Raw genomic sequence first — 114,574 nt, forward strand, 5'->3', positions numbered from 1 at the left:
TCTATAAAGACCTAATTTCAAATAAGTAGAAATAAAGAAAGGTAAATTTCTATAGGGGACGTCACATAGAGTATGCATACCTCATATGAGTACATTTTACTGCAGAATTTTGGAGATATACCACATTATTTGAAATTGGAGGCCTATAAAGACCTCATTTCAAAATATAGCTGCGAGCAGCGATGACGGGCCAAAGCCCGGTGGCACCGCCACCCCTGTGGCTTCAGGGCAACTGTGCATGGTGGGCAATGGGCATTTAAAACAGTTAAGCATAAAAGGACTGTCAAATTCACTCCACATTTACTGCACTACAAGGTAGCGCTATAGAGCCCCTCCTCCCTGCCCGTTTCTAAGGCTTTGCCCATGTCTACTGGCTAACAATCTTGATGTGTGTGTGGAGTTTCAAACAATTTGAAGCATGCTAAGAGTCTCAAAAGCATTCAAAACCAATATAAAAGTTTGATGCGAAAATGCCAAATGCCAAACCATTTGATATATCCAAAATCTGTTTGCAATTAAACAACTTCAATGTATTAGCACCAAGTAAAAAAAGTTGGTGTAAATTGTATAAACCCTGTTGGAGTAGTAGTATTAAATTCAAAGGCTGTTTTTTCAAAAAATTAACATTCAAACCAAAATAGCTGACTTCCTGTTGGTTGGAGCTAATGAATGTAAATTAGAAAATTGTCCAGCTAGATGAGAACAATATGTGTACCGAGTTTGGTGACTGTAGGAAAAACGAACCCCCCCACTTTTGTCAAAAGGTGGCGCTACTGAGCCCCTCCACCACGCCCATTTCTATGGCTTTGTCCATGTCTACTGGTTGACAATATTGATGTGTGTATCGAGTTTCATGCAATTTGAAGGATGTTAAGAGCCTCAAAAACACTCAAGAATATTATTAAAGTTTGATGTGTTGCCATGGCAACAATATTTAAAATATCAAGAATCCTGTCACAGGTCTACATCTGCTGTGTATTGACATTACACTGATGAAGTTTGAAGCAAATCAGGTAAACATAACAGAGTGAACTCAATGCATTTTGAAAGTGACACACTTTTTGCTGCCAGTTGGTGGCGCTATAACTTTGACTCACAATAGTCACATCCATGTGATCAGACTCCTATAACGAACACACCGCTGAAGTTTCATAAACATCAATCAATGTATGCAGAAGTTATAACACACTTCCTGTTTCCCTTTTCTCGCCATAAATTCATTGCCACGGCCAAACCGTTCGAGATATCAAGAATCCGCTGGCAATTTTTCATCATCAATGTCTTGACTTCATGCTGACCGAGTTTGGTGGTGATCGGATTAATCGCCTAGGAGGAGTATATCAAATTCCAGAGCATGTGTTTTTCAAACAACCCGTAATAGCTTACTTCCTGTTGAGGTGACGTATAACCTAGAGTACGAAAGTTGTTTGGCCCGATGATGTCTATATGTGTACTGAGTTTTATACTTATATGTGCAAGCGTGCTTGATATATAGACCAAAATTTCGGACCCTGTTCAAGGGGGCGCTGTCGAGCCCTCCTGCCACGCCCGGGTACCAGCTTCTGCCCAGCCCTGATGGCCGCGGGTTCCAATGTATGTGCAAAGTTTCATGAGTTTTCGAGCATGGTAAGGGCCCCAAAAATGCCTGAATAGTCGAAAAAAAAAAAAAAGAATAATAAATATAGCTGCGAGCAGCGATGGCGGGCCCAAGCCGGTGGCACCTGTGTACAGCGGGCAATAGGCAGTTAAAATGGTTAAACATCAAAGGACTATGTCAAATTCACTCTACATTTACTGCAATATAAGGTGGCGCTATTGAGCCCCTCCTCCCTGCCTGTTTCTAAGGCTTTGTCCATGTCTACTGGCTAACAATCCTGACATGTGTGTGGAGTTTCAAACAATTTGAAGTAGGGGTGGGACAAAATATCGATATGGCGATATATCGTCATCCTTCTCTGTGCGATACGAGAATCGTATCGCTGCGCCAAATATCGATATTTTAATTTAAAAAAAAAAATAAAGCGCTATATATAGATTTCTTTGCTCAAAGCGACCTACTTCAAGGCGGCGCTCGACACATGAATGAGGGAAACGTGAACTTAAGTTAACCAGCCTAAGAAAAAGAGGTTATTAACAGGATGGTGGACAGCAGTGTGAGTAAAATAGATGCCCCAGCCACGTTTAAGTTCAAAGTCTTGACGCACTTTTATACCATTGATGTGACAGTCGTAGACATCTTTGACGTTGTTCACCGAGCGCTTAGATATGTATGCATTTAAAAGCATATATTAGGGATCCTCTGATAGACGCCTGCTTTCGAACGCTCCCGTGTATATCTAAGCGCTTGAAGAACGTCAAAGGGTCTGTTTGCACCTGGTGACTTCATGCATTTTCTCTGATCGGATAGCTATCCGATCGTGAAAAGACCAGGTCTAAATGCCTAAATACGCATTTGAGACAGATTTAAATCTGATCGCTCAAACCACTTTAGGAGATAGTCTGGGACGCATTCCAGTCAAAACTGTCTATGCTCAGTCTAAATGCATCTGGTTGTTGAAACTACATATGTAAATTTTACTTCTCCCAAAAATACTAAAACTGAAACATGTGAGAGTCAGATATGACAACGCTACTGCATCACACATCGCCGCAGATCTCTTCAGCAAGCTGACGCGCAAACGGCCGCATATGAAAGTGAAAGTAAGTCGCAGACGCATAACACACAATTATCTTCATTAAAAGTAATGAGACCTTATACCAGTGCTGTTGCCGCTCTCTCCTATTGCAGTCTTTGATTTTGAAATTAACTGATGGTCAATAAAATGCACCTCATATTTCTTGCTTTCGGTGATGTGAACTCTATTAAATGTACATATAAGATCGGATTTATCCGTTAACCTGCACTTAACCTTTTCACGTGCATTTTGTTTTCATATTAAGACCAATATCGCGATGTATCATTATAGGATTGTCTAGCGATATATCGATTATCGCAGAATCGCTGACTCGCGATATTATCGTTATCGTGAGCCATTTATCGTGATCGTATCGTATCGTGAGGTACCCTCCGATTCCCTCCCCTAATTTGAAGCATGCTAAGAGTCTCAAAAGCATATAAAATGAATATTAAATTTGAATGCTTTGCCAGGACAACTGTGTTTGAGATATCACGATTCTTTTCAAAGATCTACATGTGCCATGTTTTGACATTATTCAAATGAAGTTTGAAGCAAATCGGGTAAAAATAAGATGGTGATCTCAAAGCATGCTGAAAGTAACAAATTTCCTGCTGCCAGTTGGTGGCGCTATAACTTTGACTCACAATAGACACATCCATGTGATCAGCATTGTACAACGAACACACAGCCAAAGATTGATCAAAATCAATTCATCTTTGCAGAAGTTATAACACTTTGTTTCCCTTTTCTCGCCATAAATTTGTTGCCTCGCCACGGCCAAATGGTTTGAGACATCCAAAATCTGTTTGCAATTAAACAACTTCAATGTATTAGCACCAAGATAAAAAACTCTGGTGTAAATTGTATAAACCCTGTAGGAGTAGTAGTATAAAATTCATAGCTTGTTTTTTCAAAAAATTAACATTCAAACCAAAATAGCTGACTTCCTGTTGGTCGGAGCTAATAAGTGTAAATTAGAAAATTGTCCGGCTTGATGAGAACAATATGTGTACCAAGCTTGGTGACTGTAGGAAAAAGTAACCCCCCCACTTTTGTCAAAAGGTAGCGCTACTGAGCCCCTCCACCACGCCCATTTCTATGGCTTTGTCCATGTCTACTGATTGACAATATTGATGTGTGTGTCAAGTTTCATGCAATTTGAAGCATGTTAAAAGCCACAAAAATACTCAAGAATATTATTAAAGTTTGACGTGTTGCCATGGCAACAATATTTAAAATATCAAAAGTCCTGTCACAGGTCTACATCTGCTGTGTATTGACATTACACTGATGAAGTTTGAAGAAAATCAGGTAAAATTAACCCTCTGGAGTCTGAGGCTGATTTGGGGCCTGGAGAAGTTTTGACATGCTCTGACATTTGTGCTTTTTTCAGTTGTTCATAAACATATTAATGGAAAAAGTGTCATTACACTGTATTCAGCACAAACTAGGCTACAATAATATGTGGGGAACATGTATGTACATGTTTGTGTTTTTGAAGGAATAATGTTTATGCGTGGTTACTGAAAAAACAAAAAACTTAAGTCACTGAAATAAGGCCAAAATAAGTATATTAAATCTGTGTTCACAAAACTTTAGGGTATTGGAGGTTGTAAACTAGAGTTTTTGCTTCAAAATTATGTAAAAATTATGCTGCCTACTCCTTCATATAAAACAATATATTGATTTAGTTTTTGTAAGACACTTTTTGCCAAGTAACACAGTATGCATGGAGGCGTGAATCACCACTGAAAAATGGGCCATTCTCACCTGAGAAGACAAAAGAATTGGATAGTAATGAGCTGAAATGACTTGCATATTAATGAGGCATTTCAGTCAGGTAGGCTGTGAAAAAAACCTTCTGTGATGTCTCAAGCTCATCATGATATATGAAACATACAGAAAAATATTATTACAATATAAAGTAATGGTTTTATATTATACTTTAAAATATAATGTATTTCTGTGATGCAAAGAGTCTGAATATAGGTTTTTAGTTTAAAAGCATGCACATTTGGAGAAATATTGGATTCTCATATGCTTATGTCAATTTTCTATACAGAGAAGTTATATTTATTTAATATTCATTGTCATTACTATGAGCGCTGGTGTTTTCAATTCATCCTTGAAGTCGGAGGGCGCTCTCTGTGCATTTTTAGTCCACGAATTCATCTAAAAGAAGAAGAGGCTATTCCATGAATGGAGTTTCCAATTCATACTGCAGCCAGAGGGCGCTAAAGAAACAAAAACTCATCTAAAATTCATCTATAGAAGAAAACAAAACGGGAACTAACTGCATGTCTTCTAGAGCTCCCTAACCATGACTTTTACTTCCAGATAAACACTTTTCAAGACAATAAATACACGATTGAGACGATGAATGCATGTATTGCCTCTGAATTTGCGTCTGAATAGCGCTCGCTCCGTGGGCGTGGCCGCATTAGCAGATAATGAGCTGAATCACGGACTTCTGACATGGCTCTCTTTTCATACAGATTACATAAACACAGAAGGTTTGTTTTCGATTTGACTTACATGATTTAAAACCTGACATCTTAACGTTTTTTTAGACATAAGTTTAACTTTTCTGTGATTAGTATTCACTAAGTTACAGTTCATTTTCTGAGAACTATCAGATTGGACTTCGTTCAGTGGGAGAGGAGAAATCACGCATCATGTTAGTTTTCTTTATTTTACAAAAAGCACAACATTGTGTTTTTACTGTGAGTGTATACAAATAAAAGAAGATATTTTATAGTTTCAATTGATATATTACTTATGTCTCTATGACAAAAAAATGACGGAGTATTTTAAGTCTGTCTTGCTGCAATGTGAAAAAAAACCTGCAAAACGCGCCGGCGCGTTTTCAGACCTCAGAGTGTTAAAAGAGTGAACTCAATGCATTTTGAAAGTGAAACACTTCTTGCTGCCAGTTGGTGGCGCTATAACTTTGACTCACAAGTCACATCCATGTGATCAGACTCCTATAATGAACACACAGCTGAAGTTTCTTAAACATCAATCAATGTATGCAGACATTATAACACATTTCCTGTTTCTCTTTTCTCGCCATAAATTTGTTGCCTCACCACGGCCAAACCGTTCGAGATATCAAAAATCCGCTGGCAATTTTTCATCATCAGTGTCTTGACTTCATGCTGACCAAGTTTGGTGGTGATCAGATTAATCGCCTAGGAGGAGTATATCAAATTCCAGAGCATGCGTTTTTCAAACAACCCATAATAGCTGACTTCCTGTTGGGGGTGGCGTTTAACTTAGAGCATGAAAGTTGTTCGGCCTGATGAGGTCTATATGTGTACCGAGTTTCATACTAATACGTGCAAGCGTGTTTAATATATGGACCAAGTTTTCGGACATTTTTCAAGGGGGCGCTGTCGAGCCCCCCTGCCACGCCTGGGTACCAGCTTCTGCCCAGCCCTGATGGCCGCAGATTCCAATGTGTGTGCCAATTTTCAAGAGTTTTTGAGCATGTTAAGGGCCCCAAAAAGCCCCGGAAGACGGAAAAAAAAAATAAAAATAATAATAAATATAGCTGCGAGCAGCGATGGCGGGCCCAAGCCCGGTGGCACCGCCACCCCGGTGGCTTCAGGGCAACTGTGCACAGCGGGCAATAGGCACTTAAAACGGTTAAACATCAAAGGACTATGTCAAATTCACTCCACATTTACTGCACTACAAGGTGCCACTATAGAGCCCCTCCTCCCTGCCCATTTTCAAAGGATTACATGTGCCAAGTTTTAACATTATTCTGATGAATTTTGAAGCAAATCAGGTAAAAATAAGAGGGTGATCTCAATGTATGCTGAAAGTGACACATTTTCTGCTTCCAGTTGGTGGCGCTATTACTTTGAATCACAATAGTCACATCCATGTGATCAGCCTTGTACAACGAAGACTAAGCCGAAGTTTCATCAAAATCAATTAATGTATGCAGAAGTTATAACACTTTGTTTCCCTTTTCTTGCCATAAATTCGTTGCCTCGCCACGGCCAAACCGTTTGAGATATCCAAAATCCGTTTGCAATTAAACAACTTCAATGTGTTAGCAACAAGTTAAAAAAAGTTTGGTGTAAATTGGATAAACCCTGTAGGAGCAGTAGTATAAAATTCATAGCCTGTTTTTTCAAAAAAATTAACATTCAAACCAAAATAGCTGACTTCCTGTTGGTCGGAGCTAATGAATGTAAATTAGAAAATTGTCCGGCTTGATGAGAACAATATGTGTACCGAGTTTGGTGATTGTAGGAAAAACTAACCCCCCCACTTTTGTCAAAAGGTGGCGCTACTGAGCCCCTCCACCACGCCCATTTCTATGGCTTTGTCCATGTCTACTGGTTGACAATATTGATGTGTGTGTCGAGTTTCATGCAATTTGAAGCATGTTAAGAGCCTCAAAAACACTCAAGAATATTATTACAGTTTGACCTGTTGCCATGGCAACAATATTTCAAATATCAAAAATCCTGTCATAGGTCTACATCTGCTGTGTATTGACATTACACTGATGAAGTTTGAAGCAAATCAGGTAAAAATAAGAGGGTGATCTCAAAACATTTCAAAAAGTGATACACTTCCTGCTGCCAGTTGTGGCGCTATAACTTTGACTCACAATAGTCACATCCATGTGATCAGACTCCTATAACGAACACACTCGTGAAGTTTCATAAGATCAATATATGTATGCAGACGTTATAACACATTTCCTGTTTCCTTTTTCTCGCCATAAATTCGTTGCCTCGCCACGGCCAAACCGTTCGAGATATCAAAAATCCCCTGGCAATTTTTAATCATCAGTGTCTTGACTTCATGCTGACCGAGTTTGGTGGCGATCGGATTAATCGTCTAGGAGGAGTATATCAAATTCCAGAGCATGCGTTTTTCAAACAACCCTTAATAGCTGACTTCCTGTTGGCGTGGTGTTTAACTTAGAGCACGAAAGTTGTTCGGCCCGATGAGGTCTATATGTGTACTGAGTTTCATACTAATACGTGCAAGCGTGTTTAATATATGGACCAAATTTTCAGACTTTTTTCAAGGGGCGCTGTCGAGCCCCCCTGCCACGCCCGGGTACCAGCCTCTCCGGCGTCCTAATGGCCGCGGATTCCAATGTGTGTGCCAATTTTCAAGAGTTTTTGAGCATGTTAAGGCCCCCAAAAAGCCCCGGAAGACGGAAAAAAAAAAAAAAAAAAAAAAAAAAAAAAAAAATAATAATATAGCTGCGAGCAGCGATGGCGGGCCCAAGCCCGGTGGCACCGCCACCCCGGTGGCTTCAGGGCAACTGTGCACAGCGGGCAATAGGCACTTAAAACGGTTAAACATCAAAGGACTATGTCAAATTCACTCCACATTTACTGCACTACAAGGTGCCACTATAGAGCCCCTCCTCCCTGCCCATTTTCAAAGGATTACATGTGCCAAGTTTTAACATTATTCTGATGAATTTTGAAGCAAATCAGGTAAAAATAAGAGGGTGATCTCAATGTATGCTGAAAGTGACACATTTTCTGCTTCCAGTTGGTGGCGCTATGACTTTGAATCACAATAGTCACATCCATGTGATCAGCCTTGTACAACGAAGACTAAGCCGAAGTTTCATCAAAATCAATTAATGTATGCAGAAGTTATAACACTTTGTTTCCCTTTTCTTGCCATAAATTCGTTGCCTCGCCACGGCCAAACCGTTTGAGATATCCAAAATCCGTTTGCAATTAAACAACTTCAATGTGTTAGCAACAAGTTAAAAAAAGNGTAGCATTAGCCGTTAGCCACGGAGCACTATCAAACTCATTCAAAATCAGAAGTAAACAATATAACAGTATACAATACTCACATAATCCGACGCATGCATGCCGCATGCATGACGAACACTTTGTAAAGATCCATTTTGAGGGTTATATTAGCTGTGTAAACTTTAAGGCACTGTTTAAGGCAAGCGCGAGCTCTGTGGGCGGAGATCACGGGATTTAAAGGGGCCGCAGCATAAAATCGGCGCGTTTATAATGATGCCCCAATATAGGCAGTTAAAAAAATGAATAAAAAAAAAATCTATGGGGTATTTTGAGCTGAAACTTCACAGACACATTCAGGGGACACCTTAGACTTATATTACATCTTTTAAAAACATAATCTAGGGCACCTTTAAAGTCAAAATTGACAATTCTCATTTATTTATGGAAAATTGCAGTATTTATTATAAATTATTTATCTGTGCACATCTTCTTCTTTTTTTAATTCATGTGGTCTTTTATCAAAATAACTTCCCCTCCCTCTCTCAGCGATATCTCTGATGACGTTCTTACTGGTGTGAGGGCGGGGCAACCTGTGGGTAACCTAAATGGGTTGTATAATGTACCTTTTTCCTCCGGCAGGCCCCTGTGTTCCTGCTGTTTCTGGACTGCGTTTGGCAGCTGTGGGCGCAGTATCCCGCACGCTTCCAGCTTACTGAAGACTACCTGCTGGCGCTGCATGACAGCGTGCACCTTCCACTCTTCAGCAGCTTCCTGGCCAACAGTCAGAGGGAGAGATGCCGTCGTTCACAGGTATTTGTGCAGATACTTTCACATCACATGTCAAAAAGCTGCAAATTACATTAGATCTATTAAAAGCAGCAATATCTTTGCTTGTTGTGCCTTGCATCACCCTTAATGGGTTAATTTTACAATAAAGCATCTTATGTTTGTACATTATCCTCATTTTGCATGGCTACTTGCCAAATACATACACTACCATTAAAAAGTGTGTATATTTGCAATAATTATCTAGTTATTATTTTAGAATTTGAGAGAAAGAAAGAAAACATTGAGTGATGCAAAGACTGAACTAACTATTAGAAAACAGTTGCCACTGTAAAGCCTAACTATTTTCTGTTTATTAGATGCTCTTTTGATCATTAAGTATTGCATATTTCTGTGCTGTATTACAAATTTCCTTGCAGCATCTTCCCCAGAGCTACACCCCAGTAAACGGCCTAAGGGAATTGCCCATGGGTGCCCCGGAGGAGCCGGTAGACCCACCTTTCCCCCCGGTGTGGGACTGGGCCCTGCAGTACAGCAGCCAGAGACGAGCCCGCTTCACCCAACCCGTGTCACAGCCCGCCTGTCCTCCACCCGTCCTCAACGGAAACCTCAACACCAACCTGGACCGCAGCTGGGTAAGATTTATCTGCCGTGAGGACAACGTTAGCAGTCACATTTCAGCAATGATACATTCCTCCTGTGTATGAATAGGGATGTTGTTGCACAGTGGTTAAAGGTCTGGGCTGTTAACCAAAAGGTTGTAGGTTTGAATCCTTCTAGAGGCAATCTTAACTTAATTAAAGGCAGTTAAAAGCATAGTTCACCCTAAAATGAAAATGTTGTCGTCATTTATTCACCCTCGTGCCATTTGGATCCTGTTTTATTTTCTGTGAAAAAAATAAGGTGATCTGTTTTCCATACAAAAAAAGTCAGTGATTATTTATGCCGCCAATCATCAAAAGGCTTATGAACTACAGTATATTCCATATCTTAAAGAAAATCACATGATAGCTGTGTGCAAGTAACAAGCTGGTTTAGCTCTCAAATCTCATTTGCAGTCACGTATAACCTAGTGCACAGCATATAAAGACACTTTAAAAAAACCAAAAAAAACAAATGAGATTTAAGTGCAATGTTAGAAGTGCAATATCATTCAAAAGTTTTATTTTTTGCTGAATAATGCTTTTATTCAGCAATTGATAAATTAATCAGATGTGACAGTAAATATATTTATAATGTTACCAAAAAAAAAAAAAAAAAAAAATAGCAATAAGTAATGTTTCTGGAGCAGCAAATCAGCATATTAGAATGATTTCTGAAGGATCATGTGACACTGAAGACTGGAGTAATGATGCTGAAAATTCAGCTTTGCATCAGAGGGATAAATTACATTTTAACATATATTCAAATAGAAGACAGCTATTTAAAATTGTAATAATATTTCACAATATTACTGTTTTTACTGTATTTTTGATCAAATAAAAATATGGAAGCCTTGGTGAGCATAAGAGACTTCTTTCTAATACATTAATAAATATTAAAGACCCCAAACATTTGAATGTGTTTCACAGAAGACAATAATACATAATAAAACAGGGTCAGAATCACATGATCACTGTAAAGCTGCTTTGAAATGATCTGCATTGTATAAATCGCTATAAAAATAAAGGTGACTTGACTTGACATGAAGATGAGAAAACGATGACAGACTTTTCATATTTAGAATTATTCCTTTTAATCTCAGGTTTTCCTAGAGGGATTGTCCCTGTAATAAGTGCACTGTAAAAGTATCTGTATGATTACTCTCTTCCACCTTCCTTTATATAGAGGAACAATATTGAATAGGGAATTGATAGTACAGGACAGAGAAATTAATTATCACATAATAGGCATTGCTTGTGTCAAGTTAATGATCATTGATTAATGTTTTCTGGGCTGCCCTAGATGGCTGGAAATCAAAAGGCAGGCTCTTTAAAAAGGAGGCCAACTAATAAACCTGTGCCAAAATTAGTTCATTTTTCTAATTGGGCTGTCAGCTGAGTGTACCGCTTCATTATCCCCTCTCTCTCTTTCTCTCTCAGCACAATGACGGAGTGCCAGGTTCTGTGTTCCTGCTGTCCCGTAGCACATTCTCCCATCCCTCCAATCTGCTCCCCTGGAGGAGCGGCAACTCCGGCTCTTACTGGAAGAGCCACCGCAGGGCTCCTTCCTCTGAGAGTCTGTCTGGACTCGAACGTCTCATCAGAGCCTGTTCGCTGTCTGAACCCTCGGAGAACAGCACAACCCTCCACGATCCATACGAGCCCCTGCTGCCCCTGCTCTTAGGGCCCTGTGTCAGAGTATGGAGGGGCTGTTATTTACGGGGCGCGCTACATGCTCAGGTACACTGTGAGGGTGTTCATTTTTAGGATGTGACCAGACAAAGTTTTTGGGTTGTGAATTTAATGAACACAAATAATGAAAATAAAGTGAAAAGAGATGGATGGATGGATGGATGGATGGATGGATGGATGGATGGATGGATGGATGGATGGATGGATGGATGGATGGATGGATGGATGGATGAATGGATGGACAGATATATGGATGGATGGATAGATAGATAGATAGATAGATAGACAGACAAACCGATAGATAGACGGATGGATAGATAGACAGACAGTTGGATAGATAGACGGACGGAGAGATAGATGAACAGATGGACTGACTGACGGACGGATGGACAGAATGATAGATAGATAGATAGATAGATAGATAGATAGATAGATAGATAGATAGATAGATAGATAGATGGATAGACAGATAGACGGATGGATGGATGGACAGATGGATGGACAGACAAACCGATAGATGGATGGATAGACAGACAGACAATTGGATAGATAGACGGACAGACAGAGACAGACAGACAGACAGTCAGATAGATAGATAGATAGATAGATAGATAGATAGATGGATGGATGGATGGATGGATGGAAGGACAGATAGACGGATGGATAGATGGACAGATATATGGATGGATGGACAGATAGATGGATAGACAGACAGAGAGACAAACTGATAGATGGATGGATAGACAGACAGACAATTGGATAGATAGACAGATAGATACAGACAGATGAATAGATGGATGGATGGATAGACAGATGGATAGATGGACAGATATATGGATGGATGGACAGATAGATGGATGGATAGACAGACAGACAATTGGATAGATAGACGGACAGACAGAGACAGACAGACAGACAGACGGATGAATAGATGGACAGACGGACGGGTGGATGGATGGATGGATAGACGGATGGATAGACGGATAGATGGACAGATATATGGATGGATGGACAGACAGACAGATAGATAGATGGACAGACAGACTGATAGATAGATAGATAGATAGATAGATAGATAGATAGATAGATAGATAGAGACTCAGGTTGTTAATGGCTTGTGATTATGAGTGATTTTTTGTAACATCCGTCTCTCTCTACTTCCTGTAGGCTTTCTCACATCCCATGTCTTCCTGCAGTCAGCATCCTTTAGAGCAGCTTTCCTGGGAAGTACAGCAGCTCCGAGAGAAACTGGCTCAGGCTTCTAACAGACGCCCCGAAAACCAGACTAAACGACAGGAGCCACGCCGACTGGAATCCAACCTCAACCAGAATGCCAACAATGGGACCTTCCTCTTCTCCTCTTCCTCTAGAACGTCTCAACAACAGCCGTCACCAAGCCGAGGTGCGGCCCACCCCTCCGTCCCCCCCAGAGCACAGCGGGCAGCATCCGATCCGCCCAGGCCTGCACAGAGGAATAACGGCAAGCACACGTTTCTATTCGGCCACCAGCAAGAGCCGCAATCAGGACAGCGTTACAATTCCTCCTCCAGTGCCAAACTTCCCAAACGCCCAGGAAACACACACTGATCTGTAGGGAGGAAGGAAACGGCACCCTCTGGTGTTTGTGTTCCTAAAGCGATATACTACGGTACAAACAGAAACTCCACTAGAAACATGAAATTTATTTACACTACCATTCAAAAGTCTGGAAGATTTATTCATGTTTTTGAAAGTCTCTTGTACTCACCAAGGCTGCATTTATTTGATTAAAAAGACAGTAATATTGTGAAATAATAATACAAAACTTTTATATATTTTAAAATGTAATTTATTCCTGTGATCAAAGCTGAATTTTCAGCATCATTACTCCAGTCTTCAGTGTCACATGATCCTTCAGAAAGCATTCTGATATGCTGATTTGCTGCTCAAGAAACATTTCTTATTATTATCAATATTGAAAACAGTTGTGCTGCTTCATATTTTTGTGGAAACTGTGACACATTTTTTCAGGATTCTTTGATGAATAAAAGAACAGTATTTATTTGAAACAGTCAAACAGAAGCCTTTTGTAATATAAATGTCTTTACTTTTGCTTTTAATCAATTTAATGCAACCTCGATGAATAAAAGTATTAATTTCTTTAAAAAAAAAAAAAAACTTTTGAATGGTAGTGTATGTGCATTTGAAAAATGACACTTTTTGTATGAGCAGCTATGTACGGAAGAGGATTAGGGCCAAGCAATAATAAAAAAATAAAACCATCTCGAGATTAAAGTTGTTAAATTTCGAGAAAAAACCCTCGGAGTATACTCATTAAATTACGAGAAAAAAAGTCTTTAAATTATGAGAACAAATTTGTAATTTAACAAATTTGTTCTCCTAATTTAACAACTTTTTTCTCATAATTTAATGACTTTATTCTCAACATTTTATCTCGACTTTTTTCTCGAAATTTAACGACATTTTTCTCATAATTTAACGAATTTGTTCTCGTAATTTAATGACTTTATTCTCAACATTTTACAATTCTCAACATTTTATCTCGACTTTTTTCTCGAAATTTAACAACTTTAATCTCGAGATAGTTTTAGTTTTTTTTATTATTGCTTGGCCCTAATCCTCTTCCGTAGCTATGTAAGATTTAGCAAAAAAACGCCTAGCAAAAAAGCGTCAACAATTTATGACGTGAAATTCTTCCTCTACTGTTTTTTTTTTTTTTTTTTTATGATTTAACTTAAAGGGATAGTACACCCAAAAATGAAATTTGATGTTTATCTGCTTACCCCCAGGGCATCCAAGATGTAGAATGATGATTTTTAACTCCAACCGTTTTGGTCTGTCAGTCGTATAATGCGTGTCAATGGGAACTCCATCTATAAGAGTCAAAAAAACACGCACAGACAATAAGCAGATAAACATCAAATTTTCATTTGTGGGTGAATTATCCCTTTAAGTTTTGGCCAGTGTTTTAAAAGAAAAGTTCACTAAAAATAAAGTCTTTCATTTACTCACATTCTGACCATATAGTGACAGAATTTTCTCTTTTATTATCTATTAACATTAACTATTCCTTTAGGGAAAACTGAAAAACAGAAGTAGATTGCGATAGTAAACATGTCTGCATGTTGTGTCTGAGGTTCTTGCCAAAATATTGATCTGATGACTGTGTGGGTCAAGAAGCAGTTGTAGCTTTAAGTAGTTTATGCGCTTCATGTAGCAGTAGTTCATGGTACCGTAGGCTAGTAAAATTGTGATTTGTGTTTCCTCTACCAAAAAAAGCGGGAAAATGGCTGCTATCACGCTAATAATACAACAAAGGAGGTTTGGCAGTTCCCTGAACGGCCACAAGATGGACACAAAATAATCTTCAGCCTCAGTGTTGAATGCAAATGAAGCATTTGGACAGAAACAAAATGCTGTATTGCCTCAATATTCACAAGCAAGGCACAGTGCTGTCCAGTGTGTTATGCATTTTTGTATTTTATTAAGTATTAATACAAAATAGGAAAGAAATGGATTAGATGCAACATTGTTGACATTTCAAACATTATTTATATGCTGCCTCTGCCGATTCAGTAGACGTGTACTGTGTGTTACTTCATCATGAATGTATGGTGATGTGTTTTTATAACCATTTTGTCATGAGAGTGAACTCACTTTGTGTAAAAAGGAAAGGCAAAAAAGTAGTTGAAGGACATTTTATATTCTCATTTTTATATTTTTATCTTCTGCACAATACACTCTCTCTCCATTTTGAGTCACTGTGGATTTCCAGCACTTCTTCAACATGGTTTTTCATTTCCTGTGGTTTATTTACATGACTTCTTTTGTAAGATTGATGGATATTCTACAAATTACAGTGTTCAGAACTGCTCTTAAAAGAATAGTTCACCCAAAAATGAAAACTCTGTCATTATTTACTTTGTGTTCTAAGGAAAAAGCAACATGAATGTGACCGTTTTCATTTTTAGGATAACTGTTCCTTTCAGTTTTAATGGAAAGAACTCGTACACCTCTGTGATGTGGGTTACAAGACAGACCGGTTCTTTGTGAGACTTTTTCCTGAAGAAGCGTTACGCCACAGTGACAACAGTGACGTTCCGAAATTGAGAGAGTAGCTCCAGAGGTTTGTGTCCTACTTTTATTTCCCCTACGGGGAAAAGGTGCTGGTAACATTAAAGGGATAGTTCACCCAAAAATGAATATTCTGTTATCATTTATGCACCCGTTGACTTGGAAAAAAGTCAATGGGGTCCATCAACTTGAGGGTGAGTTCATGATGACAGAATTTCCATTTTTGAACTAACCCTTTAACATACGGTACTGTGTCGAGGTTTCACCTTATTGTTTCACTCGCATATCAGTGATTCAAGAGTTTCAGCAGAAGTGGACTTGAAATATATTGCATCAACATATTTCACAAGACTGAATTTGAGCAAAAATTTATTTGATGGCACAAGAATTGCTTGCATTTAATGAAATGATCCAATGCTTGTGCCTTAAGACTGATTACTGTTGTTTTGTACTTTTCATCCTTGCATCTGTGACAGGGACGAATCATTACTTATTGTCATTTTTTCATTCCTCATTCTTTTGTAACAACCTTTATTGCCGCATTTTAGATAAATAAATGCATCTTATAGTTCTTAACTACAATTTGTTTATGTTTTTTCTTAATAATGCTTATTCTGGCTTATTAAAAATATATGACAAATGAGCCCAATAGTTCTGACATGCTCAGATCTTATCAAAATATAGATATTTACAACATGACCACTTTACAACAAGCATTACAACATTTAAAATTCATGAATTGACTTAATAAATAATTGTTTACATCAATGGCACTCATTACAAAAATACTTGTATAGGCCTACAGATAACACTAGAGCTGCACGATTAATCATTAAAGATCACGATCTCGAACACCCACGTGACCTTATCCCTAAACGACAATTTGCGTCTATTAAACCTTTGACAAAATTTCAACCACACAGTATCATTATTTCTGTGTTACAGATATTCAGATAATCACAGAAGTACTCAGATAAAAGTTTATATTTCAGATATAAACACTGATGTCATTGGTAGCGCTTCAAATAACGATTATATCATTGCATTTTTACGCCAGTAGGTGGCGACAAGTGACTTAAAAATTTATTTGTCACTTAATCATTCAAGAAATGTGCTTAAAAACACCGATTCATCATGAAACAAGTGAAATATTTATGAGTAAGTCATTGAATCATTCATTCAAACAGATTTAAAAAAAAAAAATTCATATTAATGAAACATTTTTTAATAGAGTGCAGTAATTATTTTGTCAGAACCTCTAGTAAATTACATGTTTGTTTGTTTAGTTTTCTGTTCAGAATCATGATCTCTATTTGAAACCAAAAAATCGTGATTCTCAATTTACCCAAAATCGTGTAGCTCTAATACACACTTAGGTAAGCTTCACTACTGTATATCATCTGGCATTAAAAACACAAAATAAAAACTGAATTTAATATATGAACAGCCAGTAGTTTGTGTAATAACTTCCACCAGTAATGGAATAAAACACTATTACTTTTCCTCAATTATGGCATTAGAGAGCATATGAAACCTATTAAATGATTCACTTACGACGCAGGTCTCACTTAACAAAGTATTCTCATGTTACAGATAATAGATTCAGAATATTGAACCACCGTATGAAGCCCAGTCCCTTTAAAGCAGTAGATCTCAACTGGCGCATTACGACCTGAAAATGAGTTATTGTGTGTACGGTTAGAAAAGCAAGCATATAAACTTTATAAGAGAGGAGAAAATGCTTCCAATATCTTTTGCTGTTGGCATCTTTTGGTACAGGTTTTGTTTCTCAACATGATGTCCAATGTAAAATCTGGGTCCTGTTGAGAACCACTGCATTAAAAGAAACAATCATTCCCACAGGCCTCCTTTCTCTTCAACTAGCTGCTGCTTTTGATTTTCGAAGGGCGAACAGTGGGTCATGCCATGATAGCTGTGGGCTGGAACGAAGCCTCCCAGGTGACGGAGGGTTTTGCACATTGGGCAGGGATATTCGGCCAGGCCTTCTATGTCCTCAAAAGCCAGGTTGACGATCTGATCGGAGCAGGGGTCGCAGTAGAGATGGCCGCAGGAGAGACGCTTCAGCCTGGCCTCGTAGGTGATGCAGCACTGGCAGTGAGGAACATCAGAGCCCAGAGACAGACTACCGGTCAGAGAACTGCTCTCCATGCTGGCGGCCTGACTCGAGCCGAGCTTTGTGGACGACCTGCAGGAACCCGGGAAAGAAAAACACAGATGAGATCTTTTAGTATTTGAATGGTTTCTCTGTAGCTAAAGCATGCACATGAGGCAAAATGTATAGCTTGAAACATACACAATTACCAAAATTTCTGTATATATACAAAGTTCTGTCATGAAACTCTAGATGGCGCAGTCCTTTATCTCAACCTGCTCGTAATCACATCATTATCTATAGAGCACAGCTGATTGGCTCCTGCAGCTCAACCTTCAAATACTTGGGTAGCACTGCTTTAGCTTCAGAAACCCTCCGCCTTCCCCAGCTCCACCTGTCTAGATCTGCTGCGGGTAATTCATGTACGCTATATTGTTCAGCAGCAGCATGTCTTACTTGCTCACAGTAGCGTGTCGTGTATGTATTGGTAGTAGCAAGTCCCGAACTTGCTCCGAGAGTTGTCATGACAGAAATTGTAATTATTATGATCACGACTTGTAACAATTGCTTTAATGAGCTCATTGTTTCTGCCTAAATGAATACATGTTTGCTAACTGCATGGTTTGTATTACCTTAGAACTGTACATTTCTGACAAATGGACGTTACTTGGACACAGTCTGATAACAGATTACTCTAAATTGTAATGTAGAAACATGCCTTTTCGTTGAAGCTGCTTTGAAACCGTATGTAATGTGAATAGCACTATACAAATAAATGTGAATTGTGAATTGAAGTGAATGTGAAAGCTTTTTAAAGGGTTAGTTCACCCAAAAATGAAATTTCTGTCATTAAGTACTCAAGCTCATGTCGTTCCAAACCCGTAAGACCTTCGTTCATCTTCGTTCAACACAAATGAAGATATTTTTGATGAAATCTAACCTTTTTTTAATCTCCCATAGAAAGCAAAGTAATTACCACATTCAAGGTCCAGAAAAGTAGTAAAGACATTGTTAAAATAGTCAACGTGACGACAGTGGTTCAACCTTAATGCTATGAAGTGATGAGAATACTTTTTGTGCGCAAAACCAAAACAAAAATAACAACTTAATTCAGAAGAAATTGTTGGATAAACATTATTTTTGTTTTGGTTTTGCGCACAAAAAGTATTCTTATCGCTTCATAACATTAAGGTTGAACCACTGTACTCACATGGACTATTTTTAACAATGTCTTTACTACTTTTCTGGACCTTGAATGAGGTAATTTCGTTGCTTTCTATGGGGGATGGAAAAAAAAACTCTCGGATTTCATCAAAAATATCTTGTGTTTTGAAGATGAACGAAAGTCTTACAGGTGTGGAACGACATGAGGGTGAGTAATTAATGACAGAATCTTCATTTTTGGGTGAACTAACCCTTTAAGATACTATATTTTTATCATTTAAATGCCAGAGCAATTGCTTGTTTGTTTGTTTGTTGTTGTTTTTGTTTTGTTTTTTTGTCCCCAGAGATTTTAACATAAAATCAGACCTTCAAAAACTGGGGTCCAAAAGTCTGAGACCACACTGAAAATATGCCATTTAAATTTCAATTTAAAGTGTATTTCAATAAAACAAATTTATTTCAAATTCTAAATAACATTCAACATTCTCTAATATTTTATTTTTCCATTTTAATTTTTAAATGACATTTTTAAATGGATTTTTCTTTCTTTTCTTTATTTTTTAAGTCAGTAATTTCAATATAATATCAAATACAGTGGGGCCAGTTTTTAAAAATGGCTTTCAAAATCCAATTTAAATCTGAAATAAATGTATTGATTGTGTATTAAGAAATTTTAAAATGTTCAATTCAGTTTTCCTTCAAATTATGCTGAATATAAATATAACTTTAGATCCCCATATTCCAGTATACAACAATTATTGTTATCTGAACTATGCTATTCACATTAATTGTGTAACTTTATACCCATATTGTATGTCTAATTTATATCTTTTTTATTTTAGGAGACACATCTGAGACAAAGCTGAAAGTCTCTTTCCCCTCCATTTAGGAGGAATATGACATGCTCACAATGGACGGTATTGTTGCGTAACCTGTAGCGTGACCCTGGCATATCTTACCTTTATCAAATACTTCATCATTTCAGTGTGTACTATCAGCTTAGACCAGCCTAACACGGTTTGCTGGTCTAGTTTAAGCCAGTCTAACAGCCTGATCAAGCTAAAAGTGCCCCAAAACAGCCAGACAACTAGATCATCAAAACATCTTAGTCTATGATTAAGGTAGATTATTATTGTTTTGTTTTAGCAGGGCATGTGTGTCGTGCATTGGGTTTTTGATAAATCATGCATCATGTACATGCATCCTACTGTGACAATGCACAATCTCTGTAAAGATGATGTTCGGAGCAGGTATTGCCATAGCAACCGATTTATAGTCTGCCATTGTTCAGTCCGCCAACACGAATCCTGCATATGCATGCAAACACATTCATACAAAAATAATGCGCAACACTGACACAGTTTTTGAGACATGACGTACCTGTGCGAAGAGGACGGAGAACCTTTAAAACAGTCCAAGCTCAATGTCGCAATAATCTTCCAACACATGTTCATTCCTCTCATGGTAAATGACTGGAGCGATGTGACATCTGTGCAACCGACTCATAGTTTTTAAACATGTTTACGCACGCGATCAGACACCCAGAGCTCCGCGCGCGGGCAGTAAATAGGTCATTAAAACGCAGTTCACGACGCGATAGGTGGTTTATCGTTCTCGAGGCGGGAAGCAGGTCGATAAATCAATAGGAGACGATTGCTCTCGATGGTCAGCGCGAATGAGATGCAGATAGAAACTGAGCGAGAGAAAGAAAGGGGGAAATCTGCTCATCGCGCGAGCGGTAGGCGCGCGACTCTCTAGCGAGCAGCGCTGCGCGAGGCGAGAGTCTCTACAGGATTCTGTTTTCAGAAAGTTTCAGTCAAAACACGCAAATGAAATCATAACTCGATCCCTGTGTACTTAGAGATGTTTAATGGAAGACGTTTTAACGCATCTTTTTATGTTACTACTTACTAGGCTCTTTATTAATTAATGCTATTATTAAGTAATCGAGTTGCTGCTGGTACCCAATATCAATGTTGTACACCTATTCTTTTCATTAATATTATCATAAACTGCACAGCAATATGCAAATATGCTCTCCTGGAAAATTAACACTTTGTAGTTGATGTTTAGATTACTGTTTACCCTACACTGTTAGGCCTACACCTTTTTAATATAGTCTGGATCATATTTTCGTTTACCTTGTTTAGTTTGGTTGTTGTTTTACAAACTGTCCATGTTTATCTTTTTTATTTGATTAGCTGACTTTTTTTTAATCCTATATATTATATATATATATGTATATGTATGTATAGTATCTCACAGAAGTGAGTACACCCCTCACATTTTTGTAAATATTTTATTATATCTTTTCATGTGACAACACTGAAGAAATGACACTTTGCTACAATGTAAAGTAGTGAGTGTACAGCTTGTATAACTGTGTAAATTTGCTGTCCCCTCAAAATAACTCAACACACAGCCATTAATGTCTAAACCGCTGGCCACAAAAGTGAGTATACCCCTAAGTGAAAATATCCAAATTGGGCCCAATTAACCATTTTCTCTCCCCGGTGTCATGTGACTCGTTAGTGTTACAAGGTCTCAGGTGTAAATGGGGAACAGGTGTGTTAAATTTGGTATTATCGCTCTCACTCTCTCATACTGGTCACTGGAAGTTCAACATGGCACCTCATGGCAAAGAACTCTCTTTTGAATTGTTGCTCTACATAAAGATGGCGTAGGCTATGAGAAGATTGCCAAGACCCTGAAACTGAGCTGCAGCACGGTGGCCAAGACCATACAGCGGTTTAAAGGGTTAGTTCACCCAAAAATGAAAATTCTGTCATTTATTACTCACCCTCATGCCGTTCCACACCCATAAGACCTGCGTTAATCTTCAGAACACAAATTAAGATATTTTAGTTGAAATTCGATGGCTCCGTGAGGCCTTCATAGGGAGCAATGACATTTCCTCTCTCAAGATCCATTAATGTACTAAAAACATATTTAAACCAGTTCATGTGAGTACAGTGGTTCAATATTAATATTAAAAAGAAATATACAAGAATATTTTTGGTGCGCCAAAAAAAAACCAAAATAACGACTTATTTTGTGATGGCCGATTTCAAAACACTGCTTCAGGAAGCATCGGAGCATAAATGAATCAGTGTATCGAATCATGATTCAGATCGCGTGTCAAACTGCCAACGACTGAAATCACGTGACTTTGGCGCTCCGAACAGCAGATTCGATACACTGATTCATTTATGCTCCGATGCTTCCTGAAGCAGTGTTTTGAAATCGGCCATCACTAAATAAGTTGTTTTTTGTTTTTTTTGGCGCACCAAAAATATTCTCGTTGCTTTATAATATTAATATTGAACCACTGTACTCACATGAACCGATTTAAATATGTTTTTAGTACCTTTATGGATCTTGAGAGAGGAAATGTCATTGCTCCCTATGAAGGCCTCACAGAGCCATCGGATTTCAACTAAAATATCTTAATTTGTGTTCTGAAGATGAACAAAGGTCTTACGGGTGTGGAACGACATGAGGGTGAGTAATAAATGACAGAATTTTCATTTTTGGGTGAACTAACGCTTTAACAGGACAGGTTCCACTCAGAACAGGCCTCGCCATGGTCGACCAAAGAAGTTGAGTGCATGTGCTCAGCGTCATATCCAGAGATTGTGTTTGGGAAATAGACAGATGAGTGATGCCAGCATTGCTGCAGAGGTTGAAGGGGTGGGGGGTCAGTCTGTCCGTGCTCAGACCATACGCCACACACTGCATGAAATTGGTCTGCATGACTGTCGTCCCAGAAGGAAGCCTCTTCTAAAGATGATGCACAAGAAAGCACGCAAACAGTTTGCTGAAGACAACCAGACTAAGGAACCTTGTTCTGTGGTCTGATGAGACCAAGATAAACTTATTTGGTTCAGATGGTGTCAAGCGTGTGTGGCGGCAACCAGGTGAAGAGTACAAAGACAAGTGTGTCTTGCCTACAGTCAAGCATGGTGGTGGGAGTGTCATGGTCTGGGGCTGCATGAGTGCTGCCGGCACTGGGGAGCTACAGTTCATTGAGGGAACCATGAATGAGCAGAGCATGATCCCCTCCCTTCGGAGACTGAGCCGCAGGGCAGTATTCCAACATGATAACGACCCCAAACACACCTCCAAGACGACCACTGCCTTGCTAAAGAAGCTGAGGGTAAAGATGATGGACTGGCCAAGCATGTCTCCAAACCTATTGAGCATCTGTGGGGCATCTTCAAATGAAAGATGGAGGAGCACAAGGTCTCTAACATCCACCAGCTCCGTAATGTCGTCATGGAGGAGTGGAAGAGGACTCCAGTGGCAACCAGTGAAGCTCTGGTGAACTCCATGCCCAAGAGGGTTAAGGCAGTGCTGGAAAATAATGGTGGCCACACAAAATATTGACACTTTGGGCCCAATTTGGACATTTTCACTTAGGGGTGTACTCACTTTTGTGGCCAGCGGTTTGGACATTAATGGCTGTGTGTTGAGTTATTTTGAGGGGACAGCAAGTTTACACCGTTATACAAGCTGTACACTCACTACTTTACATTGTAGCAAAGTGTCATTTCTTCAGTGTTGTCACATGAAAAGATATAATAAAATATTTACAAAAATGTGAGGAGTGTACTCAGGTACACCTGTTCAACTGCTTATTAATGCAAAATCTAAACAGCCAATCACAGACTGTCATCATGGATGTGCAGCCAACAAATCTGCAGCAACTGCATCATACTATCATGTCAATATGGACCAAAATCTCTGAGGAAAGTTTCCAGCATCTTGTTGAATCTTTATGACACGAAGAATTAAGACCGTTCTGAAGGCAAAATGGGGTTTGACATGGTACGTGCGTGTGTGTGTGTGTGTGTGTGTTTCTCAGTATATACTGAGAATTACTATTAAATGTGTAAATATTAAGTAGAAGCTTTAATAACAACATGCCATCACTATTTTAAAAGGATTTTCCATTTTGCTTAATTTTTAAGCTGAATAAGTATCAGTATAGGTGCTTAGATTCAGACTGCAGATTCTGCAAATTAGATGCAAGTCTAAACTGAAGACTTCCATCTGTTTAATTGTTTAGGGCTGTCCTGTGCAGCTGGAACAGCTCTGATATGGTCTGTTTGTTTTATAGCTGGTGTTCATTTAGACATGCAGCGTGTTTTGTTGTCTTTTGCTAATACTGTGGGTAGGTCTAAGTAAAGATAATAATATTAAAGATATGACGTGCCAACAGGCCCTTCGGCAGCTGGGAGCAGAGAAACTTAAATAGCTGTTTTCTTTGTGCTCATTGAGATTTCAGAGACGTTTTACTTCTTTTTACTGCGGTGTGGCACTTTTAGGGCACTAAAAAGCCAGTCTGCAGGGAGCAGTTAACAATAGTTAGTAGTACATCCTCTATCTTTATACATGGGTGGCATGAATGAAACCCAGAGCACAAATTAAGATGTTGAGTTAGAAGCATCTGCTGGAGCTTTCCTGCTTTAATAGCTGAAAGGTGCTGTATCCTCATGAGGCGCAGAGGGGTAATTTAACATTAATGAAGTAATCCATTGTTGTGACAAGGTTTCGAGGAATTAAATAGAACAAATAATTTTGTAGAACAAATAATTTACTCATCTAATGGCTTGTTACAGCTTGATGATGATTACCCTATAAGGATGTAGCAGCATATGGGTGATTTGGTTTCTTCATTTTCCTAACATTCGGGTGAGGCGGAATCACACGCTGTTGATTAAATTGTTTACTTATTCGCAAAATTTTAGGCACTTCTAAAGGACCACAACATAAGTTGTATGCTTTTAATCATAAAATGCAGTTTGCAACCCATTTTTAATTTGGAATAGTGTGCACCAATAAATCATGCACAATATGACCAGAAACATGCATTGAAAAGGGTTAGTTCACCCAAAAATGAAAATTGTGCGATCTCATGCGAACATATTTTCCATTTGTGCTGGTAGATTACAGCAAAACAATCCACATGCACACAAACCTCTGCTCTGGTCATGTCGCAGGAAAACACATTTTTGTGTTGTAGCACTGAGGAAACGAACACCAATGATATGTCTCTGAATGACAAGAGACCGAGGCGAGAGAAGTGATACTTCCTCATGCATAATACTGCAATTATAATCTTATGCATAGGTTCACTTTCACAGGTTACTAATATTTATAACTCATGAATAAATGTTTCACCCTTCATTAGGATTCACAGGTAACTACTAATGTAACCACATTTTTCATTATTAATATCTCATCAAGTTATGGTTGTGCTCGTATGTTTGTTTGTTTGTTTTTTAAAGTTTGATCATTTCATCTTGATAAATATGAAATCAGTTTTTATACACTGCTCTGAAAAGGCAGCATGATCATTTTGCAGAGTATCATGGGTAATGCACAGAGTAAAGTCTGATGAGCAACAGTGAGAAAGGTGACATACAGTCCAAAAGTTTGGAACCACTAAGATTTTTAATGTTTTTAAAAGAAGTTTCGTCTGCTCACCAAGGCTACATTTATTTAATTAAAAATACAGTAAAAAACAGTAATATTGTGAAATATTATTACAATTTAAAATAACTGTGTACTATTTAAATATATTTGACAAAGTAATTTATTCCTGTGATGCAAAGCTGAATTTTCAGCATCATTACTCCAGTCTTCAGTGTCACATGATCCTTCAGAAATCATTCTAATATGCTGATTTGCTGCTCAATAAACATTTATGATTATTTTCAATGTTGAAAACAGTTGTGTACTTTTTTTTTCAGGATTCCTTGATGAATAGAAAGTTCAAAAGAACAGCATTTATCTGAAATACAAAGCTTCTGTAGCATTATACACTACCGTTCAAAAGTTTGGGGTCAGTAAGAATTTTTATTTTTATTTTTTTGAAAAGAAATGAAAGAAATGAATACTTTTATTCAGCAAGGATGCATTAAATCAATCAAAAGTGGCAGTAAAGACATTTATAATGTTACAAAAGATTAGATTTCAGATAAACACTGTTCTTTTGAACTTTCTATTCATCAAATAATCCTGAAAAAAAATATCGTACGCAAATATTTTGTACAATTGTACACATTAAATGTTTCTTGAGCAGCAGATCAGCATATTAGAATGATTTATGAAGGATCATGTGACACTGAAGACTGGAGTAATGATGCTGAAAATTCAGCTTAGCATCACATGAATAAATTACTTTCTGAAATATATTCAAATAGAAAACAGTTATTTTAAATTGTAATAATATTTCACAATATTACTGTTTTTTACTGTATTTTTAATTAAATAAATGTAGCCTTGGTGAGCAGACGAAACTTCTTTTAAAAACATTAAAAATCTTAGTGGTTCCAAACTTTTGGACTGTACTGTAAGTCATGAGATATTATTGAGAAAACCATGAATAAATCATCCTTCAGTCTCACCATAGCAGTATATTTTTGCTGCATCATGAAATAACCAGAAATTTGGTTCTGAGTAAAATATGTGTGAATAAATACATTTATTAAGCATTTATAAGATGTGAATTAAAATGTCTCACTATTTGGCAGGTATTATGGTAAAGTCACCCTTTTTATTCATGCAGTTATAACTGCTTATCAACGACTTGTAATGCATATGTAAATGAGTAATTAGTCATTAACAAACACCTTTATAAACCCTTTACAAGTGTAACCAAAAAATTTCTGCGCAATCCAATATTGCTTGGCCCATAGCTGTTAGATGGACATTTTAGGAGTTTTGTTGCCAAAACGCAGATGGCTGAGCAGCATTACAGTTATTTCTGGAAAGCATCAAATTTGATATGCACATTTATAAGGCCTCTAAATGATCAACATGATCAAACATTTTCTGTTGCACACAATCTAACACATGCCTTCTGTCATCTGACTGATAGTTTATACTTTTTTAGCAAATAAGTCAATTTATATAATTCTAAAAACGTCCATCTTCGAGCCTATGTTCACGTCTTTTTGATGTAAAATCTTTACTGATTTTTATATTGTAAACATAAGAATTACTTTTATATTGAACACTTACAGAAGCATACATTTACTTTATTATCAATACATACTTTTTAAATCATGTTCAAATATAAGTATTAAATCTTGATTTTGAGGAATGTTTATTTGTTCAATCATCATTGTATTGCATTGCTTTATGTTTTGCCCCTACAATAAACTACAACAATCTACAGAACTTTGCTAATATTTACGCATTTAAATATCATCTTACTAAGACATTATTGGCAGATATAGAGTGACGACTGATATTTATATGCATTTATTGTAAGTAGTCTGTTATATTGAATCTCATTTACATTACAAGCCATCAGAATTTCAATTTTACTTTTGTCTATAAATATCAGCAACTGCACCAAATTGAATATTTTTGCTCATTTTGGACCTCTTGAGGTGTATTTTCTCTTTTATATGAGCTCCATATTCTCACTATAGCATATATGAGCCATAAAAGCCTCATTTATTAAATATGATACTCAACAAAAAACACACATGCAAACTTTTTTTTAGATTTTTGTCTAAAGGTACAATAAACTGTTCCATTTTTTTAAATTATTATTATTATTTTTATCTGCTATTATTTCATGTCAGGCTTTGTAAGATTAAGAAAAGTGAGCCGTTTTGTTTCATCTGGCCATAGAGATTTTAGAAAAGAAACTGTAGGTTTGCAAGAATGAATTAATTTCCTGTTGTTTTGATGTGGTACTGTGATGCATTAGCTGCTTGAGAATCCTGGACGCCAGCAGATGTTCCTGTTGTCAGCAGGAGAATGGTGACTTGCAGCCTTATTTGAAAACCAGTCACATCGTCATACTGCCTGTTGCTAAGCACTGCATTAGCCTATTATGTCCAATAATACTGGCACTTCTGAAACTACGTCTGACAGTCACAGGTTTTGCAGCACAGGCTTCATCGCAGATACCTAGTAATTCCACAACAGATTGCAACAAATAACCCAAAATGACGTGGAACCAGATTTTTCCAGTTTTGCGAAGCTCATGTTTCATCTTTACAGGCAGATGTTATGATTCATACGAGGTGTACCGCAAAACAACAGCTTTTAAAAATGCTGAAGGAATCAGCAGCTGTGTAGCTAATACAACCAAAGCACCTCATCATTTAAAACTGGGCATTAGGAATCTGCTGCTAATTATGTGCCAATTACAGATATGTTTGTTTTATAATAATTACACTAAAAAATAAACTGTTGTTCATAACAATATCCAGTTTTTAAACCAATACTTCCGACTCTAAGTTCTGATTGGATGAGATTGTTGTAAAATGCTTATTTTACATTAATATGACAAGCTGCTACATTGCTTTCATTCATATTCAGCCTACAGTTAGACTTATGAACTATATGATGTGGCAGAAGAAGCTTTGTCTCTGCAAAACACTGTCGGTGTACCATATACACCGATCAGGTATAACATTATGAGCACTGACAGGTGAAGTGAATAACACTGATTATGTCTTCATCACGGCACCTGTTAGTGGGTGGGATATTAGGCAGCAAGTGAACATTTTGTCCTCAAAGTTGATGTGTTAGAAGCAGGAAAAATGGGTAAGCGTAAGGATTTGAGCGAGTTTGACAAAGGCCAAATTGTGATGGCTAGATGACTGGGTCAGAGCATCTCCAAAACTGCAGCTCTTGTGGAGAGTTCCCGGTCTGCAGTGGTCAGTATCTATCAAAAGTGCTCCAAGGAAGGAACAGTGGTGAACCGGCGACAGGGTCATGGGCGGCCAAGGCTCTTGATGCACATGGGGAGTGAAGGCTGGCCCGTCTGATCCAACAGACGAGCTACTGTAGCTCAAATTGCTCAAGAAGTTAATGCTGGTTCTGATAGAAAGGTGTCAGAATACACAGTGCATCACAGTTTGTTGTGTATGGGGCTGCTTAGCTGCAGACCAGTCAGGGTGCCCATGCTGACCCCTGTCCAATGCCAAAAGAGCCAACAGTGGACTAGTGAGCATCAGAACTGGACCAAGGAGCAATGGAAGAAGGTGGCCTGGTCTAATGAATCATGCTTACCTCTGGGGAACACATGTACTATGGAAAGAAGACACACATATTACATACTTACAAACTTTTAAGATGTGATTAATTGCGATTAATCGATTCGACAGCACTAATTTAAATAACACTTGCGCTGTAAAATAGCCTACTAGTGAGTAGAAAAAGTAACATAATATAAACTAAATATTTTCCAAATATATTTTACACACATTTATAATATTCACACAGTATTAATTGAGTCTTTATACATGAACATACATTTTACCCTGAGTAGAAAACAAATGTAACCGCCTAATAGAATCTAAATATTTTCCAAATATATTTTACACACATAATACATAATTCTCACAGTATCGAGCCTTTATAGGGGTCATTGACAGATAAGGTTTTTAAAAGTGTAAAAAACATAATGGAGATATAATTTAATTTTGTATATATAATTAAGTTTTATTAAGTGTTAACAATGAGATTATGTGGTTTTTATAATCAATTAACACTGCTTTTGTCATTTTTTACAAGATGAACAAAATTTGTCACCAAAAAAAGTCATTCGGTTTAACCAAAATTTCGGTTTTACCGAATGACACTTTTGGTTAGACTGAATTACGATATTTTCAAACAGTGCTAACAGGCTGATATCTAGCTAGCTAACAAAAGGACAATCAAACATTTTATATTTAGTACAAGTTTTTAAAATATTACAACATTTTCCATGTTTTATAGCAGTTGTACAGAATGACCTGATGTTTCGGGACATGCGTAAGAGCAAGTGAAAACATGAATTTTTCAAATAGTTAAGAGAGAGTTGGTTACTTTGCTTCATGACCATGTGGTCCTTTGAAGGTGTTTCAATGATGTCACATCCTGTCACATGATATTTACCGCATGACTTGATCCAAAATGGTCCCAATATATTGGTTACTCCAAATTACATTAATGAAATTCATTTTTCTGACTTCTACACATAATTTTAATACCATGTCGCACTATGCGAATATATGATATTATAAATGCCAGAATAAAAAAATATATACATTTATTACATTTTAAAGATATTTTAATCACAAATGAAATGGCTGTATTGGCCTTTGGATGGTTAAACTGAATGACCTTTTGACACTTCAAATCTTTATAATACCTTTAGATGTAGCAAAATATAATTAAAACATTTTGGAGTCAATAAAAGAGATCTAGTTGTACTACCTACCATACGTTGGATGTCATATCTTGGTGTTTTATTATTATTAAGGCATTTGGACAAAAAAATGACCGGTCACGGCATTGACCCATACATGAAAATAGGTTAGCTTCATTTTATAGGATGTGGTGGTCCTTTGCACAAAGATGATCATATTTGGTGGTCAGTGGCATCTATGAGATTGCAAACTCCTGCACTTAACTCTAGCAGACATTTATTAATTGGCAAGAGTGTTTTAACCTTTGATGAAGGCAGGTTATGTCGAATTTACATTAATAACACTCGATGGAGATGGAGAAAAAAGCGCATCGCGGTTCCGTCCTTTTGGCCAATTATGTGCACGAGTTAGAGCACGTGCAATCATGCACAGACCAGTGATTTCAGACTCAGTGCATGTTCTTAAAAGGCATACATGTTAAACACACACAACATATGACATTCGTTTATAAAGTATCATGACTATTTCCACAATCAATTGCTCCACTGGCGTTTAGAAACAGCTTGGATTAAACGTTTGACATTTTTTTTTTAATAATAATAATAATAAAACACGTTTTAATTATAGCATTGTTGATGCTGATAGCAGATTAATTTTGGATGGCTCGCACATTGGAGAGTGCGGTGCTCGACACTAGGGATGTAGGGATCGCTCCAGGATGCGAATTAGCTAATCCTACTATGGCGATGGCTTGGTATATGAATATTAATTACGTAGAATCGCGTACGTCCAAATAAACCTAAATGATTGGCTGGATGGCAGAGAGTGCGAAGAGTCCAAGTCTTATGAATATTAATTACGTAACGTGACGTTCGCCCAACCGTTTGGCTGATTGACAGTTGAGCGAGCGATAGTAGGTTGGCCTAACAACGAATTTTACACACAGAAGGCTCGACTATGAATACTAACTAGATTACGTAACTGGACGCTCCAGGAAGGTTACCATGCAACGTCAGCGTGCCGATTAATATTAATAAGTCAAGCCTTCGCCATAGTAGGAATTGTAAATTTTGGCTGTGTGGAAGGGTTGCACCCCGTTACACGTCACACGCGCCTTCGTTACAGGGTGAAGAAGATACAGGCAATGTCACACAGCCCTCCTCATCATCACGACTAAAAATTCACCGTATCTCATATGCAGTTATTCTTGACAGCATTTGGAAAAAATAATAACCGAATCGCACTGGTAAGTGACGTTTATTGCTAATTAATATGTGTTTTGGAGATGATTTATAATTTGCGTGTCTATATAAATAGGCTATTATTTAATGTTTTAAATTACACATTCATATATGCATACGTGTTTTATGTTATATGTTGCAGTTTTAAGCATCTATATGCTATTTTAGGGAGGAGATGCATTAATTTGAAAAATAATGTGAGCTCATCAATGATGGATGCAAACGTAATCTTCATCAAAAATACATTTTTATGATTACAACACATTTTAAGGCAATGTTTTATCATTTTACACGGCTCATGCATCATCTCAAAACATTAAAATTCATTTTTTACCTCGAGGAGATTTTTTTTCCTGTGCTGCACTATGACATATTGTTACTTATTTACTGTATTTATGTTCAGATTTATTAAAGAATAGATTAAAAGAGCAATTGATAAAAACCATATTCCCATAGAGACATAAGGCACCTTAAGCCTCGCCCCTTCACCTAATATATCAATCCATCAGAATAACACTGAAAGGGCTTTCACTGGCTGATTTTAGGCTGGTATCGGGTTTCATAATTTCTGCAATTGATTAATCACGATAAATGTAGATTAAAATGAGATGTGTAGCTCGTGATATCTTGAAGCATCAAAATGACCTTGCAGCAGACATGAAGAATGGAAACCTGGTACATGTGTGTGTGTGCGCGTGTGTGAGTGTGAATCTCCTCGATGATTTATTCCATTGCTGATTGCATTCAGTCTTGTCACGACAGCATGTGCCATTTGGTTTGACTGAATTCACAGTGATCATGCTCTATGAATCTACATGTGTCCGTATTGCTGCTGCTCTTTCAGTGAAATTTGAGCTGGGAATAAACAACCATCACTGTTGAATGCATGCAAGTGATGATAAGTGCGCTGTTTACCGTCTCCTGTTTAAGAGTAGATTGTGTAGTGCTGATGGAATATGCAAAAATGGTAGTTTTGCTAGTGCATTAAGTGTTATAGCAATGCAGAGATTTAGGCTTGTCATTACTGCATTGTTAGTAGCCTATATATAGCCTATGTGTTGGTATTGATTGTACATATATGCAGATCTTTAGTATTGATATTATAGAGTTTTTTAGGTAGAGCCTTAAAGGGATGAACATTCTGTCATCGTTTACTTATCCTTTGTTGTTCCAAACCTGTAAGAGTTTCGTTCTTCTGTTGAACACAAAAGAAGATATTTTGAAGAATGTTGGTAACCAGACAGTTGATGGTAGCCATTGACATCCATAGTCCAACATTCTTCAAAATATCTTCTTTTGTGTTCAACAGACACTCATACAGGTTTGGAACAACATGAGGGTAAATGATGGCAGAATTTTCATTTTTTGGATGAATGATCCCTTTAATTAGTTAGTATTTAATTAGGTATTTGATTGTATTTCTAGCACGTAGAGCTTTGTGTTGGTATAATTGAGAGTACAAAAAAACAAAAACAAAAACAAAAAGCCAGTAATTAATTTGAATTTGGTATGGTAGCAGCATTTGTGATGTTTTCTCATTTGGAATAATCACTTCTGCTTTTTTTTTATAAATGTTTGTGAGGCGTTTTGGATAAAAGTGTCTGGTAAGTGTCTGCAACAAACCTTCCATCCCGGCGTGATGAATACGATCCTCAACTGGATGGAACTGAAATAAATACTTTGAATGTTGCGATCCTATCGGACTTATGATAGCAACCTGAATCGAAAAATCGTAACAATCGTAATCGCAACCTTTGGCTTGCTTAGTTGGGGACACTTGACATTTGATATTCAACAATGCTTTGATCTGCCTGCAATGACATTATTCTTTAAGAGCTGCTGTGCAGCCAAAAATATATACCAGTTATCAATGTAAAGCTGCTTTGACACAATCTACATTGTAAAAAGCGCTATATAAATAAAGGTGACTTGACTCGATTTGACTAAGTGAAGACTGTAAATGCAGATCCTTTTTTTTTACATTGCGACTATATTCATGAGCACACTATACAAAATACTTGACCACAGTAATTAAAATCTAATGCGAATTATCATTATCTTTAATGGACCAAAAAGCATCACAATGCAAATATATATATATATATATATATATATATAAAAGGATTATTTCACTTTTTCATTCCAATGTCATCCAAGATGTTTATGACTTCCTTTCTTCAGTTGAAAAGAAATGAAGGTTTTTGAGGAAAACATTCCATGATTTTTCTCCATGTAACGGCTACCACGAGTTGAAGGTCCACAATGCAGTGTCAATGCAGCTTCAAAGGGCTCTACACGATCCCAGATGAGGAATCTACCGAAATGATAAGCCATTTTCTAAAAAAATAAATAAAAATCATATACTTTTTAACCACAAATGCTTGTCTTGCACTGCTCTGCGATGCGCCACGCATTACATATTCACGTTGGAAAGGTCACACGTGACGTAGGCGGAAGTACCGCAGTAGGGCGAAAAACTCATTTTCTCCTCCAACTTAAAAATCGTCTGACATCGCTGTTTTACCTTTTTTTACCTATTGTTTTTAAAGGCCGTTTGGCTTAGTTTTTGCACGTTCACTTTGTAGACACTGGATCGGTACTTCCACCTACATCACACGTGACCTTTCCAACGTGATTATGTAATGCGTGGCGCAGAGCAATGGAAGACGAGCATTTGTGGTTAAACAGTATATAATTTTTTTTTCTTTTTCAAAAATGGCCAATCGTTTCGCTAGGTAAGACCCTTATTCCTTGTCTGGGATTGTGTGGAGCTCTTTGAAGCTGCAGTGAAACTGCAATTTGGATCGTTGAACCCCAGTGAAGTCCACTATATGGAGAAAAATCCTGGAATGTCTTCCTTAAAAACCTTAATTTCTTTTTGGCTGAAGAAAGAAAGACATAAACATCTTGGATGACATGGGGGTGAGTAAATTATCAGGAAATTTTAATTCTGAAGTGAACTAATCCTACTGTGGCTTAGTGATACGCAAAAGTCTGAAAGTTTGATTTGCAACAACACAGGTTGCTGGTAGGATGAGCAAGTGTTATCATAACTTTGATCCGATCTGTTTGAGAGTGGCCAAAGCTCATGTCAAGGACTTTGTGAGAAGCTGTTTCTCCTAATGTGAATTGATTTGCAGGCTGTCTGTGGTACGCAGCTTCAGCTCCGCTCCTCCGGTGACTCCGTCGGTGGAGCTGCTGCTCAGGATTGCAGTTGTTCCTCAATCATTGTGTGCTCTCTGCGCTGCAGTGCTCTTTTCAGAGTAACCTTGAGAGGAATCCTCAGAGGAGTGATGTGGCAAAGGAGGAAGAGAGGGAACAGGGTCAGAAAAAGGGTTTAACGGCACAGCTGGAGCGTTAGTCTCTGATGTCTGCTGATGTCTTATCTGACTGGGCCATCATTCAGAACTCATTCAGGAATCAGGAATAGGATTATCACTTGAGTTTGGTGCAGCACATTTTCATGGTCATGTATTGGATAACATTTTATGTTAGTTAGTTGCCTTTAATTACAATATTGCAATTTTCACAATATTTCCATATCCCCTGGTGCTGCTCTGATTTTTAATATATATGCAATTCATTAAAGTCGGCATGAAATGGAATTTGCGATAGTATTTTCTTCCTAATTATTATGGATATCTGAGTCAAATGGATTTTTGAATTAGAAAAAAAATTGGGACAGGACTTGATTTTGTCCATTGGAAATTGATTGGATGGTTTTGGTATGCTATTGGTGGATCTTGTGTGAGTGACAGGTTGCCTTTTCTCTATTCAAAATGTTTCAAACAAAACATGTTTTCTTAGGATTGTTGTTGTAATCGGTGATCAGTTTATTGGTTTTTTGTCTTTGTGTCGAATATCACTTTCCATTTTATTAGTCTTCAAAATATACTTGCATAACAGCAATTACCTATGCGGTCAAAGTCTGAATAAATGTTGAAGGCATGTTAATTTTTATAGTGAAATCAAAAGCATCTAAATTGAAGCAGAACCTCATAAAATGTATCTTTATATGAATCCCATGCACTCGTGTTTGAACCAGAATCTATGCATTACTCTCCCTGCACGTGTTCGCAGAGAGAAGGGTAAAGGCCGCCAACCTCTTTGCAGTGTAACAAATACAGTGACATCACAGTTCTCTCCTCTATAGATATGTGATTTATTTAGAATGTTTTTCAAGGTTAGATATAAATGCCCTCAGTTTCACGATGATGCAGATGGAGGGTGAGGGGTTTCTTTGAAACTGCACTATGCTTAGGTTTGGTATACTGCATGAGTCTGCATATAGCTGAATCATACTGTAATCTCTCACCCAATAATCCCTGCAGTAAAATATGAGCTCTTACAGAGGGTATTCTCATTTCCGCCGGACTTCGCTATATACACCATGCAGAATGTGCCATGACTTCTTCTGCTATTTAAACCTGTTGAGTTGCGTTTACCACTTTAAAGGGATAGTTCACCCAAAAATGAACATTTTGTCATCATTTACTTACCCTCAAGTATTTCCTAACCTGTATGAGTTTCTTTCTTCTGTTGAACACAAAGGAAGATATTTTAAAAAATGATTGTAACCAGACAGTTGACTGTAGCCATAGACATATTTTTTCTCGCGATTGCGAGTTTATAGCACGCAATTCTGAGAATAAAAACCAGAATTGCGAGAAAAAAAATGCAATTACCTTTTTTATTTAGTGGTGGAAACAAGCTTCCATAGTTTTGTTTATCACAACAAGAAGTTATCGCATTCACGTCTGTCAACTCCAGTGCAATCCGAAGATATTGAACTCATTTCTATCTTTTGATATATTGCATGTTCAGATATTCATACAACAAAATATTCTGGGGTCCATGAAAATTTTGTGGAAAATGATCAAAAATGCTGGCCGGGAAAAAGTTAATTTTCATTTTTAAGTGAACTATCCCTTTAAAGCCATTTGCGACCCATTTTCCGTATATGTGACATATTTCCAAGTGCAACAGGATATTCATCAAGAAATGGCATGGAGCTTGGTTTTATCAATCTGGAATTAACTGGATTGTGAAAAAGTGAATATATCTAGACCGAAAGCTGTATGAATGGCTATTTGGGGGGAAGAGGAAGAGCAAATCATTAAATTTGAATGAAATTACGTTTCCCCCTCTGGAATTGCATGCATCAAAGAATTGTTCACAATGAGACAAGGAACATGCAATCAGAAAGTAAATAGGGTCAATTTTTAATTCATACTGACCTCATTATGCTCAGTGGTGAATGTGATTTCACCAAGTACAACATGTTCCAGGATCAACATCCTTCATTCATGATCCAACATTCAAATCAACCAATCAGATTTGAGGGACAATTTTACAGTTTATGTCAAGTTTAGGCTTACAACCATCATTTCCCTCTGATCTTAGAGATTACTTATGGGTAGGGTTAGGTTTAGGGGTAGGGATAGGGTTTGGACTAAATTTTAATACTAAATGTTATTCCAGAATCAACAAAATACAGTATGTTGATCCAGGAGCATGTCTTACTTGGCAAAATCACAGTGACATATGACTAGTAATGCCATGAAGACATTTCACTGATATTTACTTTCTAATACTTCGTTTTAAAATGTGAAAATAAAATAATGAATAATGAAATTTGGCATCTTTTTTCTTTAGAATAATGTGTGCTAATGAGTCATGCAAAATATGACCAGAAACATATTAAAGAGGTAGTTCACCCAAAAATGAAAATTCTGTCATCATTTACTCACCCTCATGTTATTCCAAACCCACAAGACTTCTGTTCATCTTCAGAACACAAATAAAGATATTTCTAAGTCTTATGGGAATGACACAAGGGTGAGAAATTAATCACAGAATTTTCATTTTTGGGTGAACTATCCTTTTAAGAAAGTAAATAAGGTCCATTTTAATTTCATGTTGATTTTAAGGATGACGATTTCTTTGCTTATTTCATTTTTCAGTGTTCATTCAAATGACAGTATGATAGCACTTCCTGTTTTGAACGAAATGTTGCATTGACAACACCCATCCAAATGTGGCTCAGTCCAGTTTGCGCTAGAATATTTTGGGCTAAAATGGAGGCAGGGCAGAGAGGATGCTGGTGGTGCTGATGTAGCAGAGGGCAGGAGTGACTGTGGCCATGGTGACAGCGCACACTGAGAGAACGTGACTCACAGCGCCTCTGTCCTTTCCTGAGAGACCGCTGTTGAGATGCTTCTAACCATTCGCTAGCATCCTCCTCTCCTCCGTCTATTCCGCCGCGCTCATTCCCAGATCCATTAACGCAAGGCTTCTGCTGTCACTCTCGCTCTTTGAAATACACCAGATGCTTTGAGCTTTGGCCTTGTTAGCGATACTTTATCTTGCAGAGTGTCAAAACTCAAAAACTCAAAACTTCAAAAACTCTTATGTGTCAAAGAAAGCTAGTTCAAATTGTGTTCAATTTATTACTCTTTGTAAGATTAGACTTCAAACTAATAAAAAAGAAGGACAGAAGGTGAAGCAAAAATGTAAGATGCTGGAGCGTAATAATGATAAAACTTATTTGTTTTATTTTAATATAATTATACAATGTATGCAATACAAAATACAGTGACGCAATACAATTTGTCCCCCCAGAGATTAAACATTAGTACAACTGCGCAAATTCTGTTGTGATATATAAATACTTTACCTACTTTGTGTTGTATATTATTCAAATGATATTTCATTTAATGCTAATACACTATCATTTAAAGGTTTGAGGTTGATAAGATTTTCTGCATTTATTTGATAAATACAGTAATATTTTGCAATATTATTACAATTAAAAAAATTCAAATGTTCTATTTTAATATATTTTAAAATTTTATTTATTCCTGATCAAAGCTGAATTTTCAGCATCATTACTCCAGCCTTCAGTGTCACATGATCCTTCAGAAAGCATTCTGATATGCTGATTTGCCACAAACATTTATTATCAATGTTGAAAATATTTGAGCTGCTTCATATTTTTGTAGAAACCATGATACAGTTTTTAGGATTCTTTGTTGAATAGAAAGTTCAAAGGAACAGCATTTATTTGAAATAGAAATCTTTTGTAAGAGTAAAAATGAAGACTTCAGATGCAAAAGCCTCTAAATGCCATCTGAAATTTTCTTCTAAAATTAGCATTTTTATCAAGTTTGTATGTTTATGTTCAGTTATTTCTCTTTAATGGCAATGAAAAGGCCCTATTAACTAACATTAAAGTGAAATTACTGAACCTAAACATATGAGCTTGTTAAAAATGCTAATTTTAGAAGAAAATTTCAAATGGCACTTAGAGGCTTTTGCATCTGAAGTCTTCAAATGTCTTTGCTGACACTTCTGATCAGTTTAATGCATCCTTGCATCATAAATTGAAAAGAAAAAAAAAATCTTACTGACTTTAAAATTTTGAACGGTGGTGTGTATTTTTAAATTCTTACTTATCACGAGTTCCTTAAAAGTGGTCCTTAAAGCTGAAATGTGTAATTTCTTTGCCAATACCATCTAATTAAATTTTTCAATTTCAAACAGGTTTCCCCCAAACACTCCCCCTGTTTTCCATTGGTTGAAACACATAGTCCCTCCCCAAACTCACTCCATTGGCACCCAAAAATGAAAATTGTCCCATGATTTTACTCACCCTCAAGCCATCCTAGGTGTATATGACTATCTTCTTTCAGATGAACACAAACATTGTTCATCTGAAAGTAAAATAACTAGCTTCCGGCAGATGATCATACACATACTACGCAAGTCGACTAACCCCTGATGCGATGTATGACGCAGGAAGTAGTAGCGTAAGCTTAGACTCCTCTCGCGGTTCAAACAAATAGGGCTGGGCAACAAACTCAAGCTCCTCTTCTCTTATATCGAAATCCTACAACATTTCTCTTTTAAATTTCTCCTTTTAGACATCTTCGTATTTTGTTTTGCTCTATCCTGCATCGGGTCAGGGGTTACTCTTCCGCCTCAAATCAATGCGTATGTCCGTCTGTCGGAAGCTAGTTATTTTACTTTATAAAGTTTTAAATGTATATTTTTTTCTTACAAAAACCCACTACCATTCACTACCATTATAAAGCTCGGAAGAGCCAGGATATTTTTAAATATATCTCCGATTGTGTTCGTCTGAAAGAACATAGTTATACATATATAGGATGAGGGTGAGTAGATCATTGGATAACTATCCCTTTACCCTGAGGGATAGTTCACCCAAAAATGAAAATTTGATGTTTATCTGCTTACCCCCAGTGCATCCAAGATGTAGGTGACTTTGTTCCTTCAGTAGAACACAAATGATGATTTTTAACTCCAACCGTTGCGGTCTGTCAGTCAAATAATGGGAGTGAATGGGAACTCGATCAATAAGAGTTGAAAAAACATGCACAGACAAATCCAAATTAAACCCTGTGGCTCGTGACGGCACATTGATGTCCTAAGACACGAAACGATCAGTTTGTGCGAGAAACCGAACTGTATTTATATCATTTTTTAACTCTAATACACCACTATGTCCAACTGCGTTCAGCATTCGCTTAGTGAGGTCTGATCACGCTCTGACAGCGGAAGTGATGTCTAGCTCTCATTGAAGTATATGCGCGAGACATCACCGCCGTTGTCAGAGTGCGATCAGACCTCACTAAGCGAATGCTGAATGCAGTTGGACATAGTGGTGTATTAGAGTTAAAAAATGATATAAATACTGTTATCGCACAAACCGATCGTTTCGTGTCTTAGGACATCAATGTGTCGTCACGAGCCGCAGGGTTTAATTTGGACTTGTCTGTGCATGTTTTTTTGACTCTTATAGTAGAAGTTCCCATCCACTCGCATTATTTGACTGACAGACGGCAACGGTTGGAGTTAAAAATCATCATTTGTGTTCTACTGAAGAAACAAAGTCACCTACATCTTGGATGCGCTGGGGGTAAGCAGATAAACATCAAATTTTCATTTTTGGGTGAACTATCCCTTTAAGAGGTTTGGTTGAGATTCACCCATTTACAGTTAAATTCACTTCTGTTTCTGTCAAGCTAACTGCTTCATCTCGTTATAGTCCTTGTTATGCCAAGGATGTTGGTATTCTCATGTTTGTCCTCTGGGAAGCCCCTGGGCTGTCTGTGTGTGTCCACCATACACATATTCCATCTGCCTGGTGGATAATGGATAGCTTAGTTTTAAATTTTGTACAAATCATTCACAATGTTGAAAATGGCTTCAATACCCTGATAAAACAAGTGACTGCTCAGCATGTATTGTTCCTGAAGGGTGCACAGTTAAGGCTTAAATTGCTTTTTACATGAATAATTAATTAGCCTGTTAGGTGTATTAATAGAGTTATTATGTGGGATGACATGTAAAGGATTTATAATGCCTTGTATGAAATGTTGTTAGTAATTTTAAGTCTTTAATTTAGTCACAAGTATAGGGTAATGGCATTGCTACTGTAGGAATAATGTATGCAATATTTCATTATTCAAATTAGTTTTAAGTGTTTCTTCTCTTCTCAAATCTACATGTTTCGTAATAGCAAATGCGTTTGCATAATGATAATTATTTACTCCCCTTCTTTTCCTCATTAGACATGCATCCAAGCATATAACTTTTATTTTTTGGTGAAATTCCAAAGTCTGTTTGTTTGTTTTTTGTCCATGCAATGAAATTCAATTGGGTCCAACATTATTTTGAACCCACCTTTCCTCAAAATATCTTCTTTTTTATTTCGCAGAAGGAAATGGTGAAAATGATCCATAGGTGGTAGTTGAACAGTCACAGTTCAAATGTTTGTTTTGGTTGTTTTTTGCCTCAGGTGCGTTTGCATGGCTGTCATTAGTCATGATGACGCTCTGGCACTGAGCACAGACTCCTCCTCTCTCTCGACATGTGCTGCAGCTCTGTTCGTCACTGTTGTTGAGCAGGTCTCTCTTCTCTTTGCCAACCTTTGACTGCTGACATTTAACTGGCTTGAGTCTTTAAAGAAATCATATTATGCCCTTTTACAAAGTCTTGATTTTGTTTTTGGGCTCTACTGGAATAGGTTTTCATGCTTGAATGTTCAAAAACATTATTTTTCACATATTTGACATTGTTGCAGCACCTCTCTTCCCAGTCTGTCAGTAACACTCTGTTTAGTTCCTGTTTCTATGAAGCTCCTCCTTCCGAAAAGCACAATGTTCTCTGATTGGTCAACTGGACCAGTGTCACACCCCTTACCATAACCATGAGTTTCACATGGCAGCAACATAGTAACACAACTCAACCAGACCCTGTCCCTCAACACTAAAAATCGAGGCGTTTCAGGGAATTCAGAAACAGTGCGCACTGATATAGAGAATAAGTTGAAGTGACTTTGTGCTTTGTAACTTTGCAGACCTTTTCCATGCTTAAACAGCAACATTACAAACTAAGTTGAAAATCTAAAAAAGCATAATAGATCCTCTTTAAAGCAGTAGTAACGTTTGTGAATGACATTCATGGATGTTACTTCATATTGTAGACAACGAATCCGTTTTATTGCCGCTACAAACAAACATGAGTACATAAAAGCTGCAGTGATGCAATGACTTTACCAATCAGCGATTGGCTCCTTTACTTAGAAGGTTGGACGTATTCCGCCATATTGCGTGTTGCAGTTTCTCCCTTTCATAAGTAATAGGAGTGAACCGTCTTTCTATATCTTTAGTCTTTGGCTGCATCCGAAAACTTAAAAATGCTGCCTTCGGAGGGCATATTTCAAGGTAGGAAGTCATCAAAGCACGTCCGAATCCAAAGTTAGCTACACTTCCTGTCTCCTAAAATACCTTCATCTGATTGTTTTTTGACGGCAACATAGATGTTTCCATTGCTGCCTTTGATATCCCACAATCCTGTGCTTTCCATTCTGTGACAGTTGAGATAAAAAATAAAGATGGCTTCTGAAGGTTGTAGTTGGTGGTCATTTTGTGTATAAATGTACATTTTTGACCATTGTTTTCCACGTTTGATGTTATTTCTAGCGAGAAATTACTATTGTAGTACTTAAGTATTCACTGAATCACCAAAGTTTGCGCTATTTTGCTGTAGATCATTAAACCGTTACGCTGCCTCAGAAGTCTGAGGTGCCGTTGTGTGCAAACCCTGCCTGCAAAGTCATTCCCTGATAGGGCAGCGAGGTAACAAGTCAGCTGCCTAAGTTTTCGGATACAGCCTTTGTCTCAACTTTGTCGTGTTGCTGGACATGCCTACATCTTATCGCCAATGGATACTGTCACTCGTATCGCCGGAAATCGACAACTCTCTATTGAAAGGAATGGGATTGTGTCGCTGGTAGTGTGAACGCAGCATATTAACAATTAAAATACACAGCAATTTTTTTAATTGATAATTTTAGTTATTGAATGAATCATATTTATAATTAACATTTCTCTCGCTTTGGATTTTTTACTAAGCTCTTCATAGGGTATTATGGGATTGCCTTCTCTGTGAAGGATGCATGAGATGCTGCTTTAGAATTTGCTCAGAATAAGGTATTTTAGAAAGCAGCATAATCATTTTCTTTAAATGCTAAATGGTCACCCGTGTGTGTATTTTGTTGAGAGGAACATGCCGTGGGTTGATGTTTTTTAGGAATGTAGTCATGGGTGCAGATGATCCTTAATGAGACTAAACATTTAGTTCTTTTTTTGTAAAGAAACAGGAAATTCAGCCTTCACATTGGGTTGACAAACCCTGTTTATCTCAATGAATGTCAACAGCCATTTGTTGTGACCCGGCAAACCATCAGCGCTCTGATCCTAAACATCTGCTTTAGGGATTTTCATTGGCATTAGCCGCTTGATGGAATTAGAGTAACATGATATCAGATCACCAGAATACACACCCAAACAAGATGACTTTATAATCCCTGATGGTGTTTCTCCATACAAACAGCTTAAAGGGATAGTTCACCCTGTCATCTTTTACTCACCCTCAAGTTGTTCCAAACCTCTTTATTCTGTTGAACATAAACCCTAACCGTAACGTGGGTAACCAAACAGTTTTCCATAGTATAGAAAAAATACCATGCAAGTCTATGGTGCCCATCAACTGTTTGGTTACCGATATTCTTTAAAATATATTTGTTTGTGTTCAGCAGAAGAAAGAAAGTCATACATGTTTGGAACGACATAAGGGTCAGTAAATGATGGCAGAATTTAAGATATACATTTGTACTCCAAAACAGAAATGAGCCCCTCAGGGCTGTCAGTGGTTTGTGTTTTCATTGGCAGTTTGTATTCACTAACACTGAGATTCTCCACTGTAGTCCCACGAGCCTCTTCTCACTCTAGCTGATGCGCTGTTTTCCTGTCGTCTCTGGTTGAAAATTATGATCTACACTCCCGCTGGCGTCGTCTCTGCTTCAAAAACCGAATTACATAATTGGGTCTTTCATCACTGGTGAACAAGAGGGGAGGCCATTGCCCACCCCTTATATCAGAGTTAATTCACAACTAGCTTGATCCTAAAGAGATGTTAAGAATAACAATACAAGATCTTTTACTGATATGTTGCAACTTCTGAGAAATGACAAATTAAGAGCTACAACATGAAACGTGTTTCACAGCCCATTTTACTTTGATTATCTGACATATTTCCAAGTGCAACAAGATTTTCAATGAGAAAAATTGTCAGATGGGACTCATTAGAATTTGTTTGGGATACTGTACACTACCGTTCAAAGGTTTGGGGTCAGTATGCTCACCAAGGCTGCATTTTTTTTTATTAAAAGGGGGGTATCACACACAGTTTCTGTCAATCTCATGTTAATCTTGAGTATCTATAGAGTAGTAGTGCATCCTTCATATCTCCAAAAAGTCTTTAGTTTTATCATATTTATAAAAGATACATACGCTGTACCGAGTATTTCCGAAAACAGCCGAGCGCCTGGATGCGTGCCGTGTGAGCAGAGCTAAAGAGTGATGAGCACGTGCAGCTTTTGCGTAGCTATCAATGGTCAGCTAAACAAATGTATTTAAACACACAATACACCATCGCATTATCCCTGGATAACTTTTGAATCACTATAATGAATATAGCGTATAGTGAATGTGAATAATTAAATTATGAATTCACTACGTTCGTGTTGTTTACATGCACTTAGGTGCCTATTGCCAACAAAATTGCCAACAAAAAGCAGTTTTACTCACCACCTGCAGTTCCGACTCATGACCAGGATCATTACCGCTGTGACCGCTCCACCTTTCAGTTTCAAACGATCTGTAAATCCAGCGTCGAAATGGGCCTTGTTTATGAAACCATAAGCACCGATCCTGAGGGCTCGAGCAGCCACGGAAAAACACGAGATATTCTTCATTCATTTTAACCAATAGAAAAGTGATTGCAACTATCAGTTTTTATGGTTATTTTAATAACAAATATCGAGAACGCATCAATGTAATGTGTGAGCACAAAACTCTCAGCTACACTTAAAGGGTTAGTTCACCCAGAATGAAAATAATGTCATTTATTACTCACCCTCATACTGTTCCACACCCGTAAGACCTTTGTTAATCTTTGGAACACAAATTAAGATATTTTTGTTGAAATCCGATGGCTCAGAGAGGCCTGCATAGCCAGCAATGACATTTCCTCTCTCAAGGTCCAGTAATGTACTAAAAACATATTTAAATCAGTTCATGTGAGTACAGTGGTTCAATATTAATATTATAAAGCGACGAGAATATTTGTGGTGCAGCAAAAAAACAAAATAACGACTTATATAGTGATGGTGGGTTTCAAAACACTGCTTCAGGAAGATTTGGAGCATTATGAATCAGTGTATCGAATCATGATTCGGATTGCGTGTCAAACTGTCAAACTGCTGAAATCACGTGACTTTGGCGATCCAAACCGCTGATTCGACACGCTGATTCATTCATTTATGCTCCGAATCTTCCTGAAGCAGTGTTTTAAAACCCACCATCACTATATAAGTCGTTATTTTGTTTTTTTGGCGCACCAAAAATATTCTCATCGCTTTATAATATTAATATTGAACCACTGAACTCACACAAACTAATTTAAATATGTTTTTAGTACATTACTGGACCTTGAGAGAGGAAATGTCATTGCTGGCTATGCAGGCCTCTCTGAGCCATCGGATTTCAACAAAAATATCTTAATTCGTGTTCCGAAGATTAACGAATGTCTTACGGGTGTGAAACGGCATGAGGGTGAGTAATAAATGACATTATTTTCATTTTTGGGTGAACTAACCCTTTAACGCTGGGTTCTTTGGGAAGCAAGTTTATCTTTCCCTCACAACCAAAATCACACTTCTTTTGTGACATTGTTTATTTCGTGAAGTTCCGTGACCTGTGCTGCGCTGCCAACGACTTCCATAAAGCCGAGCGTTGATGGGCGTGCTCTTGCTCTCTCGCTCTGGTTGACATGTGCGCACGCGCGCTCTTCCAGGAGAAGTGCCCGTACAAGGAATTCCGACCTATATGATGTCACACAGGCACATACTCGAAAAAAGACTGCGAAATTTATGAGGATTTGGAAGAGTATTTTTGGCACACAAATACTCCGTCATACGTCCAACTCGTGTTTTGAAACTTTGGTCATGTTTAGCATGTGAATCCAACTCTTTAACAGTGTAAATAAGTCAGAATACGTGAAATAGCATTATACCCGTATAAAAATGCAGTGAAATTGTATTATAAATTTAAATAATCTAGTTCTATTTGATTATATTTTAAAATGTAATTTTCTCCTGTGATGTCAAAGCTGAATTTTCAGCATCATTACTCTAGTCTGCAGTGTCACATGAATATATGAGTTTACATAATATATAAAGTGTGCCATCTCTCTTGATTCATAGCAGATCTAGAGTAAATCAAATTTTTATTACATTTAAGAAGGGCACTGTGTGTTTTACTCCATTTTTGATCTACTGCAGTACTAAATCATGTCTAAATGGCCTATAATCTCATATAGTTATTAGGGCAGTGTATCAGAGAGTAGATATGACAGCTCTGGGCTAGGCTTTGGTTCACAGAGCTTTTAGGCCCTGTTCTTTAGCGCTGACATATGTTCCTGTACGAGTCTAATTAAAATGCAAGTGTTCCACCAAGAGAAGGACTGTTGTTCCCAGCAGAGACATCTCACACATGCCGCCACTATTGCTATCCTGTCTGCAGACCTGAATAGAGATAAAATGTATTTGGGAACTGTGGGGGAGACGGTTACCATGGCACTGTTCTGCAACGGAGTCTGTGTGCTCTGCCTGCATAGGACTAGTTACACAGGTTGTTTACAGGTTTAATGGTTTGACATTGAATGTCACTGAGAGCTCTTAAAGGTGCCGTAGAACGTCTTTTTAAAAGATGTAATATAAGTCTAAGGTGTCCCCTGAATGTGTCTGTGAAGTTTCAGCTCAAAATACCTCATAGATTTTTTTTTATTCATTTTTTTAACCGCCTATTTTGGGGCATCATTAAATATGCACCGATTCAGGCTGCGGCCCCTTTAAATTCTTGTGCTCCCCGCCCCCGAGCTCGTGACTGCCTTAAACAGCATAAACAAAGTTCACACAACTAATATAACCCTCAAAATGGATCTTTACAAAGTGTTCGTCATGCAGCATGTCTAATCGCGTAAGTATGGTATTTATTTGGATGTTTACATTTGATTCTGAATGAGTTTGAGGCTGTGCTCTGTGGCTAACGGCTAATGCTACATTGTTGGAGAGATTTATAAAGAATGAAGATGTGTTTATGCATTATACAGACTGCAAGTGTTTAAAAAATGAAAATAACGACAGTCTTGTCTCCATGAATACAATAAGAAATGATGGTAACTTTAACCACATTTAACAGTACATTAGCAACATGCTAACGAAACATTTAGAAAGACAATTTACAAATATCACTAAAAATATCATGATATCATGGATCATGTCAGTTATTATTGCCCCATCTGCCATTTTTCGCTATTGTTCTTGCTTGCTTACCTAGTATGATGATTCAGCTGTGCACATCCAGACGTCCTGCCCTTGTGTAATGCCTTGAACATGGGCTGGCATATGCAAATATTGGGGGCGTACATATTAATGATCCCAACTGTTACGTAACAGTCGGTGTTATGTTGAGATTTGCCTGTTCTTCGGAGGTCTTTTAAACAAATGAGATTTATATAAGAAGGAGGAAACAATGGTGTTTGAGACTCACTGAATGTCATTTCCATGTACTGAACTCTTGTTTTTCAACTATGCCAAGGTAAATTCAATTTTTAATTCTAGGGCACCTTTAAAAGGGTTAGATTTGTGTAAGGATCGGACTGAAATTTAAAGTCTTATTTTCAATTATTACTCTCAAATCTCTTTGAAGGTGCTATGCCAGAATAGCAGAGCGAATTACAACTTAAATATTAGTTTGTTTCTCACTTAAAGCTATTGTATGGTTTCAGACAACTCGAAATGCAGCATGTAAGTTGTGTTGACTGTGTAGTGGTCTTTTTTCTTTTTTCTTTCTTTGTTTTGTAACCCCATTTGCAGTGTACTTTCATTGTGTGGAAGTTTCATTGTATGTAATGTTTGTGTTCCACTAAATTATAAATGAAGGTGAGTACATGACAGTGTTATTTTAGTATTATTTATGCTATTATAGTTAATATTAATATTCTGAATTAGGTTTTATTTATTTATTTATTTATTTTAATTTTAGTTACATTTTTAGCAATTTTGTTATGTGCCTATTAGGTTTAATTTATTTTTATTTCAGTTTTAGAGCAGTTTTTAGTTTATTTATTTCCATTTAATAAATGTAGTTCTTTAACTTAACCTTATTTCAGTTAGTTGCCAAGGCAGCATTTTTAATAAACATTTTCAAAACATCTTTTGTGTTCCATAAAAGCCATACAGGTTTGGAACAACATGAGGGAGAGTAAATGAAGACAGAATTTTCTTTTTTAGGTGAGCTATCCCTTTAAACTTTTATGCAGATCCTCCATCGAAATCGACTCTCTATCAACTCTCAGTTAATGATTATATTAATGTATACTTATGTATATAGCTTACTATATAGTTCATAATAGAACAAATTTAACTTCTTTCACTTGATAAACTGTTAATTAATTAAAAGTAATAATAGTAATAATATTAAATGAAGAATTGAACATCATCAAATTGCCCTTTTTTATAACTGAAATATTTGGACATTTAACACTTAATTTAACACATAATTATATTAAAGATTATTGTGAATACATGTAGGGTAAGTGCAAATGCGTAATGTCTAAACTAAGCTATCAGGGTAATTTGGTATCTCTATGCTATGCTTGTACATATAAGCTAACTAAAACAGATATTAATGGTCATTAAAATGCATATGTGTCTGACTGCTTACACTCCCTCACAGTGAAACATCCAATTAGCACCTCCCTCTAGAACCGCAGATGTCATCACTAGCACTGCTCTTCTTCTACACTAAATTTTAATTTCACTGAAGGGGTAGGATTATGGTGATTTTTAGGATTGGGGTAGGTTTTTAGCTGTAATTACCGTAGATCTGTGAACATATTTGAACCGCTACTATTCAGGAAATGAAAAAAAAAAAAAAAAAAGTGTCATTATATGAACATTTTAACAAAATCAAGCTCAAATGGAGTTGCAATGTTTTTTTCACCAGCGAATGAAATTTGTGTTTTATCAGTCAGAATGGCCGTGTCTGAGGCACTAAATGCATTACATTGTATTTTCATCAGCTTAAAGATTACAAAGTGTTAAAGGCACAATATGTAAGATTTTTGGATTAAAATATCAAAAACCACTAGAACAATGTTATATATTTTGTCGACTTGTGTACTTACATTATCCCAAATGTTTCCAAGAGTGTTTAAATCCAGAGAAATAAGCAATTTTAACCAGGACACGGACCGTGTCCGTGCGTCGCCTATCAATGACATCATACCCGCGTTACCATCAATTTCCGGTTTTATTTTGTAGAAACCATGGAAACACCAAAGACGCTTTAATATATCATGTGTTTTATTAGACAGGAGAACAACTGTTTGGATACATTCATCGACAGAAAACTAATCATGTTATATAGCTCAACACAGTAAGTCTTATTGTTTAAATCTTGTTTTCTTGATTTACCGCGAGTACCATGTTTTACCATGCCTAATATCGATCTAGCTTACTGCAGTGTGCAACAAGTGTCTCATAGTAGCACTAGAACAACTTTCAACACACAAATGTATCTAATATGATAAACAGTGCTGCTTTACCCCACATATGCATGACTGGAAGAAGCGGAAGTGGCGACTGCAGCATAATAAAAGTTCCGCTGCTCTCGAGATGTGTGTCGCACTCGTCTCTCATTATCAATCGCTCCAGTGGCCTCGTTTCTCCTCGCACAGCACTCAGCCCTGCTTTACTTCATACTACAGTAACGTTAATAATCACATCCATGAACATGATTTCTGCCCAAGTCCCATCCCGATTCTTTTCCGCCGGCTGTAGACATGAAGACAACACCTCCCATGATTCCTCAAAATCTATGCCTTTGAATAAGCGACCTCTAGCGGCAAAAAATTACATATTGTCCCTATACAATATTGCTTCTGCTCAGAGTGAATCGATTGATTTTTTCCTTTTTTAAGCCTTGGTTCAGTGAAAGCAACTTTGTTATTTGTGTTGTTTTGAATGAAATCTCACTTCCTTGAGCTTAGCCACAATGTTGGTGATGCATTTTCATCGTGTCTCAGCACTTTATCGATTAAATACTTGTCAGAACCCACTTATGCATAGCTTTTTCTATATCAAACACTATCTAACCAGCCCTGAAAGCAATCACTATTAGAAATGATTTCCCCAATGGCAGTGCGGGCCACTGTATATTGGCAGACATCCAGAGAACATGCTAGGATTGTATGAGTGAGAGTGAAACGACTACAGAGGACAGCATATTGCAGATCCCTGCCTGTTGCCGCCAACTGGGCCATTTCTCCCTTGGACCACTCGCAAGTGCTGATGAGCTCATAGCGCCCCAGGTTCACCTTTACAGACATTTATAGTTTACAACCGTCTCCTCTATTGCCCAGTGTTTACTTTGAGTAACAAGGGAAGCACGTCAATTTGTTTTATTGGCATTTATGGCTCTACAATCCACATGGCTGTTCTGTGTCTGTGTATTCACTTATCAGTGCCGCAATAACGTAATAGGACTTGTGCCGAGGTGTTTAGAGCAGCTGCTGACAGATATCCGAGATTGCCCTTTTTTTGTCTGTCACTCAGAAGGCCGAATGTCTGACCGGCTCATTATCTTCACAGACACAGGGTGATGTGGATGCTGAAAGATGGCCGCCTGGCTGATGAGTTCTATTCAGAGAGGAAAACACAGTAAGAGGGAAAGAAAAGAACAGGCAAATTAGATGAGAATGCTAAAGATGGAAAATGGATTATGGAAATGGATTAATAAACATACTAAATTATGTTTTTTTTTTTAAATGTAAAAATGCTGGAAGTTTTCAGTAGGTTTAGGGGTAGCGTTAGGGGAAAGAATATACAGTTTGTACAGTATAAAAACAGTTTAAAAACCATTACATCTATGGAGAGTCCCTACAAGGATAGTGAACCAGACGTGTGTGTGTGTGTGTGTGTGTTTGTGAGTGTGTATATGTACAGGATAGTGTTGTCAAATCGATTAATCGGATGTGATTAATCGCGATTAATCGCTTTGACAGTACATATATTCCTGAGTTGTACATAATAAAAGTAAATAAAAGTAATAACTTGTGGTTTAGTGAGTGAGTCAAGATCCACTCTGAATGATTCAGTGAGTCAAAAAACTCTTCTATTCTTATTGACTTAGTTCCAAAAATCATTCCGAAATCATACTACACTAGTCATGCTGTAGTGAGGACAACTTGAGATGAAAGAGGTGTTGTTATCATCAGTTCCAGTTCTTGATTCCAAACCTTAAATATGATTCTTTTCAGGTTTGCGCAGTGAAATATTTCTGTACAGATCAGTGGTGTAGAGCTCATAAGTACCCTCTGAGATATTATTAATGTGGCTCAATTACGTATATTAGATTATTAATGCAATAACTGGATCCAGACCAATTTCAACAGATTGTACGAAGCAACACAGACTGATGGTTTCATGAATTTCCCGCGGGAACATTTTAATCAGCCATTTTTCAGGGAGGCTCAATTGGTTTCTTAAAGTGTTTTCCCCTAGAATGTAAACTGGAGGAAACGAGGTCACTGTGAGAGTTGCTGCACCTATTTACATGCTGTCAGTGTTATTCATGTAGTCATTTGTAAGCTAACTTACAAATATTTGAATTATATTTATAATACTGTATAATATAATGTGTAATACAAAAGTTAATGATTAATGATTAATGATAATCAATATTATACAGGTAATGTTGCTGGAAAATCCTGCTGAAGCCAAGTTCAGTGTAGTAGCTGGTTTTACATGATCTCTAGTTGGTCCAAGCAGGTCATTAGCTGATCCAAGCTGGTTTAGATGGTTGATTAGCTAGAGTAGCAGCAGTCTGACCTGTTTTTTTTTTTTTTACCTGGGTTAAGCTGGTATGACCGGTTGCATAAACTGCTTAGACTATTCTTAAAAGATAGGCATCTAATTTTTTTCTTCAAGATATGACCTAACTTTTTTAAAGTCAATTATATAAAAAGGTAGATTGGTTTTATTTGAATTGGAAAAGCAAGATTACCTCTTGTCTAACTGCTAGCTGTTTAAACACAGTCTTAACATAGAGGTTAGGTTTACGCAACTGGCAGCTGTGTTTCTTCTAGCAGGTATATTATTTATTTGACATTATATATGCATTGTTTTAAGCAGATAACCCATATAGTTCAAGAGTACAAATGATGTCTTTTGCAAGTCAATATGAAAAAATAAGTCAGCCAATATTGGTATATTTTTTGCTTTCTTTGTATATCATCGAAATATACAGACTACCTGTAGGATTCAGCAAAAAGTAATTTTTAAAAGAGTAAATCTCATGAAAACATGTAACATTGTTACAAATAACACAAAATTTTATTTACAGAAGTTACATTTAGCAAGACAATAAAGCCTTTTTTGGAGTTTTTATTAAGTTTTGCATTTTCACAGTTTTTACACTGTAATATTTTTCATAATAATAATAATAAATGTAATACAATTGATGACAATTGATTCTTTTTATTTAAGTGAGCATAAATGCAGCACAGTGAAACCACTACAACCATTACGTAAAAATACTTCTAAATATTTAATACATTTTATAAATTAATTTTATAATTTTATGAATGAATTTGAAATAAAAAAAATATTTTATTTTATTTTATTTTATTTTATTTTATTTTATTTTATTTTATTTTATTTTATTTTATTTTATTTTATTTTATTTTATTTTATTTTATTTTATTTTATTTTATTATTTTATTTTATTTTGAACTGGACATGATCATGATGATTTTCCAATAATTTCACATTATTCACTTTAAAAAATGCTGGGTTAAAAACAACCCAAGTTGGGTTGAAAATGGACAAACTCAGCGATTGGGTTGTTTTAACCCAGCGGTTGGGTCAAATGTTTGCCCACTGTGCTGAGCTATTTTATTTAACCCAACTATTGTTTAAAAATTACTATATGGCTGACTTAAAATTAACCCAAAATAGGTTAGAAATTCAAAATCAGACACATAATTACTATTTTGTTCATTTATAAGCAATTTAATAAATGTTTATTGCTTAATTATTATTCATTAAACTTATTAATAAATTTTAATTTCCAACATACTTTGGGTTCATTTTAAGCAAGCAATAGAGTAATTTTAATCAATAGTTGAGTTAAATAAAACTACCTGGCAGGTTGGGCAAACATTTCACCCAACCACTGGGATAAAACAACCCAGTTGCTGAGTTTGTCCACTTTCAACCCAACTTGGGTTGTTTTAAACCCAGCATTTTTTTAGAGTGTTGACTATATAAATTATAACAATGCAGCTTGTGTTACATATAATGCATATATTTGTAAATTTCAGTATTGCTGGAATCCGTCAGTGTGTCGTCTTGAATAACAGCTTGTGTTCTTCTATATTTTCAGGCTGTCGTTTAGAGCTCTGTGCTTCAGTACTGTGCTCTGTGCTGTCCAAGGTCCTGAACTTCTCTAGCCCAGCTTCACTCTACTACATGCTAACAGGCAGCTCCTGACACCCGGTTCCAACACTCTTTACATCAACGCACAACTTTCAACCATGGATGAGGGTTACAGAGACCGTTCAGCCTTCATTAAAGGCGCTAAGGACATTGCCAAAGAAGTCAAAAGGCATGCAGGTAAAAAGGTGGGCCGCCACGTGGACAAGGTGGCTGATGAGTACACCAAACGCTCTTATACTCGCTTCGAAGAGGAAGACGATGATGACGACTACCCCGTACAGGCCCAGGACGGCAGTTACTACCGCAGCAATAGCAGGGCCAATGACGACGAAGGGGCTCACAGCGACTCTACAGAAGGCCACGATGAGGATGATGAGATCTATGAGGGCGAGTACCAGGGCATCCCCAGAAACGACTCCGTGGAAAAGGCTGACAGACAGGTGGGCGGAGTGGGACAATCTCAGTTCCAGGACAAGGCACAGTTAGAGGGCGAGAGGAGAAAGGACCAGGAGGAGCTGGCGCAGCAGTACGAGACCATCCTTCAGGAGTGTGGCCACGGCCGCTTCCAGTGGACCCTCTACTTTGTGCTGGGTCTGGCTCTCATGGCTGACGGCGTGGAGATCTTCGTGGTGGGTTTCGTCCTGCCCAGTGCTGAGAAGGACATGTGTTTGTCTGAGCCCAACAAAGGGATGCTGGGTAAGTCAAGAATAGCTTATTAGCTTTTATTAGTGGTTTCTGCTTTGGAGCGCAGCAGTACCCATCCACGTTTTCAGTGATCTTGGTTCTGGAAGTATTGTTCTCATTCATTTTTTCCAGTAGAGATTTTAAGAAAGTCTTGCTTAAAGAGTTGAACCAAACCAAACAGTTACGATGTGAATTAAAATACTACAAACTTAAAGGATTAGTTCACCCAAAAATGCAAATTATCCCATGATTTACTCACCCTCAAGCCATCCTAGGTGTATCTTCTTTCAGGCAAACACAATCGGAGATATGTTTAAAAATATCCTGACTCTTCCAAGCTTTAGTAGTGAACGGGGGCGTGTTTTGAAACCCAAAAAATGCATTCATCCATCATAAATATAATCCATATGGCTCCAGAGGGCTTAATAAAGGCCTTCTGAAGCGAAGCAATGTTTTTTTTTTTAAAAGAAAAATATCCATATTTAAAACTTTATAAAGTAAAATAACTAGCTTCCGCCAGATGATCGTACACATACTCCGCAAGTTGACTTGCACCAAATGAGTAACAAGATGTAGGATGTAGGAGTAGCATAGACGTCTTTCGCGGTTTAAACAAATAGAGCTGTGCAACAAACTCAAGCTCTTCTCTTCCAACATTTCTCTTTATAATTACTCATTTTAGACTTATAATTCATGACTGGTGTTTTGTTTTGCTCTATCCTCTGTGCTTCCGTGTTCGTCATTATGTCATGCATCGGGTCAGAGGTCACTCTTCCACCGCAAATCGATGCATACGGCCGTCTGCCGGAAGCTAGTTATTTTACTTTATAAAGTTTTAAATATGGATATTTCTCTTACAAAAATCTATTGTTTCGCTTCAGAAGGCCTTTATTAACCCCTGGAGCCGTATGGATTATATTTATGATGGATCGATGCATTTATTTTGTGCTTCAAAACACTCCCACCACTCCCCATTCACCACCATTCCATACCGTCCATACCGGCGTGATGAATACGATCCTCAACTGGATGGAACTGAAATAAATACTTTGAATGTTGCGATCCTATCAGACTTATGATAGCAACCTGAATCGTAACAAAGCACTGTTCGCCAGAGGAGAACTGGCCCCCCGACTAAGCCTGGTTTCTCCCAAAGTTTTTTTCTCCATTTTAACACCTATTTGCCACCTGTTTGCCACCTGATGTCATCTGTTGGAGTTTGGGTTCCTTGCCGCTGTCGCCTTTGGCTTGCTTAGTTGGGGACACTTGACATTTGACTTGACATTCGATATTCAACAGTATTCTTGACATTTATTCAACAGTGCTTTTGATCTGCCTGCATTGACACTATTATTTGAGAGCTGCTGTGCAGCCAAATTATATACCAGTTATCAATGTAAAGCTGCTTTGACACAATCTGCATTGTAAAAAGCGCTATATAAATAAAGGTGACTTGACTTGACTTGACCATTATAAAGCTTGGAAGAGCCATATTTCCGATTGTGTTTGTCTGAAGTTAGTCATATACACCTAGGATGGCTTGAGGGTAAGTAAATCATGGGATATTTTCATATTTGGGTGAACTAACTCCTTAAAAAGCTTAACTTAACAGCTTTAATGAGGAAAAGATTACAATTATTGTTGGCTCTTTGACAAACTGCTTTTGTCAAAGTCATTTTGGATTAAAAACTTTGGATAAAAACCACCAGCCAGCAGGCTTACCAGGCTGGGAGACCAACTAAGATCAGCAAAGATAAGATTGAAGATGTCTTTTTCAGTAGGGATGTATAAGACCATGTCCAATGGTCACTTTTGCTTACAAAAAAATGGTTTTCTGTGACATATAAATAATATTTATCTTAAGGCTAGTTTCCACTGTCATCTTGTGCAAAATTCACCATCTGTCAGTCCATCCAGCAAGGACACTCGACCATCCTGGTCGAACCCAAAGCAGCAATGACGCAGTTTGAGCTATAATTAACTGACAATAGACTGCTGAACAGCACAGTGTGCTTTCATTCCTGTGGTGTATGACATTCATGTTCCAGTAGTCCATTTGCATGGATAGAGTCCTTGAATACCATGTTACATCCCCCCCCCCCCCCCCCCAAAAAAAAACAAACAAACAAAAAAACAAAAACCCAGGTATTATCATTAGATCACGTCCACAGACACTTTTTGGTAGATTTAACTGCTGCACTCATCAATGCACGCAAGTGTTGCTGCTGTTAGACCATATTCATTATGTTGTCTCTTTGTTAAATGATCTTTTATATGATTATTATGACATCATTATTTATCTTAAAGTTCACGGTGTCATGCTATTGGGTTACAATGTGAGCTAGTATGGTCATGTCACTCATTGCTTGTTCATTGATATATTGTGCCTGGGTCCCAGCTTGAGCGTGTGTATATGCGGAGCGCCATTGGGGAGCAGGGCCCTTGGTCTCTCCCCTGTTACAAAACAGCCCTGACTCACGCAGGAGTGCTGTCTGCATCTCTGCTGGGTCCTAGTGCCGAAAGTTTCCATGCACACGCAGCTGCAGCTCTGCAGCAAAAATGCTTCAGTCTCTGTCACATGACATGCTCCAATCAAATCCAACAGCGTGGATGTGTGGGATGAAATGGCCCGCGGAGGGTTTTTTCTGCTCACTGCACCCAGCAGTCAACCTGCATGTTTCTCTGAGAAATGAGACCTTCTAGAGAAGAGACTTGTGTGATATGAAAATAAGATGAATAAAACACTGTTATTATTTATTATGGCGCTGAAAGTAAATCGCCTCATTAAATGTTAATTCAAATCAGCTGTCAGGGAGATTTTATGGTTTGATGGATTTGTGTTCATCATTTGGATGGATGGATGGATGGATGGATGGACAGAAAGACAGATAGATAGATAGATAGATAGATAGATAGATAGATAGATAGATAGATAGATAGATAGATAGATAGACATGAATGGATGGACAGACATGGATGGATGGATGGATGGATGGATGGATGGATGGATGGACAGAAAGACATAGATAGATAGATAGATAGATAGATAGATAGATAGATAGATAGATAGATAGATAGATAGATAGATAGACATGAATGGATGGACAGACATGGATGGATGGATGGATGGATGGATGGATGGACAGAAAGACATAGATAGATAGATAGATAGATAGATAGATAGATAGATAGATAGATAGATAGATAGATAGATAGATAGATAGATAGACATGAATGGATGGACAGACATGGATGGATGGATGGATGGACAGAAAGACATAGATAGATAGATAGATAGATAGATAGATAGATAGATAGATAGATAGATAGATATGAATGGATGGACAGACATGGATGGATGGATGGATGGATAGACAGACAGACAGACATAGATAGATATACAGATGGATGAAAGACAGACAGATAGATAGATGGATGGATGGATGGATGGATAGAGAGAGAGAGAGCTCTAGATGACAGCAGCTTTTATGTCAGAGTTTCTCTTTTGCCTTGTCTTTTGTGTGTTTCTGTGAGAATGGTGAGGGTGAAAGGTGACGCCGTTTTACCGTTGACAGAGAGCGTTTAGTCTGCTTCTCACCAGAACACCGGGTGCCAAACGGCACATTAGTCCGGGTGAAACTGAAGAACAGAATACACAAACCTGCCACAGTCCATTGCGCTCCCCTCATCTGTGACGCAGAGAGACACTCGCAGAAAGAAAAAAATTGCACTAAAAATAGTGTCCCGGCCCCTCCCCCGCTTTCTGTCTCTCTTTTTTCCTCACTTCCTCAACCCTGGAGCCTGTGTGCTTTCCTGTCAGTGTGCGGAAGAATCACAGCCTCCTCTCTCGCCCTTCCCCCTCTGCTCTTTCTCTCTATCTCTCTCTCTGAGGAGGCGGAGGTCAGATGTCTCCAGGCATTTGCCCCGCCCCTTTCCTCTTCTGCATCTCCGAGACCCCTCTGACATAATGCAGTTGGCCCCACCCACTCAACCATCACCGAGCCCTAATTGGCTGGGTCGTACTTTCCTGTCCATCCATGCAGCATCAGTGCAGCAGCAGTAGCGTAAAACACACACTTTCCCTTTCAGATGCAAGGTATGGTTAACCGCAAACACAGCTGTGTTTATTAATGTCAGCTGAGCAAGTTGTGTAAAATCGCACAACACGTGTTCAGTGTTGTCATCTCCGTTGTACAGGTCTCCCTAGCAAATGTGCTTTGCATCACTGGCTTTGAAGGTCATAAACAGGCCTGCGTGAGAGCGGAATTCAGCAGAAAGCAAACGCTCCACACATATAAATGTTTGTTTATAGAATATTATTGAGAAAATTATCATGCTTTTATCTAGACAATTAAAATAGCATTTAACACAACAGAACTCTTTTGTGCATTGCGAAAAATAAGTTTTTGGCATGTTTTCTAGAAAAATATATATATTTCTATAGTGTATAGTGTAAAGATAGATAGACAGACAGACAGATAGATTGATAGATGGCATTCACCCAAAAAGTTTAAGATTAAAAATGAATTTTCTTGACCTTTAAAGTATATTTTCTGATATATTTTGGCATTTTAAGGAATAGAAGTGTATTTTAAATTTGAAAAATATACTTTATTATGTATTTCAATGCAATTCTACATGTATATTGGCCAGAAAAATCATGGCACTGAAAATAATCGTTATGACATAAATTACACACATATTGTAGCCTGGGTGCCAGCCCGAACCCCGCCCACAACATTTTTTGGACGGGAAGTTCGGTCTGGTCTGGACTCGATCCATTGTGGAGTAAAGCTGCATTCACGTCACCTCGTACTTACCGGAATCTTGAAATGACAACACGTGACGTTATATTCGGAGCTGTTCACGTCCTTTTGGTCCTTGGACTGGGAATTATGCGTTTCCATGGCACCACTATCAACGCCTAATAAATCAATCTACAGCGGTCAGGTGGTACAGTGGCCACGTGGTACATCTGGGAGCTTTCAGAAAACTCCCAGCTTACAAGCTGTAACTACGATCTCTACGAGGACGTGAACGCTTTTTACAAGCTAGAATCTCGTAACTACAGGAATTACAAGGCCGCGTGAACGCACCTTAATTATGCTCGGCTCCCAGAAGGCCGAGCCAATCAAATTGCCAGGGCGGGCTTTAATCGATGATGGACAGGCTATCTGCGGTTACGTAACCACCCACGTCATCAAAGAGCGCTTGGGTTGAATTGGTTTTCACCAACGATGACTGCAGCTGGAGAAGTAAGATGTTTAGATTCCGCTATCACGTCTGTAATAAAAGAAATCGACAGCGCATTAATTTTAAAAGACGAACAAAGAACCGCAATCAAGGCATTTGTCGATGGGAAAGATGTGTTTGCCGTCCTTCCAACGGGATTCGGCAAAAGTTTAAGTACAAGTTCAACATACGTCACTTACTGCGTTGCTCTGATTGGTTGTAGGTCTATCCAATTGAGTGCAGAGTTTTTTTTTTTTTACTGGTTCGGTTAAGACACGCCCCATAATTCAAGTGCAATGGAGCAGTATCAGACTCACATTCTGCCTAGAATATGAGTATGACAAAGTCAGGCTACACATATTGGGTAAAAAGACAATTTTTAACTACTTTTATCAATACTGAACTTTTCTTTATTAAATGAATTGAGTTTATAAACACTTCTCTTGCTTCGTTTCACCATCAGAACCAACAGCTATACTCTGGTGACCATCTGTGCTGCTGTTTTCTGCAGGATCTGCAGGTGTTTGAGATGGTGGTGCAAATGTTTGACTTTGTGTGGCGAGGCAGCTGTCAGCACTACTTTTCCCTCACCTTGGCCTCATAATAGGCTGCTATGGCGGACAGCCGTGATGATGGGCCTTGATAGGCATCACTGCAATGCAGCACAGGGGTCTGTTATCTCAACCCCTCCTCTCCTGGGCCCATCGGCTTACACTGCACAAACCCTGCTCAGGACCACAGCTCTCAACACCTTCTCACTGTGCCAATGAAGCGCTGTGTCCGCTGGGCAATGCAGTGGCAGTCAGGAGTATGTAGTAAAATGGGACACTGGGATTTAAAAATGACAAGGCCATACTCTTACTAGCAGCTGAAAGTTTTGTATGCAGTCTGGATTGAATTTGAGGTCATAAAAGATACACAAAAACAGCTTGAACACCATAAAATAATAAAATAAATTGATGAAATGTTTTTTTCATATACTGTTTTGTGTATATATATATATATATATATATATATATTAGGGATTCAATACGTATCTCGGTATTGAAGTGTCACGGTTTGGTACGGGTTCGGTAGTGAACTAACATGCTGTGGACACTAATTGACTTGCCTGAGGTAAATGTAATGCTACATGAGATATTATTCTCAAGCTATTTTATTGATGTCTTTCCATGGTTGAAACACTGGTTGACAGATTACAAGTAAACATACACCGATCAGGTATAACATTATGAGCACTGACAGGTGAAGTGAATAACACTGATTATCTCTTCATCACAGCACCTGTTAGTGGGTGGGATATATTAGGCAGCAAGTGAACATTTTGTCCTCAAAGTTGATGTTAGAAGCAGGAAAAATGGGTAAGCGTAAGGATTTGAGCGAGTTTGACAAGGGCCAAATTGTGATGGTAGATGACTGGGTCAGAGCATCTCCAAAACTGCAGCGCTTGTGGAGTGTTCCCGGTCTGCAGTGGTCAGTATCTATCAAAAGTGGTCCAAGGAAGGAACGGTAGTGAACCGGTCATGGGTAGGGTTGGGTATCGTTTTAATTTTAGCAATTCCGATTCTTATTCCGTTTCTGCTTACCGAATCAGGTTCTTATCAATTCTCGATTCCGATTCCAATATTTTTTTATGGAGAGAAAAAAGAGCAAATACTTCAAGAATAATGTTTTTACCTTTTATTCTTGCCACATTTAGGCTGTAACTAGTAGGCTGTAACTGTTTTTGTACCTGAGTGTGAGATGCTGTTATTGCTGTATCTGATGCTTTGTAGCAGGACTCGCAGCTGGGAGAGTTAGGGGCCATTCACATATTGCGTCTTTTGCACGCGCAAGTTCGTTATTTCAAATGTAGGTGCGTTATTTCAAATGTTCGTTATTTCAAATGTTTCCAGGCACACCTATGATTTTTAGAATGCCTCAAGTGCACCGCAGGTCATGTGACAAGAACCAACCGATCAGCTTTGGCCTTTTTGTAACAACATCAAAAGCTCTGCCAGGATTTTCGATACCCAACCCTAGTCATGAGTGGCCAAGGCTCACTGATGCACGTGGGGAGCAAGGGTTGGCCCGTGTGGTCCGATCCAACAGACGAGCTACTGTAGCTCAAATTGCTCAAGAAGTTAATGCTGGTTCTGATAGAAAGGTGTCAGAATACACAGTGCATCACAGTTTGTTGCGTATGGAGCTGCATAGCTGCAGACCAGTCAGGGTGCCCATGCTGACCCCCGTCCACCGTCGAAAGCTCCAACAGTGGACACGTGAGTATCAGAACTGGACCACGGAGCAATGGAAGAAGGTGGCCTGGTCTAATGAATCACGTTTTCCTTTTCATCACGTGGAAGGCCGGGTGCGTGTGCGTCGCTTACCTGGGGAACACGTGGCACCAGGATGCACTATGGGAAGAAGGCAAGCCAGCGGAGGCAGTGTGATGCTTTGGGCAATGTTGTGCTGGGAAACTTTGGGTCCTGCCATCCATGTGGATGTTACTTTGACACGTACCACCTACCTAAGCATTGTTGCAGACCATGTACACCCTTTCATGGAAACAGTATTCCCTGGTGGCTGTGGCCTCCTTCAGCAGGATAATACGTCCTGCCACGAAGCAAAAATGGTTCAGGAATGGTTTGAGGAGCACAACAATGAGTTTGAGGTGTTGACTTGGCCTCCAAATTCTCCAGATCTCAATCTAATCGAGCATCTGTGGGATGTGCTGAACAAACAAGTCCAATCCATGGAGGCTCCACCTCGCAACATGCAGGACTTAAAGGATCTGCTGCTAACATCTTGGTGTCAGATACCACAGCACATCTTCAGGGGTCTAGAGGAGTCCATGCCTCGACGGGTCAGGGCTATTTTGGCCGCAAAAGGGGGACCAACACAATATTAGGAAGGTGATCATAATGTTATGCCTGATTGGTGTATGTATGCATAGATTGTCTGTTCATTGCATTACCAAACCCCCTTCTGGATTGGAGTGTGGATCGGCTGTGACTGACTGTATTCATTGTCTGACTACATGCGCCGAACTGCGATGTCCGTACAGTGGGCCGAATACATGTACCTTTACACCCCAAATATATATATAATATAAGAGACTCCTTTCAAAAACATAAAAAAATGTAAATTATTCCAAAAACTTTTGACTGGTAGTCTATATAGAGAGAGATATGAATAATATAAGGAGTGAAATTTGTATGACCCAGAGTAGTCGTCTATGTAGTGGTTTCCATTTCAGGTAGTATGCTGCCTACATAGTCTGCAAAACAGTAAGACAGCTCACTAGGTTTTGTAACAGAGCCATTGTGTTTTGGATGATGGTGCCCTGCTTAGCTTAGCCAACAAGACCCACGGTGTAAAAAAATATGAATCTATAGTTAAATGTAGTGTGAAAAACATAACTGAAATCTCAATTATGTGTCCTCAGATGTGAAGGAGCATCATCTGAGGAATATCAATTTCCATGGGTCATTTATATTGTATCCATGGACGATTCATGCACTGCTTTATCATTGGCGTGGCAGGACATCGATGCCAGCGGCGCGAGCAGTCTGCTGTGGTGCTGCCGGGTGCCGCCTGTCTGCGTTCACACTCTCAGTCACATGACCAGCTGCTGGTGGAGCTGTGAAAGAATCGTCATTCAGCAGTCTGTGTGAATTCTCTAAACCAAAGGAAACCTCTGAAACGAACAAAAGAACAAAATGAATTTGAGCTCTCAGACACAAAACAATGAAATCATTACACTGTACAAAAGAAGCAAAACTTTGACATTTTAATCGTATTTTAGCTCCTGTAGCTCTAGCAACATGAGCCAGTTCCAGAAATGTAATTTTACATACTGCTCTATTGGTCACTTTGATTTACTGTCTGTATGGAGTATCACCCGAGTCATCTTGATCTGATGCTGTATGATTTGGACAGGATGCTGGTATGGTTATTGATCCCCCTGTCTCTCTCTCTCTCTCTCTGTCTTTCTCTCACAGGTCTAATTGTGTATCTGGGTATGATGGTGGGTGCCTTTGTGTGGGGCGGTCTGGCTGACAGAATCGGGCGCAGACAGACCCTTCTTATATCTCTCTCCATCAACAGTGTCTTTGCTTTCTTTTCCTCCTTTGTCCAAGGATACAGCTCTTTCCTGTTCTGTCGTCTGCTCTCCGGTGTGGGGTAAATGCACATTTCCACTGTCTCTTTTATATTTATTATTAAAATGAGTGTTACATGTGAGGGTAGAACAAAATTCAGCTTTTTTTCTTTTAGATAACTTTATAAAAATAGTTAGATAACATCAAAATAGTTTAAATAAATTAGCGCATTTCAAAATATCTGTTCTTCCATAAAATAAATAAAAGTTTATGTATTTTTATTTATATTTATTTATATATTTTATTTATATTTTTTAGTGTAAGTTTGAGTGATTTTATGTGCTTTTGTCATTTTTATTAGTTTTTTAATATTTCTTTTTTGCTTTAATGTATTTTTAGGTTTTAGTAATATTAGTAGTATTTCTACTTTAAGTTGTTTTTATTTGAGTTAATTCCAAGGTGCAATATATATATATATATATATATATATATATATATATATATATATATATATATATATATATATATTTTAATAGTTTTTATTACCAATAGCAACTATACTTATATAACTTATGGACTACTTATTTAAAAAAAAAAAAAAAAAAAAAAAAAAAAATATATATATATATATATATATATATATATATATATATATATATATATATATATATATATATATAACTATATATTTATATAACTTATGGACTACTTATTTAAAAAAAAAAAAAAAAAATGATATACATATATATATATATATATATATATATATATATATATATATATATATATATATATATATATATTTTTTTTTTTAATAGTTTTTATTACCAATAGCAACTATACTTATATAACTTATGGACTACTTATTTAAAAAAAATAAAAAATAAAACATATATATATATATATATATATATATATATATATATATATAAATATATATAAATATATAAAAAATATATATAGGTGTCATTTTAAACAAATGATTTATAGAAATATCTTCTAATAATTCTGGAAATCCCCCATATACTGTGTGTATGAGTATGTTTATATTGCAAAAGAAATAAAAAAAAAAAGTACTTAAAAACTATGCTAGCAGCATTTAAATAAACCAAAAATATTATCATTTCATTTAAAGTCTACTGAATTTTTTACTAGCTCAATTCAAATTTAGAAATGTATTTGATGTTTGAGTTTTTGATGTTTAATATTAAATGAGATATTTTAATTTTTAAAAAATGATGCACAATATCCTAATATTTGAGTGCGTCTCTGTTTCATGCTGTAGGATCGGTGGCTCTATTCCCATTGTGTTCTCATATTACTCTGAGTTTCTGGCTCAAGAGAAGCGTGGTGAGCACTTGAGCTGGCTCTGCATGTTCTGGATGATTGGAGGCATCTACGCTGCTGCCATGGCCTGGGCCATCATTCCTCACTACGGTAACCATCACTCTTACATCGTTGGGGTGGTATACTGTAGCTTAATGGATAATTGATCTCAGCTGGTAGCTGAAAGGTTGTAGATCCATTAACTCACCACTGTGCCCTTGAGTAAGTCACTTAACCTCAGGTTACTCCAGAGAGGACTGAACCGGTAACTTTAGACGGAGATGTCACAGAAAGTAAATCCACTAATTATCGTGTCATGTGGTGATCAATAAAGACTGTAGGGACGTAAGAACAATCCAAAAAGAGGTTATAAATCTCATCAACTTCTCTTCACAAGTAGAATGAGTTTGAATGCCTAGTTGCCATGAATAGGCAAAAACCAACAGTAGCAGCAGCGTTGTCATATCCACTACCATGCTAAACACTCCGAGAATTGTCATGACAGAAGTTAATTCACTAATACGTGGCCTTTTCTTTAAACTAGGCTGGAGCTTCCAGATGGGATCAGCCTACCAGTTTCATAGCTGGCGAGTGTTTGTGCTGGTGTGTGCGTTTCCCTCCGTCGCTGCTATTGCAGCGCTGACCACCATGCCAGAGAGCCCACGCTTTTTCTTGGAGGTTAGTGACGTCCCACATCCCTGTTTTGTCCAGTGATTTTTAGTTAATTCTGTATGTAAAAAGTGCAGAATAAGCTACTAATCAAAGATGACATTAATGCAATGTATGTTTTAACAGAACGGGAAACATGATGAAGCTTGGATGATTCTGAAGCAGGTCCATGACACCAACATGAGGGCTAAGGGCTACCCAGAGAGGGTTTTCTCTGTGAGTACACCCCTCATTCCTTCAGAAAGAACAATAACATTAGGACAGTGATTTGTGGGGATTTTAATTTCGCAATATGAATTAGAAATGAAGTATGCAGTCACGATAATAGGTTTCCATTTAAATTGCTTAACTGGGAGTCAAATTGGCTTTCATGCACATTTAATGAAGGTCAATAAAGTTATTATTTACATGTAAAGTATGCAAACATGTTTCATTTAAATATTTTGTGTATTATTATATTATATTGTGTATTAAAATATTTTATATATTCTATAACTATAATTAGCATTGTAAATTAGCATTGTATTACTTAATTAGATCCTGCTCTTGGGGGAAAAAAATGGGACAAGCCAAAAATGGCAAAATATTTAGTGGTCTTTTAATGGTCTTAATCATTTTAATCACAAATCACTAGTCAGGAAATTAGCAAGAATTGCACAAATACTGTAGATAAAGTAACTTAGCACAAACCAAAAATTAAAAATGTTAGTGTTTAGACATTTTGGGCTTGGCCCATTTTTTTGCCCAGGATTATATTGTATATTGTATTGATACATATATATCTCCTAAATATAGACTCTTCATGAGTAGATTCCTATCAATTACCAAAACAAAACTGAGAATATCAGTAAAGTATCAAGGCACTTTCTCAAGCATGCTGTGAAATCCCCAGGTCACCACCATAAAGACGGTGAAACAGATGGATGAGTTGGTTGATATGGGTGGAGAAGCCACAGCCTGGCACCAGCGCTGGAGGATCAAGCTCACCAACCTCTTCCACCAGGTAGAGTACAAAGTCATGAAAAAGACTACCACCATAAAAAAACTTTAGTTTGAAATGGTCTACAGGGGACATATTCTACCATTTTATTTTATATCAGTCAAGGTTTTTTGCACCCAAAATTCATCATTTAATTGTACATAACCATTTTTAAGCCTTTCTCTGACCCTAACCTTAAACAGGCTGTACACTATGGTTCAAAAGGTTTTTTGAATGAAATTAATATTTTTATTCGGCAAGGATGAATTAAATTGACCAAAAGTGAACTAAAGTTCCTAAATAAATAATAAATTAAAATAAGTGTAACGTAAATTGTAATATTTGAAAAGAACTATAAAAATAAACTTATAAAAAGCACAAAACAAAATGGCAAAAAAATTCAAATGAAGGATCATGTGACACTGATACTGAAAATTCAGCGTTGCATTATAGCAATGCATTTCGTTTCATGAAATTTTGAAGTAGAAAGGCTGAAATAGTATTTTCTTGTAAAACAGACTCCATTAATCTTTGTTTTAAATCATTGTATTTACAGTGTCATACATCAAACTCCATTTTTTATGTTGTGTTTCCAGGTGTGGGGCAACTTCCTGACAGTGTTTAATCCAGAGTACCGGAGGATCACCTACATGATGATGGCCGTGTGGTTTTCCATGTCCTTCAGGTAAACTGCCCTGAACTTTTCCAGACCATCTAATGACTTGTCCCTCTGCGTTGTTTCATGGCTTGTTTCTCTCTGCCTCCAGCTACTACGGGTTGACCGTTTGGTTCCCTGACATGATCAAATACCTGCAGAAACAAGAGTACTCCTCACGCACAAAGGTCTTCATCAAAGAGAAAGTGGAGCATGTGACCTTTAACTTCACTCTGGAGAACCAGATCCACCGGAATGGAGAGTACTTCAACAACAAGTATGAGCTCTTCACAAACATATTTCAGGAAATAGAGATGGCTTAACAACCTTGAGTGTCTTTTGAACATGCCTCTGTTTTTGTTATTTTATTTTTTTTTTTTTTGGGAAGAATGTAACTTGGACAATGTAAATTTGATTGCTATTGTATAGTTTTATAGAAAAGAAAATTTTAAAATGTCCCACACAAAATTATTGTCTCTGTTCCAAGTCAGCTGACTACCAAGACAGCATTTTAAGGCATCATATGTGTGAAGACAACTTCTTTTGGGCCGAAATCTAAAGCATCATATGCAGTGTTTTTTTTATATATATACTATTATTGTATTTATTAATATTTTGAAATGAAGGGTTCATCCAAAAATGAAAATTCTGTCATTACTCACCCTCATGTTGTTCCAGACCTGTAAGACATTTGTTCATCTTCAGAACACAAATGAAGATCTTTTTGATGAAACCTGAGAGCTTTCTGTGCCATTGACACCAAAGCAACTACCAATTTCAAGCCCCAGAAAGGTAGTAAAGACATCATTAAAGTAATCCATGTGATTCAGTGGTTTAAACTCAGTTTTATGAAGCGATGCAATACGCATGTACTGTATTGGTAAATGGTAAAGTGTTACTTTTTTTTTCTTTTTGTTTTGCGCAAACAAAGTACTCATGTCACTTCATAAAATTGAGGTTAAACTGCTGGATTACTTTAATGATGTCTTTACTACATTTCTGAGGGTTGAAAGTGGTAGTTGTAAAGGTTTTTTAAAAAAAAGATTTCTTTAAAAAAATCTTCATTTGTGTTCGAAGATGAACGAAAGTCTTACAGGTTTGTAATGACATGAGGGTGAGTAATTAATGACAGAATTTTCACTTTTGGTTGAACTTTCCCTTTAAATAGAATTTTTATATTTTGTATTTATAATTTATATTTTTCATTTTTATATTTTGGAAATTTTGTTAAGTCATTTTTTTATTTATTTTTATTGAAGTTTTAGTAATTTTAGTACTTTAACTCAAACTAACCTATTTCAGTTAGTTACCAAGGCAACAGTTTAAATTTAATTTAAAACTATTTTTAGTAGTTTTTTAGCTGAATGTATTTCTAAAAATCACCAGATGGCAGATAGTTTAAATATACGTCTATTTCATTCATTTCAGTTCAGCCTACAGTATGTAAACAGTAAGGCAACTCACTGACTGGAGTTCAGAACAGAGCTGCTGTCCTTCAGACGCTTTCATGTGAAGCCTGTGATAGTGTGATCACCCTCAAGCTCTGTTATGGAACCATTAATCAGTCAGTGTGTTACCGTTTTGTTCAAATAATGTGTCCCAATTATTAGCAGCTGTTCCACTTCAGCTAGATTTGTGGGAAAGACTTAATCTAGTTTATGTGCAGCTAATCAGCTAGGCAGTATGCTCTATGTACATCTAATCTTTCTTATATGTGTTTAACATGCCGCTTTAATGACTTTAAAAAAATTAGTTAATGAATTAACTACATGAACATGAACTAACAATGAGCAATATATTTTTACAGCATTTCATTTTTGGTAATGTTAGCTTATAAAAAAATGTTTGTTTATGTTAGTTCACAGTACATTAATATGAACAGATACAACTTTTGATTTTAATAATGTATTAGTAAATGTTGAGGTGAACATTAATTAATAGATGCTCTAAAAGTATTGTTCATTGTTAGTTGATGTTAATTAATATTAACAAATGAAACCTTATAGTAAAGTGTTTCCAAACATGCACAACATAGAAGATCTATTTAATATCATAATTGTTTCTACTAGAGAGCGTTGAGATGAAATAGAGACCTGATGGAGACTTTTACTTTGGCTTCTCAATTTTCTCCTGAGCAAAAGACCCTAGTAGTCTTTAAAGAATTAGTTCACTTTCAAATAAAATTTTCCTGATAATTTACTCACTCCCTTCATCCAAGATGTTCATGTCTTTCTTTCTTCAGTCGAAAAGAAATACTTGGAATTGGTGCTGCGTTCGTTCCGTAAGTAGAATAGGGAAGGCGTAGGACATACAGCGCAAGCTTTTTGAAGAATACGAAAGTGCGGTTTTGGCGGAAGCACTTAGAAGGCGATCATTTGTTTATATAAAGCATATATACAATTAAATTTTTTTCGAAAATGACCAATCGTTTCGCTAGATGAGACCCTTATTCCTCGTCTGGTATCGTTTAAAGCTCTTTGAAGCTGCACTGAAACTGTCATTTTGACCTTCAACCATTTGGAGGCCATTGAAGTCCATTATAAGGAGAATAATCCTGGAATGTTTTCATCAAAAACCTTAATTTCTTTTCGACTGAAGAAAGAAAGACATGAACATCTTGGATGACATGGGAGTGAGTAAATTATCAGGAAAATTTTATTTGAAAGTGAACTAATCCTTTAACTCTATGTTCTTATTTCACACCAGTAGTCGTCTTATCTGTTTCTATTTTGAATTTTCCTACAGAATTATAGGAGAAACATTTAAAAGCATATACATTTTCAAAATGTGTATTACTTTATTTCCCTTTATTTATTGGTGCTTATCATATCTGTTTTATGTAATAATGTTTCATGTTTACTGCAGGACAAAACGTGTTTTGGTGATTGCACCAGCTTTATCCTTTATACGGTTATCTTTATATATATTTGTGGAAGCTGAATGAAATCTGAATACCTCTAAGCAATACAAATTTCTTAGAGGATTTTTTCTCTTTCTCTTTGCCATTAAAGGTTCTTGAATCTGAAGATGAAGTCTATGGTATTTGAAGACTCCCTGTTTGAGGAATGCTACTTTGAGGATATCACGTCAAGCAACACCTTCTTCAGAAACTGCACCTTTATCTCCACCCTCTTCTACAACACTGGTGAGAAAACCACAGGTTTCGCCCTCCTGGCTATAAATAAATATAGCGCTGCTGTTGAATGTTTTTGAATGTGATCGACGCATTCAGACGTATAAAATATTTGGATTCAAGGCATAGTCACTCAAAGATACGGTCCTTTATAAGAAGACATGTTTTGCTATGGTTAAAATGGCCTCAGTTTCTAGAGCTATTGAATGCATTGAAAATGTTTCAGGTATCCTAGCAACACCAGCTCAGATTCTTCCTCTGCCTGTCTATGACAATCTGATTTTCCTGATTCAGTCGTCCTGGGCGTTTTAAGATCGTTTCTCTTAACCGCAGCTTGCAGATGAATGATGAAACTAAGAAACAAAAGCTCTGTTGCAAAACCTAGTAATCTGCCTACATAGACAGCATTTTAACTTTTACATTTACTTTCATTGCAACTTTCATTGCATTTAAGGTGAATTTGATCAGTTCTTGCATTCCCTCACATGCATCATATTGCTGTTTCAAAAGGTAGGCAAATCCCAGAATGTATTGCAATGAGCTTAATGAATAAATCAATTCACAATGGCAGTGAAGTGAGAGATTATGGCCTGGTTTCACAGACATGGCTTAGATTAAGCTAGGAGTAGGCCTTAGTTAAATAAGGATATTTAAGTCGCTTTTACAAACATGCCACGTTACTGGTGTGCATCTTGAGACAAAACAGTGGCACTGACATTTTAAGATATTTCAGTGCAAGTTACTTTCAGTTAAAACAGCTCAAACATGTATTTTAGGCCCTGTTTACACCTGTATTAAGATGCATTTTGGTCGATTGCATCACAAATAGACTTTCAACCACTTCTGTTCTGAATTATTCAAGGGCAGGGTCTATGGGCAGGTAAATGTATGGATTTTTTCCAGATATTTTGATCTAATGGACGAAATAAGCTTGTGCAATTTAGAATCAGGAATGGTGAGAGAACTTTGTGCTTGGTACATTTTTCGGGTCTTCAGCCGACAAAGTTTAAATCCCGTCTGGTTAGCGCGTGCTTCCCATATGTTTATGCATTAGGTCAGTAGGCGGAGAGTATGCGGTCTTTTGTGGTGTTTCGAACACATTCGACCACATGAGCATCTACACTGCGAAAGCAATTTGGTCGAATGTGTTTACGAATGCCTCTGGAAGTGGTCATACTTAAAACATTTTAGACCCCGTTGACACCTGTATTTAGTGTCGTCCACTTGTGATCCGATCGACCAAAATGCACCCTAATACCAGGTGTAAACAGGGATTAAGGGATTAGTTCACTTCATAATTAAAATTTCCTGATAATTTACTCACCCCATGTCATCCAAGATGTTTATGTCTTTCTTTCTTCAATCGAAAAGAAATTAAGGTTTTTAAGGAAAACATTCCAGGATTTTTCTCCATATAGTGGACTTCACTGGAGTTCAACGGGTTGAAGGTCCAAATTTCAGTTTCAGTGCAGCTTCAAAGTGCTCTACACAATCCCAGACGAGGAAAAAGGGTCTTGTCTGATGAAATGATTAGTCAAAAAAAAAAAAAAAAATTATATACTTTTTAACCACAAATGCTCGTCTTGCACTGCTCTGTGATGCGTCACGCATTACGTAATCACGTTGGAAAGGTCACACGTGACATACGCCTACGTCACGCGTGACCTTTCCAACTACGCCAAGCAAGAGCCTTATTTCTTGGCTGGGATCATGTAAAGCTCTTTGAAGCTGCATTGAAATTGCAATTTAGACCTGTAGTACCCTGGTGAAGTCCGCTGTATGGAGAAAAATCCAGGAATGTTTTCCTCAAAAACCTTAATTTTTTTTCGACTGAAAAAAGAAAGACACAACCATCTTGGATGACATGGGCGTGAGTAAATTATCAGGAATTTTTTATTCTGAAGTGAACTAATCCTTTAAGCCATGTCTGTGAATATATCTATGTCATATATCCATATCCTGTGTGTGTTTAGTAGAGAGCCAAAATGTCAGAAATGCAATTTTCTTCTAAGCCTTCTAAGTAGCTCAATGCTTTAGAACGCATGCATAAAGATGTCATCGATCTACTGATTGTTATAGCAGTCTGACCTAGAAGTGTTAACTCTTGTGGAGGGATAGCTGCTGTGTTGGTTAACAAGAGCCCTCATCTGTTTCTAGACCTGTTCAAGTACCGGCTGATCAACAGCAAACTCATCAACAGCACCTTTCTGCATAACAAAGAGGGCTGTATGCTGGATTTCAGCGACGAGAACAACGCCTACATGATATATTTCGTCAGCTTCCTTGGAACACTTGCTGTCCTGCCTGGGAACATTGTGTCTGCTTTGCTCATGGACAAGATTGGACGTCTAAGAATGCTGGGTAAACAAACAAAAAAAAAAGTTGCATCAGAGATGAACAAATTTTGGAGCATTGAATATGAGGCAAAAAAAATAATTTGTATACATTTGTTCTCTCTCTCCTCCTCTGGTGCAGCGGGTTCCAGTGTGATTTCCTGCGTCAGCTGCTTCTTCCTGTCGTTTGGAAACAGTGAATCCGCTATGATCGCCTTGCTCTGTCTATTTGGGGGCATCAGCATTGCATCATGGAATGCCCTGGATGTACTAACGGTGGAGCTGTACCCCTCGGACAAGAGGTGGGCCAAGTTCATATTTCTGTGATTACTGCATCTACCACAATTGCCCCCTTTTCTCTCTGCATTGTATTAAAACAATGAGCTCAGTAAGTATTTACACTTGCGCGTTGCACCACACTTTAAAATGTATAACTGTCATGGACAGTCTCTTTAATATTTTTTTATAATGAATGAAAATGATTAGAAAGATTAATAGATCAAACGTATGTCAGCAATTTTGTGCTGCATTGCCACTGCAGTGCAGATCAAATACATCATATTTTAGGGGCTATCTAAAAATTCTCAGTCAAAATGAATGAAGTCTCAGTGGTTCTGCCACAGAGTCCTATGCATTATTTCTAAGAAAATATGTTGAATGTGCCTGCTTAAAGGTGCCATCGAATGAAAAATTGAATTTACCTTGGCATAGTTGAATAACAAGAGTTCAGTACATGGAAATGACATACAGTGAGTCTCAAACTCCATTGTTTCCTCCTTCTTATATAAATCTCATTTGTTTAAAAGACCTCCGAAGAACAGGCGAATCTCAACATAACACCGACTGTTATGTAACAGTCTGGATCATTAATATGTACGCCCCCAATATTTGCATATGCCAGCCCATGTTCAAGGCATTAGACAAGGGCAGCCAGTATTAACGTCTGGATCTGTGCACAGCTGAATCATCAGACTAGGTAAGCAAGCAAGGACAATAGCGAAAAATGGCAGATGGAGCGATAATAACTCACATGATCCATGATAACATGATATTTTTAGTGATATTTTTGTAAATTGTCTTTCTAAATGTTTCGTTAGCATGTTGCTAATGTACTGTTAAATGTGGTTAAAGTTACCATTGTTTCTTACTGTATTCACGGAGACAAGAGAGCCGTCGCTATTTTCATTATTAAACATTTGCAGTCTGTACAATGGATAAACACAACTTCATTCTTTATAAAGCTCTCCAACAGTGTGTAATGTTAGCTTTAGCCACAGAGCACTATCAAACTCATTCAGAATCAAATGTAAACATCCAAATAAATACCATACTTACGCGTTTAGACATGCTGCATGACGAACACTTTGTAAAGATCCATTTTGAGGGTTATATTAGCTGTGTGAACTTTGTTTATGCTGTTCAAGGCAAGCGTGAGCTCTGGGGGAGGGGAGCACGAGAATTTAAAGGGGCCGCAGGCTGAATCGGCTCATATTTAATGATGCCCCAAAATAGGCGGGTAAAAAAATGAATTAAAAAAAAATCTATGGGGTATTTTGAGCTGAAACTTCACATACACATTCAGGGGACACCTTAGACTTATATTACATCTTTTGAAAACACGTTCTTCGGCACCTTTAACAATGTGTGTTCTTTAGCACCCCTAAGAGGACATTTGATTTTAGAAATGTTTTGATAGATAGATAGATAGATAGATAGATAGATAGATAGATAGATAGATAGATAGATAGATAGATAGATAGATAGATAGATAGATCATTTCTTGAACAGCAAATCAGCATATTAGAATGATTTCTGAAGGATCATGTGACTTAAGACTGGAGTAATGATGCTGAAAATTCAGCTTTGCATCAGAAGAATTAATTACATTTTAATAATATTTCACAATATTAATGTTTATACTGTATTTGGATCAAAAAATGCAGCCTTGGTGAACATAAGAGACTTCTTTCAAAAACATTTCACAACAGTACCGTCCCCAGAGTTTAGTATAGTATAGAGATAGATATATAGATAGATAGAAGGTTGAAAGCATAGATGGATAGACACATCCATTTTATGTAATTTTTAATCTTTTTCTCCATTTCTTTTTTCAGAACTACAGCCTTCGGGTTTCTGAACGCCCTGTGTAAGTTAGCTGCAGTTCTGGGCATCAGCATCTTCCAGTCATTCGTGGGCATCACTAAAGCGGTGCCCATCCTCTTCGCATCGGGGGCTTTGGCTGTCGGAAGCTTCTTGGCTCTCAAGCTCCCTGAGACTCGTGGTCAGGTGCTGCAATAGTGCGGTATCCCAGCCAGCAGTTGGCAGCGTTTGAGTAGGGAATGCCCGACTTTGTCGCCCCCAAACCCTGTCCGTGAGTGAGCAATGCTGGAAGCAGCCGAAAACAAATCCCACATTTACCGATATCTTCATTCCTCCAATATGTGCAATTTGCGTTATTATTTCATGTTAATTTGATTTCATTCAAATATGTTCCCTGCTGATATCTCATTGTCTCACAGAAATATTGAAGACCGTGTGTGCGCGTGTGTGTGTGTGTGTGTAGAAAAACTGCCATGTTAAACACATTCCGGATTTGCGTTATGGTACAAATGTGAAATTTAACATGTTCATTTTGACTTTCCCTTTAATCTTCATCCAAGCCATCATGCGGTTTGAAAACCATCACTGAGGACCCGTGAAATCAGTAGATAGATATATTTGAATGGACAGTGTTGATCTCGTGGTGCTGGTGATGGTTATTGTTGTTGATTTACTCTAGTCCTTTGTGTCCCGAGAACTCGTTTTAAAAAGGGTGCGATGCCGCAATTGTCTGCTATATCGGCTCAAGCACTCCTCACTTTTTAGATGTTTTATGACATTAATGCTAACATCTCATTACTATAGACAGTGTATCATTGGTTCACTCTTTTTTTTGTTGTACTCCATCTGATGAATTCGGTTGTTCTTTCAAAATGTCTGATTATTGACAGCGTTGTGCATGCAATGAAGCGCGACAACTCGTAAGAATATGCTTGAAGATAGTGAACATAACTGATGACAGTGCTCTGTATTACGCTACTCTACCCATGATTCTTTGGACATGATGTAAAATATGAGATGAGTGACATGATAGGTTGTCATTTGTATGGTTTAGTATGCCATTATTCATATTTCGCATTATTGTTTTACGCTATCAACATGTGTTTCCAGAGAGTTTGCAGTAGTTTCAGTTGCGTCCCTTTTGAATGTGGCAAACTTTGAGACGAACGTTACATTCGCCCTGTTCTCATTCAAAAAATCCATTGAACACGTGAAAAAAAAAAAATCAAAGGAAAAAAATAAATGAAGCACAATGTGATTTGATTAAAAACAATAGGTTTATTTTGATGATTATGTAAATTATGTATTGAATATAAATATATAAAAATTAGCTGTAATTCAAGTCTGTCTGTTTGAACACTCAAACTATTATTAAATATACAAACATATATATAAGAAAAATATTTACATGTTTTGAACTAGTATCAACATAATGTCTTAGATAGATTCCATTTGATGTATGTATATACAGTTTTTCTGTTCATTAAGGGATTTAATTTTTTTATCAAAGCAAATATATTAAAAAATGTCTGAATAAGTCCACAGATTTGCAGCACACACAGATGCCCTCCTTCATGTTTTCTCTTGTGTTCTTGTAAAGAAACAGAGGTATCGTCTGTATGTGGGTATGTGTGTAAGTATGGAAGTACGTGTGCTTGCATGTGAAATGTTGAGTGTTCTCTGAATATTTGTATTTATTTATATAACTGTTTATGAGAGTTTGATTTTATAGTATTTTTTACTTTGAGTATCTGTAGAAACAGATGTAGTGCCACATGCAGGGTGAATTTTTTGCTGTATCATTGTTGACCTGATGTTCAATTTTTGGTGACTTGGTAGCAGTAACTGAATATAGCATCAAAAAGAAGCGAAAGTCCAAACTCGATGGATTTTAAAAACAATGTGCTGTAACGTTTGTTGGGAAACAAAAACAATGGATATCCCATTAGGACAAGCACTGAGCCGTGCAACTTGTCCAATTCTGCTATATTTTACCAAGCACAATTAATACTAGTTCCATGGAGTATCATGGAAAACTGGTTTAATAACCAGATATTGAAGCAAAAAAAAAAAAAAAAAAAAAAAAAAATCAGAAGACATAACCCCACCCGGCTGGAAGCTATATTTCAGTCCTGTCTCTTTGAAACGCAGCCAGCGCTTACACAACAACAGTTTTTGGTGTCATTCAACGTTCTTTACTGCCATGTTGTAGGATAGCAGCCATATTATGTGCTCAGAGTAGACACACAATACAACCATTTTTGATTTAAAAATACTTCAACCAAAGTGGTTACCATACACAAACTATTGATTTTAGGCATAAATGTAACTTTCAAGCGCTTAAAATGTTTATAACAGCCTTATTATTTCAATTGGAGAAAACGGCATTGCGCGGTGCCACGCGTCACGTATATTTAAAATGAACCGTCGTAGAAACTGCCATCCCTGCCGTGACCTTCGGTCACCAGTAGTGTCACAGATGCTGTAGTGACAATCTGTATGTGTGCCATGTGTGACCGTGCGCATCTTTAATTGCCAAATATTTTCTACTTCCTCAGTTTGTACTGGCAGAAAAAAAACACGATTTGTAATAAAAACAGTGACGTTCTAGCAGGGTGTGGTGATCCAAGCAAGCGAATAAAGAAAAAGTTTCAAGGCTTACAGACATATCTCTCAATCAGGTGTTTTACGCACTTAACGCTCTTGCGAACGGTTAAAACGAGCCGAAAGCTGGTTACAATTAGAGAACGCTTGAAAAAGATAACTATTAAAGATTTGGTTCGTCATTGAACTCTTTGTACGCACAACCAATCATTCGTTAATATAGAACTTATTTGATGTCACCGTTGCAATCATTTCCAAACAGTCCTGCAGTTTGTAGCCCTTCATATGGTCACATCTCTTAACGTGTCGCTGTTGTTCCCTTACGTCATAATTGCTGTTGTATGCTGTGAATTACAGTAACTAATCTCAGTGAAGCTATGACTTATCTCTGTGTACAAGCAGTCCTGGATTTGGTGCACGTCAACACTTAAGATTGTGTGCTGGTTGTAAGACATTTGGGTTTTGTTACAGGGTCTTTTGTATTTCTAAACGTGCTCACTTAGCAACAATCAATCTTGTGTGCAAAAAGAAATCAAAGCAATAAGTGGTAAACGTGTTCGCTCTGCCCCCAAACTATTGGGCAAGAAAGGACCTTAAAATGTCCGCTGGCCATATTTGATGAAACAGCAGTTGAAAGAAAACAGGCCAACATCCGTGTACTCTACAAATATACCATAGGTCTTCTGATGCTTTTGTCAGTTTCAATGTATTGCCATAATTTAAATGTGACAGAGAGTTTATCACCTTATCATTGTACTGTGCTGTAGAGATTGTAGATGTTTGTATGTAAATGAATAAATATGTGGAATAATAAAACAAAAAGATAAAAATGTTCAACATGAGACATAGAGTACTACTGTATGTTGTTCATTTTGTGATTTGTTTTTTGTACATGAGAATGGAAATGTTGACATTATCGCTGAATATAGAGACTATTCCGTCCTTACCAAAATGGTTCTGTATTACAGTTTGTGAGAGATTTACTTTTCGTTTTTTGATTCAGGGGGTTGGACTGCGCTTGTGCAGATAAAACTGTCCCTCGGTGGATTTAAAATATACATACAAATAATAAACAAATGGTATAATGCTTGAATAGATTATTTGAGTTCTTGATGCACCGCTCAGACAAACTGTGTGTCCGGTGTGTCCTAATTCACGTACTTAGGCACTATTCCATATTTTGTAGTATAAATAGAGCGAGTAGTGTTCACACTGAAAATTACAAATAGAAAAAGTACAATTTAAGTACCTGGATGATGCACTTAATTAACCGTAAAAACAACATCTGCATCCAACTAACAACTAAATAGATCTTTGGTGAAAACTAAGTGAATATTTGATTACTACAATAGTAATTTCTCACTTGAAATCACATCAAATGTGGAAAACGTTGGTCAGGAACGTACTGTACATTTTCAAACAAACTGAACACCAACTGTAACTTTCAGATGCCATCTTCTTATTTTTTAGCTCAGCTGTCACAGAATGGAAGCACAGGATTGTGGGATATCAAAGGCAGCGAGGGATACATCTGTGCTGCCTTCAAAAATCGATCAGATAAGGGTATCTCAGAAGACAGGAAGTGAAGCTAACATTGGATTCGGACGTGCCTTGATGCCTTCCTACCTTGGAAAGTGTCATCCAAAGGCAGCATTTTTAAAGGGTTAGTTCACCCACGAATGAAAATTATGTCATTAATTACTCACCCTCATGTCGTTCCACACCCGTAAGACCTTCGCTCATCTTCAGAACACAAATTAAGATAGTTTTGATCAAATCTGATGGCTCAGTGAGGCCTGCATCGCCAATAACAGTCCCTTTTTCAATGCCAAGAAAGCTACTAAAACATGTTTAAAACAGTTTGTGTGACTACAGTGGTTCAACCTTAATATTATAAAGTGACGAGAATACTTCTTGTGTGACAAAAATAGCGACTTTATTCAACAATATTTCAAAACACTGCTTCATGAAGCTTCAGTGCTTTATGAATCTTTTGTTTTGATTCAGTGGTTCGAGCACGTATCAAACTGCCAAAGTCACATGAACTATTGAATATTCAAAACACTTCTGATGTAACGAAGCCTCATCAAAGGCCTCGTTTACTGAAATCGTGATTTTGGTGCTCTGATCCACTGATTTGAAACAAATGATTTATAAAGCTTTGAAGCTTCACGAAGCATCATTTTGAAATCGCCCTTCACTAGATATTGTGGAATAAAGTCGTATTTTGTTATTTTTGGTACACAGAAAGTATTCTCGTCGCTTTATAATATTAAGGTTGAACCACTGTAGTCACATGAACTGATTTAAATATGTTTTTAGTAGCTTTCTGGGCATTGAAAAAGGGAGTGTTATTGCTGGCGATGCAGGCCTCACTGAGCCATCGGATTTTATGAAAAAATATCTTAATTTGTGTTCTGAAAATGAACGAAGGTTTACGGGTGTGGAACGACATGAGGGTGAGTAATAAATTACAGAATTTTCATTTTTGGGTGAACTAACCCTTTAAGCTTTCAGATGCAGCCGAAGTGTGGAATATTGGACGCTTCGGCTGTGTCCGAAATCGCACACTCTCTTGAGTATGTACTTATTTTGAATAAGTAATTACTTCTCGACAGCTACAAAGTATGTTCTGTATAGTATGAATGTAATCTGGACATACTAGATTAATCATGTTGTCATTATCAAGTGACTACCAGCGTCAGTTGCGTCACTTCACTGTCAACCACAAATCCTCTTCGATGGCCACATGGGATAGTAAAGTGTATGATGAATGTAGTAGGTCATCCAGGTACTTTTTGTCTACTCTTTTATGAGTACTGAATTCAGACATACTTCTTTTGTCACATACTGTTTTTCTACTATAGGTAAGTATGCGATTTTGGATGCAGCCTCAACAAAGACTTAAATGTTGAATGACAAAATAACCATATAAAATTCATACATTACATGGTTGAGTACATAGTGCATATAGTGTTTAGAGTGTCACAAACATGTTATGCAGAAGGTCCAAAGTCCTATTTCAATATAAATGAAAATATAGCCATGCTCAATAAAAGGGTGGGAAAAAAGCATAAAAGTATATTCCACGTCTTCTGTATACTAAATAAAAGAAATAAACTGAGTGAAGATCATTTATATAGGCTTATATTTAGGTAAAATAATATGGTAATTTTCCAGACACAATCAATGTTAAGTTGCGTCCTGTCAGCATTTGTGTTTACGTTACGCCAACTTTGAATGATTTCGCTGTATATAAACAAACGGTTTAGTGTATACAGTATAGTATGTACTTTTTAACAACCAAACAATGGCGTATTTTAGTATACTTGTGATATTATACAATTTAGTAGCGATAAACAGCAAGTTTTGATTATAACCTACCGTGATATCAAGCTGTTGCTATGGTAACCTCAGGCAAATTGGCGCCAGATTCAACTACGCGGTACCACCAACTTGTAACTGAATTTTGAGATGAGGCGTTTTCTGAAAACGATGTTATTTATGTATACATATATATAAAACCAAAACGGTTTAGTATTGTAAGTAACTAAAAGAAATGTCAATAATCTTATGTATTTGACGCAACTCTCTTTCTAGCCGCTAGACGGCAGTAGAGTCAATCCCGCCGCCCAGTGAAAGAGGATCTGAATGAATCGCTTCCTGTTTGTTATACAAAAACAACACGTTGAAGACGAAAGGTGAGTGAAATCATTTTGACCATGTATTTTCACTTGTCATTTGCTTAAATAAACCTGTGCTAGAAATTTTATTTTAAAGAGCAACTGTGTCGGCAAATCTACAACATATCAATTCTAACCATTTCGGCTGGGTGTCATATGAAGCCGCATGAACTTTGCGACATCAGTGTACATTTTATAAAGCATGACATTTGTTTATGAGATTGAGACGAGCATAAGATTTCAACCACATGTAAACAAGCACAAACATGCAGTGTTTCTCAGTTCTGCTGTAGGAATTACGGGTGTTTAAAACGCTTCAGTTCCCTTTTATACATATTTCGACAGCGTTTTGTGCAGGTTAGTACGTATTGGATTGGCACGTGCAAAATTATGTTACTATAGCAACAGCTCGAGCTGTAAATGACTGGCATTTGGGTCATCATGGCTACTGTGTAGGCCTACTAAATTTTCATGTCCTCAGTAAAATAAAATAAACTCACATTTGTTTTCTTTAACAATTAATAGAGCAAACTAATTTTAAATCATTTTATTGATTTTCTTTGTTCTGAATATATGTGTTTTTTGCCAGTTTCCTCTCAGGTGCTGCACATTAAACTTGTGACATGAATAACTGTCAGTTTATTATTCAAGTGTTTCTTCGTTGTTTTCGTTTCCATAATCAAAAAGTTTTAAACACAGCAGGCTGGAAATATTGGGAAAATTATGCTAATTCTTCTTCATCCTCCATATCTCAAAAGATTTACCATCTTTAGTAAAATCCCTAACAAAAGCTGACAAAGTAAATTATCTCTAAATTATTTATATATAATATTCTGTCTGTATGAGGATTTATTGCGTTTAACAATGATAATAATGCTTATTTGAAGGGGTTAAATAAAGTTTAAAAAACAGTATGATTAATTCTGTGATATTTTGATGTCTTAGTTTGTCTTAATCATATAACAATCATTATACTATAAACTCCACACTGGTGACTAGCTTTATATATATATATATATATTCCTGCTCATTTTTCTTTCTATTTTGTTATTAATCACATTTAAACGCTTCAGCTTTCACCTTAAAATTACAAAATGGTTGTAAACCAGGTGGCAAAGATATAACAAATATCTCTTTATTTTAGACTTGCATATCACAAGGATGTTACAGATTGCTTAAAGGATTAGTTCACTTTCAAATTAAAATGTCATGATAATTTACTCACTCTCATGTCATCCAAGATGTTTATGTCTGTCTTTCTTCAGTCGAAAAGAAGTTAAGGTTTTTGATGAAAACATTCCCGTATTTTTCTCCTTATAGTGGACTTCAGTGGACTCCAAACGGTTGAAGGTCAAAATTACAGTTTCATTGCAGCTTTAAAGGTCCCGTTCTTCGTGATCCCATGTTTCAAACTTTAGTTAGTGTGTAATGTTGTTGTTAGAGTATAAATAAAATCTGTAAAATTTTAAAGCTCAAAGTTCAATGCCAAGCGAGATAAAGGGAGGGGACGTTATTTTGATTAAAGAATATGAGGGCACATAAATTAAAAAAGAAAAAAAAGACGTGAACGGATAAAACATTTATAATAAATACTGCAATATTCCATACAAATAAGAATTGTCAGTTTTGATTTCATGGGGACTTTAAGAAGACAAATTGTGCTTGGGGTGCCAAATGACAATCTGGGTTCAACAACAGAAGTCTCTCATTGATCCTTCATGTTTTCCTGCAGGTGGTCTCCTGTGCCTGATGCTGTCCACTGCTCTCCGCTGCCTGCGTCCCTCATCCTGCACCCTTGCCTTATCCAGACAGCTGGCCCATCACCGGCCCCACATGGATCCCAGTAGTCCCCCCCGTCCTGTAGAGACCACCATACGGACCAAACTGACCCAGGCCCTCGCACCTGAGCACCTGGAGGTCATAAACGAGAGTCACATGCACGCTGTGCCCCCTGGTTCAGAGTCCCACTTCAGAGTTCTGGTGGTGAGTCCTCAGTTTGAGGGTCTTTCACTCTTGCAGCGTCATCGGCTTGTAAACGAGACCCTGCGGGAGGAGCTCAGCACCTGCGTTCATGCCCTCGCCATCCAGGCTAAGACGCCCCAGCAGTGGAGCAGCAACCCCAGCCTGGCCAAAAGCCCCCCGTGCATGGGAGGATCCAAACATGATGACACAATGACTGAGAAACTGAAGGCGGGTCGAGACTGACTGTGTTTCATTTCAGAAACAAAAACTGTTTAGGGGTATTATAATAATCAGATATGAAGTGAGCTAATTAGTTGCACATGCGTATCTTTCATGTGGAGGGAGCTGATGGACACTAATGCTCAATATTTAAATGACTTCAATACAAACATTAATAAATGAAAGTTGTTTTTATTGGCTTGGACGTGTTAAGTACTTTATTTATAATTTACATCGAAAGGAAATGCTTATTTCGTTTGATCACTTGGAATTCAAAGAAGCACTAAAGTGTTATTTTTGGTTTAAATTTGAAAAAATTATGAAAACTTAAGGAATTATGTGACAATTATTTCCAGCTTGTTATATGGTTACTTAACAAGTTGGTACACTATCGGTCAATCTATCTATCTATCTATATTGATATTAATCAATATTAATATGGATGCACGATGCATTAAATTGATCAAAATTGACAGTAAAGACTTTTATTTTATAAAAAAATTATAATATTACAAAAGAATTTTTTTTCAAATAAATGCTGTTTTTTCCCTCAAAAGTGTGTCATAGTTTCCACAAAAATGTGAACAACAGTACAGAAACAGTACAACTGTTTTCAGTATTGATAATAATAATAATAATAATAATAATATTCCGAAATGTTTCTTGAGCAGCAAATCAGCATATTAGAATGATTTCTGAAGGATCATGTGACACTGAAGACTGGAGTAATGATGCTGAAAATTCAGCTTTGATCACAGGAATAAATTACATTTTAAAATATATTCAAATAGAACAGATCTTTTAATTTGTATTTATATTTTGCAATATTACTGTTTTACTGTATTTTTGATCAAATAAATTAAGCCTTGGTGAGCATAAGAGACTTTTTTTTCAAAAACATTAAAAATTTTAATTATTCCATTCTTTTGATATATAATATTTATTTGTGTTGAAACTGTTTTATTAAATTGCTCATAGAGACCACATAGAAACAGTAGACGGGCACGACCGGCTAAACAGTTTTGCTATGGACAATGGTCATTATTCAAAAATATTTGACTGCTGAATACTGCAGTTGACCAGTCAGAATCAAGTATACTAGAGAGTCACCTAACAAAAGCAGGTAATTTTATCCTTATGGCTTCTAAAACTGGATGGAATTATCTCAAATCTATACAGTAGCTGGTAGAAATTGTACCACCAGAGGGCAACAGAAGATCAGCGTGCAGCAGTACATGCATAGCATGATATCTTCGGAGTGGTGCCTCCTTCACTTAAAAATGACTGGTTATGTAATTCAATTTAAAAAGAGCTTAATCTGTAGCAAAACTATCTCGATCTGTGTCTGACACCTCCACAATTCAATCTGGCCCACCTCAAACACATCTGAAAGACGTTTATTTATTTAGATAAACAGTGTTAAAAATTATTCATTATAGCTACAAATATACTATGTAGGCTCACATTCCTTAGGTCAACTTTCATAATATAATACTTAATACAAATATCAACAAGTTATAGATGACGGTGATGGAAATGTGTTAGACAACCTGCAGAGAAACACTAATCTGTCTGTAACAGGACAAAATAAATAATTAGATATCTAGTGGAAATAATGTTTTTTTCATAATCTTAATTGATTAAGAGTACAGAATCCACCAACTAAATCAAATTGTGCTGCTTGTTTTTTTTTTAATCAATGCACTGACAGTTTGCTGTGTATATATAATTTGGCATAGAACTTTTGCTTCTTTGTTTGATACGCCAACTTAAATTATTACACGACTCTCTAGAAAATCCATGTTGCAGCATTTTTCTCTCATATCACACTATTTACTTTCTTCTCTCAGTTTAATTTGTGCATCCCTTACTTATTTTCTCTCAGTGATACTCAGTAAGTTCTGACGATGAGGAGACTTTGTTATGAACATGCATAAAGCAACACCTAGAGAATAATCTACAATATATGTAGAATTTAGTATTAAATGTACATTACCTTTCAAAAGTTTTGGGTCAGTAATTAAAAAAAAAAATATATATATATATATATATATATATATATATATAATCAAAAATACAGTAAAAACAGCAAAATTTAAATACAAATTAAAAGACCTGTTCTATTTGAATATATTTTAAAATGTAATTTATTATTGTAATGCAACGCTAAATTTTCAGCATCACATGATCCTTCAGAAATCATTCTAATATGCTGATTTGCTGCTCAAGAATCATTTCTTCTTATTATCAATGTCTTTTTGTGAAAAACGTGATACATTTTTGAGGATTTTTTGTTGAACAAAGTTCAAAAGAACAGAATTTATTTGAAATTCAAATCTTTTGTAACATTATAAAAGTCTTTACTGTCACTTTTGATCAATTTAATGCATCCATGCTGAATAAAGTATTAATATTAATAAAAAACTTTTGCACAGTATATACTTGTTCGCTGACAGTGATGGGTAGATTACTTACAAAATGTAATCCATTACGGATTACAAATTGCATGATGAAAATTATAATGTAATGTATTACGTTATACGTTTTTGGTAATGTAATCTGATAATTTTTTGACCTAACTCATTTATCACATTGATTTCAATAGAATAATCTTTTAGCATATTGATCTAAAAATGTGAAGAGAAAGAAAATTAATTCCACTCTTTATCAACAACACAAAATGTATTAAACATAAATCAGGCTTTCTCAAACTCGAGTTTGTGTAGAAACTGCAGGGGGTTTGGAAATTGTAGTTTAAAATAAAGCAATCAAAATAAAACACTTCCTAAAAATATTTGGCCTGTTTATGCTGCGTGGCCTCTCAATTTTCCATGTAATAGCTTGTGTGTGCAATTCCACAAAACTAGAAGACTTTCTGAACATTTAAAAGCAAAAGCATCGAATGGAAAATTGAATTTACCTTGGCATAGTTAAATAACAAGAGTTCAGTACATGGAAATGACATACAGTGAGTCTCAAACACCATTATTTCCTCCTTATATAAATCTCATTTGTTTAAAAGACCTCCGAAGAACAGGCGAATCTCAGCATAACACCGACTGTTACGTAACAGTCGGGATCATTAATATGTACGCCCCCAATATTTGCATATGCCAGCTCATGTTCAAGGCATTACACAAGGGCAGCCAGTATTAACGTCTGGATCTGTGCACAGCTGAATCATCAGACTAGGTAAGCAAGCAAGGACAATAGCGAAAAATGGCAGATGGAGCAATAATAACTGACATGATCCATGATATCATGATATTTTTAGTGATATTTGTAAATTGTCTTTCTAAATGTTTCGTTAGCATGTTGCTAATGTACTTTTAAATGTGGTTAAAGTTACCATCGTTTCTTACTGTATTCACGGAGACAAGACTGACGCTATTTTCATTTTTAAACACTTGCAGTCTGTATAATGCATAAACACAACTTCATTCTTTATAAATCTCTCCAACAGTGTGTAATGTTAGCTATAGCCCGTTAGCCACGGAGCACTATCAAACTAGTTCAGAATCAAATTTAAACATCCAAATAAATACTATACTCACTTAATCTGATGTATGCATGCAGCATGCATGACAAACACTTTGTAAAGATCCATTGTTTATGCTGTTTAAGGCAAGCGTGAGGAATTAAAGTGGCCACAGCCTGAATCGGTGCATAGTTAATGATGCCCCAAAATAGGCAGTTAAAAAAATTAATAAAAAAAAATCTATGGGGTATTTTGAGCTGAAACTTTACAGACACATTCAGGGGACACCTTAGACTTATATTACATCTTGTAAAAAAAAACGTTCGATGGTACCTTTAAGCGGCTATTAGACAGCTATTAGATGTCTTTTAAATGCAAAATCGCTTGCTGGGATCAGATACTACCCAGCGCTGTTCAATGAATTTAACCTGTATTATTGACATTTTTGGCTTCCTGAGACATGTAGATGGTTTGCTGTCAGTCACTGCTGAGGAGTGGACAACTGTGCTTCATCACTGGAGTATGGAGTCAACGGAAGGTAAAATAGGTTTCCCTCCTGAGTTCCTTCATGTGGAACAGATGACTCCGATCACAAAGCCAACAACTGGTGTCGTCGTTTGGCTGGAAAAACAGCAACATGATCATTTTATGGCTCTGTCCATTAGAAAGAGCCCTGGGGTGATCCCACACAGGTCAGACCAAAGCGTGTTTAACGTTCACCATCTCAGGAGTGCACGGACATTGCTGAAAGTGTGATTTGTGTGCTTGAGTTCCAGGTGCGGCGGTGCCTGAAAGATACATGATTGTGATGCAAGCCAGAACAGGAAGCCCTGTAACGCAGGTGGGGCCTGGGAGGGTTATATGGCCGAACGTTTTCCATCCACAGAGTGGCCGAGGGCTGATGTATCCCGAACGGGGTCACGAGGGCTGCCAGGGTGGCATGGTTCAGTGGGAACCGGCCTGGTAGTGCGTCACAGCGGGGAGAGTGATGGTGCCAGGCCTGGCTGGGACCCGGGACGGTGCGCCGTTCCCGCCAGCGCTTGATTTACAGGCTTGTGCTCGATCTGGGCTCCCTGACACAGCTGACCTCTCTAGGTTGAGGGTCAATAGGTTAGGGATGGGAGCACCAAATGGTCGTCTGAAAAAGCTCCTATAGGGGCTGGCCGTCTCTATGGAATAGTCGTCTGTACCATTCCTCCGTCTGATGCGGTGTTTGTGTACTGTGGGGGGTGACGCGTACACCATTTGCTGGGAAATGTTCACATTTAATGTGAGAAAAACTCACTAAGTCTGTGGTGCTCAAAGGTATAGATCATGCTTATGTAGTTTCAACCCTGAAATGAGAAAAAAAGTACAATAAAAAAATGTATAAGTAGTCTATACTACTTTTGTGCTATATTCCAAGTACTCAGAAATCATATGATTGTTCTTAATAATGTTATTTTCTGATGATCTTTCACCTCATCTTATCTCTCAAATCTTATTCATGATCTGCCATGCATACTGTAATACAGCAAATTTCTTATACATCTTTGTGTAAAGGGTTGGGGAGTAACAAAATACATGTAACTTTGTATTTCATTACAGTTACGTTTTAAATAGGTGGTTATCAAATACGTTACATTTTAAATGGGTGGTAATCAAATTACAATTACATCCGAAAAGTATTTTAGATTACCAAAGTGATTACTAATGTCATTTAAACATTAATGTAAACTGTAACGGGCAATTAATGTAAAGAGCAATTGTTGATTCTCCAACTCTTGACAGTCTGCAAAAGCATCCTAAGCTACTTTTCTGCTACATTTCTGTACATACATTTCATACCCCATGCCGAATATGCAACATTTTTAATAATTTTAACAAAAAATCATAAAAATTGCATGTTCTTTTTATCTAGTACTGTCCTGAATAAGCTTTGTCACATAACATGTTTACATATACTTCACAGGAAAAAATTAATTCATAAAAATTGCCCCATTCAAAATTGTACCTTGAATCTTAACTGTCCTGTCATTGCCTGGATGATCCACGACTGTTTTCATGTTTTGCGATAGTTGTTTGTGAGTCCCTTGTGAAAAAAAAGAGAAGCTAATTGCGACCTATTTCGCAATTGCATTTGCATTTGCATTTCACAATTCTTTTTTTTCTCAGAATTGCAAGATTGTTTTATAAAGTCAGAATTGGGAGATATAAACACAATTGCAAGATATAAAGTCAGAATTGCTTGAGAAAAACGTGCAATTCTGACTTTTTTTCTCGCAATTCTGACTTTTTTTCTGAAAAATGTCGAGTTTATATCTCAGAATTCTAACTTCTTTTCTCAATATTGCGAGTTTATATCACAATTCTGACTTTTTTTCTCAGAATTGAATGATATAAAGTTTCAATTGTGAGTTATAAAGTCAGTATTGTGAGATAAAAACTCAAAATTACCTTTTTTTTTGTTACATAGTATTCCAAAGTATTTAGATTAAGTTACAAAACTTGGGTAATCTAACAAAATACATTACAAATTATTTTTGTAAAGCATGTATTTTGTAATCTGAAGTGAAACACATTTTAAAGTAACCTATCCAGCCCTGTTTGTGTATATATACACACGTCAAGATTTTTTTTGAAAGAAGTTAATGCTTTTATTCAGAAAGGACACATTAAATTAATTAAAAGTGACAGTAAAGACATTTAGAATGATCTGATTTTAAATATATCAAATAAAAGAATCCTGAAAAAAATGTCCACAAAAAATATGAAGCATCACAACTGTTTTCAACATTACATTAATAATAAGAAATGTTTATTGAGCAGCAAATCAGCATATTAGAATGATTTCTGAAGGATCATGTGACACTGAAGACTGGAGTAATGATGCTGAAAATTCAGCTTTGATCACAGGAATTAAGTTTTAAAATATATTCAAAGAGACAACAAATATATATTTAAATATATCTTATGGACACCAAACTTTTACACACATAATATAGTACATGAGCTGGAAATAATCATCTACTTTCACTGCATGGCAAAGAACAGTCGGGACATCTGCATAACATCAACTTTTGTGTTTTACAGAAGAAAGAAAGGTTTGGAACAACATGAGGGTGAGTGACAATTTTCATTTTTGGGTGAAATATTCCTTTAAAAGGAATGTAGATTCTTTGTATCACACTTTTCCATCATAATCTTGTGTATCTTTGCTCAAAGCAAAGTTTGCATTGTTTTCAGATTTCAAACAAAGAGTTGAAACAGTGCATTCAGAGAGGATATTCTCCGCACTGATTGTCGTTTTGGAGGCAAAGTAGACAATTAGATTTAGGTGAGGGTAATAGCTCATTAAGTCTTTTTAATTTAAAGGATTTTTTTTTGTCCGGCTGCTCGGCAAACGAATGAGACTAGTGAAAGAGAGGAAAGACAAAGCTGAAATGGGGAGGACAATATCCTTGTGTGGGAGAATTAGTTACACTCAGTAGTCCAAGTATTCAAAGCAGAGAGGAGATCAGCAGGGATTAAGACAAAGTCTACACAGGTGGGTGATGGGGGTCACATGACAGGACATTACCTCGTTTGGGACATTAGCGAGTAAGACAGGATGATATTTGAGTGTTATTTAATGACATGGCTCATGGTGAAACTCAATCTGAAGCATACCACACTAATAAAACAACAAAAGACTTGTAAATCTTTCCTTAAAATGTAGTTAAAATACAATACCTCTACACAATCCATAGGAAGAGTTCATAAAAATGTTAATGTGTATGGAAAAATGCACTCAAATTTAATTAAAATTTACTACATTTTTACTTATTTTATAAGTGTGAATAGTGCTTGTTTCCTATGCAAAAGTCACATCAGAGTTAGGGGTTAATAGTTAACCTTAAACATGAGAAATAGTTTATTAGTCTAATTACTTAAAACTCTCCATGTTGCACAGAAATACATCTATTTGAACTCTGGGTCAAAGTAACACAGCCTAGTCAAATGCCCTTTAAATACCACCATTTTAACGAAATCTCGTTATACAAGCACACTTCATAAGGACACAAAAGCTAAGCGATGACCCCTATTTGAATAAAGAGCACACAAACGGTGACTGTCCAGAATTGTGAGGGAAAAAATTGCAACACATTAGTGATGGTTTCTAATTCCCCTCATTAACTTTGACCCTAAAGAGCCCGGGATAATGTTCTTCACCTGGAAATCTCCCACTCAGGGTCTAATCGTGTGGACGCAGTCAGCAAAGGACGGACGCGGAGGTCATCTGGCGAAAACAGCCCAGTGAATGGAGGGTTAATCTGTGGCGGTCCAGATGCGTGGCCCACTGAAAAGAGTCAAAAGCGCCTCGCACCAGCTTAGACAAAAAACGTGATCTATTGTTGGCGTGTCAGCCCCGCGTGATATATTTTATCCTACACGCATGGACAAAACGGATCTGTGATTATACAAGCGCCGCACTCTCTCCCCAACCGCGTCCGCTGAAGAAGTTCTGGACACCAGGCCATTTGACCTCTGGGTCTTCTGGTCTTTGTTCCAGATGCCCTCTGTTTTTCACCCTGCTCTGAACCCAAGGCTCCAGTGTTCCCTCTCAAAATAAAGAGACGGGGGCCCTGCGGTTTATTTTCATTAGTGCTTTAAAACGAGGCCTTTGAGAGCGTAAAAGGCCAAATGAAAGAAAGCCTTAATGTGGTGATTAGGGGTTAAATAAAACATTTGAGCAAACAAACCTTGAGGTTGGCTGAGGGTTTAATGCATTTCCTCTCAACCCTTTAAGTTTAACACATGATCTGCTTCTCCGTGCTGGCAGCTGATGTAGAGATTGTCAAAGTGTTCAATGAGTTTGTGAAGGTGAATTGGGAAGTACAGGACACACACACACACATCTCCTGTTTCTCACTTGCCATACATTAGCGCTGATTTGGTTAGGAAGAGGTCCACTCTGGTTACAGCCCTGAGGTGGTTCACGCCACACCACAACCCCTGACCCTAAGCATTAAACTTTGGCACATAATGCACCCCGCGCCGTTTGTGAATGATACCTCAAATTAAGTAGCCAATTGAGGATAGGTGTGTACAATTTTCACCATAAAATCAAGTATACTTGTTGAAGGAGGTACCTGAGCCATATCTAAAGACCTAGAGATCCTGATATTGTAGAGATTTGAGGGTGGGCTCTTTTGTCATGCACCTAGCAACAATCTAAAACATCTTAACAACCACCACCCAGAACACTCTATGGTTAAAAGTAAGGGTTCCAAAAGAAAGTTTGACATGCGTTTTTAAAAATAAAGGTTCTTTATTGCCATCTATGGTTACATGAAGAACCTTTAACATCCATGGAACAAAACTTTATGGTTGAAAAGATTTTTTTAAATGTTCTTCAAAATAAAGGCTCCAAAAGAGAGTGATGCCATAGAAGGACCATTTTTGGTTCCTCAATGAACCTTTCAGAGGACAGTTCTTAAAAAATCTTTTTCTTAGCGTGAAGATACTTGTAGTATGTTTAAAGACCTGTCAAATGCTTTTGATAGTTAACCATCACATCTTAATGGAAAAGGTGTATGAAAATGTTTTTAATGATATTACATATAAATGGTTGAAAAATTACATTTTTAATTGAAGACAGTTTGTTTGTTTTAAGGGTTGCTATTCTAGCAATGCAAGATTACTCTGTGGGGTTCCTCAGGGGTCCGTTCTTGGACCCTTATTATTTCATATTTATATAAATGATTTGTCGAATGATTCAAATATGCTTACCCCGATAATGTTTGCAGATGACACAACCTTAGTTCTCTCTCACTCAAATTTTAAATAATTGATTAAGAATGCAAATGATGGTCTAATCACTAATTGGTTTAATTTAAATAAATTATCTTTAAACATAAACAAATCTAATTTTATTATTTTTAGTGGTAAATAATTATACCCTAAGGATTAAACAGAAGTAACAAATGAATCTATTGCAGTGCCTCTATGAAGAATCTTTTGTGCAATGGAAAGGTTCCATGGATGTTAAAGCATCTTCATGGAACCATCAATACTAGTAAAGAACCTTTATTTTAGAAAACATTGGTTCTTGAACTGTTCACTGAAAGGTTCTTTGTGGAATCCAAACTGGTTCTTCTGTGGCATCACTGAAAAATCCCCTTTTAGAAGCTTTGTTTTTAAGAGTGTAGAAGAACCATTTTGGGTTCCCCAAAGAACCTTAAAAAAAAAAAAAAAAAAAAAAAAAATTGAAGAACTTTTTTTCCCATTATGAAGAACCCTTTGTGCATTGGAAAGGTTTCATGGATGTTGAAGTTTCTTTAAGGAATTATAGAAGCCAATTTTTTTTTAGAGTTTAGCAATATTTTAGCAAATGTTGCATAAGCTAAATATCAGAAAATGTAATATAGTTATCTGTTTCTTTTGTCTTCAGAACACATTTCACATAAACTTTTAGACATGACTGTGAAGGCTGTTGACCGTTTGCAAAAAAAACCCTCCACCTCACCCTTCACACACACAAACTAAACCTACCCACATTCATGGCTTTTTGTTTGGACTCGTTTGACCAAAAAATATCCTGCATCTACAAGCAGAAATGCATCTTGCTCTTTGACTTGCTCTTAAGTGCATTATCTGTGCAGCTTTCTGACAGCCTGCAATCTTCTGGTCTTATACCTGAGGCTCAACAGCTCGGCAGTCAGGTCTAAGAGCGGTTGAGTTGTTTATTCCAGGTCAGTGATGATGGTAAAGAGGAAGATGAGACAGATATGGAATTTTAAGTTTGGAGGTATTTATTGTTATGGCCCTTAGTCAGGTTAGATGTCATATTGTCATGTGCCATATTGTTATATGTCATTATTGACAATATTTTATATCTGATGTATTGCCTATTTTTATTTTATATATATATATATATATATATATATATATATATATATAATAAAAATAGGCAGGTCAATGTTTATATGTGAATAAATTTAATCTGTTCATCATATGAAGCGTTTTAGTATAGTTTTCTGACGTGAATATTCTCCCCTCTCTGCACTTTTATGAGAGCAATAACAAACAGTTGCTTCTGTTTTTTCACTCAAACTTTTAAATAGCAAGAATCAAAATATAAAGTATAAGTATTTGCTGACAACAAGAAACATATGTGAGCGTGTCCTACAGAATTTCATCTCGCTCTTTTAAGTGGCTTGCTCCGGGGCGACCAAGTAGGTCAAGAGAATTGACATGAGGTGAAGAGGTTCACAAAAGCGTGAGGAGAAGGTCAACCGTAAAAATCCCCCCCACTTTGGTGTGGACAAGGGTGGGACACAGAGACAGGAGACATGGAGGCTGAGTTAGAGCGAACACTCTTGACAATGTTCTCTGTCGACCCCCAGTCAAAACTACTCACCCCTGTCGCACCCCTGCTCAGCGCTGGCAGAAGTGGGCAGCTTTCTCGCACTTTCCTCGCGTCTGCACCGGCTTTCGGTATGAGTAACTGTGAGCTCAAACAACAGGAAGCATGTCTTCTCATCCCAGCAGAACAGTGGGAAGAACTGACCCATGCTAAATGTCAGATATTAACTGCACATGTCCTCCCTTCACTTTTAGAAAGTGTGTTTGTGTGTGCATGTATATACTCAAAAGATACACCTTTGTACCTAAAAGAGTACAGATTAGTACCTCAAAGGTACATATTGGTACCAAAAATGTACATATTAGAACCTTTTGAAAGGGTACGGCCCCAGTGACAGCTTTTGTACCATTTTTCTGAGAGTGTACTTTAAAATAATATGGTAAGAAAAACCAATTTGCAATATCAAGCAGCATAACAAGCTGTTTTGTACAGCTAAATATAATATTAATATAACATGCATACTAATTTCTGGTTAAATGTAATTTTTAGCAAATGTAAATCCATTTTTTCATACTTAACGTTATAATGTTGTAATGCATAAAATCACATTTTTAAATGGCATTTAAAATGATTGATTTTATTTTTTATTGAGGAAAAACGAAATGGAATTTTTATATCTGCCATTTATTGATTTATAAATTAAAAGTTGGCTTTTCGCCAGCCATAATTGGTGCATCTGTAGAAAAGTGTGTAATTCATGTGCAAAAAATGTTTTTAAACAGGTTTCCTGGACACTCCCCCTATTGGTCGGACAGACAGATGGCCCCACCCCAAACCCACACCATTGGTTAAGGCATTTTTCTCTGCCCAAACAAACAAAGCAATGTTTTGTTTTGACTTTTCAGGTGATTCAACCTACAAATTGTTCATTTATAGTTGTGCCTGCATATTAAACTGGGATAGCAGAGAGTTAACAAGTGCTGTTCTGAGTTTGGTAATTGCATTTACCTCTAGTGAAAGCCTGAAATGCTTCGACAGCCCAAAACTGTCACCCAAAGCGATGACAGTGTCATTTACTGTAAAGAGCTGTCACATCAGACCCTAAAGTGAGAGCCAGCACTTTTTGGGAGGTGTGGAAAGGGGAGGAGATGTGAAAGGAGGTAAAAGAGAAAGGTGGTGGGTTAGCTCCTGCTCCTCCTTTTTGTCAGGGGAAAGAGGATGAAACCTGTCATTAGGAAGGTTAAATGAAGAAAGCCCTCAATGGGGAGGCCATTGTGTTGGAGCAGTGAGGAGGGTTAACTCTTTAGTGCCTCAAATAACGTGGCTTGCTGCTTTGTGGAGGGCTGAAAGAGACAGAGGGGGGCCAAACGGAGGCCCCGGCGCTAGAGAAAAGCCCTGTAGGCCGGGCCACAGTGGGGGTTGACGGGGAGGACAGGGACCTTTGGGGATTTTTTCATCTCTTGTTTTTCTTTCTTTCTTAGCAGCTCATCCAGAACCTGCAGTTTTAGAAACTCCCTGAGATGGTTCATTCTCGGGAGATTCCGCTCCCTTGTGTTGAAAAAACGCTCCGTGAATGAATGCATAGTTCGCATTTAAGCCTTCCTTCAATGCACGGCTTAGAGATTTGCTCATCCCAGTGTTAAACGCTGTTTGGGGTCAAAAACCTGTTGGATTGTAGAGTGGCATCATAATGACCTCCTTCACAAACTGCTGAAAATCAGACTGAGCTAACGAAGGTAAATAAATATGGACCCATGCAGTTCTGTGGGGTTTGGTGTGCCACGGGTCCATTGTAGTCACTGTGTGTGCAGTGTTTGTGTAATTGTGCAATTAACTAGTGGACTGTTTTCAGAGGTTAAAAGGGCCATTTTAGCAGAAGTAATTATAGATTTGGAAGACACAATCATGCCAAAAAATCTACAGCTTTAGCAGTGAAAAATGAACCGTGAAATCTATCTGAATCTTAAAGGGATAGTTCACCCAAAAATGAAACTTCTGTCATTATTTACTCACCCTCATGTCCAAACTCGTAAGACTTTTGTTCATGTTCGGAAAATAAATGAAGATCTTTTTGATGAAATCAGAGCGATTTCTGTCCCTCCACTGACAACTATGACGCTTCAAAAAGTTCATAAAGAGATCGTAAAACTAATCCATATGAATTAAGCTGTTTAGTCCAAATTTTCTTAAGAGACACAATCGCTTTATATGATGAACAGATTTAGAATTTAGTCTTTTATTCACATGTAAACATTCATCAACTCACACATCAGTTGTGGTAAACAGAAGCTCAAGCATGCTTGCTTGACGCATGCGAGAACCAATCAGGTTCATTTTCGTTTGTTACGCAGCAAGTTTAAGCTTCGGAAAGATTTTGTTCTCACACGTCAAGCAGGTTCGGTTGAGCTCCTGTTTGTGTTCGTTGGTCAATGTTTATGTGTGAATAAATTTAATCTGTTCATCATATAAAGCGATCGAGTCTCTTCAGAAAATTTGGACTAATCCGCTCCATTCATATGGATTCGTTTTACAATCTCCTTATTAATTTTTTTTTTTTTTTTTTTTTTACCAGAAAATTAAACTGAAATATTAATTTTCCTTTACATTCATTACTTTTATTCATTTTCCATACATTTCTTCACACACTTTTGCTAAATGAGTAAATGTAAATGCAAGCCTTTACATTTACAAAGCTTCTTTTAGTTTCTCCTCTTGGCTTCACAAAGCTTTGATTCATTCCCCCTTTTGAAAGCATGATATTTTGGCATATCCGCTTTAACTTGACCCTCTTTGTGAAAAAAGTGTTTCACAAGTTCACATAATCTATAAGAGTGATAAGGGTAAACACAAGTGTGTTTGGCACAATGGAGGGGCTTTTTTCCCTCCAAATCTAAAGAGGAGTTGTAAAGGATAATGGATTGTGAGTGTCGCACATCAATTGGCAGGATTAGATGAATAGTTCTGTCCAAACTTAAATTTGCAATGTCTTTCATGCCTCTCAGTGCAACTGAAATTTGCATTTAGAAGTAAAACTAAGGTAAAACCGGTCTGTTTACTCACTTGGATGAGTTTTATTGTTCTAAACGATGTTTGAGTTACATGTGTTAAGTGGTCATTATAAACAGTTTTTGTGATTGGACTCTCCTTATTGATTTACTCTCTTATTTTACCCAGAAATTTAGCAAAATGGTCCAAATATATTAATAAAGATGGTAAGATCTAAAAAATGAACAAGGATAAGTTGTGTTGTTGAAAGTTTGTGTTAATATGCAATCACGGTTGAGATTTCTTAGAGAATGCACAAGTTAGCCAAAGGTAATTTAAAGAAAACAAGGTGTTTGATTCAGACTGAAACAAACTTAACTAGTCTCATCTGAAAAAGGCTTTGGTTTAACATCTAGGGTCACACTTGCTTATCCTCCCTCTGTACCAATTTGCCTTATAAACCTATTTGGCCAATTAGTGACTCCATTGAATGGCGCTCATTCAGTGCTAGTGCAATCAGTGCTTCAGTAGCTCAATAAAAGCCCAGTTTAGCTTGATCAGGATTTGCTCCTACAGAGAGCAGAAGCTGAGGTCATCAAAAGCCCATTTAAACCATCATGCAGTGCCAGCATTCTCATCGTGCAAAATAAAGACAACTGAGTCTTGCAATGCTCCGGTGTTTCTTGTTAATGGAAACCTTTGTGCTCTGTAGATGAATTACCAGAGACAAATTGAGGATCAAGTAGATGTTGGTTAATGAATACTCGCTGCAAGACTATGGTGCTTTCTTAATTTGTCGACACGCCAAAAATTTTGAAATGTCAAGTCAAATGTATTCGAGCTGCATAATAGTAAAGTTTACATTTTATGACACAACTGTTGAGAGATGCTACATAGTATATATATATATATATATATATATACAGTACAGTCCAAAAGTTTGGAACCACTAAGATTTTTAATGTTTTTAAAAGAAGTTTCGTCTGCTCACCAAGGCTACATTTATTTAATTAAAAATACAGTAAAAAACAGTAATATTGTGAAATATTATTACAATTTAAAATAACTGTGTACTATTTAAATATATTTGACGAAGTAATTTATTCCTGTGATGCAAAGCTGAATTTTCAGCATCGTTACTCCAGTCTTCAGTGTCACATGATCCTTCAGAAATCATTCTAATATGCTGATTTGCTGCTCAAGAAACATTTATGATTATTTTCAATGTTGAAAACAGTTGTGTACTTTTTTTTTCAGGATTCCTTGATGAATAGAAAGTTCAAAAGAACAGCATTTATCTGAAATACAAAGCTTCTGTAGCATTATACACTACCGTTCAAAGGTTTGGGGTCAGTAAGAATTTTTATTTTTATTTTTTTGAAAAGAAATTAAAGAAATGAATACTTTTATTCAGCAAGGATGCATTAAATCAATCAAAAGTGGCAGTAAAGACATTTATAATGTTACAAAAGATTAGATTTCAGATAAACACTGTTCTTTTGAACTTTCTATTCATCAAATAATCCTGAATAAAAATATTGTACACAAATATTTTGTATAATTGTACACATTAAATGTTTCTTGAGCAGCAGATCAGCATATTAGAATGATTTCTGAAGGATCATGTGACACTGAAGACTGGAGTAATGATGCTGAAAATTCAGCTTTGCCATCACAGGAATAAATTACTTTGTGAAATATATTCAAATAGAAAACAGCTATTTTAAATTGTAATAATATTTCACAATATTACTGTTTTTACTGTATTTTTAATTAAATAAATGTAGCCTTGGTGAGCAGACGAAACTTCTTTTAAAAACATTAAAAATCTTAGTGGTTCCAAACTTTTGGACTGTACTGTATATATATATATATATATATATATAAAGCCCTATACTGTATAAAGTTGGAAATACATATATGTCCAACTTTATATAAAGAGTTGAGTGATAATATACTTATATTTTGCAAAATTAAAATCAGGCATTTATAGTACATATTGCTTTACGTGAGTGTGCTGTATGTGGAAAAAGTTGGATATAATATATGAGTAATATCACATGCGATATGGCTGTTTATCAGCATGGCTGTGATTCGGCTATGAATCACAATATAAATTAATTATACAAAATAAATGAATTATATTTCATGTTTAACTACTATATAAGAGCCAGCAGAAAATCCCCGATGCACTGGCCGAGATGAAGCTGTTCTCGGCGGGTACACGAGCACTGAAAGGCCGCTGACAGCCTGGAGCTTGCATTTCTGAAAATGTCAAAACAAATTGTAAAATAGGCGCTATGATTAAATATGAGTAACATATTTCAGGTCTAAACAACTACATTCTCACCTAAAAACTCTTAAAACTACAGTTCGTGGTACAACAAGTGTACAGGGATGCAAACGGGTAAGGAGGAAAAAAGGTGAGAACATTGCGCGGGACGGGGGCATGCTGTGCACGTAATTTTTAAAAAAGTTATTTGCTTTACATGCTCATTTGTAGCTACTTACAGGGTAATAAACAATAAATGTAAAAATCCCTTAAATGTTCAAAACTGTAATTTTTCTTGCAAACAATTAACATATTGTTGCAACATTTGACCAAAAATCAACATTTGGTTAAAATATCATGTTATAAATAACAAAATGCTATGCAGGATACCCTTGTAAGACCCCCACCCCCCATAAAACACTTTCTCATTGGATCTATGCAAATCCCATAGGTGACCTATTTTGATCTCAAAAAGGTGAGTTCTCACCTAAAGGTAGTGATACAAACGGTGAAAAGGTAGGAGTGTTGTTATCACTAGAATATCGCACGGCTCTCAGCCAATTAGATTCGAGAACCAGAAAGAACTGTTGTATAAACAGGTATATCCAACTTTATACAGCTGTGTGATAATACAGTTTATATTTTGCGGTGATATAAACAATCACATACACACTATATATAGTACAGTAGTCAACATCTGAAATGGATCAAAACCTTTCATCAAATTTGTACTAAAACCTTCTTCTTAGGACAACTTTGATGAACTTTTTTGATCCACTTCAAACATTGACTATATATTGCTTTATGTGAGTATACTGTTTGTAGGTAAAGATGTACTATATATCTATCTTTTATTATATTGCTGATTTTGCCAGTATAACAATCAAGCAGTTGAACTTTTGGGTAACGCTTTTTTAACGATTTTACAGTGTCATTGTTATACTTTGTAGTTACTGTAGTAATAACTAGAAATTATGCATAATTACATGCAATTAACCCAAAACCAAACCCTCATCCTAACCCTAACCCTGTAGTAAGTACTTGTAGTTAATTATTATTACCCAATACTTAAATGTATAATTACACTGTAATACTGACACCTTAAAATAAAGTGTAACCACCTTTTGCTATACATTAAATTACTTAGCACTTAACATGAGTGTACTGTATCTATCCAGGTAAGGTTGGATATACTTATAGTAGTTGTATAACTTGTTATTAATTTAATTAATTTGATTTATTAATTTGTTATATGGTGATATTGAGAATTATGAAACGTGTGAGGTTTTGTAATTTATAACAATTTGATGTAGTGACAAGCCTGATTACTATTTGTCGATGTGTATCACTGATGCATAAGTGATGCATATTAATGACAGGGAAAAAAATGGATCATATCACCCACTCCAACAGTGTAAAAAAATATTAAGCAAAAATGATGGGAGCATGTTACAAGAAATTACTATTTTAGTCTTTGAAGGTCAAAAATAACATTATTATGTCAAAAATTCAATGTTTCTTTGTAATTAATTGTGAAATGTACTAGTTTCTGAGTGAAAATAGTTTCAGTTTAAGCAGTTTAACTGAGGTGTTAATTGAAAGATGGCATAGTGCACATTTAACATAGCACAAATGTCACACTTGCATATTGTAGGTTGTGTATTGAGTATCTCCATTAAAAAGGTTGCACCTTTCCCCGGTGGAGGCTGTTGTTTGTGGCTGGCTGTGAGAGGAGGGTAGCTAATCACTTTCCCTTCTGCCTCTTCACTGGCTGGAGTGAAAGATCACAGCGCTAGCGGGCCGTCCGGCCCACTGGAGCCCACAGCTCCTCCTCGCCCTATTCTCTCGCTCCTGGGGAGGCTGGTTGAGGCCGCTGAGCCATTGATCGGGTGAATGATGGCTTCATAAGGCAGCCTGTCACGGGTGGGACTGTCGTGAAGGAATGTCATCCCACTCTCCCTTTAGGCAGGAGACAGATGCGGAGGCTGAGCTGCTTTCCCATGATTCCCCGGGGAGAGTGTTAGGACAGGTTCTGATGCTCCTATTGTGAGTCATAGTGTTTGTTTCTGTGTGCTTACGACGCACAGGCGTGTGTAGCCATGTGTCGTTTTGATTCTGGCTATGGAAAAGGGGGGCAGCTTGAGGGGAAATGCCCTCTGTGATCAGGGATGACCATAATAACCAGTTTGCGGGATCCTACTCTTTCTGCCTTCGGGGCTTTTGGGGCGACGCCACACACTGGTTTCCCTCTGGCTCTCCATTCAGGCTCTGGCTCTCTAAGCACAGGCGTAGAAATCGGCTACATTTAATCAGACACGGTGTGGAGGATCAGGAGAGCTTTTCCTTCATTGATTTTCCACAGTTAAGGATCCACCACACTTGGTTACTGGGGTTGAAAGGATTCCTCAAATAACAGAATAAATGAAACCACATGCTGTCTTTACAGATTTTCTACTTTTATTAATCCAAACAGCATAATTAAAGGTACATTTTATTGCTCAGCAGTTGCTCTTTCATAGTTGACTTAATGAAGATCTCAGTTATGTTTCATTTAGGTATCAATGTTTCTCATAGAGTTCCAAAAAAATCACTTGATAGTTTCCCAATCTTAAAGATGAAACCATTTAAGGATTGTTTGATTTTAGGTTTAGATGAAAGGTCATTTTAGTCTACTTTAATGTAACGTAAATGAAAACTCTATTAAGTCTGCTATTTTGGAGATTGTTTTAAAGTATCAGATTTATCTGAAGAAAAAAAAAAAAACACTTTAGAATTCCGAAAGTCTTGTGACTGTTTCCCGATATTAAAGATGAAACCATTTAAGGATCATTTGCTTTCAGGTTTAGTTGACAGGCCATTTTTAGTCTAGTCAAAGAGGAAGTGTTAACTGGTTGCTCATTCATAGCTCAAAAGATGTAATGGTGTTCTCAGTTATGTTTTAATTATATCAACTTTGTCTGAGATATTTCTCCTTTAGCGATAAATAATAATAGATGCAAGTAAAGTGAGAGCTAAAAAATGAATGTGGATTTTAATTGCCTCAGTTTTGACAAAGTCTGCAAATAAAAGTCAAAGATCTCTAAAATCTTTTTTTGTTTGTTTTTATTTGTCTTTTTGAGGTAAAGCTGATGTTTAAAACACACCATTTCCAAATTAGTAGACTTAGTGGAGTTCTCAGTTATGTTTCATTTAGGTATCAACTTTGTCTTAGATGTTTCTCCTAGAATTCTTGTGACTGATCTTTAAGATGAGTCAAATAGTAAGAGTTTATTGCTCAGCGGTTGCTTTTTCATAGCTCAGGAGATTTGATCAGTTATGTTTCATTTAGGTATCAACTTGGTGTCTGAGATAAAATTCCAAAAATCACTTGATGGTTTCCCAATCTTAAAGATGAAACCATTTAAGGATTGTTTGATTTTAGATTTAGTTGAAAGGTCATTTTAGTCTATACAGTCAAAGAGAAAAAGTTGATACTTTAATGTAACATAACTGAGAACTAAATTGTGGAGACTGTTTTAAAGCATCATATTTGTTTGAGAAAATGTTTTTTTCGAAGTTCCGAAAGTCTCATTTTTATATTACTCCTTTTAGAAGGAACATCTCAGACAACTTAAAACAACATTAAACCGCATGAGAACACTGTTAAGTCTACTGTTTTTGAGACTGTTTGAGCAAATGACCCTATAATCTTAAAAGTTTCTCTTCTGGAGTTTCAGAAGTTTTGTTTTTAGTCTCAGCTTTGAGATGTTTCTCCTAAAATCCCCTATAGGAGAAATAAAAATAGACACAAATGGGACAATCGTTGCTACAATTGAGCTATAAAAGTAATATGGATAGCAGCTCAGATCATTTTTATGAGAAATGATTAAGCTCATATTAAGATCTTTGGCTTTTAATTGCATATTTTGGTCCATTTAAACACAGATTTAAACATTGTTGTTTGTAAACAAACTGCCAAAGTCACGCGATTTCAGTATACCAGGCGTCATTACATCGTAAGTGTTTCGAAATTTCAATGGTTCACCACTGGGGGGCGTGACTTTGGCTGTTTGATACACGCTCCGAACCACTGATTCAAAACAAAAGATTCGTAAAGCTTCATGAAGCAGTGTTTTGAAATCGACCTTCATTAGATATTGTTGAATAAAGTCGTTATTTTGCTTTTTTGGTGCACAAAAAGTATTCTTGTCATTTCATAACATTAAGGTTGAACCACTGTAGTCACATGAACTTTTTAAAATATGTCTTTAGTAGCTTTCTGGCCATCTGAAAGTGTTAATTATCTGCCTGTCAATGGAGGCCTCACTGAGCCATCGGATTTTATCAAAAATATCTTAATTTGTGTTCTGAAGATGAATGAAGCTCTTACGAGTGTGGAACTACACGAGGGTGAGTAATTCATTTTTGCGTGAACTAACCCTTTAATGCATAAAATGTCATTGAAATAAAAAACATTAAAACATTAAAACTCAAATGATCCTATGAACCCCTGAAAGGATTTATATCTGAAGCGCCTGACAGAACCCTTTAAGGTTCCTTATAGAACCTGTTCTTCAAAGAGAGTATGTGTTTGTCTGTTAGGTATCGACCGCCCAAATTTCAAGTAAAAGGGAAAAGTAACAAAGCAAGATAACCGCTTGACAAAGTGAGGCAGTATATCAAATGGCACGACACTCACTCAACAGTCAGTTTGTTGTCGTGCACATGAATGGAACTAAAGCTGTGCGCACACACTCGCGAGGCAAGAATTACTCAGACGCAGTACAAGAAGCCTTTTCAGTCAGGCTCAAACACTGATTACATTGTAATGGTGCAATCAAAGAGGAAAATGACAGAGGAGCTCCATAATACACCACTCATAATGGTCAGATGGTTCAGAAAGCATTGTGCGAAGCTTTTAAGTTGCACTAGTCTGTGGGCAGTTGAACAGGAGAGGGGGAATCGCACTTTTAAAATGCTCCCTTGAAGTCACAGACTATTAGCCAGATATTATACGTAATTGTGCTCCGTGGATCACAGGAACAAGGGGGAGACATTGGTAGAAGTCATCCCAAAAGTGTTTCTGTGTGTGTGTGTGTGTGTGAGTGTGAGTGTGTGTGTGTGTGCGAGTGTGTGGGAGGGTTGCAAGAACAGGAGATTTTTTGTGTTGGAGAAAAAGAGCCTTGGACACTTCATCTTCTCTTCTGTGTGCTGCCAAAAAGGCCAGAGGTCAAATGTCAGGGTGAATGAAGAATTCCGAGCTGCATGCCGACAGATCGGGTTTCAGGGCCGGGGGAGGGTAGGGAACAGCCCTAGAGCAATAGGTGCCAGTATATGTGTGAGCTTTTCTGAGCAACTTTTATTTAAAACATCTCCAAACTGCCCTTTAGCTCTGAGGCTTTATGAGGTTTCACTCAAAGTTGCACATATTTTCTCCAGACAAGAACATTTTTGCCTCCGAACGCATGATTTCCCAATAACCACTGACCCCTGTGTTACGTGTCGAACTCTGTTAAAACAACAGAAGTAATTAGTTTAAATGTGCGTTTCAGTATAGTTGAGTTACATTTTTGTTGAAGTTTTTAGAAGTGTAGTTTACTATATTCAGAATACTGAAGATAAGTTTGAAAAAGAAAGCCAAAATTATGTTTATGATTCCACACTGATCAATTACTCTGAGGAAACAATGCGATTTTTGGTCACACTTTAGTTTAGGGTCCAATTCTCACTATTAACTATGACTTTTGCCTCAGTAAACTCCTAATTCCTGCTTGTTAGTAAGGTAGTTGTTAAGTTCAGGTATTGGGTAGGATTAAGGGATGTAGAATATGGTCATGTAGAATAAGGCATTAATATGTGCTTTATAAGTATTAATAAACAGCCAATATCCTAGTAATAAGCGTGTTAAGAAGCACCTATAGTGCGAATTGGACCCTAAACTAAAGTGTTACCCGATTTTTATTCATTTATTTATTTTTAATTTTCCCAATGAAAAAATGTTGGTCCATTTGAACACAGATTTAAACACTGTTGTTTGAAAACAAACTGCCAAAGTCACGTGATTTCAGTAAACGCGGCTTCGTTACGTCATAAGTGTTCCGAAATTTCAGTGGTTTACCACTAAAGTCTTACCCGATTTTTATTCATTTATTTATTTTTAATTTTCCCAATGAAAAAGTTGAAGACATTTAAATGAATTCAATTTATATATATATATATATATATATATATATATATATATATATATATATATATATATATATATATATATATAAATTAAGTTTCTGTTTTAGTGGGTTAATTTTTACCTTTCTGCTTCAAAACATCAAACGGAGGCAAACAAAATCAATCTTGTAACTCAACCCTGGCTTTTTGTTTGTTAGAAAGCTTAGTCTTGGGCTCTATAAAGGATAAACAGCTTCAGTCTTCTTTACTTGTCTCTCTATTGTGAACTCTGTAAATGATCATCATCCAACATGTGTTTTGTGTCTCAGGAGTGACTCCTATGCCAGAATAAGATTTTTTTTTTTTTTTTTTTTTTTTTTTACATATTTCTGTGCAATATATATTTTATGTAAGTCACTCTAAATTACATCTACATCAATATGTGTGTATGCACATCTGTGTCTGTATATATAATTTTCAGATTACTTATTTATGACTATTTATTGACAAATATTGTTTTAATTATCTAATTTGGTAACACTTTATTTTGATGGTCCACTTTAGACATTCTCCTAACTATGAGTAACTGTGCAACTAAATGTCAACTAACTCTCATTAGAGTATTAGAGACTTAAAGGGATAGTTCACCCAAAAAATGAAATTTCTGTAATTTATTACTCACCCTCATGTCATTCCACATCCATGAGACCTTCGTTCTTCTTCAGAACACAAATTAAGATATTTTTGATGAAATCCGAGAGGAAATCAACAAAATTACCACATTCAAAGTCCAGAAAGGTACAGCTAATGGATTTCATTAAAAATATCTTAATTTTTGTTACAAAGATGAATAAGGTCTTACGGGTGTGGAACGACATGAGGGTGAGTAATTAATGACAGAGATTTCATTTTTGGGTGAACTAACCCAATCCCTAACGCTTTGTTTTGATGCTTTGCAAGTACATGTCAAGTTATTCTACTAACCTGAACCCTAATACCTAACCCTAACCTAACAGTCTACTAACAGCTAATACTCTAATGAGAGTTAACTTAGTTGACAAGTAGTTGACAATTTACTTATAGTTAGTCAAATGTCTAAAAGTGGGCCATTTAAATAAAGTGTAATCTTTAATAATGAATAATATTCCCAGAATAGTTTGTCATGAAACATTTCATCATCTTTGACTGTTCTTAACCCCACTGCTGTGAGTCATTGCCCTGTATTATGTTTTTCTCATCCCCTCTAGAGAGTGTAATGTTATTGTGGAGTGACATCGGCTCTGGTCCAAAAACGAGTGAGCTGCCTTGCTTTCTACTCTCTATATACCTTCTAAGGTAGCATCCTAACTCAAATGGAACCTCATAGGTGACTGATTTGGAGCTCTTTACATGGGAAACGACCTATAAGTAAGAATAAGAAGATTTTTGTTGTTTTTTTATTTGATGTTTTAATCAGGTAAAATAGTAGTTTTAATTAAATGTAACTGTTTTTATTTTTACATCACAGGTTTCAAGGCAAAAGCATACCTGTGATGCCTTAAAATGCTGCCTACATAGAGAGCTCTCTAGGTTTTGGAACAGAGCCGTCCTCTCCACCTCAGAGCATTGCATCCTCCACTACCAGTACAGACTGCCAGAATGAATCGCCTATAATGGGGCATTTTACTGTATCAGATATTTAACCTCTTTCATGGACCACCTGCTCTGCAAATGGCCGTGGATCATGAAGGACCCAAACAAGTTGTTGACGATTCAGATTGAGGTCCAAACCACAGAGACTTGGCTTGACACCCAGCCCTCCGGGGCTTTGAGTTCCATCCCTTCGAAGTACAGATCTGGGACTAATGGGGCAGTTTGTGGAGTGGAAACGCTTTGATGCTGGCCTTTTTAACAACATGTCCTTTCTATGATTGGGGTGAGAATTGGCCAGCAGGGTTCCAGGAGGAAAATGTAAACCATGGATTAGCTGGACTAATGACCCCTTGCCTGTCGTTGATGTTAATTAGCGTTAATTGGGGCCCCTGCGCGCTCTTAGAGGGTTTCGGAAAGAGATGAGGGGCCATCCTGCACATGGTGGAGCTTTCAAATCCGCCCCTTTCGCTTCTAACACCAGGGCAGGAGCACTTGTGCGCTGATGGCGTCTCTCTGTTTGTTCTTCAGTCGTTGTCAGAGCCGATTTGTTTTCGCCACAATGATTCCCATTCAGTTGGCTTGATCTTCACAGTTATTCAAGGGGTCAGCTCTTTTCTTTTGGTGGTGGTGGTCGTGAGCTTTGATGCCCCCCATTCCAGATCCAAATCTGAGCTAAGATGGCTTTTTTTGGGAGCGTTTGAATTTGCATACTCAATCCTCAATGGATTAGACAGTACCAAACTGTTGTTTTGGCTCTAGCCGCTGCCGTGCCTTACGCACCCGGACGGGGTTTCTTAGTGCGAAATGGGGCCCCAATTTGGTGGACTTTTTTGGGAGGAGGCTAGCTAACACCTGGTATCACTTTATTTACCCTTGTCCGTCTCAGGTCTTGAAAGCTCAGGAACAGCGGGGCCATCGGGGCAGCCCCCGTGGACGTCAGGACTGCCTTTGAAGGGGGGAAATGATGCCCCACATTGGAGCCTCGCCGATGACTTTACCAGTACCGTGACCTTCGTGACCTCATATCCCCCTCCCCACAGCTGCTGGCCCCCATTGGCCTCCGCTGGACTGCAGTGGTGGAATGAACGGAGAGCATTGGATGGGGGGAGAACGGCGAAAGGTCAACCTGTGGTCAGAAGGTTTTTATTGGGATTGGGAGGCAGAGGGAGAGGGAGAGAGAATGTGTTAAAGACCACCGTCTGAGATTTTAACTGCAGGGAATTTGGCCTCCCTTCTATGTGAAATCCAGGCTTTTTGGACACCGTGTCTGATGCAAGTGCAGATTCTTCACACACCTTTTGGTTTTAAGTAGAATCTGGGCTTGCGTTCACATGACATACATTAAAGCTGTGCTTTTAATCAGCTTGAATGTTCCCTGGGAATTGAACGCATGACCTTGGCATTGCTAGTACTGTGTTTTACATGTCGAGCAACAGTACATTTACATTTATGCATTTGGAAGACACTTTATCCAGAGCAACTTACATCGCATTCAAGGTATACATCTGAGGATACGTTCCCTAGGAACCAAACCCATGAGTTTGCCATTGCTAACGCCATCAGGAATGCTAAATATAAATGTTAAAAATTATTGAATGATTACTGTAAGCTCTACTGAAGATCAATCACATCTCTAACTCTCTTCCACCTCAACTGTAGTCCAATGAGACTTTGACTATAATAAACTAGACCAACTGAGGTTGAACTTTTAATCTGCTCTAAGATCAGCAGTGTCATTTTTCACGATTCCGCACGTTCCCGCTTCCTGTTTTCGGCCTCTTTATCTACTGCTGAACACAAAAATGACACGAACAAAAATGCTCCACTAAAGATGTATTGATGCTACGTGTCAGCACTGTTCCACCCAGAGCAGATTTTGAACCTCCATGGGAGGGTAATGTGTGCTTTCCAGGAGGCCGCCATGTCGGAGAAAAACAGTGAGAAAACACAAGGTTATCTGCAGATGTGACCCTCTATGTCACGCTCTCTCCGCTAGAGCCGCAGCACAGAATCACAAGGACTTTCCCTCCAGCGGGCCTGCTTGAGTAATTTATTGCTCCATCGCATGACTGAAGTCCGGGGGTAAAAATGGCCATAAACATCACATTATGGCAGAGAGGTTGGTGGGGGTGTTTAGCAAATCTGCTACAGCCCAGTATTCTGCCTTGTTAAGCTCATTGGTCACAGTCTTCCAGCCTGATAATTTATAATCAAATATCTTTCTCTGGTGGCGCGCTGTACTTGAGCGCCAAGTTTTGTGTTTCAGTGAGTGGTAAAGTCCATTTCTCTGTCCAAAAGTTCAAAACAAAGTGCAATGAATGTAGAAAACTACCGTTTTGCTTTATTTCCCACCATGCGTATTCTCATCTCTCTCTGCAGGCAGTGGATTCAGTTTGTCTAGACTCTCAATACATTTCTCTAGACTTTACACATGAGACTGAGGCTAGTTGCCACACTTTGACACCATTAAAACAACAAAACTACAAAAAAAAGCCATTGAACATTTCCAGCTTTACACTTTATTTACATATATTCACAACAATTCTGACACAAAACAATTCAAAAGTAAAACACAAACAACAATGGTAAAACTTGCATGATACATTAATGAATCATGAACTAAAAGAAATTTACAGCATTTATTAATCTTAGTTACTTTTGTTCATTTTTAGTTAATGTTAGTTCATCATGGATCAACTAATATGGTAACACTACCATAGAAATTGTAGTGTTTTGTTTCATGTGTTAACATTAGTTAATGCATTAACTAACATGAGCGATATATTCTTACAGAATGTATTAACCTTTGTTAATAAAAATGTTCATGTTAGTTCACAGTGCATCTACTAATGTTAACAGACAAAACTTTTGATCTTATAAAAGTAGTAGTAAATACTGAGATTAACATTTAGTAAGATTAATAAATGCTGTAGAAAAATTGTTCATTGTTAGTACTTTAATATGTAATGAACTAATGTTAACAACTGAAACCTTATTGTAATGTGTTTCCACCTTTAATGTTAAAATGAATTAGTAAATGTAAAACATTTACCAAGATTACAAAATGCAAGATTACACAAGTTTTGTTCATTCAAAGATATTTAATTTCATGGAAAAAGTATAAAATTGCAACATATAAAACACGTCACAACTTGACCTGACCTATAAACATCTGAAAAATACCCTTGTCTTGAGAACAGTTTAACCTTTTAATTAAAATGTATCTTTATCTATATATTACCTTTATTGTGTTGTCTTGTTCTCTCCAACAACTATTACAAAAGTATTAGGATCTATTGGAATATTAGATTGAAGGACAGAAAATTTAAAAATCGAAATTATTGAGACAAACCCTCATAGTTTTGTTTCATATCTTCAATATCTCTCTGTTCACTTTTGGTTACTTTTTCCTTCTCTATAGGCATCTTTTTATGGAACTGACATTCCTGTCTAAAACAGAAGCTCTTGTTTAAGGAGTCACCCTCCTAACCAATCCCTTTTTTTCATCTTCCTAGGTTTGAAGCCTGGGAGCAAAGGTCAAGACCCCCTCCAGCTTCAGAGGCATGTCAGGTCATGCTAGCCACATACTGTTGCTCTCCCCGTTTAGCCCAAACCCCTAACAAGAAATGTGTGCATAGACAAGTGCCTGTTTTGGTGTTGCTTCAATGAAATTTTTGAAAGTCAGAACCAGTTTTTGCTCATTAAACCCAGAAATGAAGAACTAAGGTTCTCAAGACCTTCTTGAATGGAAATATGTTGTGGTATCAAGCTCAAAGGAAAATAATTTCAATATTTCAGTTTAAAACCGGGAGGTTATGTCTTAATATATGTCGGCTGAGTCTGTACAATGCAGAACGTTGTGGGTTGTGCTTCAGGCGGTGTTCTGGTCATGAGGGTCATCAGCACCTTTGCCTGTATTTTGACTGTATCAGCATATGGCAAGAGCTTCATATTGCTACCGCTGTGAAAAATGAGACTTGGATGCATAAACAGGAAAAAAAAAATTAGGGAGACATGCAAGACTCCTCAGAATAGATAAACAAATAACCAAATAAATCTAGAGGACATTGGGGTGAGAGCAGGCAACCCCATAAGGGTCAGTACAGGAACAGATAAATCTCAGTTAAAGACGCCATGCTTCACAACGTCTAACCTCTTAATCAACTCTAATCGGACAGAGGAAAGAGCGCACTGACCGAAAAAAAAAAAACGCAATATGAAGAACAAATGTAAAGGCACTCATCCAAAATTTAAATCCATCCTTATAAGAGTGTCATATTATAAACTGGCTGTTTTTATAGACAATACTTATGTATTTATAATATGACATATATATATATATATATATATATATATATATATATATATATATATATATATATATATATATATATATATATATATATATATATATATATATATATATATATATATGACCCTGGACCACAAAACCATTGTAGCAATAGCCAACAATACATTGTATGGGTCAAAATTATCAATTTTTCTTTTATGCCAAAAATCATTACGGTATTAAGTAAAGATCATGTTCCATGAAGATATTTTGTAAATTTCCTACCGTAAACATATAAAAAAATTATTTTTGTGAGTAATATGCATTGCTAAGGACTTAATTTGGACAACTTTAAAGGTGATTTTCTCAATATTTTGATTTTTTTGCACCCTCAGATTCCAGATTTTCAAATAGTTTTATCTCGGCCAAATATTGTCCTATCCTAACAAACCATACACCAATGGAAAACTTATATATATTCAGCTTTCAGGTAATGTATACATCTCAATTTAAAAAAAATTACCCTTATGACCCTTGTTTTGTGGTTCATGGTCACATATATGTTTATATAATTCGTATATCATTTATAGATTTTCTTGAATATAGATTTGCTATATATTTCTGTTATTTTATATAATTATATATGTTATATATAATTGAATAGACAAAGCCATAATAACTTGATTAACTTGCTTTTTTTGATTTTGATTAATAATTTAGTGAATATAAATAAATATATATATATATATATATATATATATATATATATATATATATATATATATTAAGATTATGGTTGATACTTTGAATTTCAAAACATTAAATAAACAGTTGTTTTTGTTTTTGTTTTGAGCTTTTAATTGATCTATGAATAGGTGAATTGATGACAACTGATCATTCACGACTTTGGAAAGTGGGCCTTCAGACCATATTTTGCTTCACACTCAAGTTACCTAAGTGATTGTTTATGGGTACATTTTTGGACAGGGCTGTCTTTCACGTCAGAAACAGGGGCACTGAATCATGGGTCACAAACTGTCAGAGCTTCCATAAATTAACCTGCAAACCGGTGGCCTTTGCATTTCCTAGGCCATGCTATGTGGTCATGTTTACTCCCTGACCTCAATCTGGGAGTCACTGTGCCAGTTGTTGTGCTCATCAGTCACCTCATACTAGGCTTGAGCTCCCTGTGCATTTATCATTACAGAGCCAGAGATGCATCTGACACATGGATGTTTGTTCTCACGATGATCATACAATTCTATGTAGCTCAGTTTAATACGAGAGATATATCTAGTGGCACTTTTATAGATTCAGTATTGCTCATTAAAGGGATTTTTTTTACAATATTACTCACCCCATGTTGTTCCAAATCTGTGTGGTGTTATTTATTCACATTCAGATTCAGGTTCTCACTTACGTCATAACAGATCACATCATTTTTGGTCTGTTTTTCATACAAAGCTATTTTATGACCACAAAGATTGATCAGCTCACAAGTTGTAAGGACTAAGTTTATGGTGTTTTTGTCCTTTTGGAGCTTGACAGAAATGATAAACCTTCATAAATCCTCCTTTCTTGTTCCAGCATACAGGTTTGAAACAACATGAGGGTGAGTAAACAGTGACAGAACTTTTCCTTCAAAAGTGCTTTAACTGAACCTCTAACCTCTAATTTAATTGAATGATATTAGAAAACTATATTCATTTCAAATCGACATTTTTAAATGCCATCACTGTATAGAATTACACATAATCACCATCCCCACCGAATAATGCCCTCGGTCACTATGCCACAGAATGATCTAATAGCCAGTCAAAAGGCTAATTGGGGGACAGGTAGGGTTACATGTGACAACAATTAGGCTAAGCTAAAGGCCAACTTTATGGCCTCTAGCGCTTGAAGTGCCACGCTAAACAGGGACAACAATAACATCAAGTTCTTTTCTTTGCATGCTGCTAAATTGGGGACCATATGTTTCGTGAGCATATCTAAATAATTTATTTTCTCTCATTTACATTTATTTACTATACGCTTCATATTTAAACGTGTTTTAATTCATTGTAAATAACGCTGGCAGTGTTTTGATTGTTTTAATGCTATTGTTTTGCTAAGGCATCAACACAAAGATGAATGTTTACTTTGCATGTGACGTTGGACAGAGAGGGAGGAATAACTGTTTAAACTGGTTAATGGAATACTGCACTTACTCAATGGAGGAAACGGCCCACAGTGACACAGTGAAGATTTGGACGGAGGTAAGAAAATATTAATGTTTCTCAATGCTATTGGGGTGCTCTTAAGCTGTTTTAATAGACAGTATTGGGGGAAGCTACTTTCTTTTAAAAGTAATGTGCTATAATATTGCGTTACTCCATAAAAAAGTAACTAACTGAATTACTTAGTTACTTTTTATAGAAAGTAATGCGTTACATAATGCATATAACCTTTCAGATGTGCTGCCATTCTGGATTGCAGAAGACTAGGACACAGGAAAAGTTAAACACTCTTACTTTAGAAATAAAAACAACAAACACAAATGTGATGTTTATCTAAAGTAATTTTTGCTTGTGTAAGGTTGAATTGGATCGTGAATATATGCAGCAAAGACATTGCTGAATAAAGTGAGATTAAATAAACTTGCCTCAACACACCAAAGTTTCTAAGACCTGGATGAGCTGGTTCAGGTGTGTTTATTTGGGGATGGAGCTGAATTCTGCAGGACAGTGGCCCTCCAGGAGCAGAATTGGACACCCCTGGTCTAAAACTACAATAACCATCATGTTTACACAACGCATACAACCTCTCTGCACTTACTTCCGATTTCTCTCAACATGGGGGCAGGAAAGATGCCAGTCAATAAATGGAAAAACACAATCTGATCTCACAGCAATTTGTACATATTTTACGAGGTGGCAAATTCGTATGAATTCGTACGAATGACCTACCCCTAACCCCGCCCCTAAACCTACCAATCACTGGGGTTTAGACAAATTGTATGAATTCGTACGAGTGAGGTTGTACAAATTCTTACGAATTAGCCACCTCATAAAATATGTACAAATTGGTCATGAGATAGCGTTGGAAAACAAAGTAACTTGCGTTACTTATTTGAAAAAGTAACTCAGCTATTTTGTTGTAAATTTAAAAGTAATGTTACTTTACTAGTTACTTGAAAAAAGAAATCTGATTACGTAATTGCGTTACTTGTAATGCATTACCCGCAACAATGGACATATTAAACAATATGTCTCGCTAACAAAGCTCTCTCATTTAGTGCCTGTTGCATTATGATTACTTCAAACTAGTGCTGTCAAATCGATTGATTGCGAT

The 114,574-nt window shown here is 37.0% G+C and overlaps 3 protein-coding genes across 3 annotated transcripts; all 3 read left to right on the forward strand.

Annotated features, from left to right (window-relative positions):
- Nucleotides 1-9,052: 9,052 nt before the first annotated feature.
- On the forward strand, nucleotides 9,053-13,353 carry LOC125280818 (myotubularin-related protein 11-like; the record flags this gene model as incomplete). Its single annotated transcript, XM_048211562.1, has 4 exons — nucleotides 9,053-9,238; nucleotides 9,634-9,849; nucleotides 11,296-11,595; nucleotides 12,715-13,353. Coding segments are annotated over 4 exons (1,122 nt in total), but the record flags the coding sequence as incomplete, so codon positions are not given.
- Nucleotides 13,354-31,098: 17,745 nt separating this feature from the next.
- sv2a (synaptic vesicle glycoprotein 2A) lies at nucleotides 31,099-78,090 on the forward strand. Its single transcript, XM_048153458.1, has 13 exons — nucleotides 31,099-31,306; nucleotides 53,399-54,147; nucleotides 63,351-63,531; nucleotides 64,735-64,886; nucleotides 65,320-65,453; nucleotides 65,571-65,660; nucleotides 66,337-66,447; nucleotides 67,020-67,108; nucleotides 67,191-67,355; nucleotides 70,090-70,223; nucleotides 72,369-72,572; nucleotides 72,687-72,846; nucleotides 74,659-78,090. Exons 2-13 carry the CDS (start codon nucleotides 53,550-53,552, stop codon nucleotides 74,840-74,842), a joined length of 2,202 nt encoding a protein of 733 aa, XP_048009415.1. The 5' UTR covers nucleotides 31,099-31,306; nucleotides 53,399-53,549; the 3' UTR covers nucleotides 74,843-78,090.
- A 2,704-nt stretch (nucleotides 78,091-80,794) lies between these two features.
- Nucleotides 80,795-83,312, forward strand: bola1 (bolA family member 1). The gene is made up of 2 exons (XM_048153901.1): nucleotides 80,795-80,949; nucleotides 82,664-83,312. The coding sequence occupies exon 2, from the start codon at nucleotides 82,681-82,683 to the stop codon at nucleotides 83,134-83,136; it is 456 nt and encodes a 151-aa protein (XP_048009858.1). The 5' UTR covers nucleotides 80,795-80,949; nucleotides 82,664-82,680; the 3' UTR covers nucleotides 83,137-83,312.
- The last annotated feature ends 31,262 nt before the right edge of the window (nucleotides 83,313-114,574 follow it).

The sequence above is a fragment of the Megalobrama amblycephala genome, linkage group LG13 (genome assembly GCF_018812025.1).
Source record: "Megalobrama amblycephala isolate DHTTF-2021 linkage group LG13, ASM1881202v1, whole genome shotgun sequence".
NCBI lineage: Eukaryota > Metazoa > Chordata > Actinopteri > Cypriniformes > Xenocyprididae > Megalobrama > Megalobrama amblycephala.

Excerpts from the sequence above, each read along its gene's own strand:
- sv2a (XM_048153458.1), top strand. The coding sequence starts at position 53,550 with ATGGATGAGGGTTACAGAGACCGTTCAGCCTTCATTAAAGGCGCTAAG. Across the intron at positions 64,887-65,319 it reads GGCCATCATTCCTCACTACG|GCTGGAGCTTCCAGATGGGA; the intron begins GTAACCATCACT and ends TCTTTAAACTAG. Across the intron at positions 72,847-74,658 it reads CTGTACCCCTCGGACAAGAG|AACTACAGCCTTCGGGTTTC; the intron begins GTGGGCCAAGTT and ends TTCTTTTTTCAG.
- bola1 (XM_048153901.1), top strand. The coding sequence starts at position 82,681 with ATGCTGTCCACTGCTCTCCGCTGCCTGCGTCCCTCATCCTGCACCCTT.